Raw genomic sequence first — 144,179 nt, forward strand, 5'->3', positions numbered from 1 at the left:
CCGTGTTAGTCTGTATTCGCAAAAAGAAAAGGAGGACTTGTGGCACCTTAGAGACTAACCAATTTATTTGAGCATGAGCTTTCGTGAGCTACAGCTCACTTCATCGGATGCATACCGTGGAAACTGCAGCAGATATTATATACACACAGAGATCATGAAACAATACCTCTTCCCACCCCACTGTCCTGCTGGTAATAGCTTATCTAAAGTGATCATCAAGTTGGGCCATTTCCAGCACAAATCCAGGTTTTCTCACCCTCCACCCCCCCAACACAAACTCACTCTCCTGCTGGTAATAGCCCATCCAAAGTGACAACTCTCTTCACAATGTGCATGATAATCAAGGTGGGCCATTTCCTGCACAAATCCAGGTTCTCTCACCCCCTCACCCCCCCTCCAAAAACCACACACACAAACTCACTCTCCTGCTGGTAATAGCTCATCCAAAGTGACCACTCTCCCTACAATGTGCATGATAATCAAGGTGGGCCATTTCCAGCACAAATCCAGGCTTTCTCACCCCCCCCCAGCCCCCATACATACACAAACTCACTCTCCCGCTGGTAATAGCTCATCCAAAGTGACCACTCTCCCTACAATGTGCATGGTAATCAAGGTGGGCCATGTCCAGCACAAATCCAGGCTTTCTCACCCCCCCCCTTTTTTTTTTCCCAGGGACACACACACAAACTCACTCTCCTGCTGGCAATAGCTCATCCAAACTGATGACTCTCCAAGTTTAACCAGAACATCGGGGGGGGGGGGTAGGAAAAAACAAGGGGAAATAGGCTACCTTGCATAATGACTTAGCCACTCCCAGTCTCTATTTAAGCCTAAATTAATAGTATCCAATTTGCAAATGAATTCCAATTCAGCAGTTTCTCGCTAGAGTCTGGATTTGAAGTTTTTTTGTTTTAAGATAGCGACCTTCATGTCTGTGATTGCGTGACCAGAGAGATCGAAGTGTTCTCCGACTGGTTTATGAATGTTATAATTCTTGACATCTGATTTGTGTCCATTTATTCTTTTACGTAGAGACTGTCCAGTTTGACCAATGTAAATGGCAGAGGGGCATTGCTGGCACATGATGGCATATATCACACTGGTGATTGATCATTCACCTGCACATCCACCAATGTGATATATGCCATCATGTGCCAGCAATGCCCCTCTGCCATTTACATTGGTCAAACTGGACAGTCTCTACGTAAAAGAATAAATGGACACAAATCAGATGTCAAGCATTATAACATTCATAAACCAGTCGGAGAACACTTCGATCTCTCTGGTCACGCAATCACAGACATGAAGGTCGCTATCTTAAAACAAAAAAACTTCAAATCCAGACTCTAGCGAGAAACTGCTGAATTGGAATTCATTTGCAAATTGGATACTATTAATTTAGGCTTAAATAGAGACTGGGAGTGGCTAAGTCATTATGCAAGGTAGCCTATTTCCCCTTGTTTTTTCCTCCCCTCCCCGCAGACGTTCTGGTTAAACTTGGATTTAAACTTGGAGAGTGGTCAGTTTGGATGAGCTATTGCCAGCAGGAGAGTGAGTTTGTGTGTGTGTGTGTGTGTGTGTCCCCGGGGAAAAAAAAAAGGGCGGGGGGTGAGAGAGCCTGGATTTGTGCTGGACATGGCCCACCTTGATTATCATGCACATTGTAGGGAGAGTGGTCACTTTGGATGAGCTATTACCAGCAGGAGAGTGAGTTTGTGTGTGTGGTTTTTGGAGGGGGGTGAGGGGGTGAGAGAACCTGGATTTGTGCAGGAAATGGCCCACCTTGATTATCATGCACATTGTGAAGAGAGTTGTCACTTTGGATGGGCTATTACCAGCAGGAGAGTGAGTTTGTGTTTGGGGGGTGGAGGGTGAGAAAACCTGGATTTGTGCTGGAAATGGCCCAACTTGATGATCACTTTAGATAAGCTATTACCAGCAGGACAGTGGGGTGGGAGGAGGTATTGTTTCATGATCTCTGTGTGTATATAATGTCTGCTGCAGTTTCCACGGTATGCATCTGATGAAGTGAGCTGTAGCTCACGAAAGCTCATGCTCAAATAAATTGGTTAGTCTCTAAGGTGCCACAAGTACTCCTTTTCTTTTTACACACAATTCACTATCAATTGGCATAGTTATCAGTCAGTGGAGCGGGAGAAGGCATAAAACTTGCAAACTAAGCACAGAACAAGGCACATACTGAGTTCTCTGTGCTGAGAATATGGGCCCAGTTTTGTGCTCACTGACTTCCAAATTAGGTTGGAATTTGCAAACTGCCACTCTTCGTTTTACAGAGCAAGATTCAGACTAATGCAAAGACTTAGAATATTGTGTTTCAGTCTCTTGACCTTTCAGGAAATGCAAAAAACATTCAAACCACTTAATCAATATTCCTACAAAAAGAGAATAAATAATTCTCTAACATGCTTTGACACATTGCTTTAATTGAAGGGAAAAGACAGAAAGCTAAAATACAGACTGAGTCTTACAGTTTTGCTTTCTCATCAGATGAAGGACTAAAAGATGGTAATGTTTGCTGAGCCCCTTAAGCTTGACTGATGAAGTAAGTTTACACTACACAACATATCAGGCAGAAAAGTCTGTAAAAAACAGAGAGGATGAATACTCTTACAGAATTCTATCATTTGATGCCAGCATGATTTCCCACTGTGATCCTGAAAACAAAGAGTCAGGGAACATTGGATGGTGGAATGTCTCATCAAGCGATCATGAAATAATTTTTTTTTCTCTAAGTCAAAAGCTCATTCTATTCACACAGCCCTAAGAGATTAGCTGAAAAGATGTTTTGACTACAAGTTAGTCCTCATCAGTGTATGTTTTTCTGGTTGATGATCCTGGAGATAGGCTTCAAGGAAAGCTATGAGAGTTAGAGAGTTTGTCATTCCCTAAGTTTCCCGGATGGCTAGGGATGGGAGGGGTTTATATTGCTCTGCCTTAAGGTGTTCTTAAACTAGGATCTTGGCCTATATGTGCCTAGGGTGACCAGCTGTCCCGATTTTATAGGGACAGTCCCAATATTTGGGGCTTTTTCTTATATAGGTGCCTATTACCCCCCAACCCCCATCCCGATTTTTCACCCTTGCTATCTGGTCACCCTATATGTGCCTAGGTATGAAAATTTGTGTTTAGTCACTAGGATTTTGTGGCCAGTCTCTGTTCTGTTTGTCCCACCCAAGTCATGCAATGGGAACAGAACAGGGCCAGAGAATCCAAATCTGTCCTGTGTTCCATGGGGTGCTGGGGGCAGAAGTAGAAAGGAAGGATACTCATGGGAAGTGTGGACATCATGCCCACCAGTGCTCAATATCCTTGAGATGCTGTGCCTGGCTAATTACGTGCTGTGTCCTGGACCCCAGCTCTACAGTGTGTTTGCTTCAGTAGGTGGTACATATTTTGGAAATCTCATGTAGGACTAGAGAGGTTATTTTACATTTTATCTGGCACTGGTGTAACCACTGTGTCTAGTTTTGGTGCCCACAGTTCAATAGGGTTGTCAATAAACTGGAGAGGGTTCAGAGAAGAGCCACAAGAATGATTAAAGGATTAGAAAACCTGCCTTATAGTAATAGATTCAGGGAGCTCTATCTATTGACCTTAACAAAGAGAAGGTTAAGGGGTGACCTGATTACAATCTGTAAGTATCTACATGGGGAATAAATATTTAATAATGGGCTCTTCAATCTAGTCGAGAAAGTCATAACATGAACCAATAGCTGGAGATTGAAGCTAGACAAGTTTAGACAGGAACTAAGGGATATGTTTTTCATGCTGAGAGTAATTAACCACTGGAACAATTTACTAAGGGTTGTGGTGGATTCCCCATCAAATTTTTAAATCAAGACGGAATGGGTTTTTTTCTAAAAGATCTGCTGTAGGAATTATTCTCAGGGAAGTTCTATGGCCTGTGTTTTATAGGAGGTCAGACTAGGTGATCACAATGGTCCCTTTTGGCTTTGCAGCTCTGAATTTTAGAACATGGTGCCTACTGTTCTATTTTGGAGCAGCACAAGATGCATTCTACCATATATTCCTTGTAGCTTGCCCTGAGTCATCCTGACCTATGCCGGAAGGATGGGTTTGGGGACTACAGTGACACCAGTGCCACTCCACTCCTCCATGTACCCACATTAACTGAGGGCAGGAGGCTGGCCATGTGACTTTGAAAGTTCTGAAAAGTTTTGCTTTTGGAGTCTTGCTCTATAAAGACAGTACAGAATCTTATGCCATATCTCCTCTCCCCATATAGTCTAAGTTTGTCCCAAAGGACACTCAGATACCATAGTGATGGGCGTGATAAAAGTTCACGTATGGATGGATAAAACAAAACAAATAGGTTGATGCATGATCATTGTACCTACACATTATTTTCAGGAGATGCAAAGTCTTATAAGGGCCAGACTGCCAAACCCGCTGAAGCAATGTAAAGCTATATACAGTAAAAGCTTTTTTATCCAGCATGTTGGGAGAATGGGGGGGGGGAGGTTTTGCCGGTAAGTCAAAAATTGCAGTTAACGAAGTGTTACATAGGCACTCACTCTGTGGGTGCTCTGGGGCTGAGCATCCACTGGCAGCCCCTCTATTAGCTCCCCCACCCACCCCTCCCAGTGCCTCCCACCTGCTGGCAGGCTCTGCAGATCAGCACCCTCCCCCCGCCGGCACACCTCCTGCCCGCCGTGATCAGCTGCTTCATGGGATTCAGGAGGCTCTGAGAGGGAGGGGCGAGGAGCGAAGACACAGCACACTCGGGGGCGGGAAGAGATGGGGGCGGTGGAATTGGGTGGGAAGATGCGAGGTGGGGTGGGGACTTGGAGGAGGGGTAGAGTGGGAGGGGGGCCTCAGGCAGAGCTCAGGGTTGAGCACCCCCCAGCACTTTGGAAAATCGGCACCTGTGAAGAGTTATACTTACCAATGAAGGGAGGGAGTTTGGGTGTGGGAGGGGGCTCAGGGCTGGGGATGAGGCGTGGGAGTGGTTGCAGGGTGTGGTCTCTGGGAGGGTATTTGGGTGTGGGAGAGGGCTTGGGGTTGGGGCATGGGAAGGGTTTTGGTGTGCCGGATCTGGACAGCATTCACCTTGGGCAGCTCCCTGCAAGCGGCGAAGCCAGGGCTCGGGGTGAGGCGGGGGCAGCTCACAGAGCCCCCAAGGGCCGTTCCTCCACCTAGGAGCAGCTGGGACATGTCGCCACTTCCAGGGAGCCATGCGGAACCAGGTAGGGAGAGCCTGCCAGTCCTGCACCAACCTGACTTTTAATGGATATCAGAAATGCTGTTTTCTAGAAGTTTCTGGTTGGTAAAGTGCTGGATAACACTGCTTTTACTGTAGTTTATTTCACCTTCCCTGTCTTGTGCTTAACTGCAGAAGTTAAATTTTGTGCCAGGCTGCCTGAGGTTCACATATTCACATATCAATTATGGCTATAAAACTATATTCCTTTTAGTTATGCAAAAGGTGCACATAGCTAGATTTATTTATAGCTGTTCTTCCCCCCCTCCCCCTCCCCCAGCTTTATGGCCTTAAAGAACCAATATCATTTTGGGAACTGAAAGATTTTTAAAAAGCCCTTGGACCTTGGAGGTGACAGGGCACAGTGCACCACTGCTACACCAGTTCTCATTTGGCATGTGACCCCAAAGAGACCATAGCTACTTAGTGTAAATTAGAACAGCCTCTCCTAAGCTGCTCTAACACAAAGATGGGACAGGAATGATGCTCGTGCACCAGGAATGTCAGGGAGGTGTAGCTTGCTCCTAGATGTCTCCCCCTCCCTATCCTGTGCCACGTGTATCCTGGTGCAGGAGAGAATTTAGACTAAAGAGAGATTTACCACTGATTTCAAAGGAAGCAGGAGCAGACCCAATGGCTTCATGAAATAATTGTTAAAATGAACTAAATGCTATTAGCTGTTCCCAGCAAAGAAGGCACTTAGCAGAATTGTCTGCTGCAGTGTGACAACGGCCTGAGAAACTAACAGGAAAATTTAAGGTGCCAGCCCTGATTTATAGACATCATTGCTCTTCCTCCCAGCCTGTGGTACGGCACAGTTGTTACACTGAAAAGGTTATTGATTAGATTAGTTACTCAGACTGTAAGCTCCTCAGGACAGGGACTGCCTTTTTGTTTTTTCTGAGTGCAGCGCTTAGCACCATCTCTCATTGGGATCCCCCGGCTCTCCCACAACACAAATAATAGTAACAATGAATACTGAAAAGGTATCAAAGAAATAGGACTGTGTGATCAGCTGGTCTGCTTTCACATCAGAAAAGCCTGTCTAGCAATAAGCAACTTAGCACAAAGCTGCTCTGATTCTGAATATTTGAGTCAAATCAATTTTTCCTCTCATGGTATCTGCTCATTTTAGATTTATACTAGAGTGTATAAGATATACCATGCGCTCATCTGCCACAGTGGTGAGCACCATAGAAATGCCTACAACTATATAACTTGCCTTTCCTAGCTGAAAAAAATAAACTCTCTAGCTTCTGCTTTCCATAAACTATTTTTAATTGAACTTCCATTTTTCTGATCCAGTGCAACAGTTTCCTGCATGTCTTGGTTTTGCCAAAGTAAGAAAAAACTCAGCAGAATATTTGGATTACATAATCTTTCAAATGAGAGTTCAGAAACAATATGTGCTTGAAAGCTGACATGTAATCATCTTGAGGAAGATGAAGGAAAATGTTGCTTTTCTTCCTAGGGCACCTTCAGCAATTTACTTAACCACATGCCCGACTGTAAACAAGTGAGTAATGCTGCTGATTTCCATGAGACTACTCATGTATTTACAGTTAGGCATGTGCTTAAATGCCTTGCTGAATTGGGGCCCTAATTCCTCAGGGAGGAATTCCAAGGTGTGTGTGTGCACAGTTGTAATGTAGTGCAACATTAGACCCACAATATTCCTTTGTGGCGTAATTAAGCTGATACTGAACTGCAGTAGTAACTGCAATATCGAAATGAATGCCCTCAAGTGGTGAAGAGGGAATTGAATTGACCCTGCTTATTATCAATAATTATTCCAAAATCACATCCACAGCATAGATCAGTTGTTTAGTTTGTTAATAATCTCACCTAAAATACTATTATGTGACATTAGCCAGGACCGTTGTCTCCATTCTTACACTTTATCACAAACCCTAACGCACAGCTGAGATCAGACTCGCAGTCTAAAACGTAGGAAATAGTAACTATCAATCACATGAGAGCTCTCAAGAACTACCCAGAACTCTCATGAACAACTTTCCATCTCCAAAGGTCATCTAATTGTTGGATGAATTTTTATTCAGGGCAGTTTTTATGAACAGCAGCACCATGCTGTGGCCAGATGAGAGAATCACAGGCATTATTTTTCCTGACTGATAAGCATAGTGCAGTATCCTCCATATCAGCTTTCTAATTTAAAAACATCATGGAGAATTCAGCACACATCAGATAGAAGCTTGCTTTCAGCATAAGAAGATTTGGTTATCTAATAAAGGGTCATTGTAAGGGGCAAAAATTGTTCTGAATTTAGAAAAATAGGGTGATTTTTGCAAGAGCTATTGTAGACATAGTGCTGATGGGATGATGTGCTAGGCTGTGGAACTGGGTAACTCCCCTTGCTTAATTTTGGTTGCTGTTAGCTACCTAGATATGAGGGTGATGGGTACTGCATAAATGTAATCCGTTCCAATCCAAACAAGTCCTTGAGCCAAATTCTACGCCAACTGCGTCACTGTGCAACCCCATTGATTTCAGTGGATTTTCATGGAGTGAGAGGGCTTGATGTTGCAAGCTGTTGAGAACCCCAGGAGGCAGTGAGTAACCCTTAACTCCCATTGAAACATTGTGCCCAAAGTGAGGGCAGAATTTGACCCATGGACTCTTTCATTGTCCATTGTGTGCTGGATTCTGGATCTGAATTATAATGACATGTATCAATGCTCCTCTCAATGGTACTGTACTGTATTCAGAGGGTGATCAACAGGCCATGAATTAATTAGAATGGGGACAACAGACTATGAGGATGTAAACACAGCTGCTCATTTCTGGCTAATGGGACATGAATGTGATCAGTGACTGAACAAATTGACAGGCCAATGCACTGCTTTGTTGGGTTTTTTTGCATTCTTAATTTGACTTGACAGCAAATCATCTGGCGCATTATTCATCAATATAATCTGATTGCCTGGAAGCTGGAAATCAAGTCCAAGGACTGATTCCTGCCCAGCATGTTTTCGCTCTGAGGGGCCAGAGTTGAAACATCTGGAAGTCTTGTACAAGAGTCTCTAAAAATGAAACACAAGAGCACATTTTTCCAGCCCAGGATGCAACAGCGCCAGCCAACGTTCTAAGAACGTTCGCCTCCGTGAGCATTGACATTAATGTACCTAACCCACCCAACTGCCCTCTGGCACTCCCAGCTCGCTTTCTCACTAGCTTAATTGCTTCATCATAGCACATGTTCTATCTTTCATGGAGATACAGTGGCCTCACTTAAACTCTTCCTAATTCTCTTAGATAAGCAAATAACACTGCCTCGGCATTTGCGGCACTAGCATAATTCCCTACTAAGTCTTATATCTAAAGTATATACTGTAAATACTGTCTTATATCTAAAGTATATACTGTAAATTACTGAGGTAAAACCATTTTTCTATGGAAAAATCTTTTAAAGACTTTAAAGATTTTTTTTTTTTAAAGGGAATCCCCACAGAATGGCTGTACTATGGGAATGGCGTTACACCCATGATCACTCATCAGCAACTGATACTATAATGTCACCTCTGGAAATATTGCTTCTATACAAGAGTGCTTTCTGGACTCACATTATTCAGTGTTGTGCCACAGGGTGGGAGTGTGATTTAGGGGTTAGTGCAGGTGACTAGGCACCAGAGGGCTGAGTTCTATTTTAAACTCTACCACTGACATTCTGTGTGTATCTGGTGCAAATTACTGGGGTCCAGACTTCAGTGGGAGGTAGGTGCCTAAATACCTTTGAGTATCTGAGCCTAAACACCTCCAAATTCCACTGACTGCCACAGTATAACTGTCTGCATTATATGCATAATACTTAAATGTGCCACCCTCATTAAGGTATTGTGAGGTTTAATTTTGAAATCTGACGGTGACTGATATTGTTGAAGTACAAAATGCTAGTATCAGAGGAATTGTTTTGGTGTAAGTTCGGACGTCAAACTGCTTCACTTACCTGATTGTTCCAGAACATTGCTTTCACTCTTCAGTCACTGTCCTCAGCCCAGGTATCAAGACAGTGACCTTTTAGATGTACACTTAGAAATTTTAATCATTCTCTTCAAAGACTATGTGTCCAGTGCACTAAATAGTAAAATATAATAGCAAATCATCCTATTAAATAAACAGAACTGTTAAATGAATTGTTTAAGCTAAAGAAGAACAAACAAAAGTTGGGAAAGATACCAAAAGTTGCTCAGATCTAGTGAACAGCAATGCAGTTTTTGGAGAAAATGAATGATTGCAACTTTCTTCAATAATGCATATATACAGAATAATATTATGAACTATGAAGTACAACGATTTAGTAACAGAAGAATTTCTCATGCAAAGGCTGATTTTTCTCTTCTTGCCAGGTTTGTTTCCAGTAGCTATTTACCCCATCAATTTAAATGATTACTGACAGTTAGGAAGTTTTTTCCTAATGTCCAACCAAAACTGCCTTTGCTGCAATTTTTAAGCTCATTGCTTTTTGTCCTATGCCCACTGGCTAAGGAGAACAATTTTTCTCCCTCCTCCTTGTAATAACCTTTTATATACTTGAAAACTGTTATCATGTCCCCTCTCAGTCTTCTCTTCTCCAGACTAAACAAATCCATTTTTTCTCAATCTTCCCTCTTAGGTCATGTTTTCTAGACCTTTAATAATTTTTGTTGCTCTTCTCTGGACTTTCTCCAGTTTGTCCACATCCTTCCTGAAATGTGGCACCCACCACTGGACACAATACTTCAGTTGAGGCCTAATCAGCACGGAGTAGAGCGGAAGAATTACTTCTCGTGTCTTGCTTACAACACTCCTGCTAATACATCACAGAATGATGTTTGCTTTTTTTGCAATGGTGTCCATCGACTCATATTTACTGTGTGATCCATTATGACCCCCCAGATCCCTTTCCACAGTACTCCTTCCTAGACAGTCATTTCCCATTTTCTATGTGTGCAACTGACTGTTCCTTCCTAAGTGGAGGGATTTGCATTTGTCCTTACTGAATTTCATCCTATTTACTTTAGAACATTTCTCCAGTTTGGCCAGACCTTTATCTAAATCATTGGCGAAGATATTGAACAGAACTGGACCCAGAACTGATCCCTGTAGGACCACACTCATTATGCCCTTCCAGTTTGACTGTGAGCCATTGATAACTACTCTCTGGGAACAGTTTTCCAACCAATCATGCACCCACCATATAGGAGCTCCATTTAGGTTGTATTTCCCTAGTTAGTTTATGAGAAGGCCATGTGAGACAATATCAAAAGCCTTATTAAAGTCAAGTTATATACCACATCTACCTCTTTGCCCCTATCTACAAGGTTTTGTTATCCTATCAAAGAAAGCTATTTGGTTGGTTTGGCATGATTTGTTCTCGACAAATCCATGCTGATGGTTATTTATCAACTTATTGTTTTCTAGATGTTTGCAAATTGATTGCTTAATTATTTTCTCCATTATCTTTCGGGGTCCTGAAGTTACGGTGACTTTTCTGTAATTCCCCAGGTTGTCCTTATGTTTATGGGTTATAACTGTATGTGAAATACTAACTTTTTTACACCTAAGTTAAATCAGGTTGTTCATTCTATGCAATTCAAATAATGTTAAGGACATTAAAAGGTAATTTCTGTTGCCCTTTCAGCTCAAAACTCACATTCTCAAACTTCAGTGGTCAACATTTTGTGTGTGCGTGTTGTGTGCGTCTTTGCTTAAGAGACAAAAAGATGAGTTTGTGTTGATACAGTTTCACTTATAGGAAAAAGTACATACCTGCAGGGATAACCATATTTAACAAGGAAAATTACATCAAACATTGTTAATCACTCAAAACAAAGTACCACAATTAATTTGTTCAAACAGAAGATCAGTAACCTCCTGTGAAGCACTGGGCTCAAGTGCTATTAGACTGAATCTAGATGGACTGGGTTAAAAAGTACAACAAGATTATTGCCATATCCAGGTCCCAGTAAGCACTGTCTGAAATTATGCCTGCACTGCAGATATAAAACTGAACCATGTAAATCTTGGGATATCCAGTGATTGTATTTTTCTTTCCACTGGTATGGCTCATTTGCGCTGCTGCCTCTGTCTCTTCCTACTTACTTCAAGCACGTATAGTCTAGAAGTCTGAGCACAGGACTGTGTGCTATATACACCTGAATTTTAATCCTAATCCTGATTTTTGTAACCTCCCTGTATCTCTGTTTTTCTAACTGTACAAAGGATGTAATGATGATTATCTACCTGACAGAGGTATTGTGAAGATCAGTCAGTTAATGATTGCACAACACCATGCAAGTAGTAATTGTTTTGAAGCTGCAGTAAAGTGTGCTACTACTCCTTGTTTGGTGGGACCTTTTGCCTTGTTTATTATTATTATTTAACACTCAAAAAGCTCAGTCTCCTGCGATGAAAGTCTGTCTTCCTGTCCTAGCTAGTGATGATAAGGCAAAAGAGCTACTTGCTAAACATGCCTGAAAACACAAGAGGGCGCATAGGTGAGAAAGTCACGGGAATTAATGATGGCTAGATGGTGGGAATGTTACATTTGTGAATCAGTTTAAAGAATCTGATGTACTCCAACTGACTATGTGTTTGCTGCAACCAAAATACAACTCCTCCATGATATTATTATGAGTAAAACATCATTAAAAAGTTTACAGAGAGGACACGCATGTAACACTTTCATTTATTAGGATACCTAGTCCTCTCCATTTTGCATGGGTTGTTTTTTAAACTATGGTATATTTATCACTCAGATAAAAAAATGGACTTTGCTTCAGCTCCTTTTGCTTTGGTTGTCCACAAATATCCTAGCAAATGTGCTCGCTGGCAGGGATGTTCACTGAAATAGGTTAATTTGAAGCAAATATTAGAGAATACGTGTGCTCAGCCAATTTCAAACTCGTGCTGGAAAGCTGATTTCCAAGAGTTATGCTGACTGGGTGAGGAATCAGAATCCCATCACATCTCACCAATGCGGCTTCAGTGACTTGCCCACACAAGGAAATCTGTGGTGGACCACACATTGAACCCTGGCTTCCTGAGCCTCGGTTCAGTGGCTCAGCATAAGATCAGCCACCTCTCATTTTACATTTTACATGACATTTTTGATTAAAAAATTAGAATGATGTAAAATGGATTAAAAACTGGCTGACTGATAGTTCTCAAAATGTAACTGTAAACAGAGAATCATCACTGACTGGGTCTGTTTCCAATAAGGTCCCGCAGGGACCGGTTCTTGACCCTACACTATTTAACATCTTTATTAATGACCTGGAAGAAAACCATCACTGATCACTGAAGTTTCCAGATAACACAAAAATCGGGGAAGTGGTAAATAATAAAGGGTCACAGATTCAGAGTGATCTAGATCACTTTGAAAACTGGACACAAGCAAACAATACGCATTTTAACTTTTAAATCAAATAAAAGGCTACAAGATTTAATGCAATCTTGGGATACATAAACAGGGGAATCTCGAGTAGGAGTAGTGAGAATATTTTACCTCTGTATTTGGCACTGGTGAGACCACTGCTGGAATACTGTGTTCAGTTCTGGTGCCTACAAGAAGGTTGCTAAATTGGAGAGGGTTCAGAGAAGAGCCACAAGAATGATTAAAAGTTTAGAAAACATGCCTTGTAGTGACAGAATTGGGGAGCTCAATCTATTTAGCTTAACGAAGAGAAGGTTAAGGTGACTTCATTACAGTCGATAAGTACTTACCCTTGGAAAAAATATTTAATAATGGGTTCTGCAGTCTAGCATAGAAAGGTATAACACAATCCAATGGCTGGAAGTTAGAGCTAGACAAATTCAGCCTGGAAATAAGGTATAATTTTAATGCTGAACGTAGTTAATCATTGGAACAATTTACCAACGGTCATGGTGGATCACCGTCAATTTTAAAATCAAGATTGGATGTTTTTCTAAAAGAGATCATCTAGGAATTATTTTGGGGGAAGTTCTATGTCCTGTGCTATACAGGAGGTCAGACTAGATGATCACAACGGTCCCTTCTGATCTTCGAATCTATGAACTCATGCTACTTAGATGTTATAACATTTTTCAAGACAGCTCTTTTTTCCCTCCAGGAAGAGCAGAGCAGAGCAGAATGTGTTTATGAGCAAGGATGGTCATGCATGGCAGCAGGAACTCTGAGGTCATTCTTTCCCTGTCCTAAACAAGAGACTGACTGGTGCCAAAATTGCTTGCTGGAGAACATAGAATACCATGCTCCTCAACCACATCAAAGGTGACTGGAACCATTGCTTTGCTCAAAACACCACCATAGATTTATTGGTGGCATCTTTCATGGACTAAATGAAAATGCATGAAGACAATAGGTCAGCTTTTGAGGATCATAGACGCTTCATCATGTCCTGGCAAAGCAGACCTGGTAATGAAAGCAAAACTGGCAGCATGTTTGCTAAGATGGTATTTTTTAGACAAATACAAAAGATCAGCTACCTAAACAGGATTTGGCAACTGTTTTGTCTTGTGTGTTATTTAATCTGCCAAGGAGAACTGGGCTATTGATCATGCCAAATGGACCATCTTCATATGTATCCATGGTCTGTGCTAAAATTAAAAGGTAAGAGAAGACCGTAACAGCATATAATATTTTACATGTATATAATGCCTTTTGTCCAAGAATCAAAAAACACTTGACTCCTCAAAGCATTGTTTAATAGATGCGGAAAAGGAGCTTGAGATGTCAAGTGACATGCCCAAGGTCATGTAGGGTGTCAGTGACAAAGTCACAAATATGCCTGCCTGTCCTGTGTTCTAACCACTGAGCTGTAGTCTCTTTATTAGACTACTCTTCTGTCATAGGCTGACTGGGCCTTTAAGGGGAACTGATCCACTGTCCTGTGTGATTGCTCCAGGAGGGGCATGGTAGGGAATTCTGGGCTGAGAAAGGGGTTAATGAGTTAACGGGCAAGTGGGGGCTCTATTACTGTCACCTAGGTGCACCTGGACAGGGTGTGCCAGGCTCAGGGAGGACTTAAAGGAAGGCGTTCAGGGCAGTTAGTAGGGAGACTGTAGGTGAGAGAGAGGTATCAGGAACCAGGAAGAAGTTGCGGTAAGGAGGGTTAGCTTTTTGTTTCCCCAGCAGGAGGGGAGACTCAAGGGAGGCAGCCCTGGGAGTTATTGTTCTGAAAAAAGGTGGCAAACTTGAGGGGGAAGTGAAAGAGGGTTGGAAAGTTCAGGCCCATGAGGGCTAGGAGTTGTATCTTTGTTTGGTTAGGAGGTGGTTTGTCAAGGAGTTTTGCCAAGGGGAAATGCTGTGCATCACTGCTTTGGGCAGTGATCTAACTTAAATATTATTTGACCCCCATTACATAGTGTCCGAGTACCCCATCATCTCTATCCCCACAACATCTCTTTGAGGTAGCAGGTAAAGTACTATCCCCATTTCACAAATGAAGGACAGGAAGGTTTAGCCAAACTGGTGGGAAAGCAGAGAATTGAACGCTAGTTTTCTGAGACCCAGGCAAGCACCCTAACCAGTGACCCATCTTTCCACTAGCCCAGAGTCATTGATGATATGCCTTATGAATATTGAGCACTATGATGTATTTGGACCTCCACTTCCATGTGTATGAAATGTCTGTAACAGTGCAATGTACAGGCTTTAGTTTCTTAAAGGACAACTTTATTATTAATGTTAGGCCCCTTTTTAAAGGGAATTTTCTGCAGGCTGAGTCCCTTCCGCCCCCAAACTGATGCAGATTTCTCAACATGATACAGCTGAGAAGTCCGCTGAGAGGTCCCCATAAGGGCCCACTTCAAATGCTCCTACCCTACTTTCAAGGGGCAGTTCCTATTTCCTTGATTATAAATAGGAAAGATACAAACAATAAATATTCAAAAAACATTCCAAGTTGCTATTAAACATAAGAAATATAAACCCACTTCTGTCCCAGGGTGAGCAAATCTATGCAAGTTACCATATAAGTGATTGTAGCTTAGTGAAACTGATGATTTGCTTAAACCAAAGGTGGTGCATATTTTAAGCTTAAACTCAGTGAGGAGGCCAAATTGCTTCCAGACTCAGATGGATAACTTTGCCATTAATGCAACTCGTACGATCAAAGCAGAATGAGTAGTTTAGCAGCCATTTCTTTGCTTTGCAGTGGACAATGTGCCTTTTATTGTGTTATCTGGTTTTGGTTATTTTGTGTAATCAGTAGCACCACAACCACAGCGCTCTCAAAATACCAGAATTTCATATTCTATAAAGCAGGGCAATGGAGCTGCCTGAAAAACAGATATCCCGCAATAAGCCACTAGATGGAAGCCCTGTCCCATCATGCACAGTTCATAACCAAGGGACACAGAAGCCAGTCAAGCCTATTTTACTGGGTAAGAAACATTCTTTGTGGACTGTGGGTCTCATCCAAAACCCATTCAGGTTAATAGGAGTCTTCATTGGCACCACTGGGTTTTGGATTAGACCTTGTATTGAGAAACTCTGTGGGCACTGATTTTGTTTTGATTTCTAATTTGAAAGATAATTGCTGGCTTCAGCTTCAAATTTCTGCATGTCTGTTAAATCCCTCAATTATTAGTGAAGCAAAGCACCTTCGATTCTAGAGGAAGTCCTTCAGATGAAGCATAATTTAGAGGATAGTTTTCAGCATAGAAAATGAAAATTAAACTCCTTTAAAATGTTTGTGGCACAGTTGCCAACTTTCATGCGGTAAATAAGCACTCTGACTTTCACAATAAGATAAAAATCAAGCTAATCCCATTTTAAAACAAGGCCAGAACAAGCCAATCCCTAAGACCCCCAACACTCTATGTGACTAGATCCTCTTGGTGTGCAGTCTGGGACTGTGGTGGGCCCACTGTGCACCCCTGACTCTCTCCCCCCTTTGCCCCTGCTTGCCAGGAGCCGATCAAAAAAAAAGAAGCAGCTACAAGCCCAACAAGCTACAAGCCAAAAACTAGCCAACAAGCAACTCAGAAGCCAATTAAACCAAAACCAAGCCCAATTTCTGTTTTTTCCCCCCATGGGTTTGGCATGTCTGGTTTGTGTTTGTTTTTTCTTGTGAGTTGCTCAGGAACTCCTACTATTTCTATTACAGCCAATACTAGTGGCCCCACCCGAGACTGGATCTCCATTGTGCTCAGTGCTGCATGTAGACAGGAAGAGACAGTTCCAGTCCCTAAAATGGAGCTACCGTCAGTGTCACTCTTCCCAGCATTCCAGTCTATTGGCATGTTTTTGTACCAAAATGGTTCTATGAAGAGCCAGGTATGTCAATATGCTTAATACCCAGGAGTGTTACAATTAAATTAGTCCATTTTTGTTTACTATCAGCTCTCCTTTAATGCAATAAGGAAGTCTAAAGGCAACATGCTTCTATTTCTGCCAATTGTCTTGAATTTCCTGGTCGTCATTAATTACCCCAGAGTGATGCCTGGCACGTTCTGGAATTACGTTATTCTTCTTGGCCCCGGTCCTGCAACAGTGAGAGAAGCCTGAGCAACTGGGCTTTGGTCATATGCAAAAGGGTTAAAGCTCAGCAGGGCTCTGGGCAGGAATCCTTTGTCCCAGCTGGTGCTTTAATGCCAGTGCTCCTGGGTAGATGGATTAACACCATTACTGCTGGTTCTTGGGAGCAGCAACAGAGACACAAACAGACATGAGGGTTCACCATGTGACTCCATGTTCTCGAAACGGTGTCCTCTGCTCAGCATGACCTTGCACGCACAGTCTGTGAGAGATCACATGGGCAGAGGCATTCCAGTAGTACTACAGCACAAAACTATATATTTAATAAACTAACCTAATAGAATAATAACAACATGAAACTTATGTATAAAAAGGAAAGTAGTCCATGAAATGTAGTGAGATGCAGCTCAGGGTCTCAGCACCTTTTAGGTGCATATCTAGATCCCAAATGAAGAAGAGGGCTTTGTACAGTTTGCTAGTAATTTGCCCACTGCTTCAACTTGTATTTGTGTAGCTGAAACTGCATACAACTGTGTGAAACTGAGGCACAAAATCACTTGCAAAACAATACAGCAGAAACATGCTCTGCTTGAACCTCTGCTGGTCTCATTAACTTCCACAGACTGTAAGAGTGACATCTTGTAGCATAAGTTGCTAAAACCAGAACATATAGAGCCAGACTCTGAAATCAGTGCAATTATCCCAGATGTGTGTTGGTATAATTAAGAGTAGAATTTGGCCCACAAACTATTAAGCAATAAACAGTGGTTACTACGAAAGGCAAATTTAATTTTGCATCTAATTTCTGCAGGCTCTGGGGAAATCATTAAACAACTGAGTCAGCTCTGGCACTTTGTTAGTCACGTGGAATTAACTTCCATGTGAATGGGTTAAATAGCCTCATCTATGTTGAAGCTGAGCTCAGCACAGCTGTGGGGATGCAAAGGCTGATCTTATGCCAGTGAAATTAAATTAAATGGGGCAATTTCTGCCCTCAGTTACACCTGTGCAATCATCAGTGAGATCAACTGGTTGCAGACTTCGATCTAATTTAGTATGAATAATGAGGGTCATATGCTCAGACCTCACTTATACTTTTGTATATAAAGAATGCATTGATTTACTTAACAACCAGACCCTGTATTGATATCATACAAGATTTAGCCTGCCTCGGGACTGAATGTTTTCAAAATATTATAACATGTGTGTCTGCAATATATGCCAATTTATTCTTGTCCCACGATACAGCATGATTTATAAAACAGAGGACTACTTAGCTGGTTATTAATCAGATGAGTGTGGTGGAATCAATGTAATCCCTAGTGGATATTTTTGACATAGAACCAACACTATTGCTAATACAACTGGCACTCGGTTCAGGTGAACTGAGACAGCGGGTGTGCTGGAAATTAGGGTTCAATCTCATCGCGAACTTCTTTAGAAGAATATTTGTCTGATCAGTCTATAAACTAATGTTCGTTTGTATTAAGTTATACAATTGGTCTTTTAATCTCTAGCTGAAGTACAGCCTACCTGCTAATCACTGGTGCAGTAATACTGTGTCACATTCTTGGTACTGATAATTCCCAGACATTTGGATAATAAAGTGCCCCATACCTACATCTGTCCTGATTTGTGCTTGCTATCGCCATGAGAATATAGAATGTCAACAAAGTTGGCATGTTACATATGTACAATAAACCTCCTTTCTTGTCCACAGCTTTCTGAGGTTCCTAGTTAGATAATGTTTAACTGCCAGTAAGCAGAGAATGGAGGAAAGCTTTACCTATTGTTGAAGGCAAGTTCTTTACTGACCTCTGCATCTTTAAGGATATGTCTAGCCTTGAGAGCTATTCATGCAAACAGACTAAATCATGTTTTTTCTGTCCCATTAGTAGTGATAGGAGATTGACAATGGACAAATGTGAGCTCCATGCCAAGCACATTATGTACAAATAACCACAGCTTAAAGATCATCTGCTCCTGCAGCTTGCTCATCACAGTGCAAAGAACAGCAAAGCAAGTGAGTAGAAAAAGAACCTGGTAAAGCCAAGCAGAAAATGAAACATGATTGATGCACTACTGCAATAATTTTACTGCACAGCCATTTCACTATGATGGTTTGGGAAAGTAGGAGGGGTCAGGGAATATAATGAATGATGGGACTCTCACCATGCTAGGCATATTGGCCCAGAGCCACAAAAGTACTTGAAACCCAAAAACTCAGTCAGGACGGCAGGGCGAGGGCCTGGGTATCCCATAGAGCTAGCTTTAACATTTATTTTATTCAGCAGTAATGCAAGGAACCTACAGGCCTATATCCTGTAAGACATTGGCTTCAGCAGTTAGCACAAGGCTTGAGGCCTATGAACTTTGGCATAGATAAATGGCCCAACAGTCATCCCTGAGTTTTGGGGAACTGGGGATAGAGTGTTTAAGGGAGAAGTTTGTACGCAATGACACCAGGCAACCACAGGAATATGAGCTGACACCAACTTTTGGATATTTTAGGATAGGAACATCTGCAGGTATCTGACCAGCAGAGTGCCATGGTAACCAACTGACATAATGATAATAAGTTGAGATCATTAATATACTAACCTATAGGAGAAGGATACTCAATATTAGTAGTGTGAGGAAATACAAATAAGGAAAAATCTCTACTGTACATGCATTAGGCATCATCTCATCAGCATAACATATTGTAAAAGTTACCAGCAGCAGAGTGGGGTGGGGGGGAGAGAAAACCTTTTGTAGTGATAAACACCCATTTTTTCGTGGTTTATGTGTATAAAAACATCTTCTGTATTTTCCACAGTATGCATCTGATGAAGTGAGCTGTAGCTCACGAAAGCATATGCTCAAATAAATTGGTTAGTCGCTAAGGTGCCACAAGTACGTCTTTTCTTTTTGCGAATATAGACTAACACGGCTGTTACTCTGAAACCTGTCATATTGTAAAAGTTGTATCCCAGCCTGTGTGCTGGAGGAGAGAGAGATGTAGCTCTTGGGAGGTGTCAGGATGATGGCTACTGGAGATGTAGAGGAAGGTGATAGTGATGAGGAAGATCATGGCTAACATTTCAGGTTGTTCTGCAAGAGATGGTGGGAGTACATGGATGTTCAGATATATGTTCTGTATTCTCTCTCTCTATCTTTCTGGGTTAGAGTGTTTGTAACTTTGCTAAATGTATTAATAAAACTATTACAGATGCAGAAGGGTTCCTAAAGTGTGAGTGTTGTAATTATGCACATTGGGGTTCCCACATGAACAGTCATTTTAATAATACTTGGCCTGATCTTGGTACCTGTCAAACCTCAGAGTGATGACAGGGAATTCTTAAGTAATCAGTAGAACTAATACAAAATCCATAGTTTAGGCAACAAGCCATACCCCTCTCATTGGCATCTTCTACTGACTAGCTCCTGGCCTAACATACTAGCTTTTGTGGATCTCATTCTCAGATGCATATCTCTGCCCATTCACTGTATAGGGACCCTTGGTGCCTAATGTAGGTTCTGTGGATCCCATTGTTGTTCCAGTGATTTTTTTTTTCTAGGTGCCTAAAAGTTAGGTGTTGCAATGTGTAAGTCCCTGTGTGGATCAGACCACTTCTGCAATTTCAGTAGAGAAGCCAAGAGCAGGAATGTGCATGGATATTGTGACTTTCCTCCAACCCACAGTGGTCCCTATGGAGCAAGGTAAAGATGTAATTGTGGAGGGAGCAATATTGTGTCACTTTCACATCACATATATCTTGTATACCAAGGAGCTGGAGACAGTGAACTATGTACTTAATGGAGCCCACCATTTTCAGTAGATATTTGACAGAGAGCACAGTCCTGTTCTTAACAGACTGGCTGCTTGCAGATTTGGCCAGTGTTCTTTCAGTGTTGTAGCCAACCCCCTGTATCAAGCAACACTTCAACAGCATGACGCTGAACTCCGTGCATCACTTTTCAATGGAACCTTTTGCAGATATGGGCTTTTGCACTGATTTCCATGAAAAGACAGTTAGAGGGGCTATAGCACACTTTTCTCCTTGTAAACAACAACCTTGTTTGTCTTTTAACAAAAGCAGAGGACTCCAGAAATAGAGTGTGATGCATGCTATAAAATTAGGGCTGTCAATTAATTGCAGTTAACTCATGCGCTAACTAAAAAAAGGTAATCACAATTAATCATACTTATAACAATGGAATACCACCTGAAATTTATTAAATATTTTTGGATGTTTTTCTACATTTTCTATATTGATTTCAATTACAACACAGAATACAAAGTACACAGTGCTCACTTTATATTATTAGTTTTGATTACAAATATATGCACTGTAAAAATGATAAACAAAAGAAATAGTATTTTTCAATTCATCTTGTACAAGTATTGAAGTGATTCTCTTTATCGTGAAAGTGTAACTTACAAATGCAGATTTTTTTTTGGTTACATAACTGCACTCAAAGACAAAACAGTGTAAAACTTTAGAGACTACAAGTCCACTCAGTCCTACTTCTTATTCTGCAAATCGCTAAGACAAACAAGTTTGACAGGAGATACTGCTGCCTGCTTCTTATTTACAATGTCACCTGAAAGTGAAAACAGGCATTTGCATGGCACTTTTGTAGCTGGCATTGCAAGGTATTTACAGCCAGATATGCAAAACATTCATATGCCCCTTCATGCTTCGGCCACCATTTCAGAGGACATGCTTCCATGCTGATAGTGCTCGTTAAAAAATGAGTTAATTACATTTGTGACTGAACTCCTTTGGGGGAGAATTGTATGTTTCCTGCTCTATTTTACCTGCATTCTGCATATATTTCATGTTTTAGCAGTCTTGGATGATGACCCAGCACATGTTTGTTTTAAGAACACTTTCACAGCAGATTTGACAAAATGCAAAGAAGGTACCGATGTGAGATTTCTAAAAATAGCTACAGCACTCGACCCAAGGTTTAAGAATCTGAAGTGCCTTCCAACATCTGAGAGGGATGAAGTGTGGAGCATGCTTTTAGCTGTCTTAAAAGAGCAACACTCTGATGCGGAAACTACAGAACCCAAACCACCAAAAAAGAAAATCAATCTTCTAGTGGTGGCATCTGACTCGGATGATGAAAATGAACATGCATCAGTCCACACTGCTTTGGATTGTTATCAAGCAGACCCCATCATCAGCATGGAAGCATATCCTCTGTAATGGTGGTTGAAGCATGAAGGGACATATGAATCTTTAGCTCATCTGGCAAGTAAATATCTTGCAATGCTAGCTACAAGAGTGCCATGTAAACGCCTGTTCTCACTTTCAGGTGACATTGTAAACAAGAAGCAGGTAGCATTAGCTCCTGCAAATGGTAACCAACCTTGTTTGTCTGAGTGATTGGCTGGCCAAGAAGTAGGACTGAGTGGACTTGTAGGCTTTAAAGTTTTACATTGTTTTAATTTTGAATGCAGTTTTTTTTTTGTACATAATTCTACATTTGTAAGTTCAACTTTCATGATAAAGAGATTGCACTACAGTAAGTGTCTGAGGTGAACTGAAAAATAATTATTTTTTTGTTTTTCACAGTGCAAATATTTGTAATAAAAAATAAATATAAAGTGAGCATTATACACTGTAATTGAAATTAATATATTTGAAAATGTAGTAAAAAGTGACCCCCCTCAGGAAGGGCATGTATTGAAATGCTCAAGCCACTTGCTTTCCTCCAGCAATCATGAAAATGCCAGCTGGAAACTAGTATTGAAACTGATTACAGTACATAAAAACAACGACTTGGGATGGGACCAAAACATTTATCATTGCTCATTTACAAAATCATACGCAGAGAAGCCAACAGGGCTTTATTTGCATGGAATAAAACCAAACACATTCTATACTGAGTGTGGCCTCTCGCTCAGATCCCCAGTCCTGCAAACACTTACTACAGGGCATTCGACTTACTACCGTGACTAGTTCCAAAGAAGTTAAGGAGACTATAGGAAGCAGTGTTTGCAGGGGTGGGAGCCCAAGTCAAGTAATGTGCATATACCACTACTGCAGCCAGACCTCCTGTGCGCAAGAGCTTTGGTTCTACCATGCAGATTGTGGGGTGCGGGGGGGGGAAACAAAGGTGGCCCTAAGCAACCGTTAGGATTCCTAGGCATGACTGGGCCCTAAAATCAACCCTTTGTAACTCAGAGTAAGCTGAGAGTAGCCCTACGTTGTGCCAGCTAGAATGGGCAGGGGTGGTGGGGGAAAGGGGACAACTGTATACAGTGGTAGAGTGGCAGCCAGCGATGGCTGGCGGAGTCTAGCACCCCTGGTGGGCAGAGGGCATAAGGTTGCCAGGTGTCTGGTTTCCAACCGGAATGCCCGGTTGAAAAGGGACCCTGGGCGCCAAGTCCAGTCAATGGCGCAGCGGGGGCCCGGGGCTAAGGCAGGCTCCCTGCCTGCCCTGGCTCCGCACGGCTCCTGGAAGTGGCCGCCAGGTCCCTGAGGCCTCTAGATTCATGGGTGGCCAGGCAGGCTCTTTGCGCTGCCCCCTCCCTGTGGGCCAGGTCAGCAGTTCCCATTGGCCGGCCAGTGGGAACTGTGGTAAGCGCCGCTGGGAGCCTGAACCCCCTCCCGCACCCCAAACCCCTTTCCCAGCCTGGAGTCCCCTCCCACACCCAGACTCCCTCTTGGCACCCATACCCCCCCATCCCCTGTCCCAGCCCCCTCCTGCACCCCAAATCCCTCATTGCCAGCCCTGAGCCCTCTCCCACACCCTGAAACCCTCACTGATGGCCCCTCTACCCCCTTCCGCACCCCCCCAACTCCTACCTGAGCCCCCGCCCACACCCCACACTGCTCAGTCCCAGCCCAGAGCCCCGTTCTGCACCGCAAACTCCTCATCCCCAACCCCAAGCCCTGAGCTCCCACCCCCGTGCTGAACCCATCAGGCCCAGCCCAGAGCCCCCTTCCGCACCCTGAACCCCCTCCTCGCTAGACACACCCTGGAACTTGCACCCTCACCCACTCCTGCATCCCAACCCCCCTCCCACATGCCTCTCTGCACCCTCCTCCCCAACACCACTCCTCCCCAACACCACTCTGAGCCCCCCCACCTCAACACTCCAAGCCCCTTGGGCCCAGCCCAGAGCCCCCTCCCACACTCTGAACCTCCTCATTGCTGGCCCCCACCCCCAGTGTTCACACTCCCCCTCCCGCACCCCAACCCCCCCATCCCCATTCCCAACATGAGCCCACACCCTCAGCCCCCACCTCCTGCACCCCATCCCTGAGCCCCCCTCCAAATCCCTTGGCCCAAGCCCCCTCCTGCACCCCAAACCCTTCATTCCCAGCCCCACCCCAGAGCCCTCTAGCCCACACACCAACCCCCTGCCTCAGCCTGGTGAAAATGAGGTAGTGAGCAAATGTGGGGGTGAGCAAGCGAGGAAATTGAGTTAGTGGGGGGCAAGACTTTGGGAAGTGGGGGGGGGCATGGAGCAGGTCAAGGGTGTTAAGTTTTCTGATATTAGAAACTTGGCAACCCCATCTTGCTGGCCCTGGTCCCTATTGACGCATGGGGCCATGCACGCGCCGCGGTGCCCCTCTCCCTGACAGATATGTGGCGTCCTGCCGGGTGGGAGGAGGTACTATTTAACTGTATAAGTTGATGGGGGGGCACAATGTAAAGGTTTGGCTGTCCCTCAAACTGCTTGAATCACCCCTCTCCCCATAGTGCAGGGATCCCCTCCTTATGCTCGCCTGGCCTCAAAGGTCACTTGCCTGGCTCAGCTCTGGCCAGCTGCTGTGCAAGGAGGCGAGGCTGGGTGGTTTCCAGATGTGGCTTCCAAGTTGCCCCCCTCCCCCCCCCCCCCCCGACCTTCTGGGCTGGGGCCTCCTGCACATTGGCCAACCCATGTCCCTTGTTAATTTGCCCCCAGGTCCCTGTGCAAAACTCAAACAAACACGAGGGCAGGCATGCAGCCCCATGGGCCAGCGGTGAGCCCACAGAGGGCCCAGCCCTGAAAGCATTGGACAGGACCAGAATTTGCGCCTCCCTGCCTGCCACGCACAGCTACATTGGCCTGCCTGGAGCTCCCCCGGCCCAATATAGAAGTCAAATTATGCCTGTGCCATCTTTTAGAGCAGTGGCCTAGGGACCAATCAGTTGGCCAAGGATTCCTGAAGACCTCACTGTGAGCTCTGGCCCTACATCTCTGACTGGTGGCATGCCCCAACACCCCCTTAGACACCTCAGTGCTGAGGGGGGGCATTGGCTGCCTGCTTATGGCAGCTAGAGTAACCCTGTGCACTGCTCTAGTAAAGAGTACTTTTGGAGAAAGAACACCAGTCAATTGTGCCATGAAATCAAACAACCATGTGTGACTGAAAAGGGCTATCAGTCAGCAACCCTGGTGTTGTTGTCCCCGTTTGACAACAGACTGAGTCATTTAACCCCCATGCCTCACTTTCCCCATTTGTAAAGCTGTGATAATACACTTCTACCCTGATATAACGCGGACCTGGGGAGCCAAAATATCTTACAGCGTTTTAGGTCAAACTGTGTTATATCGGGGGGGGGGGGGGGGGAGTTGGTGACATGGCAGGGGGTGAAGTAATGCGGCACCGAGGGAGGTTTCTGATGGAGCAGTGGGGAGGGCTGGGAGGTTAGCAGTGGAAGGGTCAGTGGGGGGCTGTGTATGCGCTCAATGGTGGGCCAGTGGGAGAGCCAGGCAGTCCTGGTGGAGCACTGAGGAGCGAGCGGGGGATGGGAAATCAGTATCTCCTGGTGGCTGTGTGAGCATGGGAAGGGGAAGGACAGACACTTGTGGCACGGGGGTAAGCTCTGGGTGCCAGGGGCGCTGCAGGAGACGTGCTGGGCCCAGCAAGGCGAGGAGTGTCTGGAGGGGAGGTGCCAGGGCAGCTAGCGGGACGAGAAGTTCCACAGCTCTGGAGACGGTCCTGGTGGAGAGCTGGGGGGCTCCCTAGAGGTGCAGCGCAGGCCCCCTTGGTGTAGTGGTGCAGCGAAAGCCTGAGGGGACTGATGGGAGTTGGGACCCATACAGCATGGAGCACTTACTATCCTGTGACTCACAGCTCAGCGCCAGGCTGGGAAGCTTGGGGCGGACTCACTGAGGGAGAAGGGTCCGTGCCTAGCAGGGGAAGCAGGTGGGGCAGGGAGATGCTGACTCTCAAGCCCCTCTTCCTATAATCCCATTGGAGCTATATGATGCAGGGAGCCCCACAAACCAGCTTGAAACCAAAAGCTTCCCTAGACCTTGTGCCAGGATGCTGCTCAATGTGAAGGAACATTCAGAAGAACCCGAACACAAAGAGGTTTCCCTTGGCACCAGTGTCTCCGATAATGGCTGTCAGGGCGCTGCTAAACACGAGGCCAGAATACAGGCTCCAGAGGGGGTCCCTAATCTCACTTGCACCATCACTGTGCCCCTGCCACCCCATTAGTAAGCAAAGCCTCCCTGGACTCAGGGTTCCCTCCCCACTGCCTCATGAGGTCCCTAAAATAGGCCCTTGTAGCTTCCCTCTTATGTAGAGCAGGGTAAGGCAACTCCAGAGAATTGCAATCTTTCTGCTTTCCCAGGCATTTTCCTTCACTGTCTCCTCTCGCCTGGCTTCCCTTTGTTCTCTCTCTTCCTCCTCCTTTCCTGCTCTTCTCTCATCACTTTAATTTTTGCACTGCTCGCCTCCCCGCTAGTCTCCTCGCCGTCTGTCCAGCGTGCCTCCCCCCATCCGCCGCTCTCCTGCTCGCCATCTTCCCACCCACCTGCCTCCCCATTCACCTCCTCGCCTGCTTGCCCATCCGCCTCCTTTACCTTGATAACACTTAACAGCAGTAAATCTGAATTCGTATTATATCAGGTCACATTATATCAGGGTAGAGGTGTCGCATGGATTAATTAGATCTTGTTTGTGCTCTAGTAGAGCAGTGTAAGTATTATGGACTTTGTCTTGCACAGAATTATACCTCTACATACTACTGTGGCCACAGACCTTTATGGCTAGGCTGTGTCAACTGCATGCAGCTCATTGTAAAGCGTGCTTTAACTCAACTGCAGCCAGTGGGAACACCACAAAGCATTCAGAATACCTCCTGGAGCTCTCCAGTGTGCAGTGGGAGTGTGTACACTGCTATACTCATTCTCAGAGTGTAGCATACAGCTGCCCCCACCCATGACTGGCCATGGTACCGCCTACTTCCCAACTCCACTGGGAACCGGTGACCAGACCTTCACATAGGTAGGTGCCTAACTTCTATTGATTTCTCCTGCTTCGATGATATGATCCTCCCTAGCCTAATTCAGATTCTTACCCTGCTTTTTTTGAAACAAAACACTCTGCCACATGCTTTGCTAATAAAGAAATGCACTAAAAATAGCTGCATGCACACATACCTATGCAAAATGAATGCCATCTCTGTCCCTGAGTTTGCAGATTCATGAATAATCTTATGTTTGTACCAGGCACATAGATCATCAGTGAAAAGTGTCCTTGGAATTGGCAGAAAAGGAGCAGGGAGTTAAAGCACTAAAATCAGCTTTTCTTACCATGGAAATCAAGACTCTGACAACCAGCATTCAAAGGCTTCATGTGTACAGCACATTTCATGACTCTGAATATAAAACTAGTCACTCTAGCACACAGGACATGCCTTTCATAAATGGAACGTGCCAACCAAGCAGCACAGCGCATTTAATGTTTTGGGATAACATGAATATTACACGAATACAAATGTACACAAAGCAGTGACATATGAACCGGAGAGGTAGTCTGTTTTTATTTACCTTCCACTTTACATTTGGTCTCAGAGTAGTAGCTGTGTTAGTCTGTATTCGCAAAAAGAAAAGGAGTACTTGTGGCACCTTAGGGACTAACCAATTTATTTGAGCATAAGCTTTTCGTGAGCTACAGCTCACTTCATCCGATGAAGTGAGCTGTAGCTCACGAAAGCTTATGCTCAAATAAATGTGTTGGTCTCTGAAGTGCCACAAGTACTCCTTTCTTTTTACATTTGGTGTCACAGATGTATGCAAAACGTACACACAAGCAAATCCACAGCTTACAACTGCCAAAGGACTGAATTCATGCTGTCTGTACTCCTGATCCTGCACCACTGGGAGTTTTGCCATTTACCTCTCTGGACACTAGCTCAGATTTTATGGTCCTACCTGCTAAGGGCCACATTCAGCGTGACAGGAGGGCATGGGACACTTCTCTCCATGCACAGTCTATTTCTCTCATGCCCAGGAGATAGGTTCCACTGTGTTGAAGCACAGCGGCACAAGCATAGTCTTCTAGATAGGTGGGGTGCAGTCACTGGTACATGCTAACCAAACTGCACACACTAGGCAGCAAACAAGTGCATGTTACTGCAGATTCCCCAGGCTCACCTGGATGAATACTGCACCTGCATTGCTGTAGGAGAGGATGCACTGCTCAGTGCAAACACCTGAGTCAGAATTTAGCTTCTGTAGCTGATTGGTAACTATAGAGGTAAGACAAATTTGGCTGCACTGGGCATATACACAACCAATCAAATTGCTATCTTTGGAAAAATATCTCCTGGCCACCATTCTCCAGCATATGAGCAAAATCCAATGTCCAAAGCAACTTTTAATAATACATAAGCATATGACTAAAATGGCTCTCGGAAAAGTAATGCACAAAATGACTCTCCCCTGTAAGCATTTGTATAAAGCCAGGTGTCTTGCTTTACAGTTTAATTCACTTTAACACCACTATGTGGCAAATGATATATAAGAAAACTAATGTACAATTAAAACACAGTGCTGTGGGGTTTTGGTTTTAATAGAGATGTACAAACAGACTGCCTGCATATTTTTTGAAGGAAATGTTGAGGGATCAGATAGCTACTAAAAGCTAGGTTTTGTGACATACCACAAGCTTATGCTGTCACTTCAGACTATAATGTGATGCCCAAACTCTGAGATGTCAAAGTTCACTCTTTAGTGTTCTAAAGAACTCGCTCAGTTTCTCACATTCTCATATCAGGAGTGTGAAAATAACCTGTTTCTGTAATCCTGAGTTGTTGGGGGCGGGGGGAGAAACTAACAGACAAAATATGTTGCTGGTTAGCAGAATATATTTTTTAAACCTCCCTTTTCCAAATTGAAATCTGAATAAAGGAAATTCATTTCTGTGAAGGACAGTACCCAAGCAACCTGACAGTACTTTGCTGTTGTACACCATCGTGTGTCCCATATTCTGGACCCTACAGTGAGTCTGCAGTACAGCTGGGGAGGGTATTTTATCATGCAAGAAGGGTGCATGAGAGGAAGGATGTCCTTGTGGGTTGGGTTCTAGGAGATCTGGGTTAAATTCCCAGCTCTGCCACAGACTGACTGTGTGATGCTGGGCAAGCCACTGAGGTGGAAGGCGCCTTAGTTCAACATTTAGGCACATTAGAACTGTTGAGCCGTCAGTCTAGGCTTGTCTGACTGCCTATGAAATTTCTTTGTGGGGCAGGAATATATACACCCAGGGAGCGGAAGGTGGCACTGGAGTCCTTCAGGATATGCAAAGACTCACCTGTCTTTTTGTTAAACAGATGAACGTCATTGAAGGGCAGATCCTCCACAGTTTCTGAACCTCCCTGGGAAACCCTGAAGCATGAACCCCTGATTCCCTGCACATTGCAATGGCTGTAGCCATCACCCCTGAAGATGTCTCAACTGCATCTACCACTGATGGAAGAGTGGTCCTGGCAACAATCTTGCCTTCCTCTATAAAAGCCTGCAAACAAGCTCTGTCCTGCTGCGGAAACTTGTCAGCAAAGTCCACAGATTCTGAATAGTTCAGAAAATCGTACTTAGCCATCAGTGCTTGGTAATTGGCTATCCTGAACTGAAGGCTAGAAAAAGAAAAGACCTTCCCTTCCAATAAGTCAAGATGTTTGCCTCCCTTATCAGTTAGAGTAGATCATGGGTGTTGCTGCCTAGATTTCTCCATGGACCACTAAAGAGTTTGGGGCAAGATGAGAGAACAGAAATTCCACCACTTTGCTGGGACATGGTAATATTTCTCTGCCCTCTTAGGAGTAGGGGCACAAGTAACTGGGGTATGCCAGAGCACTCTAGCTTACTCCAGTATGGCTTTGTTAACAGGGAGCGCTATCTGACTGGAACCAGAGGATAGCAGGATGTCCAGGAGCTTATGCTGAGGATCCTGAACTTCCTTAAGAGGAATCTGCAGCTCCTCTGCAATTCTGCAAAGTAGTTCTTGGAACTGCTTATAGTGATCAGAAGGATGGAGACATCAGAGTCACCACCTCATCTGGGGATGAAGATGACAATCTTGTTGGTTCTAGTGGAACTGTTGGGTCCAGCATGTCTTCCTACTCCTCCTCAACTGGATTAGGAGGCAGCTCTGATTGCCCTCTCGGACAGGTGGATGAGATGGCTCCCCAGCACACGGCAGCATGGTATGGGTCACATGGCTCCCAATAAGGCCAATAAAATGAATTGGATGAGGGTGACAGAGGTCCCCATGGCATGGGGTACCAACAGCTCTGAGGCAGGTGATGAGGTGGAGGTTGATCCCAAGCTGGTCCAGGCCTCCTGTCTGGGAAGGCATGTTTTGGAGGAGGAATTAATGGTTCATTGGGTAGTTCAGAATCTTTCGAGGAAGAGAAAGCCTCGGTCAGAGTTATGAGGTGAGCTAGGGCACATGTGTGGACCAACGAATTCTGATTTCATAATTCTCCGGCTCCAGGCGCTTGGAACACATGTATACGCACTGTGGAATACACAGACGGATCAGCACTCGAAGATGAATACACAATATTGATCAAGCCTTTGCTGAGAATGCTTTAAAGGGAACTGGCGATGCAATCTGTTCCATGCCTTTCGTGGTATGTATCGATGCAATCCATGATGAACCTTGCAAAGAATTGGTGTTACTAGTGTAGTATTTAATGGAGAAAAGAACTGGTATTAGAGAGATTTCTAGATTTAAATGAGTATAATATAGGGACCAGTGTATCTGTATTTGAGAAGACAGATGTTAGTAGTAGATGTTGAAGATACAGTAACTAGAGTATACGGTCACTTTTCAAGAAGCTCTAAAAGAAAAGAAATACCGAAAGAATTTGATGATTTTTGCAGTGTAGAAAGCAGAAAATTTTTGAACCATGTGCTAAGTCGATGGCTAAGTTTGCAGCACTGTTTAACCAGACTACTTCAGCAATATCCAGCTTTGAAGGCATATTTTTTTCCCCCAAGGTAATAAAAATCCTGGTGTAAAATCTCAAAGTAATTTTTGAAAATCTACAAACTGAACTGGACTACCTGTTTTTGTGCATTATGCAGCTGTTTCAAAAGATCTTTGGAAGATACATAAAGCCATCCTGTCTCAAAGAAACAAAAGAATTGTCAAAGGTAGATTTCTTAAATCCAGAAAACTAAGTGGAGGATAACAAATTGTTGGATTTTGTGCCTCACCATTCCTGAAATCTGAAGAAATGCAATGCAGTGCTCATTGTGACACTATCAGCAAAAGTTTTTACTCTGATGTGAAGTGAATGAAAGTGAAGCTAGGAAAGCTCTTCTGGAAAATCTCCCAGAGAAGAAAGACATTTTACAGTCTTTGTGTTAGATTTCAGGAAGAGAAGCAGACATGAGTTTTCTATTCTAGTGAAGACACTGACGACCTTTCCAGTAATTCCCACAGAAGAAATGGAGAGCCTCAATAATGAATTTGGTACCTCCCAGTTAACTAGGAAGTTTGAATTTGAAACAGAATCAATGCTAGTGATTTTTTTTGTGACGGGTGAACTAAAAAGTCCAGTGTCAGGGACACCACAGTTTCCACTGCTTTCCAAAGCTATCTGAGTTTTGTCTCATAGCAGTGCTGGGTGTGAAAGGATTTTCAGCATATGTGTAAAAATTTGCACCCATCAGAGAAGTGAAATCAAAACTAAGACACTAAGGGGTGTACTTGCCACCAGAATGAATTTGTTTTGCAAACAGTACTGTTACCAGCTCTACCTGAGCAACAAGAGGCTGAAGAAAGCAAGAGTGCTATGTTCACAGTACTTCAAAAAGATCATTAATAAGTTAAAATACATGTTTTTATGGTATTATTTAGCAAAGTAATATAAGGGAACTTATATAGTGTGTCTAGTCAGATAGGGGTTATTAGCAAATTAAACACCACCACAAATTTCCCTGAAATTATTTTGGAAATGTTGGTCACTATGGATATCTGAGACAGAAGGGGGAACTGAACCAGAGCCTCCCATGTTCCGGGTGACTACCAGTGTTGGTGGGAGGGGGCCCCTCCTCTGTTTTTCTTGGGAAAGGGCTGACCTGGCTTAGGCAATGAATTCCAGGAAAGGCTTATGGCTGTGACTCCCAAGTGGAGGGATTCCCTTCGGCCTGGAGTTAGGCACCTATCACCTACTGAAGAGTGGAGTTTAGGCCACATCTCTCTCGTTGGCATTTCCTACTGGCTATCTTAGGCAGCTCCTAGCTCAATCTGCTGCTTTTTGTGAATCCTATCTTTAGGCAACTAAGTCTCTCCTTCTATTGTATAGGGAGCCTAGGTGCCTAGCTCAGGGCTGTGAATTCCACTCAGTGGCAAGGTGCCTAAAAGTTAGCCTTTGCAATGCTGAGCCTAGTCCCCCATGTGACTCTCATGCTGAATCTCTCAATGCCTCAGTTCCTAGCTGTAAAATGGGGCCAAAACCACTTTTCGTCTGTACAGACTGAAAGCTCTTCAGGACAGGGAGAGTCTTCTACTAAGTATATGCTAAGCATCACAGTAGGGGTCTGATCTCTGGACTTTAGGTAGTATTGTAATACTACTACGGATAAGGAGGGGTATGAGTCCATCTCCTCTCTTATAGCTGTATGGACTCTTTAGAGCTAACTGGAATAAAAAGTACTAAAAACACCCAAAAAACTGGTAGTGTGAAATTAAGCAGGAGTGGCTCTGAACCATACACAAAGAGCAGATCTGTTGAGTAAGAAGATGCTATTTTTGAATAGTCACTTTTCAGAGTAGAATTGCTTGTTAACCTCACTGGAGATTCTAAAGCTATTGTTGGTTTTTTGGGGGTGAGGTAAAGAAAATGAGTCATTATATTTAAAATGGTTTTATCTCTCTGAAAATAGATATAAAATTCTCAGAAAGCTGCTGTCCATTACAAACACTTAATGGGTGACACATGAAAGGCTTTTCTTGATGCCTCACCTGGAGAGACTGATTTCTGAGAAGGGAAGGCCTATTTGTGATGTATTGGTACTAACCAGTTTCAAACTAGTACAGTAAGTTGTAATACCATTTACAATGACAGCAGAATAAAGACATACTATGAGAGATATTGTTTTCAACAAAGCATACTTTCAAAAAATATGGTCAGTCTTTCAAAGGTTACATTAGAGAAGGTTGTAAAATGTATGCTTGTTGGAAATCCAATACATTTGTATTTTTTAAAACAAAGATGAACCGTCCGAGGCATTGCTAATTGCTAAACCAGAAGAAAGTTTAATTGCTATTCTGAATGATCTTCCTCAGGAGTCGGAGTCTTGACATTACCACATCCCAGTCTGCATAAGCACCTTCAAGGTGACGGGATGTTTCTGCTCCTGATTGGTAGCTCCGGCGGCCATGCAGTAAACGCCAGTTGTCAAATGTTACTATGTCCCCTATGAAGATATTAAACAATGTACTTCACAACTTTGTCATGTTTTCCATCATTTCAAATATATAACACATTGATGTGATTTAAATGCATTTGTCTGAGTGTCTCTTAAAACCCGCAGCCCCAAAAAACCCATTCCCCACAATTGAGAAATGTAAACATTCTGAGAAAGCACAACATTCCATCACTTACATCTGTCTGTGCCTGGGGTAACTGAGCACCTCATAATCATCAATATACTGATGCTCAACATCCCAGTGGCATTGAGGCGCGCTATTATCACCATGTTACACATGGGGAACTGAGACACAGAGGGTCTAAGTAACTTACCCCCAGTCACCCAGGAAGTCTATGGCTGGGAATTGAATTCAGGTCTCTCAAGTCTCAGGCTAGAGCCCTAGCCACTGTATCTTCTGCAAACTGCAACTCCCTCCCACATCACTAGGATTATAGGGGCTGCAGGAGTACCACAATCCTATGGCTGAAATAACCACTTTGCATGGATCCAACCAGCACAGAGAAAGGGATTTGACATGAAATAAAATGACCTCACTAATGGTGGCAATGCAGCAAAGCCTCTACTCTCCCACCCCACCCTTCTCTGTCACCTGAATGGGGGGAAATGTACAGGGTACCCAATTCATTGTTGTAGAGGATAACTACAGTGCAGAATGGAGCTAGGAGGCTCTCACTCCTCAGTCAGGGACCATTCACATTTGGCCAAGTTCTGAGCCTTTGAAAAACTGCCGTTTGCACCCCAGATGCCAACTTTCATGCGGTAATAAGCATCCCGACTTTCACAATAAGCCAAAAATCAAGCTAATCCCATTTCAAAACAAGCCAATCCCTAAGTCCCCCAACACTCTATGTGACTAGATCCCTTCGGTGTGCAGTCTGGGACTGTGGTGGTCCCACTGTGCACGCCTGACTCTCTCTCCCCCTTGTCCTTGCTTGCCGAGAGCCGATCAAAAAACAGAAGCAACAAGCTACAACAAGCAACAGGCTACAAGCCAAACAAGCAACAATCCAAAAACTAGCCAACAAGCAACTCACAAGCCAATTAGGACAAAAACTAGCCCAATTTCTGTGTTTTTTTCAAGGGTTTGGCATGTCTGGTTTGCACATGCTCAGAAGCAGCTTCTTATGGTCTGGGAGCTAAATTCTTCAAAGGTTCTGCTGGCACTGAATATACAGCTCCATGTGTGACTGCACTGCGCATGTGCTATCCCCAAAGAACAACTCAGCATGCCTCATCTCTGGGAGTTGGGGCTAAGCAGGACCTTCCCAGCGATTGTGGCTCTGGGCTGCTGTGGTGCGGGCACCAGAACTGAGAGCAATGGACTTTCTGTCCTGTAGACTCAATGCTCTTGCTGATGGTGCCCAACAGTGAGAAGCGGGAAGCAGCCTGATTAAAAGGCCGAGGTGAGGAATGGTGGGGGTGTGCGTGTGTTTGGGTGTGGGGGAACATGAAGAGAGGGGAATGAAAGAGCCAAAGGGTGGGGAGAAGCAGACAGGGAAGCAGTAGCCAACAGGAGCTGGGGGAAGGGGCAGCAGAGGGAGTTAGGGAGGAGAGGTGCAGGTGTCTGGGTGGTATACAGGTGTGATTCAGGGGGAACAGAGGTAGGAGCCTGGGTCTGGATAGGATTAGAGGGAATGGAGGCAGGAACTGGGGGAAGGGGCTAGAGAGGGTGAGCCAGACTTGGTGGGGGATGGGGCAAAAGGGTCAATAAGAACTTAGCGCATACTATCTTTGGGCTTTTGCACTGCTGCCCACCATTGCAACGTCTGAGCACCTTCCATGCAAAATCCCCTCCAGAATGCAGACCTGAACCCAGGAGTCCTAAGACTCTACATTCCTCTGCTGTCAGCAAATATGTACGAAACCTACTTGCAAACTGTGTCTTATCTCCCTCTATGCCCAATCCACGTACTCTGCCTGCTGCTGCTATCAATAACTCTGTTAGCTCAAGTGGCAGAGGTCTGAGAGGATCTAAAGTTTCCAAACCTGCTTGATGACCCAGGCAGGTGTCAATATGATGCTACATGATGGAATTTCTGTGTTTTCAGATTTTTTTTTTTTTATATGAGAAAATGACATCCAAAAAGACCACATTAAAAGAACATTACTAAGGTTGCAAAGTCGAGCACTAAAAAGTTAGGAAATGTCAGAATTAAGTTTGCCCGTACAGCCTTAATTCAGCCTCCTTGTGCGTATGGCTTCTGATACATACTACTTTTTCCCCCAAAGGCACTCCTGCCTCATTCAGTGCTTTGGGAATTAATCATAGAATCATAGAATCATAGAATATCAGGGTTGGAAGGGACCCCTGAAGGTCATCTAGTCCAACCCCCTGCTCGAAGCAGGACCAATTCCCAGTTAAATCATCCCAGCCAGGGCTTTGTCAAGCCTGACCTTAAAAACTTCCAAGGAAGGAGATTCCACCACCTCCCTAGGCAACGCATTCCAGTGTTTCACCACCCTCTTAGTGAAAAAGTTTTTCCTAATATCCAATCTAAACCTCCCCCACTGCAACTTGAGGCCATTACTCCTCGTTCTGTCATCTGCTACCATTGAGAACAGTCTAGAGCCATCCTCTTTGGAACCCCCTTTCAGGTAGTTGAAAGCAGCTATCAAATCCCCCCTCATTCTTCTCTTCTGCAGGCTAAACAATCCCAGCTCCCTCAGCCTCTCCTCATAAGTCATGTGTTCTAGACCCCTAATCATTTTTGTTGCCCTTCGCTGGACTCTCTCCAATTTATCCACATCCTTCTTGTAGTGTGGGGCCCAAAACTGGACACAGTACTCCAGATGAGGCCTCACCAATGTCCAATAGAGGGGGACGATCACGTCCCTCGATCTGCTCGCTATGCCCCTACTTATACATCCCAAAATGCCATTGGCCTTCTTGGCAACAAGGGCACACTGCTGACTCATATCCAGCTTCTCGTCCACTGTCACCCCTAGGTCCTTTTCCGCAGAACTGCTGCCTAGCCATTCGGTCCCTAATCTGTAGCGGTGCATTGGGTTCTTCCGTCCTAAGTGCAGGACCCTGCACTTATCCTTGTTGAACCTCATCAGATTTCTTTTGGCCCAATCCTCCAATTTGTCTAGGTCCTTCTGTATCCTATCCCTCCCCTCCAGCGTATCTACCACTCCTCCCAGTTTAGTATCGTCCGCAAATTTGCTGAGAGTGCAATCCACACCATCCTCCAGATCAGGTTTATATAGTCAAGGAGGGTGTTATCTCTAGGACTCCTGCCGCATGTTGGAAGGTATGTAGTGAATAAAGCAGGAAACTGGAGAAAGAGAAACAAAACTGCCTGTTCTCAAATGGATAAAGCAGATGTTAATTCCTTTGAAGTTTACACCGCTGTTGTGGAGTCAGGAGTCTGGCTGATTCCATAGGTGTGGTGGGAGAGAAGGACCTAGATGGGAAATGTTAGACAAAGGATTAGGAAGCTGTTAAATAGAGCAGACTGAGGAAGAGAGGTAGGATCTGCAGTGAAAGAGACTGTAACCAGTATCCTAGACTCTGGGTAACCAGGTAGGGCTATGTGAGGGGAGGGCGGCTGCATGAGAGATTGTGCAGAGGAGGAGGAACTGTGAAGGACTGCATGGAGGATGAGAAAGACGGACCATGAGGGATCATGCAGAGGAAGTGGAAGGACCACGGGGGATCCGCGGCAAAAGAGGAAGAACCACGAGGTATCACATGCCGGGGGAGGAGGAGACGGGACCATGTGGATCATGTGGAGTAGAAAGAGGGACCACAAGGGACCATGCCAAGGCGGAGCAAGGGGAGCAAGTACAACAAGGGATCGTGCAGAGGAAGGACAACAAAAGATCACGAGGATGATGCTCAGGGGCCAACAAGGGATTACTGGAGGAAGAGGGACCACAAAGGTTTGCTCAGAGAAGCAGGAGGAGGAAGCCGCATGAAGTATCATGCAAGGATGAAGAACTGTTGGGAAGAAACAAATGCAGGTGCCTTAAACAATGAGTGATGAGTAAAAAAACAACTAGGTTGAGGAAAGAGATAGCTCCACAGATAAGAGTCGCCCACAGCAACCTCCCAGGAGATGTGTGAATCTTTATTCCCTCTGGTGCAGTGAGCTAGGGCAGAGCCTTATTCCCTGTTACAGCCAGCACAGGGGAGGGGCTAATAAAGTTCTCGTGTGTGGGGCTGTCTCCAGCTGGGGGAGCAATCTTGGGAAAGTGGCTGAAATAGATAGCACTCATGGCTCCCCCCCGACCTCGATCAAGGCTCCACATATGATAATCTGGACAAAAGGTTTTAGTGGGTGAAGTCACTTCACATACACAAAGCCAGAGGCTTTGTGCAGGTGATGAGCATGGGTGCTAGCAAGTAAAATCCACCCATAACCCAGAGGCAAGGTGTGGGTCTGCAGTGCACACCCCTGGCAGCTATTACTGTAGCCTATGGGCTGGAAAAGCATGTGCTCCAGCACCTCCGCCCTGCGTGTGCGGGGCAACAGTGCCACTAGAGACATATAACAATGGATCCCCTGGTCCATCTACGTTGCTGCCCTCTGCAGCACACAGGACAGCAGATGCCTTCATGTGTAGCCCTGCTGCACAACCCAACCGCGACATATTAGCATGGCATGTCTTTGCCCAAGCACTGTGCACCAGGGTAATTTTCAGCCAACAGGCTCAGAACAGCCTGTATTTTTTGTGTGTAACATATCTAACTACATTATAAAACATTCAGGTTACAAAGTCAAGTGTTTAAGAGTTAAGAAATGCAAGAATGTAGCTAACCCATGCAGCCTTTATTCAGTCCTCTTGTGCGTATGGATTATGATACAGGTTACGTCTATACTTGGAACTACGGGTGGGATTCTCAACTCATGTAGCCATACTTGTACTAGCCCTCATTGCATTTGTGTACTGAAAATAGTAGGGTAATCACGGTAGCAAAGACTGAAGGGAGCGGCAGGAACAGATTAGTCACCTTGAGTACAAACCCGACTGGAACCCCCTGGGTACATGCTTAGGGTGGCTAGTCAGTGCCACTGCTTGCTGCTGCCCATTCTACCACAGCTACACTATTATATTCAGGGTGTATGGGAACTGGGATTCACACTCTCAGCTCCAAGTGCAGACACAGCAACAGTCCTTCATTAAGTGATCACATGCTACTTTTTTCCACAAGACCCCTGCTCACACAGTGCACAGCAGGAACGTGCTCACTTAATGGGCAGCTATTCAACGGCTTGTGTTATCCTCATCACTCAGCCTGGGCCCCATGAATTATTTACTGCACACTATTTAAACACAGCTCCAAAGACAGAGTAATTAATTTCCTCCATCATGGTTTCTATGATGCTCTCATCATAGTATCTGATTGCTTCATACCTAATAGTGAATGCGTCTTCATAACACCCTGTAAGGTAGTGCAGTGCTATTATCCCCATTTTACAAATGGGGAACTGAGGCACAGAGAAATTAAGGGTAAAACTGTCTAAAGTGTCCACTGATTTTGATGCCCAACCTCAGACCTCATTTTCCAGAATATTTAGCATTTGTATAGCACTTTACGTGTTCAAAGCACAGCTCCAATTGATTTCAGCTGTGGTCATGAGTGCTCTGGACTTCTCCAAATCTGGCCCCAAGTGTTTCATGCTGGGTACTCAGAGAGGACCAAGGTTGTCTTTTCATACCAGCATTGTACTAACATATTCAAATGGTTAGGATTTTGTTCTTAGGCAAAGGCATGAAAAAAATCTTCCAATTACTATAAGCAAAAGCAACTTATTCACTGACCTGGTTTCATCTTGTAGGTAAACTTATGTTCTGGGCTGTTCAATAGATCAATGAACTCCTTCAGAGCTGCATAAAATGGCTGCACTTTTTCAGCAGGTATGTCAAAAACAGTGTCTCTTGTTGCATTATTATAATTGATACGAACCACTTGGCCTCTGTAATCTACACTGAGAGACAGAGAGAGAGAGAAAAATGTATTATCATGCCACTCAAACCTTTTAGCATATTTTTGTTTTGGTGGGGACAGGTTCACTACCCCCTTTCAGTTGTTGGTTGCTACAGTACAGTTCAACAGTGAAGTGCAGTGCTATGACAAAGTATTGTACATTATTGCATATCAGGCTGCTAATTCCAAGTTTATCAATGGGTCAGGGTTTAGGAAGATTAATAATCAAAGGGACTTGAGCTCCTAAATATTTTGGTATTTTTGAAAATCCCACCCTTATTCTGTCTATATAAAAAATCAAAACACACACACACACAATTTATATATCTGTATGTGTGTGTGTTTTGATTAATAGATTTTTACAGCCAGAAGGGACCATTATGACATCTAACCTGACCTCCTTGTCATGTAACAAGATTAAAAGAAGATGATAATACAACAAGACAGCCTTTATGTAACATCAGAGATTTTTCTATCTAGGAGCTTCAAAACATGGCAGTGCCCCAGCATTGGTGAACATTTCATATAGAATTTAGATAGAAGACCAACTGCTCCTAAATTCTATTTGCAGCTGTGAAGGATATCAACTGAAGGTTATTATGGTTGCTGTGAGTTCCTGGAGGGTGGAAAGAATGAGTAGGGAAAGTTGAGACATGATAAATTCAATAATAAAAATAATAAAGAATAACTGACACATTATAGTACAACATAATTCAGTTGACAAGACATAATACTTAAAGACAAAATTGAAACACTGTTTTCCCACAAGGTGGCAGGCACAGACCCTCTAACATCTTTCTGCAAGAGAAACAATGAAAGATGCAAATAGAACTTTTTCATTCAAACAAATTGTTGCTATGCAACCAGTACTAAATTTGTAATGAAAGAGTTGCTGGGGCTCAAACAATTTTTTTACATTCATAACTAATGCAGCAAGCCCAGATGTGCCTGGGCTATGAACTGCCAAGCCTAGAGGTACTGGGGCTCAGCCCTGGCAAGCCTAGGCACAAATTCAGCACTGTGTGCAACTCTAATTCCTGGTGAACCAGCAATATGGTATGAGCTACTACTGGGATTTTGCTAGCTATAATCACACCCTTGACTATTACTCACTCTATAATCCTCTGCTTAGACTGCATAGTGAAATCACAGTAGTCTACCCCAACATCCGTGAAGTCTACAAGGGTGGAGGAGAGGATTTGAAAGGCTTGAGGATTTTGCTCCTTCAGCTTGTTGGATACGTGAAATCCATCTACAACTTCACTTTCACCTCCAGTAGCTGCTTGTTTTATACAATGAAGAAACTGAATCTGTAACAAATTAACACCTCATTACAGGAAGAAACAGCCTGGATATTTAATTATTATCATCAGTTCACTCATCTGCCCTGTCATTTAAAAATATCCTAAAAGGACCTGTAGCCCCATTGTATTACCCCAGTTTTACACCAGTCTGGATCTACCGTCACAATGGGGTAAAACTTAAGTAACAGGGTGGTGAATTAGGCCTAAATCACAAAGCTCTGGTTCCATAATTTTCTTCTGGCCTGAGTCAGGTTGGTATAACTGGTTATTGTTGCCATATAATTTTAAAAACACACTGTGGTCATTACAGCCTCTCTAAATATAGGGGATTATTTTCCACTTGCAGAAATGACATAATTAAGTGTGAAAAATGTGCTCACCAACGATGTCAGTATATGTCACTGGCTTATTGAGGACAACAGGTCTAAGATATCTACAGCAATAATGGACCCTCAGGAAACATACACTTCTGTTTATGGTGTGTTCAGAGTTCTCAAAAAACTGGACAAGATGGAGCTGAAGGGCCAAATTCTGCTCTCAGTTGCATGAATGTAAATCCGGGATAACTCTAGTGGGCTCAGTGTTGCTCCCAGTTAATGACAAACTCCCATTGACATCCAGGAGAGCAGCATCAGGTCCACTTACTGCAGCTTACACCAGTGTAACTAAACACAGAATTGGACCTTGCAACTTTCACTGAAGTCATAGAGGACTGCACCCATGTAATGGAACTGAGTTAGATCTGAAGAAAATGGGAAGTAAGGCAAAGAAGCGAGGGAAAGGAACAGATTCAGGTATTGTTAGCTGCCCCTGTAGTATGGGGTGATGTAATATGGCAGTGATTATACAGAAAAACAGGGGTAACTGTTGAGGCAGAAGAAGAATCAATCAACATAACCATTAATGAAATGAAGTTTAGATTCTAATTACAACCTGCCCTAGTTAAGGGATGGTGTATGGCTGCACTGGCCCAGGCACAAAGGTGATTCAGGGACTCACAATTCATTCCCTGTTCCTTCCGTGCGCTGGGGAGGGAGTACATTACTTCAGCTTTTTCACAGAGGAGCTTGCTCCTACTCTATATCTCACACCAGCTATTCTGGACAGAATGTAGAGGTGCACAGGAGACAGAACACCCATTTGCTTACAGCAGGGAGTACTAGGTAAGCAGCTTCTTCTCTCACCACCGTGGCGAGAACTGCAATCTGTGCATGAGCAAACAGGGGCATACATGGCTAGGGAAGGGCTGTGACAGTTTAGCCCACAGTGATAATGACCCTATGACAAAACTCCAAGGGATGCAAAATGAGACATTAGCTTTCCAGTTAAGAGAGATGGAAACTCCAACCAAAACTAGAACTCATCTTTAACAGGATATCATGTGAATGAAATCAAAAATTTGGAAAAATCCTCAGATATTTTTATAGGTGGCCTCTAAAAATTAACCACCACCCATTTAGGGCTATACTTTCTGATAGTCTGTTTTAGATACATTAAAGTACCCAGATACTATATAATAATTAGGAAACTAGGACAATCATGCATTGTGAGCCTAGGTGGTAAATATGTTTCTAATGTGCTTAAAAACAATTTTTATTTTAAAGTAGGGTTTTAGAATTGAACAGGTTGTGCTTTTCTTTTTTTTTAAATGTTTTATGGCAGTACGTGATTTTGTGGTTTTGGCACAGATAAGATAGTGAGCTAAGGCACATCTGTTTCCTATTAATGAATTACCACTCTATTCCTATTCCACATTAACCAACAGCATCTAAATGAATTTTCAGCAAGTAGCACATTAATGTGAAAGATTTGGCACCTCTTCAGAAATAGATCTTACTGGCCTGTTCATTTCATCACAAAATCATTACTTCAAGCCTTGGGGTGGGGTGGGGTTGGGAGGGATGATTGCAAGTATGAAATTTGAAGATACAAATGTTTGCTGTAGTATCTTTGTTAGTTATACATTCTTTGTGGTACTCGCTTTCAGGTCTGTTGTGAATTATGTGAATCATGTTGTACTGTCATGGTGACTCAGAGTTCCACAGGTTAACTGGGTAAAAATGCATTTCCTGTTATTAGTTTAAAGTTGTTGCCATCCAGTTTCACAGGATATCCCGTTTCTTGTATTATGCTTAAGTAAACAGAAGTGGCGATTTACCTTCTCTCACTCGTCAGGTTTATATCTTGATCATCTCTCCTGTTTGTCTCCTCTCTGAATTACACACACCTAGAATAAAGTTTTCAAAGCTGCCTAAGGTATGCCCAGTTCCCATTAGTTTTAATCTTTTCAATCTCTCTTCACGTGGAAGTATTCTCAGGCCTCTAATGATTTTTTCTCCCCATCTCTGAACTTCTGTTTTTGTTACATTATTTTTCAGATACGGTGGTCAGAAATGGACACAGCATTCAAAGCGAGGGACCCTATTGAACTGAATAATGGCACTGTAATATAGTCAATATGATTTTTGTGCAACATACTGCATCCTAATATGCAGTTTGCTCTTTTTGACTTGCACATTACACAGAGGTTTTCACTTAGCCATCTACAGTGGCTTCCTGACCTTTTTCCTAAGTAATTACAGTTCATTTAGTCCCCACTAGTATGAGTATTTTAAAATGTTTCCTTCCAATGTGCACTACCTCTCATTTGTCAAAAGTGAATTTCAGTTGCCATCCTTGCTGCCCATTCAGCTGGTTTTGTTAGGCCACTCTGGAGTACCCCACATTTTTCCGTAATCTTGATTTACTTCAATCATGTTGTATCTTCTTACTGTTCACTGTCTTTTCTAGACCATTAATGAATATTTTACAGAACATTAGCACTATAATAGCTCGATGGCTCACCTTTTGCTACATGGAAAACTGACTATTTATCCCTGCTCTTTTCTGTCTCTTAACCAACTCCTAATTCAGGACACAGAACTTCACCTTCACCCTGATTAGTTAATTTGCTTAATAGCTTCTTGTAAGAGACTTTGTCAAGGTTTTAGGAAAGTACAAAAAAATTGTATCTACCAGTTCTCCCACATCTACTAGTTTGTTGACTCAAAGAATTCCAGCAGACTGGAGAAGCAATTTTTCCCATTATAAACATCAGAAGTTGAAACAAAATTAATGACTTACAATGTATGGAAGTAAACATCACTGCTACTGATTTTACTTGATCCTCCCTGTGCCATCTCATTCAGTACCAGTTAGGAACAAGTTTTCCTTAAATATTGTTTTAAATTGTTTTCAACTTCTAGAGAAAGTGATGAGGTGACTTGATCTCAGCCCATATATACCACAGAGAAAGTATCTCGTATGAGGGAACCTTTTCATTTAGCAGACAATTGCCTAAATAAATCCAATGGCTGGAAGCTGCAATTAAATTCAAATTGGATATAAGATGCAATTTTTAATTTCAGTGAGGTTGACTAAGCGTCAGAGCATCTACCTAAAGGAAGTGGTGAATTCCCCATCATTTGGAATATTTAAATCAAGACCAGATGTCTTCCTAAAAAGATAGCTTCTAATTCAGCCACAAGTTATTGGGTTTGATAGTGTTCACTCATATAGCAGGAAAGAATAATTCCCTCCACTGTGGGAATTACTGTGTAATTCTATGGCCTGTTATATGGGAATTTAGACTAGATAATCATAATTCTTCCTACGGATTGATGAACTTTAAAAAACAGGAAATTCATCAATTCTACATATATCTATTTTTTTGCTCAACATACACATGACCTGTCGCTTTTCCAAACGAAAGAAACCATGAGATTTCCCATCTTGCTGTGTGGAAAAGTCAGTAGGTTCCCCTTACCCCAGGTGGATGATACAGAACAGGATAATCAGTGTGAAAACTGAGCTTCCCAGATGTGTAAGCCACATTATTAGCATCGAATTTGTCTTCCACTTGCCAAGTAGGACTTTACAATGAAAGGAAAGAAGAAAAAAAAAAGAGGAAACATGTTAAAGCCGTCTGCCATTTAAGCCAGCGAAGTACAATGAAACTATGAAATCTCAATACAAAAGAGCTATTAAAAATTTCTGAATATAGAATTATTGTTATACTGAGAAAGGGAACAATGAGTCACCAGTGCCCCTCACAGCACTGAACTGGCCATTTCAGCAACTGTGCAACAGAAGCAATCACTTCAAAAATGATGCTAGTCTGTGTAGAGTAGGCCAGACAAGTTGCCCCCAATGCTGTACCTCTGAGGCTATTGCCTTTACTTTTCTCATAAAAGCTCTGAGGGCTGTATTGTGCCAACATTCAGCGGAAGGACAGGCCAGAACCTCAGCTGGTGTAAATCAGCTTAGCACCTACTGGGGTTGCACAGGTGTAAGGGAAGACAGAATTTTTGGCATATGTTTTGTTCAATTTTGCCATTTCCATTCCCCAAGTTGGTCTGTGTTACAAAGAAGCACTGTAAGTTGCATTTCTTTTTCAATGAATTTTAAGCCTTTAAATGACAGGGAAAATGTCAAATACAGAGTACCCTTTACGACATGGCCTTTCCCATATTCCCTTCAAAGAAAAATCTCTGGATGAAAGACGTCAAGATATAATATTTTGCCTTTCCCTTCGTACTTTCTGAGAGCTAGTCCCATTATTTTACCTCTACATTTTTATTAAATTTCAAGATGGATGAACTAATATCAGCATGAGTCTTGCTGACAACAGCAACAAATTATATATTGTAAGGTGGTTGAATACAAAGACATGCAGACACCACATTGCAATGCAGTCAAAATATGTTTCAAATGACACACCATGCAGCAAAGTCTAAGGCCAAAAACCACATGTTCTGGTTTGCACAAAGTTCATACAATTAAATACAGTTCATGGCAAACGTGTAATATAGATCCAGACACTTGTCTGGGAAGTGTAAGTCAACATATGCAGTCCATGTAATCACTGAAGAAGACATGATTTAAAAAGAAAAATATGAAAACCCATTTCCCCTTGTGAATTACTGCAGACTAAATATACAAAACACAAGCCATTTGAAATATAGAGATAATGCTTATTTTTTATAAAATGCCCAGGTTAAACTCAAAAACACAGTTCAAAATGATTTATATATTGGATACAAAAACTTTTGCTTTGGGACAAGGATTTTTAAAGTATAGGAATGCCAAACAATGCTAAAGGCAGATTTATAAAATTGCTGGGAAGAAACCCCAGAATAATATTAACAAATGTGTTCAACTGTCATGGGGAAATTCATTTAATTATATGGTATAGTAAGTATTCATCATGTGTGACTTCAGTTCTAAAATATGAAGACCTCAACCACATTTGCATAGTTACTAATTTTAAGAAAAAAGAAAAGAAAAAAGTGTTATGTCATCCTTTGTCATTAGTGTTGAGGGTAGCTTTGTCATGGCAGGCTCCAGAGCAATTTAATGGCTCCAAAGCACTTTAATTTACTGTAATGCTCTTGCTTCTGAGAAAATGTCTCTCTCTGGTGAATTAAAAATACATGATAGAATTACGGTGACATTTTACAAAAAGGCACGTTCATTCTGTTAAACCACGTAGTGCTATGGGAGTTAATCCACTGGAACATTTGTTTCATGTAAGGAGATTCTATCAAAGATCACGTTACTAATTTACAGCCAAATATCGATTAAATGCAAAAAGCTACATTAATGCAATGTCCAGCTTGAAAATGTAATGCACAGAAGTTAGGAAATTCAAACCTTAACATCGCTAAAACTAAAACTCAGTCACAGGGAGAGTTGCTGTCAGATGAGAGTGCTGGTGCAAGAGGTAAAGGAGGAAAAAGTGGGTAATCGCAGAGGACTCTGATCCCTCGACAGAGAACAAAACGGGCTGGGCATGGTCTATGGATCAGTAACAAAGGTCAGATACCAACTTCAGTTGCACAGCCTGCATGGCAGAAAATCAAGCACTGTGCAGGTACAACAATCATGTGTGTTACCTATCAATACATACAGCCCACCTGAGCTGAGAAGCTAGCCTGTTAGCTGTGACTGGGAATCATTGGCACTGAAATCTGAAACCACACTGAAACTCAGGCCGCAATAATTAAAAGGTTCTGGAACCCAAGCCCAGTTTAGCAAAAAAAATACCATATTTTTGGATCAGAAATGGGAAAACTCAGCATGAAGCAGGGGTTCTCTGGCCATTGAAAAGCATAATCAAATACATCTTTAAAAATATTTGACTTAGAGGAAAACAACAGTGTGAGTTTCTGGCTTTATAAGAGGTACTAGAGAGACCATGGGCTTGTCTAAATGATGGCAAACCACAAAAAGGGGCATAATTTGTGAAGTGCTCTAATGTGTTGTGCTCTAATTCCCCATGTTGGCACACTCTGAAAAGTACCTACAGCGCATTGGTGTGGTCCCGTTTCAGCTACACCAGGAATCTCTTACGTATCTATTTGTCCAAGCTTTCTCAACTGACTGAAGCAGGAAACCCCCATTCTTAGCCAATCGTCTTCTGCCTTACAGCTGCAGTATCTGGGGAGTGCAGTTTGTCTGATCCACTCATCCAGAACATCAGTGACTGAATGGAAACCCTGTATAGTATAGTGACATACACAGAACTTGGAGGGAGCAGCACAGGTGGAAGAGAAAAAGAACAGTTTGGAAGATGCACCAGAAAGCCAGTCTGTGTGCCCGTGGCTGCCATGCAGACATAAAACACACAGTAACCCTAAATATTTTGGTAGGGACACCTTTAAAAATGAGTGATAATAAATAAAAGTAAATGTACATGATTTCTGTGCTCCGAAAGGACATCTGTGCAAGATTAAAGACTTGTGCTTCTTTTTTCCATTTGTGAGAGCTTCATTTACCGTTGTTCTGTTATTGGGAGAATCTGCAAACTGGCTGGCATATTAATTTAGCAAGGCTGCCAATCTGAAATTTATAGTTTGGTTTACAGTGTTTGTTAGACCTTTGGATTTGAGTGCTATTAAAATAACAAGGAATTATTATGAATTATTATTGTATTATAGTTTTTTTAAAAAAAACCCTCAACACTGCACATAAGCACTAATCAAACTTCTTTGTTAGGGTCTAAAGTCTTTTACTAAGAACTGCAGGTTCAATAGGTTCTTACTAAAAAAATGTTTACTTGGTCTGCATATGGAAATGCCACCACCAGATGCTGAAATTTCCTAATAATTCGTGTCTCAAAGTAAAACGCATTAAAACTGGGGGGAAAGATGCTAAATGTAGCCAAAAAATCATCAGGGGAGAAATGAGTAAGTGTAATTGAATATTAAGTCTCCCTCTATTCTATGATCTTTTAAATGAATTCCAATTACAAATGACATCAAAACAATGAGACTTTTCCCTTATAAACACTTAGGGTGACCAGATGTCCCGACTTTATAGGGACAGTCACGATTTTTGGGTCTTTTTCTTATATAGGCTCCTATTACCCCCACACCAATTTTTCACATTTACTGTCTGGTCAACCTATAAACACTTTTGAAAATGTTGTTAGCTTTGACATAACAATGAATACAAAAATCTGAAAACAGGCAAAAATTGTTATAAAAATCTTGAACATAATAGCTACATAACTGTATTCATATGCATTAACCTGTTTCCTTAAATATTTACTATGCATTTACTTCATAGGAACCCGTATTAAAACACTTAAAGCTATTTTTCAGATTTTACAAATGATGATGATAATTTCTTATGGGTGAATTTCGCCACTGTGCAGAGGGCCAGTGCAAGACCTATGCATATATTCATAGATTCCAAGGACAGCAGGGATCATTGTGATCATCTAGTCCAGGGGTTGGTAAGCTTTCAGAAGTGGTGTGCCGAGTCTTCATTTATTCACTCTAATTTAAGGTTTCATGTGCCAGTAATACATTTGAATGTTTTTAGAAGGTCTCTTTCTATAAGTCTATAATATATAACTAAACTATTGTTGTATGTAAAGTAAATCAGGTTTTTTAAATGTTTAAGAAGCTTCATTTAAAATTAAATTAAAATGCAGAGCCCCCCGGACCCGGGCAGTGTGAGTGCCATTGAAAATCAGCTCGCGTGCTGCCTTTAGCACGCGTGCCATAGGTTGCCTACTCCGATCTAGTCTGACCTTCTGTATAACACAGGCCATAAAACTTCTGCAAAATAACTCCTTATGAACTAGAGAAGTTCTTTTATAAAACCATCCAATCTTGATTTAAAAATTGCCAGTGATGGACAATCCACCAGAACCCTGGGTAAATTGTTCTAATGGTTAATTATGCCCACGGTTAAAAAATTTACACCTTATTTCCAGTCTGAATTTGTCTAGCTTCAACCTCCATATGCTGGATCATGTTATATCTTTCTCTTCTAGATTGTAGAGCCCATTAACAAATATTTGTTCCCCTACTAGGTACTTATAGACCAGTGGTGGGCAATCTGCGGCGTGTGGGCTGAACGCAGCCTGTCAGAGTAATCGCTCGCAGGCCGTGAGACAGTTTGTTTACATTGACCATCCGCAGGCATGGCTGCCCACAGCTCCCAGTGGCCATGGTTCGCCGTTCCCGGCCAATTGGAGCTGCGTGAAGTGGCAGCCAGCATGTCCCTGTGGCCCATGCCGCTTCCCACAGCTCCAATTGGCTGGGAATGGCGAACCGCGGCTACTGGGAGCTGTGGGCAGCCATGCCTGCAGACAGTCAATGTAAACAAACTGTCTTGCGGCCTGCCAGCGAATTACCCTGATGGGCCATATGTGGCCCATGGGCCGCAGGTTGCCCACCACTGTTATAGACTGTGATCAAGTTATCCCTTAACCTTCTCTTTGTTAAGTTAAATAGATTGAGCTTCTTTGGTCTATCACTACAAGGCATGTTTTCTAATCCTTTAATCATTCTGGTGGCTCTTCTCTGAACCCTGTTGTTTATCAACCTTTTTTAACTGTGGATACCAAACTGGACAGTATTCCAGCAGCAGTTACACCAGTGCCAAAGCTTATGCACCTCTTAAGTCTTACTTAAACATTAAGTTTAGGGTTTTAGTGGGATTTAAGTGGTGCATAAGCTTTGTGCTGGCCCTTCTCTGCGCAGGGTGGATTTCATCCATGATTTATGACAAAATCCATTAGCAAAACCTCTTTTTTAAAGATCTGGCTAGTTACACCCTCAAAATTACTGGACATTCAGTTAGGGATGAAACCACTAATAGCTAACTACAACAAGAGGGCAGCTGAGTGACACTCAGGAAGATGGTGTCACCTTAAATATAATATGTGTGGGTGGGTGAGAGCGAGAGAGTGCAGTTACTTGAATGTCAGAAATGAAGAGGATCAGTTGAGAGAGGAAATGAGGTTCAGCCAACATCTGCCCAAATTTCTGTTTTCAGTGTCTGAGGCTAAACTATCTCCTAAACAAGACAAAAGAATGTATTCATACAGGGATAAATGTTCAAAACACAGTGGCTCCACTATGTCTGCAAACTGTGAAGATGCATGCAGAAAATGGTAACCATTACCCGATCCAAAGCCACGTGAAATCAACAGGAGTCTTTCTAATGACGTCAGCGTGCTTTGCATCAGACTTCATGTATGCAGGTAATTACCTCTGTGTGAACACGTTGTTTGCAGGTGCAATTAAACTGTAAATGTATTCCTTATTTTCATAACAGTAACATTTAGTACGTATTCACGTTTTACATTTTCAGAGCACTGGACAATATTAACAAATGAGTTCTCACATCTCTGTGAGAGAGTTAACTACTGTATTATTATCTCTGATTCAGAGATGAGAAAACAGAGATTTAGAGAGGATGAGTACAGTTGACCAAAGGGTTTCTGGCTCTGAACTAAAACAATTAGGCCATGTTCAGAGAGAGGGTTCAGAGAAGACCCATGAAAATGATTAACGGATTGGGAAACTTGCCTTATAGTGAGAGTCTAAAGCAGCTCAATCTATCTATCATAACAAGCTGTCTGTAGTGTTTATTATTAGTTTCTATGCTTGCAAGTTTGGCAATCTGTTTAAAAAAAAGAATATCTGTTCAACAGATTTTTTCCACAAGCGCTCACAGCTCTATTAGTGTATATACCCTTTTATGCACATGTTCCCTTTTATAATAAGCTGCTCTCCTTTGGCACGAGAGAGTAAAATAATATTTTCTCAGTGCCATTCTGTACACAGGCTTTTGATTCCATCATGTTATTGATTTGTTTTTATTTGCACCCAAAGGCCAAATACTATGAAAAGCTAGTCTCCTGATTTAAAATTTGCCTTTCATACCTAGAAAGCTCATGAGATTTCACTCTGAGATGCTAAGCTGTACACCAACTTTACATTTTCATTTATGTAGCAAATATCCTATAGTGAACATGCCAATTTTCAAATGCTTTGACTAAGATTTTAAACAATAAAAAATATTCCCGTACTTTCTTTTAAACGTTGAACGACTAGTCAAGTTGGAAACGTGGCACAGTTGAAATTGTCTTTCTATATCCTGCTAACAAAATGAGTTTTGGAGAAGTGAGGTAATTTACAAACCTTTTCCCTTTCTCTGAAATGTTAATTGCTGAGAAACCTGATACATAAGGATACACACAGGACAAAGGTTTTAGTCAACACTGAGCTATAAGCTTGCTTTAACTACTGTTAATGATAAAGTGGTTCCTAACATGATCTTGTCAGCTGTTGTGCACTGGGCCACACTGTGGCCCTGATCCTGTAATGGGATCTGCGTGGGCATAAAGCCATCTACAGAAACTAAATCTGTGTTAAAATTATATTTAAAACATGTTCTAGCCCAGGGGTGGACAAACTTTTTGGCCTGAGGGCCACATCAAGGTATGGAAATTGTATGGCGGACCATGAATGCTCACAAAATTAGGGGGTGGGTTGTGGGAGGGGGTGAGGGCTCCAGCTGGGGGTGCGGGCTCTGTGATGGAGCCAGAAATGAGGAGTTCAGGGTGCAGGAGGGGGCTCTGGGCTGGGGAAGGGTGGTGGGGTGCAGGGGAGGGAGCTTTGGACAGGGGCTGAGGGGTTCAGAGTGTGGGAGGGGACTCCAGGTTGGGGCAGAGGTTGGTATGTGGGGGACTGGGGGGTGCGGGCTGCTCTGGGGATGAGGGATTTGGGCTGCAGGAGGGTGCTCCAGGCTGGGACTGAGGGGTTTGAAGGGCAGCAGTGGGATCGGGGTGCAGGCTCCAGGCGGCGCTTACCTCAAGCAGCTCCTGGAAGTAGTGGCATGTCCCCTCTCTGGCTCCTATGCGGAGGTCCAGTGCCAGTCAGGCGGCTCTGTGCGCTGCCTCATCTGCAGGTGCTGCCCCTGCAGCTCCCATTGGCCATGGTTCCCGGCCAATGGGAGCTGCAGGTTTGGAGCTTGGGGTGGGGGCAGCACATGGAGCCCCCTGGCTGCCCCTACATGTTGGAGCCAGAGAGGGGACATGCTGCTGCTTCCAGGAGCTGTTCTGAGCTACGGCATGCGCAGAGCGGGGCAAGCCCCCAACCCCGCTCCCTGGACAGATTAAAAGGTCTGACAGGCCGGACATGTCCCGTGGGCCAGAGTTTGCCCACCCCTGTTCTAGCCTCATTCCCTATCCAGACAATTTAGCTTGACTGGAACCACGCTTACCTCAAGTGGCTCCCGGAAGCAACGGCATGTCCCTTCTCTGGCTCCTATGCGGAGGCGCAGCCAGGCAGCTCTGCATGCTGCCCTGTCTGCAGGCACAGCCTCTGCAACTCCCATTGGCTGGAAACCATGGCCAATGGGAGATGTGGGGGCGGCTCTTGGGGCGTGGGCAGTGTGCAGAGCAGAGCCCCCTGGCTATCCCTTTGCATAGGAGCTGGAGGGGCACCATGCCGCTGCTTCCGGGAGCTGTGTAGAGCAGCCCCTGACCCTGCTCCCTGGCTGGAGCGGGGCAAGCCCCAGACCCTGCTCTGCAGCAGGAGCTTGAGAGCTGGATTAAAATGGCTGGAGTTTGCCCCCCTTTTTTAAAGTCTGATATCTTGTGAATGGCCAAGAATAGAAACACTTGCCAGTACAAAAGCTTTTAAGGGAAGAAAATATTTACAAGTACTAAGTGTGGTTTTCAAAGCTGAGTAGAGGATTCAGCTACAAAACTCCCATTAAATAATTCATTAAAGGCTCACTCTCCTAGTGAGCTTTGAAAATCTCAAGCACTGTTCCTACTGGGCTGGTGAGCAAAAAGAAAAACAACAAATTCCTGCTGAAAACACATCACCTGAAATCCAAAAATCACCCAGTAAAGCTTTTTTTTAAAAGCTTCAGTGTAGCTCCTATCCTATCACAGGATACCAATCTCAGTGTATTGCACCAAAAATATTCTTTTTTTTTTTGTATTGACTCAATAGGTAAAACACTTTAAAAAGATGTTATGTCTGACTTTCAGCTAGACAGATGTTCAGCATTACACACACACTGCGTTCACTTAAGAAGTTTCTGTTGGCTTGACGGAAATTTCTTGCTCCAGCATTATTCCCCATTTTAAGTGCAGGGAACCTCTCTCAAACTGGTGGAGTCTTTCAAAATAAAAGAAACTTTTTAAGTTCGGCCACTGTAAATATTATATTTGACAGAGGAAATAACATCTTTTTACATGCCTACAGTGGTTGCCTACTGTAGTCACATTATTTAGTTATCTAAGGAAACTGGCAAGTTTTTGAAGGAGACCAACATATTGGATAAAAACCTTAGGTAAACATATAGTTCTCATTATTTTGCTTCCATTTTATCCGTTAGCACATTTTCCTTTGCCAATCCAATAAAAGCGGACCAGTAGCTGTTTCAGAGAAAATACTCTTTTCTGGTTGACCACCAGTAAGTGCTGATGGCTGGAGTAATTCATATGCTCTTATTGGGCCAAAGGCCAAGTAATAAGGGCATTTTCTCAGCCAGACTAGCCATAATACAATGATGCCTAGCTTGGCTCACAGGCATCTTTTTGAAATACAGTAACATTTGGATGGGCCATAGATTTTAAATACAGTTCCTGTTTCAGAAAGACTGCAATGTTAATCACTTTAGGTTGCTTTAAAATTTTTAAAAGGCAAATAAAACTACATTTAGTATATTTATCCCAGGTACTGGTGCTTTATATAGAGAGTTAAATTCTTTCCTGTTGCATTCATGCAACCCTGCTGATTTCAGTGCTGTTGCATCCATGTGACTGAGATCAGAAGTTGCCCCAGAAATGGAGCTCAGTAGCTGGGTGGACACAAAAAAAATGACAGAATGGAAATTAAATCAGAAGGAACTTGTCCAGTGCCAGAAATAAGCTACGGGATCATGAAGGCGATTTTTCCGGCTTTCAGAACTTTTTCAGTAAACTTGAATGATGGTAGCATCCCAAATAATTTATTTTTCTATGACAATTAGTGATTGAGCTATTTTAGCCCAATAAAATGAACACTTCATTGGCATTATTCAAGCATTTCTTTACTTTGCTGAGACTTTCACTGCATCTCTTCATTAACAAGAAGCAACATAATGAGAAAAAAGGATCTTTTCTTCCCTTCCCTCCCTCCCAAATTAACATTTCAGATAAACATATTTTTCTCATTATCACTGTGCCGTGCTTATCAATCTTGCCAGCCCTGCATATGCCAACATGACTTGAATGTGGCCTCATACAAAAACGTTATACGAGGGAAGTAAATCTTTGCTTCTCTGTTCTAATATGGAAGGAATGTGGGCTTTCCAGCCAAGGTTTGGATTTTGTCTTCTCCTATTTATTTTAAATCTTTTCAGACAAAAAAGGGAGACATTCACTGTTGCACCCATATTGTTAACTTTTGAACTGAGGTGCTCAAAATGAAAATTCATGTTTAGCTGGAATTTGTATTATCTGATCAGGGAAAAAAGCCTGGCTAGGAGCCCCTGGATGTCCCGGTTTTAGTGGCTATGCAGACCCCAACGTATAAGATACAATTGGCAAAACAGGACAGAAACACAGATGGTAACATTTAAATGTTATGGGTTTGTTATTTTTTTCATAAGTCATTGAAGAATATGTGCAAATCAGAATTCTGAAAATTATTCTCCAAAGATGGATGGGTGACAGAACAAGACTATTGAGCTCAGCAAGACATTAGCTAATAGCATTCAAGTGAAGTCCAACAGGGATCAGTTCTGGGTCTGGTTCTGTTCAGTATCTTCATCAGTGATTTAGATAATAACAGACAGAGTGCATTTATAAAGTTTGCGGACAATACCACGCTGGGAGGAGTTGCAAGTGCTTTGGAGGACAGGATTAAAATTCAAAATGATCTGGGCAAACTGGAGAAATGGTCTGAAGTAAACAGGATGAAATTCATTAAGGACAAATACAAAGTACTCCACTTAGGAAGAAACAATCAGCTGTACACACACACACACACAACATGGGAAATGATTGCCTAGGAAGGAGTTCTGCCTACTGTGGAAAGGGATCTGGGGTTCAGAGTGGATCAGAAGCTAAACATGGGTCAACAGTGTAACATTGTTGCAAAAAAACCAAACATCATTTTGAGATGTATTAGCAGGAATGTTGTAAGCAAGACATGAGAAGTAATTCTTCCACTACTCCACGCTGATTAGGCCTCATCTGAGTATTGTGTCCAATTTTGGGTGTCACATTTCAGGAAAGACGTGGAAAAATTGGAGAAAGTTCAGAGGAGAACAAAAAAAATGATTAAAGGTCTAGAAAACATGACCTATGAGGAGAGATTGAAAAAATTGGGTTAGTTTAGTCTGCAGAAGAGAAGATTGAGGAGGACATGATAACAGTTTTCAAGTAGATAAAAGGTTGTTAAAAGGAAGACAGAGAAAAAATGTTCTCTTTAACCTCTGAGGATAGGACCAGAAGCAACGGGCTTAAATAGCAACAAGGGCAGTTTAGGTTGGACATTAGGAAAAACTTCCTGTCAGAGTGGTTAAGCACTGGAATAAATTGCCTAGGGAGGTTGCAGAGATTTTAAAGAGCAGGTTAGACAAACACTTGTCAAGGATGGTCTAGATAATAGTTAGTTGAGCCTTGAGAGCAGGGGACTGCACTAGAAGACCTCTCAAGGCCCCCTCCAGTACTACGATTCTATGATTGTTCACCCCTCTAGCAGATCATTAGGGAGTTGGAGATTTAGGGCCCTAATTCATGAAGTCAATGGGACTTCTTAAAGGTCAGCACATACTTATGTGTCTTACTCTTTGTGACATTTTGAAATGAACCCTTTAGAAGAAGAAAGTCTGCAAGTGAAACATTTGGAAAAAGCCGTGGAAAGCCATAGAATCATAGAATATCAGGGTTGGAAGGGACCTCAGGAGGTCATCTAGTCCAACCCCCTGCTCAAAGCAGGACCAATCCTCAATTAAATCATCCCAGCGAGGGCTTTGTCAAGCCTGACCTTAAAAACTTCTAAGGAAGGAGATTCCACCACCTCCCTAGGTAATGCATTCCAGTGTTTCACCACCCTCCTAGTGAAAAAGTTTTTCCTAATATCCAACCTAAACCTCCCCCAATGCAACTTGAGACCATTACTCCTTGTCCTGTCCTCTTCTACCACTGAGAATAGTCTAGAACCATCTTCTCTGGAACCACCTCTCAGGTAGTTGAAAGCAGCTATCAAATCCCCCCTCATTCTTCTCTTCTGCAGACTAAACAATCCCAGTTCCCTCAGCCTCTCCTCATAAGTCATGTGTTCCAGACCCCTAATCATTTTTGTTGCCCTTCGCTGGACTCTCTCCAATTTATCCACATCCTTCTTGTAGTGTGGGGCCCAAAACTGGACACAGTACTCCAGATGAGGCCTCACCAATGTCCAATAGAGGGGGACGATCACGTCCCTCGATCTGCTTGCTATGCCCCTACTTACACATCCCAAAATGCCATTGGCCTTCTTGGCAACAAAGGCACACTGCTGACTCATATCCAGCTTCTCGTCCACTGTCACCCCTAGGTCCTTTTCCGCAGAACTGCTGCCTAGCCATTCGGTCCCTAGTCTGTAGCTGTGCATTGGGTTCTTCCATCCTAAGTGCAGGACCCTGAACTTATCCTTATTGAACCTCATCAGATTTCTTTTGGCCCAATCCTCCAATTTGTCTAGGTCCCTCTGTATCCTATCCCTGCCCTCCAGCGTATCTACCACTCCTCCCAGTTTAGTATCATCCGCAAATTTGCTGAGAGTGCAATCCACACCATCCTCCAGATCATTAATGAAGATATTGAACAAAACCGGCCCCAGGACCGACCCCTGGGGCACTCCACTTGACACCGGCTGCCAACTAGACATGGAGCCATTGATCGCTACCCGTTGAGCCCGACAATCTAGCCAACTTTCTACCCACCTTATAGTGCATTCATTCAGCCCATACTTCTTTAACTTGTTGACAAAAATACTGTGGGATCAATCAAGAATACTGTGGGATCCATCAATACAGGGGTTCTGCTTTGTTGAGAGAGGGTGGCTCTGAAATGGGTATACAAGGTGATCTGCACCCTATGTGCATGGTGGAATTGAGCTCTGCACTGGTCCTGCATGGCCCACCGTGGAAAAGGGGTTGGGGACAGACAGGGATGTGACCACTGGGTCTGTGCTTACATGAACATTAATGTGATGTCTATATCCTCTAGAGTCTAGTTCATGAGTTCTCAACTGGGTGGTTGCAAACAGGTGTCACACTACTCTTCCCATATTGCTAAATGGGAGGGAGATCCTGGCTAGGTGGGAGGGGAGAACTGGTGTATATCCTGGTATGGAAAGGGTTCAGAACCACCATGGCCTAGTCAGCTTTGAAAATGTATTTTAAATATTTACATTGTAACCCTCATTTCAGCACCTTCTGAGCTGACTGACTCTTCTGAGCAGAGCTTTCATTTAAAGGTGGTGAAGTGGGTACTTAAAACTGATATGAAAGACAGTCTCTCACTTGAACCTCCTCTATTTCCATGACTAGAAATGGGTTTGACACAAAGTTTGAATGCAAATGCTGATCCAAAGTTAAGGTGTTTGGATCCAGGGTATTTGATCAGGCACATCTCTATCCATGGCTTGAGATCTTGTTGATTATCATCTTATATTTGTTTTCAATTCTGTTATTCTCTTTTACAATCACGATTGTCATTATAGTTTGCTTCTGGCTACCATGCTATTTGTCATATATCCCATCTGGCATGGCAAAGCAATCCACAGCCACAGAGTGTTATGAGTGATTACATTTTCTAATGTGAAGCCAAGAATAATTCTGATCCAGCTACAATAAATTAATCCCCAAGAAGGGTCCTACATCTTGAAGTGTAACATATCAAAGGTGATTACATTGCTGGCAGAACTAGGACATTTGAAAAACTAGCTCACCCATAAAATGTGAGACGCAGGAAACCAATCCTTTTGCCAAGTTTAACCAACTCTCCCTGTCTAGTGGCAGCTCCTGTTAACAGCACAATTCCTACTTTTTTAAGGGTGGAAAGCCACTTGTAGGCACTTTCGTCACTGTGTAAGACTTCTTCAAAAGACATATTTGGGAGCTGCAGATCTGAGCCCCAATATTTACATTCTGTAAGACAAAAAATATTGAAGCAAACTTTTAGTTATTATCTTTATTATTTCTTATTTGTATCACTGTAGTTATTTCCATGTTCAAGGTTAGGACATATTCACAATATTAAACTATTTTAAAGTAATGCTTTGCTTTTGTGTATTTCTGAATATGGTCCCAGTCCTGCAATTAGATTTGCACGACGGGACCCATGTGGAGCCTTTGGTACATACATATCACAAACAAACAGTTTTCTAGAAGTAAAATACATCAAACAAACATATAAATAACATTTTAAACCATGTATAATCTGAAAGGAATATTATATGGCAAACCAAAGCAGAAGTGCCTCCCTCTCTCTGAATATATGGACTAAAAGAGTGAAAACTGTCAATACTCAGTTTCTTTAATGTTTTGTTTCATGCTATGCTGTTATTTTTATTCATTGTTTGTATTAGAGTAGCACCTAGAGACTCCAGTCAGGACTGATGTCCCATTGTGATTGGTACTGTATGGACACAGAGTAATAGAGAATCCCTTCCTTGAAGAGCTAACAATCAACATACCAAGATAGGCCAGATGAATGTGTTAATGTATGATTTTAAAAACAGAATAATTAAAATGGTTTCATCTAAAACACATCAACAAAAAAGAAAAGAAAATTCACTCAACATATAAAAAAGTTACAATTCCCAGTTAGAGTTAAAATCGACAATACAGAATGCTCTGTAGTGTGTAGTTACAGGACAAACACTACCTTGCTTTCAGTGTCTTTTCCTATGTGTATTTGTTGTAGATATTTAACACTATTTCACACAGATGTTATTTTGGTAATTGAGGCCCAAGAAGTTAAGAAACCTTAACATAATTAGAATATGGAGAATGCTCCATACTTATCAACGATTCAGTGAAGAAAAAGAATTTACATTCTGGCCACTGTCATCAAAAATGAGTTCTAAAAGATGTTCGTTCACGTTCGGCCTATAATACAAACAAACAATATATATTTGTGAACTATATATACGTGAACTATGTGTGTGTATATGTGTGTGCCACAAGACTGCAGAAAATGTATGCATATTATATTTTTACTAATAAATGTACAAATATATTATTAATATAGCACCATAAATGTACCCTGCATTTTACAAACACAGAAAAAAGACATGCTCCTTGCCTCAAAGAGCTTTTATTAAAGAGCCAAATTGCGGCTATCCCCCCTTGAGTGCATTAGTGGGGGCCGAGAACACAGGGAGTTGTTTCCCCTCTGTCTCCAAGCAGAAGGCAGTCAGAATGCTGAAGTATGTGCTCCTGAGTGGGAGACTACTGTTGACTGCAGCGCTGTGCACTCCAAAAGTAACACGATCAGGTGAGGTGGCTGGAGGGGGCGTGGGCAATGCTTTTTTCAAGGCGGAGTACCTGCCACTTCTGAGAGTACTCCCATAAACATTCTGCAGAAAATCTCCAGTCATTATCACTCTGGAACTACAACTCCATCACTGGTGGATTAAGACTAAATGCAGCTCTGATCCAACCTAGCCCCTCCTCGCCAAAGAAAAACAGAAGGCCCACAACAACAAATCAAAGCTCCCCCCCCCAACCCCCCTGCTTGTTTCTCATATATTTCTATTTGATTCAGATAAATAACCTTTCTATAATCTGAAAATCATCTTACCATAGTGCAAATAGAAAACAGGCACATCTCCACTTCCATCCTGGTGCAAGGCCAAGCACAATTTGATCCTTGTGTTGAGGGAGGGTAGCTACTACACTGGCCTCTTCAAAGTGGGCTCAGGAAGGGATGAGCCATTGCCACACTGCCCCCTTTGCATCAACAACATTGGAGGGCGTGGGAGGGTGCACAGCACATGCTGAAAAACGTTGGCTCAGCAGCCACTCTCTCCCTGTGCTCTGAGGGCCACTGTGCCTAGGCAATTTGCTTGCCTGGAACTCCACTGGGTTGGTCAGACTCTGCATCATGTCCATCCCAGAGCTGCGGTGGCTTAAAGACACAATCAGTCCTTGCATATTTATACAGGCTATAAACCATGAGAGGGGGATTCTGTTTTGCTCCACATACAGAACTCAGATGTACCTGTCATTGATATTACCCCAGTAGCGGAGCCACACACACAGGAGCTCTGAAGTCTAAGGGGAAGTTTTTGCTTACGTCAGGGAGAGCAGGATAATCATATCATATATGTGTTATGCTATTCCATATTTCAGAAGAAAGTAAACCCATAACTTCCCAATGTTTCAAAGAGATACCTAGGTTTTACTCATCCAATGGGACAAATATGATCAAATGCTATGTACCCCTGAAAATTAAGGGTTATCTGCTCATATGCTTTCATATAGTTTCAGCTGCCCAAATGCTCCTAAATCTAGCATGGCTATTCTAAGGATGCCTTAAGCCTACAGTCTGAGCCAGCAACTGGGTAAGGGTTACTGATTTCCATTTTTAACAATATAGTTTTCTTTACCCCTTACTGAGTCTTAAAGCAACCACATTTTATTTGAGTTGGAGAGTTCAGGAACAGATAAGCTTCCTAATACAGAGAGATATATGGGTTCCAGGGGAATGCTGCACTCAAAATGAATTAAAAGTAAATTAAATGGACTGTCACTAGAAGAAAACACTCCTGGGTTCTTCATTGGGTTCTTTCTTTTGTTCGGGTTTTCCTGAGGAGGAATGTTTTCTGCATTCAGACAATATGTTCTGATGCCAGTTCAGGGAAAAAAAAAAGATTTACAAAAAGCCAGACAGAAATTTATAGTTGGAAAAGAAAGTACAAATTATATAGTACTGTTGTATTAGGGTAGATTTTTCACAAGTGACGAAGAAATACATAATTCACAAGAGACAAGGCTTTCCATGAGATATAATATTTAGGTCATCTTTTCACCATAGGAAACGTTATAAAGTTTGACTACAGTTATTTTCAATAAAAGATCACTGTAAGTCATACTGCAAATTTTGGGCTAGACTCTGGCGTTCAAAGACAGAGCTAAATAGTGGGGGATACTCTGAGCAGCAGTTCCTGGAGTCATTCTGCTTACAGGGGACAAAGACAGACAGCAAGCCTCCAGGAGGGCTTTGGGAGAACATTCAGAAATGGTGGTTACTACAGCACTTAAAGCCATGGTCTCACACCCATTAATGTCAGTGCAAGTTGTGCTACTGACTTCAGTGCTTGCAAAATCAGTCCCCAAAATAATGCAACATAGAATCCCTCCGCCATTGACCTTGGACAGCCAGCCAGTGCAGAAGACAGACAAGGACATGGCAATGGCAGACTAGCTTTTAGGGTGTCTTGCTCCACAGCTGCCTATGCCTCTCCACTGCCTGGGGGTCAGGCAGTGTGAGAATCTAAATTCTGGCTGCCCCTGCACCCTCTCTCCTCTTGCAAGTGCAGCCAGAATCTGGACCACTATTTAGGACAAAAATGTCGCAAAGCCTTTCTCCCTCTTATTTTTCCTCTTCTTTTAACTCTTATACTCCTTCCTATTCCTGTCTCCTCTTGTCCTTTCCCTCCAAGGGGCATTCTTACATTTAGGGAGACCGTGTGTGTGATGAGGGCAGCCCTAAGCCTCACTGAACACTGACAAATGCACAGCTGGAAACCAATCTGGCTCACCTGTGTGTTAGTATTGTTAAAATATGTATTAGATTTACAGAGGTGTTTCAGACTTTATAAAATGCTTGTGAGTTGCTGCATGCATTAATCTCACTTATTATATCTGTATCCCGCATTATAAGGTAATATTTAAGTGTTTTCTTTGTAACTACAAAAAGCGGTTGCTATGAAACTGAAAATGTTCTCAGTCAGAGAAACATTACCAACTGTGAAATACTAGTTTACTCCAAGAGGTGTCATCTCCTGCCCAACAAAAGAAGGCCAATAGACACCAGACAAACCAATGTGGAACATCAGTGGACAAAAGACTCTGTTGATTGCTCCCCCTACACCCATGAAGAGGAGATGTGCACAAACACTCATCCCATCACAGCCTGAACTCTGGGGGGAAGGGAACAAAAATCCATGACCAGCGGGATCTGTATCACTATGCTGCTTGGAACTTGCAGAGGGCAATATTTCTAAGTATAAGCAAGGGATCCCCAAGCTGCTTAGCTTGGGTTAGCCCAAAAAGGCAAATAGCAAAAAGCACATCACAGTAGCTTCTATTACTTTTTGAAACCTAAGATTAAATCATTTGTGTGTGTATGTTTACCTGCTTTAACTTTGTAAAGAACTCTCATTTCTTTTTCCTAGTTAATATCTGTAGTCAGGTTATCACAGGATTGGCTACAACAGGGGTGGCCGACCTGTGGCTCCAGACCCACACGCGGCTCTTCAGAAGTTAATATGCGGCTCCTTGTATAGGCACCAACTCTGTGGTTGGAGCTACAGGTGCCAACTTTCCAATGTGCCAGAGGTTGCTCGCTGCTCAACCCCCTGGCTCTGCCAGAGGCCCTGCCCCCACTCCACCCCTTCCCTTCCCGTCCCCTCCCCTGAGCCTGCCATGCACTCACTCCTCCCCCTTCTCCCCTGAGCCTCCTGCACGCAAGGAAACAGCTGACCGGGAGGTGCGGGGAGGTGCTGCCGGTGCGTGGGAGAGCTGCTGACGTATTACTGTAGCTCTTTGGCAATGTACATTAGTAAATTCTGGCTCCTTCTCAGGCTCAGGTTGGCCACCCCTGGGCTACAAGCATTGTCTTTCGTGAGATATCTAAAGGTACAATTGACCTGGGTAAATGACTCTTCCTTTGGGAATGGGAGTAACCTACATATTATTGTGATTTCTGGTGTAAGGCATCATTTATCACAAAGGCAAGTTTGCCTTGGTGGCAAGATAGACTGGGGTACTCAGGGGGGCTGTCTGTGACTCCATGGTTAAGCTGCTGTAGTGCTTGGAGTTCATACCTGTTACTTGGTTAGTGAAAACCTAAGTATAGAACTCACAACGAATTTGGGGTTTATGCACTGCTTCTTCTTCCTGCCCCAAGGTTGACACTCCTGTTTGTGAGCCACTTCAGACAGCTTGATACTTTTTCAAGAGAGACATGCCTGGTATGGGTCCCAAATACTGTATGGGATTTCTCCTTGTCCCAGAATCCTGAACATGGGGCTTCTCACTTGTGTCCAGTGATGGATTTTTAACTCATACAGGGTCTTTTTGTTCTAGCCAGCCATTTCCCTGTGCTCCAGTATTGAGGGGAACTATGAGTCAGCATATAGTCCAGGCCTGAGAGGTGACTGAGGGAGTTCCACTAAAATGCAGACCTCTGTGCAACCACAGGCTTGACACATGCTACAACTGGCCTTCCACCTTCTTCCGCTTCCTGATTTATTGTCCCTTCCCAGCTCAGTGCGGAAGCTCTGTTCATGCCATTCCCTTCACCATCAAGCCCAGTCCTCTCATTTTCGGCAATACTCATCTCCCTCGGCCTACAGCATGTAGACACAGTGAAGCAAGAAATTTAGTGAGCCTCTCTCACATTTCATAGTTTCTTTCTGGTAGTTCTGATGGTATGAAATACCATAAAGATCCAGGTACAAAATTCTATTTCTCTTAAAATGTACCAGGTATAATGGTGATGTAATATCTGTAAAGAACAGGACAGAATGGTGTCATTTAGCTGCCAACCTGAGTAAGGGACAGCGTGCCATTGTATGGGCCCATGGGGAACACATGGACAGACTGTGGCTTCTGGCTCCCTTGAGAGATCGTGCCTGCAAACAGCTCAGCATGCAGGGAATTGTGCACGGTTCACAATCCTTGAACACGCTACAGCTTTTTCCAACTCCCACACATTATAGCCATTTCAATTTGTGGACTGGCGTGCAGATGTGAATCTGCCACGGCCATACCACCTACCAGCCCCTTTTGGGGTGATGTGAATCCCAGGGACCTCCAAGGGAGAAGTTTCTGTGTTCTCCTGAGTGCAGGAACCATTTCTGTGACAGGATGTTACACAAGATATGCAAAGGAGGAGACTACGTGCACTCTTCTCTTGCCCCTGCCTATCCTAGGCACACTGATTCACAAATGAACATGTAAAGCAGAACAACTGAGCTAGAGCAGACAGTTGCCTTGCGTGGCTGTGAAAGTACTCCCTGTCAGACAAGTGCTGAGTAAAAGAATGCAGCTGTTCTCTGTTTCTTGCGACCCATGAAAGGAGATTATTACATGTGCTGAGGGAAAACCTTTCCAATTATTTATGTATGAAGAAAGTTAATTTCAAAAGTAACCCTTGGGAACCCTCCCAAGAATTTCGTTCTGTGATGAGTGAGGTTATAACATTGACTGTTGTAATAAACTGAATCTAAAGCAGACATCCACATCTTTGGTTACATAACAGCCACCACAGAGTACAGAAGGGAATGATACCGTTGATGCTTTCCTAGTTATCCGAGTCCTTATTTTATTCAGCTGAGCAGGGGAATAAAAAGGAGTCAGGCTCCTCTCTCTCCTCCCACCCTTTCTAGCCCACATGAATCCTGGGTTCTGCTCTGTGGATACAACCTCCTGCAAGCAAGTAGCTGGGGTGTGGACTGAGTATTGGCTCACTTCCCTCCATTTGCTGCCCTAGAATGAGAGGAGAGTAAGGTACACCCTTTAAAGGGCTGCAATAACCAAGAGGAAAGCAGTGGGGAACTGTGACTCTTGGAGGATCTTCCCAGGGATGCTGCTGAGGTAGAGAAGTCATGAACAACCCCAGGTTGAGCCTCAATCTATCCCTTGATCTAGCTGAAAAAAAATAAAAGAATACTGATATGCTCCAAGTCTGGTATTTATCTTCTAGATGATTAGGGCTTGTCTTCATTGCAACAGTAAGTTTGAATTAGTACATTTGAGTCATTCCACTTCAGCTAGTTTAGCTCGAGTGACTGACCAGACCGCTGTACGAAACACCAGAGCTACACAGCGTGATTCGGTTAGCAGCACGGTGTTACTGGATTAGCAGCAGATGAATTGTTGCCACTCAGACTCCTATATTCCCACTGCATTATTAGCTCCAGCATCAGCAGCACTGGAGCTTTGACAACCTTCCTTGGGTCAGCTAGCTCGAGCTTAGAGCACCACGTAACTTGAGGTAGAGACTTGTGTGTGTGGACAGGACTCAGTGTAGTAGCAAAACTCAGTTATAGCTCGAGCTAACAACACAGCGAAGACAAGCTCTTAGTTAAAGTCTTGCCAGTTCTCGTGATTTTTTTCATGAGTTTTGTGGCACTTGATGTTTTACTTTAAGCTCCAACTCCTGGAGAGAAGTGCCTCTGAGAGATCTCAAACTTCCATAAATAAGGGAAGTTTCTAAGCCTCATGGTTGCGGAGAAAAGCTTGAAAATGTGACCTGAGTGTATCCTAAAGTATCAGAAACCAGGAGGCAAACAGTGATTTCCTAACAGGGCTGGATGGGGTATAATGCAGCTCATCCTAACTACCCTCACTTTTCTTCCGTCCTACCCAACTCTGTGGAGGTGACTAATACCATTCTCCTTTCATGTAGGAGAGGGGAGATTGACACACACAACTGGTCTCTTCTGTGCATGGAATGGTGCAGCAGGGTGTTGATCCCGCCCAAAGAAAAGACAATTTGACATAATAAGTGTTTCAGTTGTCTTATTTCTTCACTGTTTTGATTTTAATTTCTTACATCCTTACCACGAAAACAGAGTTACATAGGAAATGTTGTCTTAACTAGCCAAATTGCCTGGCTGAAGAGTCATTTAGGTTATTTTGTTGTTATGCATGTAATATCATGTGTTCCTGACTCTGCCAGCTGAGAGACTGACTGGATTTTTTGATGAGTTACTTGAAATGTAAATTTTCTACAATCAAAAATGTTTACGGTCTTCTAATAGATAGGTTCAGCAAACCTGGGTTCTGCTTAGAAATCTACTACTCACACAGCAGTTAATCTTAAACAAATCACTTCATCTCTCTGTGCTTCAATGTTCACCTCAATGTCAGATTTATGTGGTCCATCCTAAAATGAACAAGACTCTCTGGGAGAAATAGTTGGGAACACTTTTGCAATCTCTCTCTCAAGGGAATTCCCAAGTTACACTATGTTCCTGGCCAAGAAGATCTTACTCAATCTTAGGAAGTAGGAGAGCAGCCATTGGGGGCTGTCAACAGCCACAGCAAACTATAAACCATACAACAGTGCACTATAACTCTATCCCAAACTAGCCACAATGTGGAAAGCCACAGTAGCCTGACAAGGCGGCCTCCAAAAGGAGATGAAAGACCTAGGCAATAGCAGAAAGCTCACCAAGAGAACATATAGGAAAAACATCTTCAGATCTGAGCCTCAAGCAGTTTTTGCATTAGCTGAAAAGTTGTTATTGGAGAGCTGAAAAACTATTTCCCAACAGTCTACAAGTTCTTATCTAAATTCAGCAGCGCAGATTGGACAGCACTGGCAGTAGATTGCGGGCTGTGACTGAGTAGTACTTTATTATATATCTCTACATATTCCATAGATCTTGCCAAGATTTTCCTCTCGTGAGCCCCACGTCTGATCCAGTCCCTCTGAAAGCTTATTCAAGTTTTATTGGGATGTGAAAGCAATCTTGTAAAAAGGCTGATCATTGAGGCAGTGTTCCCAATCTTAAACTACATCAATAGTTCATACTGTATCTCAGATTTATTTTTTAAACAGTCAATAATTTATATATATTAGTACCATGATGACTGACAGCAATCATATAAATTAATCTGATGTGGAATAGTCATTTGAGCTAGAAAGAAAATACTCTGGGCAAAAACTCTAGGCAATTATGTACATAACAAATCACCAATTTACTTGTTCCAGCAGCTACAATCAATGGAATATACTCATAAATGTAGGTGAAGTACTAGAAATGGTTTCGAGATTTCCAAGCCTAAATTTAGGTTTGGCACTTTGCTGTTAATATAACTAGAGAGAGTTTTGGAAACACTCCATTACGGTAACCAAGGTGAGGTCCCAGTTTCATAGGATTTAAAGGGAGACCACCAACTTAAAATCTAGTCACTTTAAAAAAAGCTTACTACCCCTGACCCTAAGTGCACTTGCCTAAATCTGTTGTTTTATGGGGATGGTGTTGGTGTTTGCTTTCCCCTGCTTCTGAGTGAAAGACCCACAAAAGCTACAGGAAAAGCGGACTTTCTGACTATATAGTGGAAACAGCGAAAGAGACTGTACAAAGTGCTGTCAAATATACAAAATAAACAGAAAATAGATAATATCATTTTAACTTTATTTCTGTCAGTTACACTAATTTTAGATGTTCCTTGTAACTACACAAAATGGAAAATTTCCAGATAGAAGTATGATTTCTAACTCAGTGGCGCTTTAATTTTTTGTTGTTTAGAAATTTGGTAACATCTGTGAACGGCACTGCAATTCATTTTCCTTTGAGACACTTGTTATGTTGTAAGTGTGTCTCATTCACTCTTCCTTCCTTTAACCCAGATTTCCAAAGAAACAAGAGATCAATCTTGTAAAATATTTAAAATCAAACTTTGCTACTGTAAAGTCTCCTACTGTATTTAATTTTCCTGAACCCCACAAGGAATTGGCAGCCCCCGAATCTCAGGCAAATATTCACCAACAACCACACACCACACAACAGCAACACCAACCCAGGAACCATCCCCTGCAACAAACCCCACTGCCAACTCTGTCCACATATCTACTCAAGTGACACCATCACAGGACATAACCACATCAGCCACACCATAAGGGGCCTGTTCACTTGCACATCCACTAATATGATATATACCATCATTTGCCAGCAATGCCCCTCTGCCATGTACATTGGCCAAACTGGACAGTCTCTACACAAATGAATAAATGGACACAAAGTGGACATGAAGAATTATAACATTCAAAAACCAGTGGGAGAGCATTTTAACCTCCCTGGCCACTCAATTTCAGACTTAAAAGTGGCCATTCTTCAACAAAAAAACTTCAAAAACAGACTTCAACAAGAAACTGCAGAACTGGAATTCATTTGCAAACTTGACACCAACAAATTAGGCCTGAATAAAGACTGGGAATGACTGGGTCACTACAAGTAATAATCTCCCATCAACTGTTGAGTATGGGCCATTCACCCTGATGGAATTGGCATAGTTAAAAATTACTTTTTGTAGTACTACTCTGTTGACATTCACACCTTCTTGTCAACAGTTGGGAATGGGACACATCCACCCTGATTGAATCATTGACTCTCCCGCTTGGTAAAGCAGCTCCCATCTTTTCTTGTGCTGTATATTTATGCCTGCCTACTGTAATTTTCACTCCATACATCTGATGAAGTGGGTCACAGCCCACAAAAGCTTATGTTCTAATAAATTTGTTAGTCTTTAAGGTGTCACAAGACTCCTCGTTGTTTTTGTTGAAATAGACTAACACAGCTACCCCTCTGAAACTCTTATGCTCAAATAGATTTGTTAGTCTCTAAGGTGCCACAAGTACTCCTTTTCTTTTTTCTGTTATAAGGGAGGACAAGCTAATTGCCTTATGTTAATCAGTGTAACTGGATTATCTGTGCATGCATAGTAAATAGAATATTAACTTCAGAGTGATGGGACAGGTGTGTGCTCAACAAAGAAGAATCCTCAGTCACATGCTGTGCTCAAAACATTTAACAGCCCATTTCAACTATAAAAGTGAAACCTCTGGACTGATCCTTTCATCTCTAGGCTGCTGAACTTTGAACAGGGAAAGTTTAAACCGTGGGACTGAGATCTTCCAAACAGTCATTTGGAATACCCTGGAAAATGTATAGAAAGACTTTAACAGACTTTACATCTAAGCTGCCCTGGATTTTGCCCTGTTGAGACAATTTCAAATAAACTTTTGCAAACCAACAGATATAACATCACTGCTATGATCCTGATCTGTGAACACTGACAAATCACTTGTATATATGTATATGATTCCTTAACCATTAATAACTCTTTTCTTTTATTAATAAATTTGTAGCTAGTTTACTAAGGATGGTTGACAGTGTGTTATCTGGGAAAGATCTGAGGGTAAGTGTCTGACCCTTTGGGATTGGTAGAACTTTAAGTATGGTGAATAGGGTTTTCAATAACCCCTCACTATATTAGACTTAGTTGGATGGGAACCAAGGGCTAGAATGCCTAAAAGGGGCTGGGTTTGGCATATTGTAACCAGTGTGGTGATACAGAAGTTCTTTTGTTACTGGCTTGGTGAATCTAATTATAGAATAAATCACCAGTTTAGGGGATTGTTTGTCTATTTCTTGCAGTCTGCCCTGAGTGTGACATTCTCTGGGTATCCCAACCCGACACCTGGTCACAGAGGCATAATCTGTTCCCAAGTCGCCCACTGTGTAGGGGCTGCAGATACTGCTGTCTTCTCCCTTTCAGTATAGTACGCTCACTCTGAGCTGGTGTGGAATGGGAAGCCATGGCTGTACCTCTTCCCGAACCCTTTGGAGGTGGTATTGATTATATTTACTGAGAGAAAATTTCACTCATTCATCTGCTAGCAATGGAATTCTTCTAACTAACTCTTGAAGAGCTTTATTATTTGTGCCTTCTTCCTTGGAAAGCTGCTCCATGAATATATAATAGCACTAACAAACAGAAACAGATCAGTTCCATATGACTTATGGTTCAAATTCTGTCCACAACATATAGGGTGGGGTTTTCAAAAGTGCTTAGTGTTGACCTAACTCTGGTCCTATTGATAAATTTCCTGTTTAGATGGGAGCAGAGTTAAGTCAATCCTAAGGTCTTTTGAAAATCCCTTCCATGCAGTACAAAGAACACAGTCACATTTAAAATAACTTCCACACAGAACTGTGAATTTGTGCCAGGGAAGGGCAAAATCTTCACAATGAAGGAACTGATTTGTATCTCCTTCTAAAAGATGGTGCCTTTTGAAACTAAGGCCAATTTTAATATAATGGGGGAGGGAAAAAATTTAGAGAAAAGAAAATAATTATGACGACACTATCCAGGGATATATGCCAAAGAGTCATCTCGGAGGCTGCAGATAAAATGGACATGTAGGAAACCCTAGATAACACTGATCTTGCTGGATTTTTCCCTCCTTTTATCCATATGCAGACTGTGAGATTTACAGACTACAAAACTAAAAATGCCAAACAAATATTCTTCAAACATAGGGAAACCTGTGTTAGATCAAATAGATCTTTGGTTAAAACTTCTGGCAGAGCTCTATGAGGAAGCTTGCACACTGCTTCCGTGTACTGTGGCTGTACCATCAGTTTCTCCTGTTCACATGCAGTACAATTTACTCACTATAGGCAGAGCTATCATTAAGGTTGCTCAACACTTTCCATTGTAAGAACCTGTTTTCAGTTGCTTAAAACTTTGCCAAACTTTAACCATTTCCAATGCCAGGTGTCTGCCTAATGCTCAATTTTCTGGAAACTTTTAGCACAAATGGTTCGGATGTTTCTGAGAATGAACTTTGTGAATAATATATAGCTTTGTCATGTTAAAAAACTGTTACAATTTTTTTAGTTAGGAAATTGTAGTGCCTCCATTCTCTGGAGCAAGGGCTTGAAATTTGGCAGGGGAGGCATCTTGATGTTCGGGATGTAACTTTTGCTACTCCTGTTAAAAAAGACTCAAATGTGACAAAGTTATAAACCTTTGAAAAATGTGTCTGTATATGCTCAGTAGAGACTTCTTAGCGTTTGGTGGCTAAATTCTCCAAAGATTCTGTCTGCACTGAGCATACTTCAGCCATAGGACGCAGGGGCTGAGCAAAACTTTTCCTCTTATCTACATTAGTGTAAGTCAGGTGTAACTTCAGTGAAGTTAATTAAGTTACAATAGTGTATAATTAGTGAAGTCAAGGAGAATCAGGTCCACATATACTGACATGAATGTATGCACAGATATAAATATATCCTCAAACATTTATTTGGCTGGGAGTCTGAAATATATCAAACTTCTAAGAGTTAAAAGTAACAGTTCATAAATAATATAATAATTATTGGACCTTATCTTCAGCTGATATAAATGTGCACAGCTCTACTGCCTTTAATGGAGCTAAAATGATTTACTCCAGCTGAGGATCAATATTTATACTTGTTGGTCTACATTTAATTTTGTAACAAACTGAAATGACTCATACCAGCAAGCTGCTATAACCGTTACTGTTGTCACTTCCTACATACTTACTGTGCTCTGCCACATGGCACAACAAGGGAAAGAATCTCTTTGGGACCCATCTGTTCAAAATTGCTCTACTTAAGATTTGTAGAGCCATTTTCATCATCCCATTAATTTTCTTGGATAAAAAGCACTGTTGTAGCTGTTCACTACTGCATGCACAAACACCTTGTAATCAACAAATGCTGGGATTTTAATCTGCTTTTTAACATAATTATCCCTTTGCCAAGATTACTTTGTTAAAATAATCAAGAGTTGTTTATTTTTAAGCTTATCCCACAAGGGCCAGCTCTACTAGACAAAACTGAAATGGATATCATCTAGGTTTTAATTGCACTGTAGCCTTCTATCTGGAGCGTTCAGCCAAGAACTCAGGGGAATGGTAATGCAAAGAGAAAGTGAAAAGACAGGAAATTAATCATGGATCCCAAAACACAGTTTCTCAACAGGCCACTTTCAGGAGTCTGGGAACTGCTGATGTTAAATGTTACTTTAATTTAGGAGTTTGCCTGCGCTACTGGTATATGCAAGCTTAAATTTAGAATTATGGGTCAGACTTCATTTTATACTATAACCAGTAATTGTAAAGTAGGCACAATTACAAAAAAAACATGTTTTAAAATATTGTACACACTGTTTAGAATCCTGGACCCATTTTGGTTTGGTTTTTAAATTTTATGTTTAAAATCTGGTGCAAGTGCACCTTACAGAATGCTGCTATGTACATTTAATACAGTGCTTTTATTGTAATAAATTATTTTTGCAACTATCTCCATTCATATATAGTAAATTGAAATAATTGTTTTAACAGTGTAAATAAACTTAGGGGTCCACATTTGATGTGCACAGCAGCTATCTGCATATATACATATACACATACATATATATACATATATTATAATGTTTTGTTCTGTTTTTTGGGGAGATTGTTATTAAGATTGCCAGATAAGCCATTTGGGCTGAAACTTTCCATGCTGAAACTGGTACTTGGAGTTGGAGTGAATTGAAGAAATGGTTGGTTGGAGGGGACTAAGAGTTGAGGGAGGACGACACTGAAATCGGACAAAGAGCTAGCAGGGGATACTGTGACTGGCTGGGCAAGGAAACTGGGAGTAGGAATAGAGGGCCCTGAAAAAAGTGATGTCGGGGGGAGGGGGAGAGAGAAACAGATCTGATGAGAAGCAGTAACTTTGGCAGTCTCCTATCACTACACACTGCTGTTAAAGATCTTCTCTTGTGACTGGATCTGTCACAGATAGCTATACCAAGCCGCAATGAAGTTGGTGGGGCTCCATATAAGTGTTATGGTTCATCTGATTGCATAATTCGGGCCCAAGTAATGCAATCCATACAGAAATGAACACCTCAAGCTTAGAATATAGTGTGTGGAAAGAGGATGAAGAGAAAATATTGGTGCACAGTCTCCTTTTTGCAATAAAATACATTATAATATGAGCATAGAACCCCAAACACAGTTTCTCAACACTTTCTCTCCATACCCTACATATACTCAGTGGTTAATACAGATGCCGTACCAGGTAGAAACAGAGAATCATATATGTGCTATACAGGGAAAAAATGAATTTGTTTTATGAGCTACCTAACGTGCAAGTGACTGGAGAAGAACCTATTAAACACATGAATCATCTGGAATCATATAACTGTCAAATTCAGGATTTCCTTGCAACTTCCTCTGATGTATCTCTTATTGACCACTAGATGGACCATTGGCCTGGCTGAGTATGGTAGTTCTTACATCATGAATGCTGTAACTGATTCTGTATTATTCTAAATGGTTAAAAGATGGTACTGGGAATAATATTTATTTCCTATGTATAATACCATAGTAAAATGTCATTATTTATATAATTAAAGAGCCAATGAACATTAGATATTTTTAAAAATTATGCTGGACAATATTCTGTTCATTTTACTCACACACGTAGTCTCACTGAAGGAAATGGGACTATTTGAAAGAGAATGGCAGTCAGGATTTCATCCTCTAGCACATTTCAAAGCATAATCACCAAATCTAGGGGCAGATCTTCAGCTGGCATAATTTGTCGTAGCGCCATTGATTTCAGAGGTGATAACATTATAACAATTTATACAAGCTAAGGAGCTGGCCCCTGGTTCTTAGAAGGCTCACACATTGGCTTTTTTAGTGCTAAATATTTTCCACATTAATTTTCACAATATGTTCTGATCTGGACCCTTGGTTTTTTTAAGAAATGACTGTGACTAATACTGACAACTGACCATATGTTTTCTATTTCAGGGGAGATCTGTAGAAAGACTATACTGTACATAAGTGGACTTTAGGGGAAACTTCTTTTCACTTGTACAAGACAGACATTCTTCAGATGTAAGATGTACTCCCCAAATACAAGACTATATTCCTCCTCATTCTTTTCACAGGAGTTTTATTTGTAGTGCCTTGTCAGTTTGCTTTTAGACTAATGATTTGCACACAACTCTGCCAAATTTGAGATGATGCCCATGTCATATTGGTCATCAGAATTTTGCTGTTGCTTCCTTTCTTCAACATTCTGTTTTTAACTAAAGAATAATTAAATTAAAATGAGAAAACAGTGGAGAAATTTGATATCTGAAATATTTAAACATGGGGATCCTTTCATTACGCTTCTCAATGGGGGGATGGGTGGGGAAGCTTTCACTCCCCTTTCCAGATGGGAAACAATGCTATTTCTAATGCAGAGCATTCCTGATTAACAAAGAAAAGCTAGGAAATTCATAGCTAAGGCTACATCTCTAACCTTAACTCTCATGCCTGCACTTAGTATCATTAATACAGACATCCCGATATTTAACTCTTTGTCCTGCGTCTAGGCTGATATACAATCAGGACGCCATTTGTCCCGATACTGTAGGGTTCCTTGCCAGGCATCCGTTGGCGCAGGGCTGGCAGGCTCCCTACCCAGCTCCATGCAGCTCCCTGGAAGAGGGTGACAGCGACCTCTGGGTCCTAGGCACAGGGATGGCCAGGGGTCGCTGCGTGCTGCCCCTGCCATGAGCACCTGCTCTGCAGCTCCCATTGGCTGGGAACTATGGCCAATGGGAACTGCAGGGGTGGCGCCTGTGGGTGAGGCAGCGTGCACAGCCGCCTGGCTGCGCCTCTACCTAGGACCCAGAGGGAGCTGTCACACTTCCAGAGAGCCGCCCAAGGTAAGCGCCACGCTGCACCCCCTCCAGCACCTCAACCCCCTGCCCTAGCCCTGAACTCCCTTTCACACCCAAACTCCCTCCCAGAGTCAGCACCCCGAACCTCCTCCCATGCCCCAACCCCCTGCCCTTACAGTGGGGACCAGAGCTAGGGCTGTGTGACCCCAGCTTGTGGCAGGAGCCGGGGCCATGCGCCCCCAACCCACGGCTTGCGGTGGGCGCCGGAGCTGTGTGTCCCTGACAGACCTGCAGCTTGTGGTGGGTGGCTTGTGGCAGGAGGCTTGTGGCGGGACTGCTGCCGGGGCCTTCAGCCGGGGCTGTACGTTCCTGCCCTGCGGTGAGGGCTGGGGCCAAGCACCCTGACCTGCAGATTGTGATGGGGACTGGAGCTGGGGCCATGCGTCCCTGACTGACCCAAGGTTTGCGGTGGGTGGCTTGCAGTGGGACTGCCACCGGGGGCTGCAGCAAGAGCTGAGCGCCACCAACCCGCGGCTTGCAGCTGGGGCCATGTATCCCCCCACCAGCAGCTTACGGCGGGAGCTGGAGTTGCAGCGGGGCCCCTGATTCACCTGTGGCTTGAGGCGGGGCTGGAGACGTGCTCCCCACATCAGCGGCTTGCAGCTAGGGCCAGAGCCACGCACCCTCAACCCGTGGCTTCCTAGGACTGTGTGCCTCCCACCCCCATGGCTCCGGTGGGGGCTGTGAGCCTATGGCTGTCCCCAACATGTGTCCCGATATTTTATTCTTGCGATCTGGTCACCCTAATCATTAAAAGGTGTAGCTACATTAGAAATGCTGCAGCAACACAGCTGCAGCTGTTGCACTGTAGTATACAGATGCTTAATACAGAATGGGCTCTTCTATCACAGTAGTAAATCCACGTCTCTGAAAGGCAGTAGCTAAACTGACGGAAGAATTCTTCCATTGACCTTGTGATGCCTCCACTGGGGTTTAAATTGGCTTAATTTCATCACACGCAGCATAACATTTTTCACAGCAATAGGGTTAAGACAACCTAACTGTACAGTGTAGACCAGCCCAGAGAGTCTTCAAACCAGTGGATAAGCTTAACATACGTGTTATGTTATAGGCATCATACAAGAAATAGCATCTGTCATTATGCAGGGATTGTGGTACTATGGTATCTTCTAAGAATAGGAAGACAGCATGGTCACTACAGGTACTTGGGGTGGCGAATGTTGAATTTTCAAATACGGCTACACTGAAGACCTTATGGGGCACAGCTGTACCGATGCAGCTGAGTTGCTGTAAGAGCTCTTGTGTAGCCACTCTATGGTGACGGAAGAGAGCTCCCCTGTTGACATAATGAAACCACTTCCAATGAGCAGTGGTAGCCACGTTGGAGGGAGAGCATCTTCCACCATCATAGCACTATCCACACCAGACTTCGGTCGGTTAACTTATGTCACTCAGAGGAGTGGTTTTTTTTTTTTCCCCACACCCCTGACCAACATAAGTTATACGGACAAAAGTGCTAGTGTACACATAACCTTAGTGTACCAGTATCTAAACTTCCATGGCATTTAGGCACTTTTAATGCTAAAAGTGTGCTTTAATTGCTTTGCTGAATTAGAGCCCATATAAGAATTAAGCATGAAATTCCAGCAATAACTAACTTCTCTTTTTCCCCACACGTATTTATGTCAGAACCTGATTATTATATGTTCTTTGATAAACAAAGTATAAAAAGTTTAAAAACGTTTCATAGGCTAATAGTTGTGTTTAACTTGTGCATATTTTAACTCAACATTTTATCTAACCTGGGGCTAGTCTGTATGAATCTAGTGATAAACTATAAAAAATAGACCTCACAATGGCTGAAAACGCAAGTTACATCATTTGCAAAGCCGAACTTTTTGTTCCCTATTCCCTTCAAAGGATGACTATAACAAATATATTTAGCATCCCCCTTCTCACAGACCCAAAAGCCCTTTGCAAATCTTGGCCCTAAGCTTGTGATGAGCTCTACATGTGCATACTCCTGTACTGACACTGAGCAGCTTGCAGAATCAGACCTGTGGGTGGAATCCTATCCTGTGCTGCATGGGACAATCTGGAGCGGAAGTGGATTTAAAAAGACAGGTTTCTCTTTAGTTCTCTAGAAAATGCTGGCAAAGAGAACCAACGTGCCTAAATACAGGTTTTGGGTGCTAAAGTCAGGCACCCAAGTTTGAAAATTTTGATCATATGTATATATTGGTGGCAGATATAAACTGCCATATAAGTTAGTAAAAGCTGCACTGAGCTGACGGACTACAGAGTGTAATTACAACAATTTTCAACATTTGCAAGGTTTGCAAATTTCCAACCACAAGTAGCATTTCTGATTCCTCTGGCTTAAGCTACATTAGAGAGAGAGTCCAAGAAATACAACACACATATCCTAATATAAGCCATCCACACAGACCATCTTTTATAGTCTAGCCTTTCTTTCAAAGCAACCAAGGGTTTCACTGACAACTTGCTGAATATCTCAAAATATTCACAAAATGAAAAACAGTGCAATCCTTGAGGAGAAATATAATCTCACGTCATTAAATTCCTTCGTGAGGCCATTCCAGTGCCTTCTACTCACTGCTCTAGTGTGTTTAACTCAATATATGTCCCTTCACCAGTTTGAAAAATTTTAAAAAAGTAATTAAAATGCAAATGTTTTCCTTTTCTCTGGAAAAAAGTTGCCTTGGCCTCAAAATTAAAATCTCTTTGGACTGCACTGAGTGACCTGTCAAAAGTGTCCTGTAAAAGACAAATTTAAGTTTTATACATCAGTGCAAGTATATAATAATAAGAAAAAATGATGGAATATTTAAGTAAGATGCTTTTCCTTCTTAATCTTTTTTATGGTCTCATTAATAAAAAGTTCCTGAACCTCTCTTATACCAAATAAAATATTCATAAATATTAGCATTCCAAGGACTATTTGATAGGTCATTGGTCCTTCCCAATGTCAGAAAAGATACATCTGGATTTTAATCCTAGCTCCAAGCTAAGGAAGTTTGCCCTGGCTCCCCTTTCCCGTTGAGGCAGCCTGAAAATGTATTCCCTTATCTTGCAGCCTCCAACATGATGGGCAACCCTCTTTTAAGGAAGGTCTCAGAGTACAAAAATGATCGGGGAGAGATCCTGCTGGCTAATGTGATGGGTTCCTAAGCTGCTGCAGATGCACAGAGCCTCTGAGTGCACAGGTCCTGGCCTCCGTGGATCCCCAAGTTCACTCTGCAGGGTGAATTCCACCCCACAACTCCAGGAGTGGAACCTTGTAATTTTTTTCTCCTCAGTAGACTTTCCCATGGGATCTACTGCTGGAGAGGGCATTCTGATCTCATGAGTCCAAATGTACAAAGCTCAAAGGGACAGAAAAACCAAATATTTAAATCACTTTTACAAATAAACTGAAAGAGTTCTTCTGTATGCAAAAAATGTCAAGTGCTGTGTATCCTACTGGGAAGCAGGAAATCTACCCTTTCCAGCACTATACAACCTTTGTTTCTTAGCACTTATGTATGGCTCAAAATCTTCCAAGGGCTGAACAGACCTTAATGCATTGATCTTCACAATACCTCCAGGAGTTAGGTGAGATCTCTGAAGCAGTGGAAAGAGCATAACTCCAAGAAAACAGCAATGCTCTCGGATATTATAAACACTTTACTAGAGCTGGAAAGCACTCTTACTCTCAACCAAGCACCACTTGTTGATCCTTGGAAATGGTACACTTTGATTTTTCAGTTCTTATTTACTATATGTGTTAAAAAAAAGAAAAAAGACTTTTACTGACACTGTCAAACACAGTAACTCCTGCCCTGGCCAATGCTGGTAGGGGGAGCAGGAATACTGTCCAGCGTATTCACTGATCCTGTCATCCAGGACACGATTCCAGGGAGATGTGTAACGTGCCCACACTGCTATTATTTTGAAAGATAAGCTCTACTGGGTCAGCAGCATCAAGTGCATCTTATGAATCCCTCCCTGCTAATGTAGGGGGAAAGAGGCCCCTACTTCCCAATTCCCTCACTAACACATCCATGCAGGCAAGAGCTTAGCCCTTATGCTGCTTTTACATTAGCTTTTCTACCTTAAAATTTCCCAGTGTTCCTACAACTGACTCATCTCCAGTGGTGGTTCCTTTGGCCACGGGGATCTTACCATCATGTTGTCCGACTTTGCTCAGAGAAGGTACAGATGATACAGTGGTAAATATGTTGGTGGCTAAGAGCCCTTTGTCTATAGTGGAGTTCCCATCATTGCTTCCACCAGTGGAGCTGAACAGACAGTAGCCATGGTGCGAATTTGGGGACTTCATAAAAGAACTGGTTGTACAGGAAAACCTTGATTCAAATGATCATGAGTTAATTCAGTTTAAAATAAATGAAAGGATAAACAAACAGGTGTGCAATTCGGGTCCCTAATTTCAAAATGGCAAACTTTAAAAAATTTAAGGGAATTAGTTAGGGAAGTGGACTGGACTGAAGAACTCAAGGATCTGAATATGGAGGAGGCTTGGAATCACTTTAAGTCACAGTTGCAGAAACTATCTGAAGCCTGCATCCCAAGCAAGGGGAATAAATTCGTAGGGAAGTATTGCAGACCAAACTGGATGAACAAGCATCTTCAACAGGTTATTAAGAGAAAGCAAAAAGCCTACACAGAATGGAAAAAAGGGATGGATCAGCAAGAAAAGCTACCTCTTGGAGAACAGAAACTTTAGGGTAAAAAAGTGAGAACTTCCCAAAGCCAAGCAGATTTGAACCTTGCAAAAGAAATTAAAACCAACTGTAAAGGGTTAATTAGCCATATAAATAAAAAGAAAACAAGGAAAGAAGTGGGACTGCTAAGCGCTGAGGATGGGGTGGAGATTCAAGACAATCTAGGTATGGCCCAACACCTAAATGAATACTTCACTCTTATTAAAAACTGAGGCAATGAGGAGTTTGGTGGCCTAATGAAAACGAGGATATGGAAGTTGAAATGACCACATCCAAGGTGAAAGCCAAACTCAAACAGCTTAATGGGACCAAATCGGGGGCTCAGGATTATCTCCATCCAAGAATATTAAAGGAACTGGGACATGAAATTGCAAGCCCAATAGCAAGGGTTTTCCATGAATCTGCAAACTCAGGGTTGTACTCAATGACTGGAGAACTACAAATATAGTAACTATATATAAGAAAGAGGTAAAAAGTGATCTGGGAAACTACAGACCCATTATTTGACCTCAACTGCATACAAGATCTTAGAACAAATTTTGAAAGAGAGAGTAGTTAAGAACTTGGAGGTAAATAGGATAAAATATAACAATACCTTTTACGAAGGGTAGATCTTGCCAGACGAACCTGATTTCCCTCTTTGAGAAGATAATTGATTTTCTAGACAAAGAAATGCAAGAGATCTAAGCTACCTGGATTTCAGTAAAGCATCTGATACAGTTTCACATGGGAAATTATTAAATTGTAGAAGATGGGGATTATTCCAAGAATTGAAAGGTGGGTAAGGAACTGGTTAAAGGGGAGATTACAACAGGTCATGCTGAGAGATGAACTGCCAGATTGGAGGGAGGTTACTAGTGGAATTCCTCAAAGACTAGTCTTGGGACCAATTTTATTTAATATTTTCATTAATGAGCTTGCACAAAAAGTGGGAGTGGGCTAATGAAATCTGTGGATGATACTAAGTTGGGAGGTATTACCGATATAGAGGAGGATCGTACAAGATTTGGATGACCTTGAAAATCGGAGTAACAGAAATGGGATGAAATGTAACCATGCAAAGTACAAAGTCATGTACTTAGGGACTAACAAGAATTTTTGCTAGAAGCCCTTGAAAGTGACAGAGGAGGAGAAAGACCTGGGTATATTGGTCGATCGTCACCAATGTGATGCAGCCATGAAAAAGGTTAATGCAATCCTCATAAGCATCAGGCAAGGTGTTTCCAGCAGAAATAGGAAAGTGTTATTAGGATGATCGGAGGAATGGAGAACCTAACTTACGAGAGGAGACTTAAGGAGCTTGGCTTGTTTAGCCTAACAAAACAAAGGATGAGAGAAGATACGATTGCTCTCTATGAAAACATCAGAGGGATGAACACCAGGGAAGGAGAGGAGTTATTTAAGTTAAGAGCCAATGCTGGCAAGAGAATAAATGGATATAAACTGGTGGTCAATAAGTTTAGGCTTGAAATTAGACAAAGATTTCTAACCATCAGAGGAGTGAAGTTCCGAAGCAACCTTCCAAAGGGAGTAGCGGGGACAAACAACCTAACTTGTTTTAAGATAGAGCTTGATAAGTTTATGACAGAGATTGATAAGGGGATAGTCTGATGAGATTGTCTATGATGGCATACCGCCCATTTGTGACCGCTATTAGCAAATATCTCCAGTGGCTGGAGATGGGTCATTAGATGGGGAGGGCTCTGAGTTCCTACAGATAATTCTTTCCCAGGTGTCTGGCTGGTGGGTCTAACTGACTGCTATATTTGGCAGAGGCCTAGTTTTTTTGTTTTCTGTTTTTGCCTTCCTCTGAAGCATGGGATACGAGTCACTTGCTAGTTTGAACTAGAGGAAACGGTGCATTCTATGTAACCTGAAGCCTTTAATTCAAGATTTGAGGACTTCAGTAACTCAGCCAGTGGTTGTTAGACTATTGCAGCAGTGCGTCAATGAGGTTATGTGGCCTACATTGTGCAGGAGGTCTGACTAGATGATCATGATGCTTCTTTCTGGCTTTAAAGTCTATGAGTCTAGTCATGTGTAGACTGCAAACCCACTGCTGATATACACTTAGCATCACTTGTTTATGACTTTTTCAAATATTCTCTCCTCGAGTAGACATACTTGTAAGCTTTGTCTAAGGTCAAAGATTAATTTTTCAAAATAGTTTTAGGAAAACCTACAATTTCTCTCATTATCTCTCTGTGTGCATATCATGTATATATATTTGCATTAAAAAATGTATCCAATTTTTTGTGCAGAAATAATCCAAAATGGCTGAACGCTAAATGGCCTGATTTTGAGAGAGCCTTTATTTTTGCCCTATAATTGTGGGTCCACAATAACCAGACTCACATTTTTGTTCCCACATGTAAAACTCTCCCCAAATAGGTGCTTCAGGAAGAGGTGAGAAGAAACCATGGAAATTCAGCCACACAGGAGTGTCTGTACTTCTCATATATACATAGTATTGTCAACCCAAAGCATTCAAAAACTATCAGCTCTCGAAAACTTATGGCTTATTAATAAATGTGGTGTTTTCTTTTTCCCACTCTGGTTTCTGAGTCTTTAGAATACACTAGGGTCATGTTTTAAAACTCTTTTGCACAACCATAAGGGCAAAAACAATTTTTTAAAAATTAAAGTTGGAATTCTCACATAATCACTTGAACAACAAGCTGGACTTTAAGGAAATAAAAACAGCGAATATCATGGAACTCATGATAAAATAATGAGAGTTGGCAACACTGGAAAGGGTTTCTGTGCTGACTTTTCCTGACTTTGGTCCCAACCCAACAAAGAACTTAGATGTGTGCTTAGTTTTAAACACATGAGAAATCTCATCTGTATTTAGCAAAGCATTTGTGCATGCACTTCAGCGTTTAAATGTTCTGCTGAATTGGAACCTTTACATTTAGGAGCTGGATCCTGCTAATCAATGAGAGGGACATTGAGGAGTAAGGCGCTAAATCTGAAACTTTAGCATTGTAATAATATAGCTGTTTGCATTTAATATTTAATCTGCCAAACAGAGGTGCTGGAACAATTTTTATAGTGGGGGTGCTAAGAGCTATTGATCCAAACTGTAAACCCTGCATATAAATGGAAACCACTTCAAGCCAGGGGGTGCAGTAGCATCCCCTCCCAACTATTTCCAGCTGCCAAAATAAAGCTATGAAAATCAAACAAGAGTGACAACTCTCATATTGATTCTAAAGACAAGATCATAGTCTGGATAATTCAGAATAAAGCTTTCTGAATATCAAAAAGGCATCATCTGCATGGACAGAAAGAAGGGGGAAATGTTCCTTAAAATAACTACCACCATAAAATGACACATCTGCAGTTAGACAAGGTGGGTGAGGTAATATATTTTATTGTTCCAACTTCTGTTGGTGAAAGAGACAAGCTTTCGATCTTACAGAGCTCTTCTTCAGGTTTTTAACCTAAGATGACAAAGGAACTGAGCACTTTGTGGGATATCCTGACCATCTTACTGGAAGGAAGTGTGGGAAGAATCTTACCTTGAACCAAGACTGTAGTTTTGTTAAGAAAGCATTTTTCACTTTTATTTGCCATAGCCACCTCTGTCTTTATCCCTTATACCTGAACTGACTTAAAACCTCTCTTTTTCGGATTAAATAATTTATTTATGGTTTACTTTAAATTAACCCAGTATTGTGTTTGTCTTGAAGTGATTATTAACTCCAGTTAAAGCAACAAGCTGCTGTGATTTTGTCTCTTTAAAGGAGCAACAGACCTTATTGCTCCTCTGGATGTTCCAGGAGAGAGTTGGACATTTCAGGGCGGCCAGTTTGGGGGAAATTTGGGACTGGGGATGTGTTGGGGGTCACTTGGCTAGTAGTAACCAAGGCTGGCGTAGACCAGAGTGTGATTGTGGTATAACAAGCAGGCTGCTAGAGTCAGAGTTGCTGAACCAGGGCTGCTCAACACACAGACACCAAGTGCATGCTTGTATGCTGGCTGGGAGCATCCACACAAGGTATGTGTATTTCTACACAGCAAAGAAAAACCCACACCTGGCCCATGCCAGCTGACTCGGGCTCACAAGGCTTGGACTGTGGAGCTCTTTCATTGCTGTGTAGACTTCTGGACTCGGGCTAGAGCCCAAGCTCTGGGAACTTCCCACCCCTCAGGGTTCTAAAGCCTGGACGCTAGCCCAAGCTCAGAAGCCTGCACAGCAATTCAACAGCCCCACAGCCAGAGCTCCACGAGCCCAAGTCGGCTGGCATGGACCAGTCACAGATTTTTCTTTGCTGTGTAGACATACCCACAAGGAGCTACAGCAGCAGAGCATTTTAAAGTCACTCAGTGTTACCAGACAACCAGTGACAACCTCTCACTGGTCTGAATTGCACCCCAGAATATGACAATCTTACAAAGCTCGTCTTTCACCAACAGAAGTAGGTCCAATAAAAGATATTAAGTCACCCACCTTGTCTCTCCAATATCCTGGGACCAATTTGGCGGCAACAACAACAGTGCAAACAATATCTGCAGTAATAAACATATCCAAAAATTGGCAGTAACTCAGTGTACTTAAGTACTAGTTGAAGGCTGTTATTTTTTACCATTAAAAAAGAAGAAACTGGCTGACAGTCCTATACGTTTTCTATAGTTGGACTACTGGTTATAACAGAAGTAATGATAAACACTTTACAAATACCTCAGATTAAATTGGACTGATAGTCATTCACAATATTAACATAGCATATCCTACAGCTTTTAAAACTGTTATGCTTGACTTGTTAGTTTTTGTTTTTTAACAATGATCTTTTAGGACTTGATCCAACTCTGCTGGTATCAAAAGTATCTTTCCATTGATTTCAAAGTGCTTTGGATCAGACCCACAGTTTCCAGCATATATTTCTGATATGAGTGTGCATCACTTTTAGTTTAAGTACATTTGCATTAACATAAGTGAAAGGCTTCTCTACTGATTCACTGCTATGGCTTAGACTGTGTACCCTAATGCCTGAGCAGAGAGGACCTTCAGCATGTGATTCTTCCCATTCACTCTTGGAAGGCATTGATCCCCCCCCCAACTCTGTGCCTTGACCATGGTCTGAGTCCATGCAGAGGGAGGGACAGAGAATAGGCAGGCTGAGGGGAGTAGTGAATGAACTGGGATGAACACACACATCATTCCACCTCTTTTGCCCCACGGAGCTGAAACTACAACCTGGCTGTACTATCTTTTCAGCAGAACTCCCTTTTCCTGCCCCTTGGAGCTACTTCTGAAGTCCCAGGAACCACCAGAGCCAGAGGAATTGCAAGTAGAGTGGTTCCAATGGGGGCAGGGGAGCGGGGAGACAAACAACAGGGGAAGAAATGTAAAGGTATCTTTGCAGATATTTCCGCCTCAGCTCCCAAAGCCAGGGGCAATACAGGACCATACCTTCACATTTAGTGCAATTACTTGCTCTACAAACTCTTATAATTTTGGAAGGGATTGTAGGGGTTGGGGGTATCTAGATTTAAGTATATTTTCCAAATTATAAAATTGAAAAGAAGCTGTGCTTTTAAAATACTTAAATTCTTCCATCTAAATTATTTAAATGACTGCATAATAAAATGTATTGTAAAATTCTACGTCACACAAAACATATTATTTTCCCATATGCGGAACAACAGGGAACATTATTTTTCTTTTATCCAAGAAAATCTACAGCTTGAGAATCTATTAAACAGCTGTTCTCAACAAGGATTGTGTTCTTTGCCAGTGTTTCCTGGTGGTACCCAGTCCCACTCACATTTTTCATTATTCTATCATGTCAGCATTGCATATTCTTTCCACTCTTTAAGTATAGTCAATATAATGTCCATTTTGCTACCATAGGATAGGATTCAAGGATACAAGTTATAAAAAGCTGAGCAGTTAAGAAACATTAAAGATGAACCATCAGCAGTTTGGCAGTCTTCATCCTCACTTTCATGGCAGAGCTGAAATCGCTCCATTGAAAATTGTTTATTTTTCAAAACCTTTACAGGAAAACTTAATAGCTGAGCATTTCACAAGGAATGAAATGCAAGTCCAGTGGAGCTCATTCATGACTTTCAAACCCAATTATGGTATGGCTGATACAAAACAGACTTATGTGTTTAAAAAAAAACCTGGAGGACTGCATGGCTCATGCGCTTATTAATGAACTGGAGAGCCAGCCTTTGCTAGGTTGTCAGTTCACTGGAATTGAGGAATTACCAAACTCAACTTATCAGTTGTCTTCTAGTCCAATATCCTGTCTGCCAGGAACCAGCTGTTTCAGCTGAAGGTACAAGAAACCCAAAGTCAGCCTACATCAGGAGTAACCGGAAGTTACCATCTGACGGCATTTTGGCGGTTGGTGGGAAATGGTCTCAGACCTGTTTCTGAAGGACAGGTGTCCACCGTCACAAATATCACTTAATATTATTTAACATTTGTATGTAATGTGGCACTAGAGGGGCCAAGAGACACTCTTGGGGAGGTGAACAGGGCAGCAGGAGGGGCCGGGGAGAGACCCGGACCCGAACGTTGGTGGAGCTGGGCCTTCAGGGCCCTGAATTTGCTGGAGCCCAGGCACCATGGGCCCATACAACTCACCGCCACGGACAGACCCTCATAGATAGTCAAAGGCCGCCAAATCCCAGCACACCCAAGGCAGGGCAGGGAGTGGGTCTCAGACACCGCCAGGGGACAGTGACACCTTAGATCACATGAAAGCATTAGGAAGTGGTACTCAAGCACACCCAGAAAGGCAAGAACCCTCTAGTGCCTGGCTTACCTGGGGCCAGGACCCTCAGATACTGGTACACACATGGGGACAGGGAGCATTCAATAAATCAGATGTGTTTGTTCCTCCTCTCTATGATTTTGACATACTTTTGACACCTACTTTTTGAAACCAGAAATGTTGTTCTTTACCAACAGCTATCATAAAAAGGTGAAATTACGCAATAGCAAAAACAAATAACTACTTGTAAAAGAAATGCCACCACTGTGACAATATCAACAGTAGAGGTTAACCTCTAACCTAAGGCATGATGGTTAGGGATTAGACTAGCTATTACAATTGTTCAGAAAGAGTATTGGCTTGGTATGATAGACTGGTAACATCATACCACTGGGACCCGATTCTCCTCTTAATTTACATGCGTTTTGCACCAGAGTAAATGACTTCAAGAGAGTTACTCCTTATTTATACCAGTGTAAGAGGAGAATCAGGCCATGTGTGTCTAGAAAGCAAACACTCAATTTACATAATGAAAGCTTCCATTTGTAAATGAAATCTGAGGAAAATTAAAAGAAGCTGTTCACTGTATCCAACCACTTCTTTTCCTGGAACATGGTGAAGAGCAGAAAGACACACAAGAACATAAAGCCAGCTCAATTATCAATATCATTGCTGTATTACAATATATATAAACAATTGTCTCATCTTTATCATGGAACACCAAATTTCTGAAAACTATTGACCAAACAACAAAGTATCCCCTTCCTTAGTTATTAAAGTCTGACTGCCCAATCCTTACCCACAACTCAGCCAGCTCAGCACCTTCCCTTTGCAGGGGAAAAAGTGCCACAGAGATGGCTGCCAACACTTCCGCATATGACAGGTACACTCAACAAATATGGGTCCTTTCTGCATGTGGATCCCAGGGAGAAACTCAAGCCACCTTCCGCCAACCCTCCCCAGAAAAAAGGAGAAGAGAAACTAGAGTTGTTTTCTGCGGAAAGACAGGAGACTAACTTTCTGCCTCTATACAATAAATGTTCCCATTCTGAAAGTTTCAACGGCCTGATCCAAAGTTCCATTAAGTGAATGGAAAGACTCCCATTAACTTCAATGGGCTTTGAATCAGGCAGTAACGGGGAACCCAGGGAAGCATCTCTCTCAGGGGAACAGATGTTTCAAGGCTATTTGAGCTAGTGTCAGAAACTGTAAAAAAAGAACAAGGGATTTTGAGAAAGATAAGAAACTGCTAAGCATGAGCATAAATTATATTCAATCTCTCCTGAGTAGTTAATATATGGAATTATTCAGGGTTTTAATTGATTTAAACATGAGACTGAGAGTTTGGGCCTGATATCATTTGAAGACTTCACAAAATGCCCCAAGATTAGAAGTGTATACCTTTGAACTGGTAACTAAAAATGAAGCCAACAAAAACTCAGACCATGCCAAGGTGCAATATTACAGTATGCCTGAGATTTCTGAGCAAGAAACTATAATTTGAAAACTTCCCTGGAGCTACTGGAGGTGAATCTGGCCCAGAATGTATGTTTGTCTTATTATGAATAAAACCCATACTATTGAACAGACAAACAGGCAGACAACCACAGATTATTCTGCCACATGGCAAAAATTTACTAATCCAATCGGTGGTTCTCAACCTATTTACCATTGTGGGCCGCATGTGCAGCTTTCTTTGTGTTAAGTGGATTGCATCCACACTATATACTACGTGTGTGGCCTAAGGATGTCACATGGGCTGCAGCTGTGTGCTGATTGGGCCGCAAACGGCCCATAGCCCGCAGGCCGAGAACCACTGAATCAAATGAAGTATTTTGTCTTCCCAGACTCTGCCACCTACCTGCAACAATTTTAGTTGTTATATGATTGCAAACAATACCCTTACCTGTATTGACTGGTTGTTTCTGTGCAACTTTGCATCAGGTGCCAGGATCTCAATTCTAAACCAGATGCCTTGTGCCATTCAGGAGGTACAATGAGCTGGATTCTGGCCATACCGGGCCAGCTGAGAGTCCCATTGTTGGGGGTGGGGGGTGAGTGAAGGGGAAAGCTGTCAGCTGGTGTACAGCTGGCTCCTGCATCAGATGCTCCAACTGACCCCATTATAGGAGCCATGGCAGGGGCAGGGAAGGTTGAAGGGAGGGAGCAGAACTCTGTTAGGATGCTCTAACTCATGCCAGCTACAAATCAGGAAGCTGTAACTGGTTCCCTGATACTCATCCCCCTTCCGTACTGAGCATAGCCCAGACACAGGAGAGTTTCAAGCCCCATGTGTCTTGGAATTTTCTTTTTTCACCTGTAGCTCCCTAAAATAAAGTTAAAAATGAAACAAAAGTAACTACCTCCTGCTGTGCCTCCCCCCCCTACATCCCCATGATTATTTGCAAACTTCCAGCATCTGTCCTTTTGTTGTGCTTAGAAATGAGCCCAACCCAAACCCCTAACCTGCACACTGCTGAACTTTTGGGAAATGCATATTTCAGATCGGATTTTTGTAGCCCGTCTCCAGTCACTTTTCATAAAAACTACATTCCTGTTTTAACAGATAAAATCATCACTCTTAATCCAGAATGAATCACTTTTCTTGCAGAGCAGAACTGACATAAAGAGACCCTGTCAAGGATGAGAGCAGAAATTTTGTCAGCTTCAGTACTTTACCTGCTCACAGTACTACAGCAAGCAAGGAGAGAGGGGCTAAAGCTATATGCATCCACGCACTGCAGCAAACCCAGTGGTCTGGGGTTGGTGATGGTGGGTCACTCAAGAGTAAGAGCCAGCTTTTTAACAGTGCTTCCTGTTTGTGCACCAATATCATATTATGTCAACAGAAATGTGAACAGCATTATATAGCATGGTGTACAAGTTAATTCATAGAATCACAGAATATCAGGGTTGGAAGGGACCTCAGGAGGTCATCTAGTCCAACCCCCTGCTCAGAGCAGGACCAATCTCCAACTACATCATCCCAGCCAGGGAAATTCATTTTCTAGAGAACATAACCACCACATTATTGGAGAATGACAATAAAACTCTAGATATCATGATGTAAAGGAAACTCGAAAAACTTTAGCACAGGATTCTTCGTGTGTCACTTAGCTACTTATTAACATAGAGACAAGAAAAATAAATGAGCCCTTTTCATTTCAGCTACAATGCCTTTAAAATTCTGTCCAAAACTTCATAAAACAAAACAAGGGCTATATTATATAAATATATGCTGTCCTGTGGACCTATAGATATGTGACAGTCTATATAGTTTTAAGAAATGCATAACAGATTAGATTTTAGTCCCTACCTGGTGAATCCAATGAAGTGAGCTGTAGCTCACGAAAGCTTATGCTCAAATAAATTTGTTAGTCTCTAAGGTGCCACAAGTACTCCTTTTCTTTTTACCTGGTAAAAATAATTCTTCTTGCATTTCTGCTCTTGCTTGTTCAGAAAAGCACCTTTTCTTCAGCCATTCAGCCTCAAATTCACTGGTGTGTTTGTCTGGCCATGTAATATACACCTTATATCATAAAATAAAAAAAGACAATTAACAATGAGAGATTCAATTAAATCTGCCTACCTGAAACAGCTACCAAAGGGACCAGGAAAATTCAATCTCCTTACTAGAAATATAATTGAAATATATTACTTGCTACTTTGCAATAAAATGTCTCTTGTGGGCAACCTCTTGTTATTTATATAACTGCAAACACTTTCAAAAGTCCATTTAAGCATTACCTACATTCCCTCCTTTTACAAGAGGTCAGTTTCACAATGAAGAAGGGGCTTCCTGACTGGTGCTGGATGCTTTCATTCTTTATCCATGCTGCCCTTTAGCAGTGGGATGTTCTGTTTGGGTCCCAGCAGTAAAATAAAGCAGGACATGAATAGACTGTGAAGGGCAGCACTTCATTGCAGGGAGTGACAAGGAGGAAAAGGGTGGAGGAAGTGACAATAGTTTGGGAGTGAAGGGGATGATCACTTGGAAGGACTGAAGGAGAAAGACACAAGAGGAGTGGATGGGAATACCTTTAAAATCTATTTCTGTTAGTTATGAATTAGTGTCCCCCTGTGCTAGGTGCTCTTCTCTAAAGAGCTTACAGTTTAATTAATAATTATAATTCATATGTACGGGTAAAGTAGGCGTTTACCTTGTATGCAGACAATTCAGACAAACAATGCGTGCTAATGGACAGAGCACGGGACTGGAAGCCAGGAACTCCTGAGTATTAATCCTGGCTCTGCCACCCACTCACTGTGTAGCCTTGAGCAAATCATGTCAACTCTGCATCTGAGCTTCCTCAACTGCAAAATGGGGATAATAACCCTTATTTCCCTCCCACGTTTGTAAAGCATAAGAACGGCCATACTGGGTCAGACCAAAAGTCCATCCAGCTCAGTATCCTGTCTACCGACCATGGCCAATGCCAGGTGCCCCAGAGGGAGTGAACCTAGCAGGTAATGAGCTAGTGATCTCTCTCCTGCCATCCATGTCCACCCTCTGACAAACAAAGGCTAGGGACATCATTCTTTACCCATCCTGGCTAATCGCCATTAATGGACTTAACCTCCACGAATTTATCCAGTTCTCTTTTAAACCCTGTTATAATCCTAGCCTTCACAACCTCCTCAGGCAAGGAGTTCCACAGGTTGACTGTGCGCTGAGTGAAGACGAATTTCCTTTGTTTTAAACCTGCTACCCATTAATTTAATTTGGTGGCCCCTAGTTCTTACATTATGGGAAGAAGTAAATAACTTTTCCTTATTCACTTTCTCCACACCACTCATGATTTTATATACCTCTATCATATCCCCCCTTTTCCAAGCTGAAAAGTCCTAGCCTCTTTAATCTCTCCTCATATGGGATCCGTTCCAAACCCCTAATAATTTTAATTGCCCTTTTCTGAACCTTTTCTAATGCTAGTATATCTTTTTTGAGATGAGGGGACCATATCCGTACGCACTATTCAAGATGTGGGCGTACCATGGATTTATATAAGGGCAATAAGATATTCTCCATCTTATTCTCTTATCCCTTTTTTAATGATTCCTAACATCCCATGTGCTTTTTTGACTGCCGCTGCACACTGCGTGGACGTCTTCAGAGAACTATCCACGATGACTTCAAGATCTTTCTCCTGATTAGTTGTAGCTAAATTAGCCCCCATCATATTGTATGTATAGTTGGGGTTATTTTTTCCAATGTGCATTTCTTTGCATTTATCCTCATTAATTTCATTTGCCATTTTGTTGCCCAAGCATGTTGAAGATACCAGTGCTAAGGGACATTATTAATAATAAAATAAATAAAGGGAATCGAGTTTGCATATCTGTTTTATAACATTTACTATTTGCTGGCAAGAATATAAAGGGTCAAGTCCCGCCCTTAGTTACATCCATGCAATCTCATTGATTTCACTGAGATTCCACAGTGGAGACTGAGGGCAGATCTGACTCAAAGGAGGGTTCTCTCCTCAAATTTTACTTTATATATTTGTAAATGTCAGGTAAAATAAATTTAAAAATGCTCTTTTATAAAACAAATTAGAAACTATTTATTAAATCAAGTAAAGAATTTCCCTGCTGTGGCCTTTAAGGACTCCATGCTTTACTGTGACATCACAAACAGAAGTCTCCTGCAGGAAGAAAGACAGCGTACCAGGTATGAGACAGTTACTTTCTTTGTGGGGGAGTCATACTATCCTTCCTCCATAAAGGAGTTAGACACACAGAGGGAAAGAAGTCTGAGGGAGTGAAAGACTAAGGTATTAAGAGTCTGCAATTTTATCCTCACACCAGCTCCTAGAGATTAAGAAGTGAAGGCTATGGTAAAAATGTTTTATCTTATTTAAAGTTAATTAAGAAAAAACTAAATAAGAACATTTGGGGGTTCCTATACCTTATGCTTAACATTTTTGAAGTGGATTTTACCGTAAGAATGACATAAAATGAAAGGATTTGGATTCCTCAAATGACAGTTATACCTAGAAAGCCTGCAAATACACAATATGATTTGCGGATCCATGATTATGGCATATTCTGATATTCCAGCTGCAGTACTATTCTCTCCATTCAGGTTGCTGATGAATGGATTGGCAAGAATTATTATACAAATGTACACATGAAAGCGAAATTTCTTTTAAAAAATACCTTTTGTCTATCTGTCAAAGTGACCTCCTTCACCCCAATGTTAACATCCAGGTCTTCCAAAAGCAGTTTGCGTGCTTTAGCAGAATGCAGGAAGCAGTCAGGGCACTGGCAGTTGTCTCTTAGCCATACAGCAGGGTAAAGGCTCTTACTCCCATCTTCCCACTGAATACGGACAAAATTATTCACGTCCAAAGCTTCCACCTTCTGGATACTTGTACTCATGCTGAAAGGCTGAACTGCTCCAGCTGTATGCTGCCAATGATTCCTAGAGGAAGGCGGTCTTGTAAGAATACTCCTGCCCTTTTGCACTAGCAGCAGAGTGCGTGAACAGTCTTGGTGGACTTTAGTCCTTAATAGGTTTTTAGCCACAGCATTCCACATTTTGACTATTACAAAATCGTCAGAGCAAGAATGCCTTTTTACCAGTGCAAGTTCCTCCGAGTACTATAAATAAGAACAAAATTAATTATAGAAAGAATAGAGATAAAAAGATAATGTACAAAAAAAAAAAGCTAATTTCCCCTTCTCTTTCTTCCTTCCCCCTGAACTCCTGAGAATACACGTTCCCCATAGTGTAGAAGTTTTGCCCAAAGACAAATGTATATTTAGGCCTAAATTTTCTACGGCGACTAGTGAATTTGGGTGGTGCCTCAACTTCTCCTCAATTTGATATACCTTATAGGGGCCTGATTTTCAGTAAGCTGAAAACTTTCTGAAAATCAGGATCTCAAAATGGGCACCCAAAACTTGAGGTACTCAAAATCACTAGTTGCTTTCGAAAATGTAGGCTTTAATGTACCGTATCCTATCTCAACTTATATAGTTAATGATGATATCAGTTAGAAGATTGAACAATCCCCCTGCAAGGGAAATCTGTGGACACAGGATGCATCAAATATTAAACTAAGAACAGAATCTGTGACTGAATATTTACCTTATTCAGAAATATGATTACTCCTCTTCCCAAATTAATAAATCAATCCCAAGTTTTTTTTTTAAATAAAACTTCGCACCACTTCAAAGCTTTTGTGTTTGTTTCTGGTTTGTCCCGTTTTTTTGTTTTTTTGATGCCAGTGGGCAAATCTTGATATCCGAGCTCAGAATCCTGCCCCCATTAAAGTCAATGGCAAACTGGCATTGATTTCAATGGGGCTAATGCTTCACCCTTAGTCTTTACACAGGAGACATTCCCACGGATTCAACAGGTGTTCTGCCTTAGTAAGGACTGCAGGATTTGGTCCAGGGTTTTACATTTTTCCCCACTGTTTATGAGCAAGACCTGTGTAGTATGGGATCCTCGCGCCTCTTCTGGTTTCTATTTAGTTTAACTGAATGAAAAAATAAAATATTTCTACTTTTTCCCCTCTGGACATATTAATTCAAGGATCCCAATGATGCATTTATTGTCTATCAACCTTGCTCCATTTTTAATAAGTCTGTATAACAATACATACAAGCAAGGCATAATTACAGCTAAACTATACACACATTCACACATTTACACTTTGTAGGTACCTCTCTCTCTTCTAAAGCAATGGTTCATATCCAGAATGATCATTTCTGCTATATGCGTTTATTCATCACTTTTTGCAAAACATTAATCCCAATTCCTACTAACTATAAAAATATTATCACCACCAAAATGGCCTGCAATCTCTTTATCAAATATAACAGGGATTTTTTAGACAAACCTTTAGGGTGTGCGCTTGGGAAGAACTTGGAATGTTTTAATCTGTTTTTAACATGGAATAATTGGATACTTATTCTAAACTCTTTAAAGGACAGATTTACTCAGCAAATATTGGGAAACAATTAGGATTTCTGCAATATTGAAATCCTAGAAGATCTGGATGCCAAACTAAGGTGAAAATATCAACATGATTAAGATGGCTATTTTAGTGTATTGCAAACCTTGGGCAGAGTTCCTCAGCTGGTGTAAATCATCATACCTTCCCTGAATACTATGGAGCTACACGAGCTGATATTCTAGTCCCTTGTATATTCTCTAAGGTTCTTTCAAGTTATTTGGGGGGCGGGGGCGGGGGGGGGGGGGAAACAATCAGCTGTCCTACATAAAATCCTGTATTTCAAGAAGTTCTTGTAAAAGGATAACTCAGGATGGCTAAAGGCTGGGCGGTGCCTTTAAAGCCCAGTCCATTGTAAAGGTGTGGAGATAAACTGCCCCAGGGGAAGGTCAGGAAGCATTTTGCCTCAGGGAGCAGGAGCTTCTTGTTTCCACAGAGGCGGCACAGTAATTTGACACCTCTTTTGGCCTTCAACGCTTAGCTGGCCAGTTTGCTCAGTGCTGCATTTGGAGAGGGTGATGGGGTTAGCTGCTTCCCCAGTCAGCCAACCTAAGAGAGACTTGAGTCCAACTTCCTTCCAGGGCAAACTACCCTTTCTTTCTGCCAGCTGGTCTTGCTCCTTTTCCCAGCTTAATCTCCCCATAGCTTGCGTAGGAAGAATATCTTGCAGACAATTCAGCTCCACACTTGCCTCTAGTTCTTCAGAGAGAAGCATGATCAGAATTTGGCTCTCAAAAAGCCTTCAGTCTCTGTTTCACTCATGAGCAAGCTTCTTGCCCTTACGCTTTAGCTATTAGGTGCAGAAGTTATAATTGTGTGAATAATGTACAGAAATAAACATCGCCCTTTTTAAAGAGAGAAGGACTAGAAATGTGGTACATTAATAAGGTAGCAATTGTCTTGTATTTTCATTTTTAATGTTTATAGATATATTACAAATATTTATTTGATGCTTATCAGTCTCAGGTCAAGAATTCTGATTTGCACTGTTTTTATGCTCCACTGTATGGAAACAAGTGTGTATGCTGAAAGGATGTGAGTTTCACAACTGACTAATTAACCACAGGGAAAATTACAGCTGGAATTTGTCCAGCTAGAGCCTCTGACCAGCTTCATGTTCTCCTTTGATGTGTATTGCTTAACTGGTGTCTGTTTGCAGTGATGGATAACAGAGTCACTCAAAATGCATGGCAAGCAAAATCAGTTCCAAAATAGATGGCAGTAAACCTCTCAAGTGGTTTGGAAAGGAAGGCCAGCATGCAAAATAAGAGAAGCCACCAACCAGGTCATAAATGGGCTCTGGAAAAAGGGATAATAAAGACTGTGGGAACTATCCATTGGGCATAATTTATGTTATAAAGAGGACATCTACAACCCAAAAACAAATTTAAAAATAGAATTGTCATTGGATTTGAGAAGTGAGATCAGATAACCATTACTACAGCTGTTTGTTTGTTTTTCCTTTCATGCTAAGGGAATTTGTTTTTTAAAAATAGCCAATACTCTTGTTCACACAGAAATGTTGCTATATCAGATGCATAGTACTACGCTCTTCCCTACATAACCTATTGTTGTGAGAATCTTGGACGGGAAGTAACTATGAGCTCCATTACAAGTGGGAAAGCTTGCACTACTGGAAATGTTATATTTGTTCTGTGCACAGAGGACTTTAGTTTCTAATACCATCAATCTGACCCTTTCTCAAACACTAAATTTAAAATACATATCCAGAATCTAGACACTTTCAGAAAGTGATAAAAGGTCATTCTCTCCACATAGGTCTTTCCCTAATCAGGAAATACGAGAGCAGTCCAGTGTCATTCTTTGAAGGAGGCAGCAAAAGCCTATTCCATTTTGAAACCAGCTGAGATTTCTACATTCACTTTAGTTTCTTACTGTGGGTGCAATTAAAACAGCCTTAGTACTCTCTCAAAAGGGAAGGACTGTTTCAAAAATTTCAGCAAAACCTAACATCAGCATGTTGCACTTCTGTCTTAGAGCATGTTTTGGGTAAAAAACAATTCTGTTGAAACTATCATACTAATTTTCTTCAGTGATGAAAATATTCCAGCATGCTTTTTTAAAAGGTGTACAAACACTGTGTGTCATTGCTACTTTCCCCAATATTTGGGCCTGCAGAGAAGTCAAAGACTCACTGGCGCGGAACCTCCTGCTGGTCGTCTTTGGAATTAGCTCAATTCCAGCCTGGAACGCCCTCTACAGGCCGGTGGCTCACCTGCCTCAGGCCCCTGTGTCCCTCCCAGACCCTGGTGCCCTTTACTTCAGGGTTCTGCCCCAGTAGTACCCCCACCCTCTGGGTCTCCCCTCCCCAGGAGCAGAGCCATCCCTAGCTATTTTCGTGCCCTACCAGCCCCACCCCCATGGGGGCGGGGCTGTATAGGGCCCCAGCCCCTGGTCTCCACAGGGGGGCCTGGCCACTTCCTGCAGGAAGTGGAGTGACCCAGCCCCAGCCCGCTCCGCTCCCCTAGCTCCCAGGCAAGGGGAACCACCACCCCCAGCATTCACCAGCAGCATGGCTGGGAGCCAGGGGAGAGGAGCAGGCTGGGGCCTTCACCAGGCTGGGACTCCCCAGATCCTTTGCCCTATTCCCCAGTATTGCTCCAGTTCAGGTACCTTCCTCCCAGGCAGCTAGCCCTTCTCCCTCTAGGGCTGGAGTGAGACTCCTCACAGCTCCTGGCCCACAACCCTCTTCTCAGGGCCAGCTGGGCCCTGATTGAGCATGGCCCCAGCTGTGGCTGCTTCCCCAATCAGCTTAGCAAGGCTGCTTTTAACCCCTTTTCTGCAGGAGTGGGGCACGCACCCCACTACAGGGCCTAATTCTGATCCCTCACTGGTGTATATCTAGAGTAACTACTGAAGTCAATGGAGTTACACAAGCATAAAACAACTGCCTTCAATTCTAGTACGATTCAATTTGCTAACAATCTGTGAAGAATCTCTGGAACAGCTGAGAAAGGCAAAGATATTTCCTTTGTGGTGAAGTTAGCCATTTCCTTCTTTAAATATACAGGAGTTCCTGTTGCCAAATCCCTCTGCTTATCGATTCAATGTGGAGTGATTGCCTGGGCTGGAGCTATTGTGTAATGAATAAAAAGGCTGTTTATTGTTTTCCTCAAGTCATATCATGTTGTCCATTTTCAAAACAAATCCCAGTTGTGACCAATGAGTTCAGCTTAGACACAGCTGGCAAAGTAAGTCCCCGTGATACTATTCTTCCCTAGATACATTTACAAAAACCTCTATGATTCTCCTCTCACTTACTTCAGTGTAACACCACTGATTTCAGCAGAATTTTTCAATTTTCAACAGCATAAGGGTGAGGAAAATCAGAAGCTCTGGGCCAAATCCTTAGCTAAATTGGCAACATTTTACTGACTTAAATGGAGCTACAGCAATTAACCCCAACTGACGATTTCGCTCATTATCTGTAAAGAAAATTAACAAAGTTGTTATTTTATGTTATAACAATGTATTGAATATATAAATTAAAGTGAGCCTTTTAGTTACAGCAAACTAAGGCCACTTTACTCCTGAATGAAGAAATCCACATGGGGGTTTCTGCACATTGACTTCACACCTTTAGTTGATTTGCCTTAATATTCCTGAGTCCCCATATAGACACACCCCCTATTTTGTAACTAAAGATTTTCATAAATGCAGGAAGGGGCCTGCCTGATTCTGCTCTCACTTACACACTGGTTTTACACCAGCATAAGTCCAACGACTTCAATAGAGTTACTGTTGATTTACCAGAAAAAAGGAGTACTTGTGGCACCTTAGAGATTAACAAATTTATTTGAGCTTAAGCTTTCGTGAGCTACAGCTCACTTCATCAGATGCATTGTGAATACAGACTAACACGGCTGCTACTCTGAAACATGTTGATTTACAGTGGTATAAGAGCAGAATCGAGCCTAGGGTCTTTGTTTCTTAAGAGTCTGTGCTCTCGTTCCTGACATGAGAACAGCTGACTATGGAAATGATTATAGTCATTGGGTGAGCGTGAGACAGAATGACTATATCCAAGTGGTTAGGGCATCTCATTGAGGATCTAACCCAGGGGTGGCCAGCCTGAGCCTGAGAAGGAGCCAGAATTTACCAATGTACATTTCCAAAGAGCCACAGTAATATATCAGGTTTCAGAGTAACAGCCGTGTTAGTCTGTATTCGCAAAAAGAAAAGGAGTACTTGTGGCACCTTAGAGACTAACCAATTTATTTGAGCATGAGCTTTCGTGAGCTACAGCTCGCTGTAGCTCACGAAAGCTCATGCTCAAATAAATTGGTTAGTCTCTAAGGTGCCACAAGTACTCCTTTTCTTTTTAGTAATATATCAGCAGCCTCCCAGCCACCCCCAATCAGCTTCCGATCAGCTGTTTTGTGGCATGCACGAGGCTCTGGGGGGGAGGATGAAGGGCATGGCAGGCTCAGGGGAGGGGACAGGAAGGGGTGGAGTGGGGGCAGGGCCTGTGGCAGAGCCAGGGGTTGAGCAGTGAGCACCCTCCGGCACACTGGAAAGTCAGCGCCTGTAGATCACAGAATCACAGGGTTGGAAGGGACCTCAGGAGGTCATCTAGTCCAACCCCCTGCTCAAAGCAGGGCCAATTCCCAATTTTTGCCCCACATCCCTAAATGGCCCCCTCAAGTATTGAACTCACAACCCTGGGTTTAGCAGGCCAATGCTCAAACCACTGAGCTATCCCTGTAGCTCCAGCCCGAGTTGGTGCCTATACAAGGATCTGCATATTAACTTCTGAAGACCCTCATGTGGCTCCGGAGCCACATACTGGCCACCTCTGATCTAACCCAAAGTGTGTGCACCCTCTTTGGTGCAGGATGGGAATTGCACCTGTTTACAAAGCATATCTTAATACCAGAAAGACTCTGCAAAGCAACATTTGTATAATATAGGTGAATGTACCTCCAAAACTATGACAAAAGGCAGAGGAAAAGCATTTACAATTGTCATAAATATAAAGGGAAGGGTAAACCCCTTTGAAATCCCTCCTGGCCAGGGGAAAGCTCCTCTCACCTGTAAAGGGTTAAGAAGCTAAAGGTAACCTCGCTGGCACCTGACCAAAATGACCAATGAGGAGACAAGATACTTTCAAAAGCTGGGAGGAGGGAGAGAAACAAAGGGTCTGTGTGTCTGTCTGTATGCTGGTCTTTGCCAGGGATAGACCAGGAATGGAGTCTTAGAACTTTTAGTAAGTAATCTAGCTAGGTATGTGTTAGATTATGATTTCTTTAAATGGCTGAGAAAAGAATTGTGCTGAATAGAATAACTATTTCTGTCTGTGTATCTTTTTTGTAACTTAAGGTTTTGCCTAGAGGGGTTCTCTATGTTTTTTGAATCTAATTACCCTGTAAGATATCTACCATCCTGATTTTACAGGGGGGATTTCTTTATTTTTATTTACTTCTATTTTCTATTAAAAGTCTTCTTGTAAAAAACTGAATGCTTTTTCATTGTTCTCAGATCCAAGAGTTTGGGTCTGTGGTCACCTATGCAAATTGGTGAGGCTTTTTATCCAACATTTCCCAGGAAAGGGGGGGTGCAAGTGTTGGGAGGATTGTTCATTGTTCTTAAGATCCAAGGGTCTGGGTCTGTAGTCACCTAGGCAAATTGGTAAGGCTTTTTTACCAAACCTTGTCCAGGAAGTGGGGTGCAAGGTTTTGGGAAGTATTTTGGGGGGAAGGACGCGTCCAAACAGCTCTTCCCCAGTAACCAGTATTAGTTTGGTGGTGGTAGCGGCCAGTCCAAGGACAACGGGGGGAATATTTTGTACCCTGGGGAAATTTTTGACCTAAGCTGGTAAAGATAAGCTTAGGAGGTTTTTCATGCAGGTCCCCACATCTGTACCCTAGAGTTCAGAGTGGGGGAGGAACCTTGACAACAATAAAGGAAGCAAGGAAAGCTATTTTATGTATGATCATATTTCACTGTATTATCTAAAGTCTGTAATGTTTATATTATTTGAGTACATATATATGCAGCACCATAGAAACATGTGTTCCCTACAGGGTTAATTGCCAGTCCAGTGTCTGGATTCTGTTCTATTTCAACTCTGCATAACCTTCCAAATCAATATAATCAATACAGTAAACAATAAACAGTTACCTTTCCTGATTTATATATGTTATTTACAGCCTGGAAGTAAAACAGTATGCTAGCAAATCTACCATAAGACACTTATCTGAAAAGTAAAATAAGAATTAAAAATCACTACTGTTACATGCATAAGTGAAGCAAATGAGGCCTGTTAAGTGCTCAGATTTTTCATGCCTCTACTGCTAGGCTGCAAAGGTATGACCATTTCAGTAAGTGAGAGTTACAAATAGATGAGGAAAGATTTTGTGTCTTATTGAAACATGCTGCAAATATTCCTTTTTGCACTAGTTACAAATTGCCTTAGGACTGAGGTTCTTTACAAAGTGATACTTGGCAAGGTGTACTTCATACTCCAACTCTGCATAAAACCACACTGAGACCACAGGGGCCAACAAGACCACCTATAACTGGCATATGTAGAAACACTACAAACATCAGCCCGAACACACCCTGGACTAATACACTGTAGAACTCCCTCCCACAGGAGGTCAGAAAGTCAATTACTGTAACTGGATAATTTTTTTAAAAGGGCTGGATGATTTTATGACCAATATTTTTAATTACACATGTTAAAATGGGCTCATTGAATTTCACATTTCACACCATAAACTGATTACTGCCAGGGTCAGGAAAGAAAAGTTTCCCAAGTATAGAGCAGTGTACAATTGGCCAGATGCATTAAGTATTTTTCTCTTCATATTCTTTGAGGCATCAGCCATTACTCACTGCCAAAGGCAAGCTACCAGATTTAATAAACTGCTAGTTGAAGCGTAAGGCAAATCTTATGTTTCTAATCATCTGAGAAGTGTACTTTTTTCCAGGGCCAGTTTGTAGAGACCTTACTCCATGCAGCCTCTTGACCCCAAATAAAAACTCAAAGTCCACAAGAAATCCATCTCTAAAACCCAACATCTAATTTAAACATGTAATAAATTAACAATCTGAAGGAATGGTTTAGTAGTCTGAACCTCAGATTTGAAACATGGAGACTCACTGGAGCATAGATGTCCACAGTTTATTTAGTACTTAATCCTTCTAAATATACCATACAGAAGGTGAGATCTGAAAAATCAAGGAGCTCCTGAGTGTTTGCCTGGCCATTAAAGACACATGGCACACTTCCTAAGGACAGCACGTTGCCTTGGTGCCCTTGGCCAAAACCATGTCCCTGCTCTCCCACCACCACTGAATGCTAGTCAGCTGCTGCTCTTCACCCCAGAGGTGGCTGCATTTCATGGTGGTCATCATCTGCTTTAAGGGCCACAAACATGGGGGACATTTGTAACTACCCCCTCCCAAGAAAACACCCCTCAAAGTCCTAGCAGGTGAGCTGATGAGCACATCCATGACCTGTGCTAAAGAAGCACCATCCAAATGTATGGAAACCTCCCCTCCCCCCGCAGCTCCTTCTCCAAAGCCAGTGTCCCCTTCCTGACCCCTCTGTCGTATCCTTCCCTAAACACAGGGTGTCCCACTCTGAAGCATCCCCCACATTCGTTCTCACACCTGACCCCCCTCCCCACCTGTTCCCCGCAGCGGCCCTCAGGCTGGGGTGCCCCCCTGGCGCCCTGTAAGCCCCAGTGTTCTGGTGCCCCGCCCCCTGTTGTAGGGCGCCCTGGGCTCGCTCCCCCGGCAGGGCCTGGGGACAGGAGACGCTGCGAAGTTGTCCCTCCCCCACCACGCTCGGCGGCCAGAGCCAGCTGCTCCCGCGGCGCCGGGGCTGCGATCGGAGCGCGGGGAGCGGGCTGCGCTTACCTGCAACCCCCAGCGCCGGCCAAGGGGCCTGATCCTGCGGCGCCGCCGCCGTGCCCTGCAACAGATGGCGGGGGAGGACGGGACCTGCGGCCTGGGGAGCCGGGCCAAGTAGTGGAAAGGCCACCACTGCCGCCGCCGGAAGGGAGGAGCCACCGGCCAGCTTGGGGAGGCCAGCTGCGGGGCGTGGGGCAGGCGCTGCTGGCAGCCCCGGGGCAGGGCACCCAGCCGGGCCGGGGGCCGCTTCAGTGCGCTAATCAGTTGTTAATCCGGACCCTGGCGGGCTCAGCACCCCAACCCAATGGGAGCTGAGGCGGCACAGCCCTTCTGACCATAGTGCTGGAACTAGGGGTGCTACTGCACCCCCTGGCTCGAAGTGGTTTCCATTATGTACAGCCAAGGGTTTACAGTTTAGTTCAAAGGCTCTCAGCACCCCGCCCCATACAACTTGTTTCAGCACCCTGGCTTCTGGCAAACTATGCCAATACTAAAAAAGAAAAGGAGGACTTGTGGCACCTTAGAGACTAACCAATTTATTTGAGCATGAGCTTTCGTGAGCTACAGCTCCCTATGCTCAAATAAATTGGTTAGTCTCTAAGGTGCCACAAGTACTCCTTTTCTTTTTGCGAATACAGACTAACAAGGCTGCTACTCTGAAATATGCCAATACTGCCTCCCCGCCCCAGCATGTACTTCCCTAGAGCACTGCATATGCGACTGTCACCCACTGAAAGTAAATCCCTAATTTCATAATGTTCTTTCATTAGGTAATCCTGAAACCCGAGCTCTATATACCGCCCTGTCAGGCACTCATATTGAAACTAGAAGTTCTTTCTGCCCTGCAGGCAAACCCAATCCTAACAACTGATGAGGAAGAATATTTGTCAATTACAACTGATACTTTGGCTAAGAAACTGATGGGATGCTGTGGCTCCATTAGTGGTATCTTTGTGCAGTTGTGGCTGGACATAAAGCAGATGTGCTTAGGTGGAGTTGGTTGAAAACATAATGTACAGATTTTGAAGTGGTGTGAAAAAGGTGCAGAGCAAAACAAATAAACATGTCTGTTTTAAAAAGTGACATAAAGATGTTTTAAATAATAATACAAAGAAAAGAAATGTGCAATTATAATTAGGTAGTTAATTGCAGGAGTGGTAGTTTAACATTTTGCTTTGTCTTAAAAAGACAAGAACCACAGTTATTAGGGAGACATGTTAGTAAAGGCAGATACCTACACTGTTGGAAATACATAAAGCTTAGTAAGTAAACTAAAAGATCACTTAGCTATTAAATGGCCAAATTCTCTCCATTGATTAATATAAAGCCTAAATTCACCCTAGAGTTACAGTGGATGTATGTCTATGTAAATAAGAGCTGAGTTCTGCTCCTCCTTTCCATAGTAGAATCTCCTTAATCAGATATATTCCACTTTTTATATTCTGAAACTTCAGACACAGAGTCTTAACATGTTTCAGACAAACCACATTTTATAATGTAGGGGTGAAAATGCTGGCCCCATTAAAATCAATGTGAATTTTGCCATTCTTGGCTGGCATAACTCCATTGACTCCAATGGATTTATATCAGCAGAGCATTTGACCCAACATGTTTATAGGTAAGAGACCTGAATCATCAGGATACTACATGGCATCTTATAAACAACAACTGGTTAATTCTCACAAGTCTCTGTAAGGCAGGTAGGTTGTATTACTCTCCATTCAGATAAGGAAACTGAGGCACAGAGAAGTAAAGGGATGTGGTCAAGGTCACAGAGAATCAGTAGCAAAGCTGGGGTTAGAACTCATGAGTTCCTGGCTGGCAAGCCTGTGTTCAGGTCATTAGACCATGTGTTAGACAATCTATCATAAAATACTAGTTCAGCGATTCATTTGTAGGTTTATAGATTTTAAAGCCAGAAGGGACCATTATTTCATCTAGTCTGACGTCCCATATAACGCAAGTAATAGAATTTCACCCAGATACGTATATATGGAGCCCAAGACTTGTGTTTCACTAAAGCATATCTTCCAGAATGGCAACCATTCTTGATTTGAAGCTATCAAGACGTGGGGAATCCACCATTTTCCTTGATGAAGACCTTTTATTCCTTTTATGGAATAGGTAGGGCCTTATCTTTTCAAAAGCACCTATTTTGATCAGCAGACGGATCTGATATGGAGATCCTCTTTAGGGGGTTACTCTGCATGACAGGCCAAAACTGCACAACATATGGACACCCTGGCCATCCCTCTTCAGGCACGCAATTTCCTCTAGTTACACCCATTACAGCAGCAAGGAGGGCAATGGTATAGGAACATTTATGCCATCTCTATGCCACTAGAGGATCCCCTGGAATTAGGATAATCCTGGGGCAAAATATGCTGGTTCCACTGTCAGATTCTGCCTGTGGCGTGGTACAAAGTGGCTGCACTGCACTAAATGATCTGGCCCTTATTCTGGGGCTTAATGTTGCTGATGGTATTACTGTCAAACAACTCTGCTGTGAGCACCAACCCTCAGAAAGCTGAGCTTTCTATAAAAGAATCTAAATGCATTTTTTAAATGCCTTCATTTATCTGCTGTGCTAAGGACCTCGGGTGCTGACAAATATTTTAATGCTCCATTTATTTCAATGGAATGTTTGTGGTGGGGATTTTTTAGTTGAGATTTCTAACAGGAGAGAGAAAACCTCTTACCTCGGGGTCACTGGCTCAAATCCAGCTGAAAGTAGTGATAGTGTAAAGCTCTTACCACTGGCTGCTCAGTGGCCTGCGTAAAATTAATTTGGTATTCAGTGGATGCTGGAAAGGTGTCCACTTGTAATAAAACACCATAGCATGCATTGATTGGCATTGCAACTGGCCTTCCTGGGAGAAGCCAAGAACTGAATAGGTAGGGGAAATTCTTTTATCGCACACCCCTGAATGGGAACAGGGAAGCTTGCACTACCATCTGCTTGAGATGTATCTGTTCTGTTGGTAAATAAGATCCATGCTGTTGTCTATAAAGCACCTGACAAACTGGTGGTGCTTCTATGTAAATAGCAAACACACAACCTGTAAGCACACTCAAGCCAGCATGTCTGACAAACAGCAAACATTCACAGAGATTAAAAATTGGATAGTTTGCTGGAAGCAAGCATGAGCAAAAGCAGTGAAGGAGTTAAATGGCTGATTAGAGAATGAGTTCTTGTATGTGTTTTAGCAATTAGAATGGACTCAGATTGAATTTTTTGACATATAGGAAATTAAATATTTTTGTTGGTAGTATTATTAAATAATAACCTTCATATGCCAAAACAGTGTTGTAATGCATTCCTAATTTTATTTTGTACAGCAAGAGTAACAAGACATCATTGCTTTCAAATTATGACCCAAATCCATTCTCCATATTTCTTCTCATGTTTATTCCTTGCTTTTCCTCTCTTTCTTTAAGGCTCAAACATGCTCAAGCTGTCTTACATTTCTGTTTTTGTTTGTAATTTCCCATTGAGCCTTTTTTTCCTATTGAAATGATTCTGCTGAAGGCAGGAGTTTGCAAATTATAAACAAATTGTGACAGTGTGAATGTAATTAGATAGGTTGGAAGTTTATTAGAGGCAGATAATTTGGCTCTTTTCACATATACACAAGTTACAAATAATACCTTATTTGGATGAAAGTGTTGCTGGTTTAATTATAAATATTATTCCAGAACTTTCATTTAACTCACTTACAGAAAAGTCCAAAAATCACATGTACATATTTCACAAATGTATTGAAGAAATTTTTATAGGTTATTATATACATTAATAATCAATATGTTAAGGGTGATACGAACATTGTACCTTTATGTAGTGTGGCTACATTGATGTTGCTGGAAAAAACATAATTTTTAATTTCCTGACTTTAGAGGTCTTGACCTTGCAGTCTTAATGTTACACTAACACTAGAGTTTTGAGTTATTTTTTTTCTTTTATGTGCAATGCCTCCATTGTTAAACGTACACCTGTAGATTTAAGAACATTTTCTATTGCACATTCTCAGTATGGAGCTTTCAAATGGTCATTTTTGTTAATTAACAAATGGGGCAGAAGAGGTTCAAAGTAAGCCATGTCTAAAAATATTTGTTCAGAATTTTTGTAAATGAGAAATGTATATTTTATTACACGCACACATAGACACAACCTCAATAAACTCTAAAACAACTGAGGAGATTTTGATCAAACATTAAGAAAAATAATTACCTTTGTACAGAAATCAAGCATGGACATTTTCAAGGCAAAAGGTGAATGTTTTGGCAAGTAATGAGCATGGACAGCAGACAGAACTGAAATTATTTTGCAGCTATAGCCCCAATTCTGCAATGAGATTACTCCAAGTAGTAAGTACTACTCTCAATATTTGCAGGATTGGGCCCTTTAAATTTATAACAGGTGTGACATAATATCCAAGTGGAAAAGTATCATATCCAAATGGGAAAAAACACACACCCTTCTAGATTACATAATCATTCAGCAAAAATATGACTCATTACTGTTACCCTTCTATTTTTTGAATGTCTATAAAACAAGGAATTTTAAAATAGAAATGTCAGAAGTACTGTATAATGGAAATCTGGAACTCATTTATTTTACAGTACATTCACGTCTTTGTTACTTTCACTATATCATTTTACAGAATTCTGTAGTGTAGGATTAGTTTATTTATTTCCTCTAGGCCTGATTCTGCCACCCTTATTCACATGGAGAAGTACCATACTGTATGGATTGCCTCTTTGATTTCATCTGGGCAACTTGTGGTGTAAGTGACTACTCAGTATGAGCAATGGTGGCAAACTCAGATCCTTTGTAATTAGTAGGCAAACTACATTGTGAACTCTTAAGTCGGGGATAGCATGCAAAACCGAAAGGGAAACAGAACTTATCAGGTAGCAACGTCTAGTTTTTATCCAGTTACTTTGTTAGAAAACCATATGGGCTTGATCATGCCATTCAGACACAGCCTATAGTGCTCTGTTCCAACTTTGCAGAATGCTCCCAGTGCTCCCTCGCATGCAGAGAGGCAATTCTATCATGCAGCTACACAGGCCGTGCAAGAGGTACAAGGAGGGATCCTTACATTGTACACCCACTTAAGACCCAGGTAAAATTTAGCCCATCGCATTTGCTTTGGGCCTGATCTTGCGACTCTCATTCACATTTAGTAGCACTTATGCAAGTATTCCTATTGAAGTCTATGAGAATATTTAAGTAAATACATACTGCTCAACCTGTGTAAGGATTGCAAAATGAGACCCAATGGAAAGTCCTTTGGTGTAGGGACTGTCATTGCTATATGTATGTACAGTGCCTAGCACAATGAGGTCCTGGCTGAGGTCTCTAATTGCTAATGCAATATAAATATTAAAAACAATAATAGAGCAACAGAACAGCACTAAAGGGCTATAAAGCTAGTGTAGCTGGCTACCCTGGGGATTCCCCTGGGGACGGGATAAGCAGCTCCACACCAGCCCCACTTACAGCCCTCCTTATAGAGGGTTGTTGGGGAGAAGGGAATGTAGTTGCACTCCAGTTATTACCAGCAGTGGAACGGATCCTTCAGGCCAGGGGCACAGGATGAAAGCAGTGTTGGCCAACTTCAGACCAGACTTGGGACCTCAGTCTCCAAGTCACCTACGCAAAAGTCTTTGATATTAGATTAGGTCAGATTGAATAACGATAGGCAAAAGTTCGAGAGGTAAAGGGTCAGAACATGCCTGTCAGGGACAGCCCAGCACGAGAGGCAGTGCAGAGCTGTGCCACCCTAGGTGACAGGCATTCTGAGAGGGAGTTTGCCTGCTACTATGCTGACTTTCCAATGTGCCGCGGGTTGCTTGGCCCCCAGCTCTGCCCCAGGCCCTGCCCCTGGTCTGCCTTTTCTGCCCCCCCACCTCTTCCCGCCCCGTTCCACCCCCTCCTCCAAGAGCGCTGCACCCTCGCTCCTTCCATCTTCCTCACCAGAGTCTCCTGCACACCACAAAACAGCTGATCACGGCAGGCGGGAGGCCCTGGGAGAGAGGGGGAAGCGCTGATCGGTGGGGCCTGCTGGCTGGGGGGAAGAGGGTAGCTGATGGAGGGGTTGCCAGTGGGTGCTCAGGACCCACCACCTTTTCCCCATGGAGTCGGTGCCTATGCGCCTTTCTGCAGTGCAACCTGCTCACCTGTGTGCTCTGTTCCCACTCTAGCATGACTCTGCCCACTATGAGGTACCTAACACCTTCAGGGGTGAAAGGAGGGAGCTGCCCTGCCGTGATCCCGAGAATCCTCATTCATGCAAATAGTCCACTGACTTCAATGCATGAGCATCTGGGTTTGCAGGATCTGCAGTATATTTGTAAGGAAAAGTGACTCTATTCTATTTTTAATTTAGAGCAAAAGGTAGCCTCGTTCACTAAAACTGGGCCTGAGTCACCACTGTGTTACTTCTGGCACCTTAGAGACTAAGCAATTTATTTGAGCATGAAACGAAAGCTCATGCTCAAATAAATTGGTTAGTCTCTAAGGTGCCAGAAGTACTCCTTTTCTTTTTGCGAATACAGACTAACACGGCTGTTACTCTCAAACCTGTCACTGTGTTACTGCAATTTTACACTGGCATAAGGCCTTTGGAGTTATGCTGGCATAAAATGGGTAATGCAATGGTGAAGCAGGCCCATAGTGTTCACTTACCATTTCTACTCTTTGATATTTGAATGTCTTTTTAGGTCTGTTGCAAACTGAATATGGCAATGATCTTGGTATTAAACGTGTATTTATTTCAATATATAGAACTGATTAGAATGAGGCCTTACCCTGGGAAGTAGATGAGTTTTACAGTAGATGAGTAAAAGAGCCAACTTCTTTTTGCTGGCCTATGAAAATTTTTGTTAGGTTTACCCTGAATTCCAAATACCCAAGCCAAGGAGTCTACTGCTACTTTGAAGAAGCAGAAGTCTGGTTATCAGATTTGCTAGATCACTTGCATGTTTTTAAAGATAAGAGTCTTCTTAAAATATTAATTATTTATGTGATTCAATAGACTAACAAATGGCAGCTGGTGCTGTGTATTATTTAATACACAATCGAAGATTAAACTGAGGCTTGACATCACATAGCATTTAGAAAGAAGTCACCTTATTAAGATATGTCACCCAAAAGCACAATTAGGATACAACAACACAATAAGAGCTATTGCAAATCCTTTATGGATGTTATGGTGTTATGGATGGCTTGTCAGACAAAGTGTACACATTAATGCGATATGTAAATAGTTAGTGACATCTTTCCACCTGATGTTAGTGAATCCAGGATATAAAATTCATAGTTGACTGAACAGTGGATAAATTCTCCAGATAAATGACTGTATTGTTACAAGATCTGTTGATGGTACAATGGTTTCCTGGATTTAATTCTTTTCCTAAAGACTCAGTGTTCCTGGTTTTTAACATCAGTTTCCTACTGTAGCTTGTTTTAAGGTTAGTCTAAAAAAATCAAATGAAAAATCTATAGCATGGTATAGAGTGTATTAATAATAGATTTGTATTAATAATTATAGATTTGTTAAATAACTGACTGTGAGACCTGACATTCAAAATTAGCGGTAGCAGAAGTGACGATGTAAACTTTGAAGAGGCTAGAAATGGGCAATTAGATACTGGCATAAAAAGCAATCTGAACAGACAGCTAGATGGGCACATTTGTGCATACTATGTCTGTTAAAAACAAAATCAAAATTTAAGAAGAAAAAAAATGTGTACAGTGTTCCTGCTTAGGGCTTAGTTTTGACTTAGTAGCCCTCTCAAATGGGTACTACACACTCAAAGTAAAGATAAATTCTGCTGCACACACTTCAGTTACTTCCTTCTCCTCCTAGCACATCCCTCAATACATCCACAGGGCTTTGTTCCTACCAGATAATGAGCAACCGCAGCCTCCTTTGGAATGGGTCCTCTTCCACAATCAAAGGGTCATAATGGTCATACACAAACCCTATTGAGTTTGGTGGGAGTTTCATATATGGGTTGTGGGTATGTACTGAGATTATGCTTAAAAGTGTGTATGTATGTGTTTGAGGTTTAAAGCTGTATCAAGTCTTTTAATCTGGACTTCAATTCAGAGAAGTATTTGCCCTGTACAAAGTAAGAATCTACACATTTTTACTCCCACAAGTAGTCCTTACTTACATGAGTAGTCTCATTGAAGCCCATAGGACTGCTGGTCTGATTAGTATCTACTCATACAATTATATGTTTGTATGATTAGAGCCTAACACAAGTAATCTGAATTGAATATACACATTATGTGCAATATGAGGGAATAAATATTACAAAAAGAATATTATATTATTAATTGTATTTATGCAGCTTCAACAATGCATTTATTTGCATATATATGTTTAGTGCAAAGTATGTTGGATTACAGAGGGCATAAGGATCGTATTTCAGTGTGAAAGTATCAAAATATGAAAATAACTTGGAAGAAATTAAACTGAGTTTAAATGTTAATGTATCACATATCATAAACTAAATTTATATTAAACTAGGACAGATTCTAATTCTTAAGGAAGGTCAGGTTCTGGTGTCTCAAGAAGTTTATCATGTCCTTCTATGTCTGGATGGTATCAAAGAACTATTCAGTAACATCAAAACAATTTACAGGAAGGATCTTTTTTGTCACTGTCCAGATATGTGGCTATTAAGCTCTCAAATAACCATTATGAGGAAAATAAGTGATGATTAAGGGCCTGATCCACAGCCCATTGAGGTTTTTCTATTGACTTTAGTAGGCTAAATTGTGTAAATTATGATGGTCATATATTTGTAGGAAGAGATAATATATTAAGGAGACTGAAAAACCTCTTGAAACATTGACAGTCTGTTTATTGTAAAATGTGTTATTACCAGTGAAACAAAATTTATGATGGCAACTGCTCCTGCAGTAAAATGTGGAATGTGTAATATGAAATATGGAAAGTGTATGGAAAATATGATTTAAGTATGGGAATTCTTCTGTCATCCCACACTTGCCAATCTTAACTCTGAATTATGACTTTCTCTCTAAGCCAACCTTCCCTTAGGATTGTTTTCCCTCCAAAATAAGTTCAAACATGACCAACTGCTCTCACATGGAAAAAAGGTTCAGGATGTGTTTCTAAGAAGATAAGAACATAAGAACATAAGAATGGTCATACTGGGTAAGACCAATGGTCCATCTAGCCCACAATCCTGTCTTCTGACAGTAGCCAATGCCAGGTACTTCAAAGGGAATGAACAGAACAGGGCAATTAACTAGTGATCCATCCCGCCATTCATTCCCAGTTTCTGGCAGTCAGAGGTTTAGCGACACCCAGAGCATAAGGTTGCATCTCTGACCACGTTGCTTAATAGCCATTGGTGGACCGCTCCTCCATGAACTTATCTAATTCTTTTTTTGAACCCAGTTATAGTTTTGGCCTTCACAACCTCCCCGGCAATGAGTTCCATAGGTTGACTGTGTGTTGTGTGAAGAAATACTTCTTTCTGTTAGTTTTAAAACTGCTACCTATTAATTTCATCAGGTGACCCTTAGTTCTTGTGTTATGTAAAAGGGTAAATAACACTTCCTTATTAAATTTCTGCACATCATTCATGACTTTATAGACCTCTATCATGTCCCCCTCCCTCAGTCTCTTTTCCAAGCTGAACAGTCATAGAATCATAGAATCTCAGAGTTGGAAGGGACCTCTGGAGGTCATCTAGTCCAACCCCCTGCCCAGAGCAGGACCAATCTCAACTAAATCATCCCAGCCAGGGCTTTTTCAAGCCTGACCTTAAAAACTTCTAAGGAAGGGGATTCCACCACCTCCCTAGGTAACACATTCCAGTGTTTCACCACCCTCCTAGTGAAAAAGTTTTTGCTAATATCCAACCTAAATCTCCCCCACTGCAACTTGAGATCGTTACTCCTTGTCCTGTCATCTGCTATCACTGAGAATAGTCTAGATCCATCCTCTTTGGATCCACCTTTCAGGTAGTTAAAAGCAGCTATCAAATCCCCCCTCATTCTTCTCTTCCGTAGACTAAACAATCAGAGTTCCCTCAGCCTCTCCCCATAAATCATGTGTTCCAGACCCCTAAAAATCCCAGTCTTTTAAATCTCTTCTCATATGGAATGATTTTTGTTGCCCTTTTGTATCTTTTCCCATTCTAATATAACTTTTTTAAGATGGGGCAACCAGAACTGCATGCAGTATTCAAGGTGTGGGTGCACCGTGGATTTATATAGTGGCATTATGATATTTACTGTCTTCTTATCTGTCCCTTTCCTAATGGTTCCTAACATTGTTAGCTTTTTTGACTACCACTGCACATTCAACAGATGTTTTCAGAGAACTATCCACAATGACTCCAAGATCTCTTTCTTGAGTGGTAATAGCTATTGTAGACCCCATCATTTGATATGTATTGTTGGGATTATGTTTTTCAATGTGCTTTACTTTTCATTTATCAACATTGAATTTCATCTGCCATTTTGTTGTCCAGTTTCCCAGTTTTGTGAAATCTCTTTTAATTCTTCAGTCTGCTTTAGACTTAACTAATGAAAGTAATGAAGTAGTGAAAAAGGATGCACATACTGAACATGGTTGCCTTTTGAGAAGAAAAGGTGCACTTAGCATTGCATTTTCTAATGAGAGAATGCTAATGACATGTTGCAGATAACCATGGTACCTCTTCAAGGTTCAGCAGAACTCAAGTACAACTGCAAAGTACAAGAATTTCCAAGACACACTGTTGGGAGCTACAATAGTTATGGAAGATAGATGTTTTCTTCTTTACAGCTTTGTTCCTTAAACTTGGAATTCTCCAGTTGTTAACTGATGTAAGCAAGAAGACCAAGAAGAAAATGAAAACAATCACTATGTTATTTTCTTTTGTAATAACTACACTGGTAAAACATGGAAAAAGTGTCTGGATGGTTTATGTGGCAGGTTCTCTATTTTTGTCAGTGAGTCACACATTTCAAGAACTGAACATAGACCCATAATTTGCTTGTTTTATGGCTATTAGTTGGGCAACTATTCAGGAAACAAATTTCCTTAACAGTCTTTGGGCAAACTACGTTTTTGCAATTAGCCAAATTCTAAGCATAATGTTTACTTCATTATTCATAGCTGTCAAATTTCTTTCACTGAAGGTTCTATATGCAACCCACAAAAACAAGGATTTTCTGAGCTAAGCCAAGAATCAGATTATGCTCTGTCCTTAGCTCAACCTGTTGACTACTACCTTACTGCTCACAGTGTAGAGATCTCACAATGCCTTTTTCTCTTTTCAGGTGCAAATCTTGATGAATTGCTATGCACTGCTATGGATATGAGCCCAGTTTAAGCAATTTCCACACACCAAGCTTAGCATATTCGAGTCTGTAACTCATGGTCACTGCCTCCCAGGTTCCCATCCACTTTTGCTTCCCCTACTAATTCTTCCCGGTTTGTGAGCAGCAGGTCAAGAACAGCTCCACCCCTAGCTGGTTCCTCCAGCACTTGCACCAGGAAATTGTCCCCTACGCTTTCCAAAAACTTCCTGGATTGTCTATGCACCGCTGTATTGCTCTCCCAGCAGATATCAGGAAAATTAAAGTCAAACCATGAGAACCAGGGCATGTGATCTAGTAGCTTCCGTGAGCTGCTGGAAGAAAGCCTCATCCACCTCATCCCCCTGGTCCGGTGGTCTATAGCAGACTCCCACCACTACATCACTCCTGTTGCTCACACTTCTAAACTTAATTCAGAGACACTCAGGTTTTTCTGCAGTTTCATACCGGAGCTCTGAGCAGTCATACTGCTCCCTTACATACAGTGCTACTCCTCCACCTTTTCTGCCCTACCTGTCCTTCCTGAACAGTTTATAACGATCCATGACAGTACTCCAGTCATGTGAGTTATCCCACCATATTCCCATATTCAGATCAATGTCCCTGTGTACGTATATACACCTAAAGTTATTTGAAATTCATGCTAGTGTGATCATGTTTCTGTGATAAGTCTCTCCAATGGATATTTACATCTCAGCAAAAATGTTTTTAAATATACTCCAGATTGGAATGGCAAATCAGGTCATAAGTCATTAACACAATGTTGCTTATCTAAAGTTTGAAAAAAATCTACTCTGCCATTTTTAAGATGAGTACCAAATAAAATGGGGGTTTGATTCTGCCAACACTTAGGCCTGGATTATAAAAAATCACCTGTTTAACTAAAGGTGTGATTTTGAACCAATTTAGTTAACCCAATGCAAAACCATGAATGGACATTTAAATGTATTTAAACTGGATTTATATCTGTTCAGTTTGTGTCAGTAAATGTGTAGGCACAAACTAAGCTGATACAACCATTTAAAAACCATTATAAATGCATCAGTGCAGGGGTCTGGACTGGTTAAAAATCCTTAGCAATGGGTGTAGAATTTACTACAGCAAGTAATCCCACTGAACTCAGTGATAAACTGTACTGGTACAAAGAGTTTGCAGGACTGGATCATCAGTGATTTTGTCCGGCTTTTTAGGGCCCTTAAAATTACAATTAAGACCTTTTTAAAATGACAGAGGATTGCAATTCACTTTGTAGCCTACTTGCTTTTGTTTGTTTTGATCTAGGGCCAGGTTGATCTAGGTGTACCAAGTTACAGCAGCTGAGTGTCTGGTCCTCTGTTTTTAAACTCCTGAGTTTGTATGTTGAAGGAGTTAACATATACTTTCAAGCATCTCGTTGAAAATTTCTTGAGGATTTTAAATAGAGGGCCTTATTGAATGATTGCAGCAGTTACTTCTGTCTAGTAACTCATACCATCATGTCAAAATATTGCACCCCTTTTGGCGCTCAATCATTTAAAAAAAAAAGTCATAGGCTGAACTAAGAGCAAGCTGCCTTTGTCTGTTATGACTCCACCCCATCCACTACAGCTCATTTCCAAGCTGGTGTTATATCAGTTTGTTGAAGTAGACTCAGGTGATGGAGTTTTTTTTTTTTAAGCAAACCATATATCTGGAACTATCGTAAAGAAGCTTACTTGTTACTGTAGTTTTGAAGGAGCCTTTAACTCACTCAGCCCCAAAACTTTACAGATGATTCTCTAAGTCAGTAAACAAACTGTTTTTTCCCCCTCAAGTAGCTTACATCTGGAGTCAGTTCTATGTCCTAAACATTCTCATACCTTAGGTATTTTCTTCTCAGAGATACAACATTAGAGGGGAGGAGAACTATTTTAAAGTTACAGACTCGAAAATGCTAAGCTTGGTGTGTGGAAATTGCTTAAATTAATTAAATTTGATTCTATGCAGTTATACCAAACATCCCTATATAATTCCTGCTTTGGAAGTAGCTACCCTGAAAGCCTTTACCTTCTTGACATTGTGCTCTGTGTTGTTGGATTGCTTGGAAGGACCAAATAACATTATGCGACAGCAAATCCTCTCCATAGTACAGCTAAACCAATTTAACGTAAGCTATGTTCAAGAGAACTGTGTCTGAGACTCTTTCTTGTAGGGTCAGAATAGAGGTATAAAATGGTTTTAATAACCTCTAGTGTGGATTCAAGCCATGTTAATTGCCACCTCACTTCCCTTAATAAGGTTTAGAAATTATATTGTGGCCAGTGACTTACTAAATTGAGACTCTAAAACTCAAGCTTTAATACTGTTTTTTAAAAAGCTGATTGTGCAGAGGCCATAGATTGAGCCTTTAAATTAAATTTAAAAGCAAAAGGCTAAATTCATCTCTGGGGTAACTCTGTTGGCATCAGTGGAGCCATAAAGTTATTTTTAAATAATCTTAGTATAAATGGAGTTATAGTACGGATGTATTTGGCACAAAATTCCAAGCAGATGAGATAAAGAAAGATAGGAAAGACAGTGAAGTATGAATTAATCCCCAAGTTCTCTGAGGTATGGTCAATAGCCTAGCTCAAATATATTGGTGTGGACTCGAGAGCAAAACACCACAAGTAAGTATATTGCCTTTAGGGACAGCTTCTATCACCTTTTCTCACATTAAGTAGTATCTTACCCTGTAAAAGTCCTATTGAAATGAATGAGCAAAATTTTCAAAGAGGCCTTAATGTCAGATTTTCTTTAGGCACCTAAAGATTCAGATAGGCACTTAATAAGATTTTTAAAAGTGCCCAGATGCCTACCTCTCATTGATCTAATGAGAATTAGGTGCCTCGGTGCTTTTGAAAATCCCATTAGGCACCTATGTCCATTTTTAGGTGTCTAAATACCTTTGAAAATCTGTCCCTGACTGATCACTTCTGAATAATTTACCAATTGACTAGTTGTAGAGTAAGGTACTGCTAAATATGAGTATGGATGGCAGAACTGGGCCCTACATGTTTACAAAACAACTTTTGTTGCAACTCATAAAGTTGCAAGTTCCATATGTTGATTTTTTAATGGTTATGAGCGCAAAAAAATCTGCTGTAGCATTACTTGCATTGAGCAGTTGTGTGCTGAATAATTTTACATTTTTCAGTAAAAGGCAAGTTCTCACTAGGTAGGCACTTCATATTCCAGCAGTTTTGCTGAAAAGATACGTTTGACAACCTTGTGATTAAAATTAGACTCATATAGAACCATAAAAAAAAATGTGTGCTTCAATTTTGTGTTCAAATATTTATTAAAAAAACAAATGAACAATTCTTATTTTCATCCAAACAGTGATCCTGCCTGCAGTACCAGTATTGCAGTAGCTAATATTCCACCCAATTCATTAAACAGTGATGGTAATAAAGATTTAACCGTAATGCAAAAACCTGCTATGCACTTTTGCTATTGTCTAGGAGCACAAATAATTTTTAATAACAGATTAGCTAGCAAAAGTACAGAGGTAACAACAAATAAAAGTTTTGTCTGTTCCAAGACAATGATTTTTATCAGGTTTAGAAAAATAAGACTCTAAAAGTCGAGGGTCTAATACTACAAACACTACTGGCAGTAGTGCTTATTTCTGCTTTCTATTTCTTATTTAAAGTTACTCACGTCCATAAGTTTTTGCAGGATCTGAATCTCAAACGCCTTTTCAGCTGGCTCTTGGGGTTTGATAACTTAGAGTCACATACAAGCAAGCTTTAAAGAGTACAAGGTTTGCCAGAATGGTTTTCTTCTATCAAAACAGAAATGAAAATCACAGCTTTAAATTATTTAGCAGAACAATATTTTACATAAGCAGAATATATGGGCTGTTAACAAACCAAGAAAGCAAAGGATTTACTGGCAGGCCAGAGGTCCTATATTTGAATGAGTAAAAAAAAATCAAAACAAGAAAATGAAAGCAATTCAAGAGATCCATAGTCCAGTACATATGCATTTGAATATGGATCCAAAAAAGTACCTTGTTTTGTCCATGTTTATGGTAGTTGAATCAAGAATCTAGTTGGAAAAGATGGCATATTAACTAATGGTAAAAAATCTAAAATGACAAAGTTACTTTATTGTAATCAGAGATGCACAACATAATACAGAGGTTTTTTTATTTAAATATTGGGACACTTAATTTAAACATACCTGTAAACTTCAGCTTCATATACACGTGCTATTTGTTTACAATTTACAACCCATACCTTAAAAAAAAATAAACCAGAAATCAAATCTAATAAATACAGTCCCAGAAAGAAAGTTGTGTGTTAGTGGGAGATACATAATAAAATCTACAGAACTTCAGAACACACTCCACCTGTTGTTAAACTGCAATTAGGACCTACTTTGAAAAAAACAAGGCCTGATCCTCTGCTGTTTGGTACCTTGTGCAGCCATTTTACACTTATGCAAAGTCCCTGTAAAATGCTAGCAAAGGACAGGTTACAGCACCTTTACTTCTATTGAGTAGCACTATAAGTAAGCTTATTATTTTGAAATCAACAGAGCTTCTTGTGGAACAAGGTACCATCAGTAAAGGTGGCAGACTCTGGCCCTGTGGCAGCATTTTATACTTACTTTGCATAGGTGTTGAGTGGGGACAGAAGTGGAAGGCAAGTAGAGTAGCAGGCCCATGACATTTACCCTTTAATAACACTGTCATAGCAATGTGCTAAATCGCCCTATTAACTGATGATATTTGCTTTTAATTTTTTTCTCTATTAATATAAAAAGATTTTATTGGGGGGAAAAATCCCCCACTTTGTGCTGATCTGAATGTTGGGCACTATCTAGGGCCAGACTGCCACCTTCTTGTTGGTGCTGAGCAGTTACCTCCAGAACTTCACTGGGACAAGTCCTGCCAGCAAATGCTCACCAATGTGCCTGATTCTCCACTGCCTTGTAGCTGGGTCCTATACTTTGTGGTACGGAGAGGCCCAGGGTTGAATGCAAAGAGCATGGCGAAAGGCAGAGTCCCCCTCGCCATGATGGGCACCGAGGTGAGGCTAGGCTTGTAGGTTTGGCTTGGTTTTGTCAATGTCACTTCCGCTCCAAGAGAAGCCCTAGGTGGGACTCCCAGCGTTGTGCCCACTGCTCCTAGTACCCACCACAAGAAGCTGTTTCCCAACCCAAGGCCCAGGTCTCTGCTGCCCCGGGGCGTCACCCTTTGAGATACTCGTTCCTGAGCCTGGCCAGCCTGGCGTCGTGGCTCCTGATGGTTAAGGAGAGCAGCTCGTACTTATCCCGGAGCCCCGCGGAGATGTCCAGGGTCTCCTTGAGCAGGGCCCGGGTGTGGACGAGCATGGCCAGGAAGTCATCATTGAGGCGGCTCTCCTCCTTGCTCTCGTGCTCCTGGCCCTGCCGGAACTTGCTCTCCAGCTCGGCCAGGGACTTGTCGGAGTTGGAGTAGGCGTCGCTGATCTGGTGGGACTCCCTGCGCAGGTACTTGCCGTAGCTCTCCTCCCCGTCCAGATCGTACGAGATGCTCCTGCTGATGCCCTCCAGCACCCGGCCCGCGTCCTCCACCTGCCGGCCCAGGATGGTGAACTCGTCCCGCAGGGTGAGGCTGGGCCAGCCGCCCGCCGGCCCCTGCTCCCCGCCCGGGCTGCAGCGCCGGTGCTCGCTCACCCTGAAGAGCAGCTGGCACTTCTCCGGGTCGTCGTTCTCCTCGTAGTCGCCGTCCGGCACGAAGTAGTGGTGCAGGGTCCCGTTGGACATCTCCGGGTGCAGGGGACCGTCGAAATAGCCTCGGCACAGGCTGCCCAGGCAGCTGACCCACAGCAAGCGCAGCCCCAGCATCCCGGGGGCGGGAGTGAGCCAGAGGGGCTCAGAAGGGGCGCAGAGGGATCGGCGGGAGCAAACAGGCGCACACGACCCTGCCCGGCTACCCCCCTGATCAGGGCAGCCTAGGGAGCCGCGGCAGCTAAGGCGGTCCGCTTCCTCCAGCCACTCCTCACAGACTCAGCATGCTTCATTAAAGGCACTGACTTGGCTCCCAGTTGCATCCAGGGCTCCCAAGCCAGAGGAGATCCTCTGGAAGATCCCCTACTGCCCGGACTTACGTCGGGGATCCCACCCCCCGCCCCTCTTCCAGATCTCAATCAAAACTTGGTGATTTTCTTCTCCCCCCTCTTCCCCCTCTTTTCTCTTGCCGATGAAATGTAGCAAAGCCGAGGGGGTGCAGAGGAAGGCTGAGATCAGATAGCTCGGTCTGGGGCTCCGGAGACCTTTGCTACTATTCTTTCACATCTGGACTGGCAATGTGGAGCTTTGCTTTTGGCTAATGCTATCCCTAGGATCTCTCTGCTCTCAAATTACACCACGGTTCCGTCACTTAAAAAGCCAAGAAGCGAGTTTGGAAAGAGTCCTTACAATAGGACTCTCTTATTAAAGCTACAGTACCATGCCTACGTGTGGGTCCATAAAGATCTGCCACTACCGATTTGTGCTGAAAAAGTAAATAAGGGGTTCAAAGGGAAAAGTGGCACCAGTCATTTAACAAGTCAATTTTTTGGCAGCAGTGAATATATTAGTTTGAAAAGATTAGACAGAAATACCAAAAAAGATTTCCTACTTAACTAGCATCTTCTCCCTTACAATCTCTGTAATTAACATTTCTTGAACACAGTCATTTGCAGAAACAGCAGTGTTTTGTGTGCTTCCTTTTAAGTAAGAAGTTAACAGACTTGATTATTGAAGGTAGAAAATAGGCTATGCCCTCCCCACCCTTTAAAAATTGAGCAATCATAGTATTTTTTAAAGTGTTTCACTATAGTTCCATATAGGCTTCAAGGTGTGGAAAAATAAATACAAGTTTGAGAGGTCTGGAAAGATAAAAAGAAGATATTTACTCTTTCGAAGCACACAGTTAGTCACTGATAACAGGAAAGAGAAAATAAAGGATATAGAATAAAGCTTTAATATGATAAAACTTTCTAAGTTAAAGCTGAAAATGAAATTTCATCTTATCAGGCAACATAAGAATATAAGGATGGCTATACTGGGTCAGACCAAAGGTCCATCTAGCCCAGTATCCTGTCTTCTGACAGTGGTCAATGCCAGGTGCTTCGGAGGGAATGAACAGAACAGGTAATTATCAAGTGGTCCATTCCTTGTCTCCGATTCCCAGCATCTGGCAAACAGAGGTGAGGGACACCATCCCTTCCCATCCTGGCTAGTAGCCACTGAGGGACCTATCTTCCATGAATGTATCTAGTTCTTTTTTGAACCCCATTCTAGTTTTGGCCTTCACTACATCCTCTGGCAAAGAGTTCCATAAGTTGACTATGCGTTGTGTAAAGAAATACTTCATTTTGTTTGTTTTAAACCTGCTGCCTATTAATTTCATTTGGTGACCCCTAGTTCTTGTGTTATGAGAAGGAGTAAACAACACTTCCTTATTTACTCTCTCCACCCTAGTCATGATTTTATAGACCTCTATCAGATCCCCCCTTAGTCATCTCTTTTCCAAGCTGAAAAGTCCCAGTCTTATTAATCTCTCCTCATATGGAAGCTGTTCCATACCCCTTATCATTTTTGTTGCCCTTTTCTGAATCTTTTCCAATTCCAATATAACTTTTTTGAGATGGGGCAACCACATCTGCACACAGTGTTCAAGATAATCTGTTTTTGTGTGAAAAGCTGGGTGTATTTTTGGGAAAAGTTATGAAAAATACGGTTATATTTGTCTTCTAGGGGCAAAAATACACATTTTGATTTTTTTTTATCAATCACTATTCTGGCTGGTTTCAGCAGTTGGGTTACTGGGGATGGTGGCTAGTGTGTAACCAGCTTTTAATTGTCAGTGGAAGTCTCAAGCTAAGAATAAGGTAAGAAGAAATTCAGCATATATACGCTCTGGAATTGCCCCAACTCTCTTTGCACCATTTTTATTGCACTTCTAGGCAGGCAAAACTTCCATTGGAATTCATGAGAGCTTTGCCTAAAGAAGGCCTTCATTAATGTTAAGATGGTCCCTTTGACATAAATGTTTCAGCTATAGACCAGTGTTGAACCTTTCTGCATGTTATAAGATTCTAACAGGTTTCAGAGTAACAGCCGTGTTAGTCTGTATTCGCAAAAAGAAAAGGAGTACTTGTGGCACCTTAGAGACTAACCAATTTATTTGAGCATGAGCTTTCGTGAGCTACAGCTCACTTCATCAGATGCATACCGTGGAAACTGCAGCAGACTTTATATATACACAGAGAATATGAAACAATACCTCCTCCCACCCCACTGTCCGCAGGACAATGGGGTGGGAGGAGGTATTGTTTCATATTCTCTGTGTATATATAAAGTCTGCTGCAGTTTCCACGGTATGCATCTGATGAAGTGAGCTGTAGCTCACGAAAGCTCATGCTCAAATAAATTGGTTAGTCTCTAAGGTGCCACAAGTACTCCTTTTCTTTTTATAAGATTCTAAGGCACTTAGGACCTGATCTAGCTCCCATTGACTGAACTGGGAGTTGTATTGGGCCCTCTGCATTTCTCATCACTATTTTGGTCATTTAGGCCCAGATCCACAAAGGTACTTAGTCACCTAAGTCTCGAGTTTAGGGACCTATATCCCAGTTTAGTCTCCACTTTGATCCACAAAACTCCCACTGAAACCTGTAGGTGCCCAAACTCACTCTGTCTAATTTTTTGCCATAAAAGTTCCCTGGGCACCTGTGTGTCTGCCTGTAGGCATGTGCGCTGGTGCCTCCCTCTGGGATCCTGGATACATCTCTCATGCCTAAGCCTCAGCACATTCACAAACCTGGGGAAGACAGGCATTCAGCCACCTAACTCGCATGCAGGGCCTGATCTGGTAGGTGCGCTCAGAGGCTGCCTACCAGATTGGGGCTCTCTCAGAATCCAGGAGCTGGTGGTGTTCACCCTACAACTTTTAGCTTAGCGGCTAGCACACTCAGTACAGAGTCATTCTCACCCATTCTCCCATTTCCTCTCTGGCCCATTAACTATTTCAATATTTAACCACAGTGGAGCAGTCATTATGATGCTTAGCATTGCAATGCCTAAGTCTCTTCAGGGATCTCACCCTTATTACTTAAATCCCATTGACTTTAATGGGATTTAAGCACATGCTTTTAAGTGCTTTGCTGGGCCCAAGGCGAACAAACAAACAAAACCAGCCAACCAATATAACTCGGATAATATTTGCAACCCCTCATGCACCTTGAGTAGTACTTACTCACACCAGCCATCCCAGTACACTCAATTAGGACAACTTGCATATGTACTTCAAAGTGAGTAAGGGGTTCAGAATCAGGCCCTTAATTTTAATCAATGTATTTTGCATTGCTAAAAGCCCTATACAAAACAACCAACCAACCAAAATACCTACACACTTGGAAACATTTTAATGCTTAAATTTGTGATTAAGTTTAGAAAACTGTCATATAACACAGAGTGGACTGGTCTGAACTTTTGTGCCTTGGGTGTTTGTAAAAGTTTTAAAGCTTATTCATCTAAGCTTGCTTGGCAGCCTTCCTTTGGTTGGTGCTTGCTCGCAGGGGCTGCCTCAAACAGCCTCCTTCCTGGGATGCTCTTGTTTCACTTCAGATTCTCGTTGGTTCCCAATTCTTTCTGCCACACGTAGTACTTTATCTGCATAGGTCTCCTTCAAAGCAAGTGTCATGGCCAGTCTATGGGTTTGGCTGATATTTGAGTTAAGGTGGGCTCTGCTTTCTATCTATCTTTCCAGAAACACAGTGCTGTAAATCACTTCACTATAGCTTGGACAGCATGCAGGTGCTTTCGCTATTACAGAAGCAGGCAAAAGACTCACTTTTAGTACTGTTGTTGCTCCACTCTCTGCATATATTAAGACCTTGAAAATATCCCGGAATTTTAGCAGCATTTTTGCATTCTTTGTTTGTAGAAGATTAAGTGCTTCCTTTTCAGTTCTGTTGCCAGTGTTGCATTTGCTGGTTTCTCAGTCCCTGGCTGTTTTCACTCTTATATGTATTGTCCAAGCTCTTAATTAAATACTACTAAATCAAAATACAACTCTGCTCCCTATGGTATACTTTTGGAATGCCTGCTTCTGTAGGAAAATGATGAGACAGGCTCTGTTACTTCGATGACTCAATAGCTGAAGCCTGAATAAAAGCCAAAGCTTGCTGTAATAAGACAGGCAGCTACCTTATTAGAGGCGACATCTACATGGTTCTGAACTGGGACACAACAGCAGCCTAGTTTTTGATCGAGAATGCAATTAAAGTAGTTCTCAAACTATAAAATATCTATGCCCATCCTGTTGGGAAGAATACTACTTTGCAGGGATGGACATTGCTTCTTCCAGAATTCCATGGTAAAGAAGGCAAATGCCTTAAAGATGAACTGAAGAGCTTTTCTAAAATACATACATTTTAAAATGACATAAAAATTCCAAACCACCACCACTGTACATGTTTAAACTGAAAACATTAACAATGACAAATAAGATTTTAAAACAAGATACTTGAAAATATCCTGCCGCTACTTTACTTATCTACCAAGACCTGAGTTCCAGTTTCAGTGTTTTCCTGTCGCAATTCAGGGTAGCAGCAACACCAAAGCATGGACAGAACACAGTCATGAAATTCTGTGACACAAACCGAAATCCTAAAGGCAAAGGCCCAGATGCTCTCCTCTGCTGTGGGGCTCAGAGGGCAGTGAAGTAAAATAATAATACCTCAAAAGCACTAGATGAGGGAGCAGTGTCTTTGCATATGTTTCCTTCCCTGCAGGGACCTCACAAAAGTCATCGCGTGTGAGCTCTGTGCAATTTCTGGGTCCATCCATGGAGCAGCTCTTCTCTGTGGTATGCTCCCATGAAGATTGTGGGTGAAATCCTGGCTACATTGAAGTTAATGGGAACACTCATTGACTTCACTGGGCCCACGATTTACCCGCAGGTGCCTATCCAAACTGTCTTCAGTTCCTTCTGTATGATAGAATTACAAGCAAGTAAAAAAACAAACAAACTGATATTGTCCTTTTACTGTCCAGTCATATTGGGTTTACAACTGCATAAATTAGAGCAGAATCTGATCTCCTGGGCAAACTCTGCCCTGACTCCCCATGCAAAACCATTGAAATCAATGCCCAGTTTTGTACTAATACAACTGCCACTGAAGCAGATGGGAGTTATACTTGTCTGAGGGTGGAATTGGGCTCCTGTTACTTTTATTTAAAGCAGAGTTTAATTTCAGTACTTGGCTCCAATGAGAAAAAAGAATGTTGCTATTTGCAGTGGCTGAGTTCTCCCTGGGTCATGGCAACCTGACAGGGACGCCCTTGCAGCATCAGAAGGTCTTGGGTGTAAACAACCAGTCTTTTGAAAACAGATGCATGCTGTAAGGTCCTAAAGGCCCTACAGGCTTTAGGGACCTAAAACCTTTAGTGAACTTAGGAATTTTAAATAAGAGAAATATGGGAAAAGCTTGACAGTTTTTTTCTGACTACTGGCTGCTATTCTGCCATGAACTGTTATACAGCTATATATATAAAGACATATAAAGACAACTTGTTTTAAAGGAACCACACATACATAGGTGTGTATGTTTTCTTATTGTAGGGTTCCATGCTGAATGCACCAAATAGCAGCAGGTTAGAGAGGCATTTGCAACATAAGTTTTTATCCCCCACCAGTCTTGGTTTCTAACAATTGCTGGCCTGAGTTTCTGCATTTATCTTCTCTCTTTAATATTAAGTCCTGCTGGTGCTAACAGCAAGGAACCTGGAAGAAAGTGCTACTATTTTACCTTCTCTTCCATGGAGCTAAAACTTGTTATCTGCCATAAAGAGCACTGGGTTAAATTAAATAAGAGCATGGTCACTATTTTACAAAATGATACATGCATCAGCCCTTATGACAAGATACTAACCTGAGTGAGGAGTTTCTAAAGATCAGTTTATATAAGCACAATATTGTGTCAAAGTCAATATAAATTAGAGCAATTCACAAGCTACACCTAAATCATTCTGAAGCTCCTTACCTAAATATTTAATGCTCACTTTAACAGTACAGGTCTAGCATTATTTTGGCTTGTCATTTATAACCTATCCCAGCACTCTACCACTGGTACATGATAGTATATGACACGGTAATACTTCTTTTCCCAGTGTGAACAGAGGTGTATCCCTACTCTACTTAAAATGCCCAGAACTGCTTTCAGCAGGCAGAGGGTGCCAAAGCAAATAAGAACTAAAGGATCCTGTTACTGACGGTTACACATGACTGGCTGGTGTCTCATAAATGGCTATAGGATTACAGCAGGGCATTTTTGTGTGTGTGGCAAATAGTAAGTGCCTATTTGGGGGCACCGAAATTCTTTGCGGATTCAAATTGAATTTAGTGAAATTGTTTTGGCAAAAAAACCAAACCCACCAACCTGATTATTTTTTCCTGGGATTGGCAAAACACATCATTTCGACACCTTCTGAAAGGAAACATTTTAACGTTTCCTTTTGAGACAGTGTTTCATTCTGAAATTGAGCTCATTAAAAAAGGGTGAAAACCCTGAACAGCAGTCTGAAATGAAACAAACAAAGCAAAACAAGAAAAAAGTGTTTTAGGTTGAACAAAACATTTTGTTTGACTGGAAATGACTTTGGTTGTTTTTTGTTTCGGTGAGAAAAAGCCAAAAAATAAAATAAAAAAGTTTCGGTTCAAATTGAACTGATTTCACCCTCTCCCTCCTTTGGGCCCCAAAGTGAAAAATCCATTATTTGCTTTGCTCCACATAGGAGATGGTTATCGGCTACCTTACAAAATAGGGTGGAGAGAGTATTGCCAGATCTAATGAACTCCCAGCCAGTTAGGGTCTGTTTTTAGTTTCAGACTGCAAATGCTTTGAGGCAAAGACTGTGTCCTCCTATTTGTCTGCATAGCCCTTAGCACATATTGCATACCAAAGTAATACACAGGAATAATATTATGGGCTGCAATGTACACTTCAGTTACTAGAGCTAGAGACAGTTTCATTCTGAACTTTAATTATGTAACGGTCGGCGAGATCAGTTTAGAAGTACTTGCGAAAGCACAATCGTATACCTAGGCACCACCAGTCGTGATACGCCATCGGCAGCTTTGCACAGAATGTAAACACTCAGGTGAGATTTTTAAAAGCACCTAGGTGAGTTAGGCACCCAGTGTCCATTGATGTTCAGTGGGATTTAGGTGTCCATCTCACTTAGGCACTTTTGAAAATCCCATCCTTAATCTTGATGAGATAGACATTTGCTTTTTTCTTGCACCTTTTTATTAGAATGTTGAAACATTTTGGAAACATCCTTTGCAAAAGTCATTTTGCTGTGCAAAGATGTCTTTTGTAGGGGGTCATTTTATTACTTGAAGTTGACTTTTGAATACCAAACATTTCTGATAGGCAAATTCTCTACTATGTGCCAATTTAACTCTGGTGTAACTCCACTGAGTCTAGTGGAATTTGGCCTCAGCATTTTATGAAGCCACTAGGCTGCAAATTCTGCCCTAGATTCATATCATGGATTGGAAACATCGGACAAGTAAAAGATAACCTGAAAGTGTTATGTAGAAATTAATCTAATTACAGGGTTACATACTTGACTGTCTCAAATAGTGAAGGGTAGAGAAGTACTTAGCACATTATACATAGTATTTCATTGTTCTAGGTCTGGCCATCAGGACTGGCCTTACCATGAGGTGACCGGCTGTTACTGCAGCCTCCATGTCTCCATCTCAAATGGATGTAACCATGCACATTCCTGAAGAAAAGTGTAGATCAGAGAAGATTGTGGTGGAGGCGCAAGAAACAGCTGCTGCTGAGTTTAGTTCCTTAAGTCTAGATGATCCAGGACTGTGGACCCACTTGAGCAGTAGCCTGAGGGACTTCCTTGTACTGCATGGGCCACAGCAAGTGAAAAACTTCATGTTCCCCAAAGACAATGAAAATAGAAGTTTCCATCCAACACATTACTGGTGTGAAATCCCCAGTGGTGACAAAGTAGAAAGGCCATGACTTATGTACTCAAAAGCCCCGAATGCTGCATACTTGCTGCATAATATTTTTGCTGCATACTGTTTTTGTTGCAAACTCTTCCAGTCTAATGTTCCAGCCACATTGTGTTCTACAGGAACAAAGGACTGGAAAAATCTGGCTAGAAATCTGGCATGCCATGAGAAGGCAGCAAGTCACCAGAGAGCATTCCATAGGTGGAAAGAACTTGAGATGAGACTGAGGTTAAAGGCCACCATAGATTACCCGCATCAAGAGAAGATTGCACCAGAGTCTCTTTACTGGCAAAATGTTCTGAAAAGGCTCATTGCCATTGTGAGAATGCTTGCTCCCCAAAACCTAGCACTGCGTGGCACTTCAGATCAGCTGTATTAGTCTCTAAGGTGCCACAAGTACTCCTGTTCTTTTTGCAGATGCAGACTAACATGGCTGCTACTCTGAAACCTTCCTTAAAATTGTGGCGCTGATGGCTCAGTTTGGTGCTATACTCCAGGAGCATCTAAGAAGAGTCACCACCCAAGAAATGTACACATACCACTACCATGGAAAAACAATTCAAAATGAGATCAACAAGTTACTGGCAACAAAAGTCAAACAGAAGATTGTGGCAGATCTGAAATCAGCAAGATATTACTCTGTTACTCTGGACTGCATACCTGACATCAGCCATATGGAACAAATGTCTTTAATGGTGCGTTTTGTAACAACAACAGAGCGTAGTGAAAATGTCCCTGCACTGGTGACTGTCAGAGTGCATTTTCTATAATTTATTGACATTGGTGATACTACAGGAGCTGGTATGACAAATGTGCTTCTTAAAAAGCTGGAAGATACGGGAATTGCAATACCTGACATGAGAGGTCAGGGCTACAATAACAGTGCCAACATGAGAGGAAAGAACAGAGGAGTGCAGACACGGATCCAAGAGTTAAACCCTCAAGCATTTTTTGTCTGATGCAGTTCTCATTCATTGAACTTGGTTGCAGCATCAGTTTCTAGTGAGGCTAGATTCATTGATGCAGCATCAGTTTCTAGTGAGGCTGCTGAATTTTTTAATGTAATTCAAAGCATCTATGTATTTTTCTCTGCATCAACTCATCGATGGCAAATTTTGAAGCAACATCGGGAACATCCTCTCTGACACTGAAACCACTGAGTGCCACATGATGGGAAAGTCGAGTGGAGGTGATAAAGCCTACCAAACACCAAATTGGGAAGATAGATGATGCCATAGTTGCCTTTATGGAGGATAATGCTATGACAGGAACTGTTCATGGGAGAACAGTGGCAGAGGCAAATGGAATCACCAGAAACATACGTAACTTCAAATTTCTGTGTGGCTTAGTGCCGTGGCATGACATACTGTTTGAAATAAATGTTGTAAGCAAGAGACACCAAGGTGTTGACCCTGATATATCTGGAGCAATGGAACAACTGGACAAAGCTTGACAACTGACAGTCTTACTGGTCAGATGAGGGATTTCAAAACCTTCTGAAGAATTCACAGAAGTTGGCAGAGGAACTTCACACTGAAGCTATTGTCCCACCCATTCAGGAATACAAGAGTCACCGAAGAAGATGACATTTTGATTATGAGGAATGGGATAATCCCATAAGAGACCCCAAACAACAATTCAAAGTTGACTTCTTTAACCAGGTGCTAGATTGTGCAATACAGTCAGTTGAAGAACATTTCATGCAGCTCAAGGAACACAGCGATATATTTGGGATGTTGTATGATTTCCAAAACTCCTCACTATACTTGAAGAAGACCTACACCAGCAATGCAGGGCACTAGAGACAGTGTTGACACATGATGACATGCATGATATTGATGCAAGTGATTTAGATGATGAACTGAAAGCCCTTTCAAGATACATTTCAGCAGGATCAACTCCAAAGGCTGTTCTGGAATATATGTGCACAAATAAGATGACCACACTCTTTCCAAATGCTTTTGTTGCTCTGCGCATACTTCTAACACTTTCTGTAACAGTTGCCAGTGGAGAACGCAGCTTCTCCAAGTGGAAGTTAATAAAAAACATCTATGCTCCACAATGACACAGGAGAGGCTGGTTGGCCTTGCAACCATCTCAATAGAGCATGAGCTGGCCCAGAGTGTAGACCTTCAGGAAGCAGTTCAAATCTTTGCAACAAAGAAGGCACGGAAAGCACTACTTTGATTATTCAAACAGATAAAAATGCCAATGTTTACTGTGCAGACAAGAAAAGTTACGTTTGCTGTTCAGGCATTTGAAAGTTAAGTGTTACTTAAAATTTTTGAACAAGGCATTTTAAGTTGTTAGTTCTCCTTTAGTTAGGTAGCAGAGCAATAGCATGGGAGGAGTAGAACAGGAAGAAGGCAGAATTGAGACCTTTCAAAGTTTTGGCCCAAGTGAGGGGCCATGGGGGTGTCATTTTGAGCTCCCCGCCTGAAGTGCTAAAATGTTGTGGGCCAGCTCAGCTGGCCCTGTCCATATTCACTGATTCCTACGCCAATGTGACACTGCAGCAGAGACTTTGCCAACATAGCCTATGACACCCCAATGGAGTAGCCTGTAAATGGACAATTTTTTATATGTACCATAGTTTTGAATAGATTTCATATTATTTTATATCCATATTTAATTTATGTAAGGTAAGTGTTTTCCAGTCAAAACCAGTACATCAATGATTACCCACAGTTTATCAGTAAACTGCCTATAGAATGTTCCTTCTTAAGGGATAATGGTATATAATGGGACGCACGATTCTTGCACTTAGTCCTATTTACCTCCCAAGGGAACAAGTGGAAGTTATAATACTGATCTTGGCTTTTTTTTCTCCCTAGCAAACTGTGCACCAAGTGCTGCAGAAATACATTTCACTGGCTGTATGTAGTATCAAGAGGGTTTTTTTTGGCCGGGGTCGGGAGAAAACAACACATTTTAAAATTTGACATGTTCTGCCCGAGAAGAGGCTGGAAAGAAATTTGAACAGAACACTGTGAAAGATCGAACACAGTGGTGGGCAAACTACGGCCCGCGGGCCACATCTGGCCCGTGGGACCATCCTGCCCAGCCCCTGAGCTCCCGGCCGGGGAGGCTAGCCCCTGGCCCGTCCCCTGCTGTTCCCCCTTCCCCACAGCCTCAGCGCGCTGTGCTGCCAGCACGCTGGCATGCCGCTCCTGCCTGGCAGCCTGGGCGGCGGGGCTGCGAGCTTCTGCTGCTCTGAGCGGCATGGTAAGAGGGCTGGGAGGTTGGATAACGGGCAGGGGGTCCCCGGGGCAGTCAGGGGACAGGGGGCCGTTGGGTGGGGCGGAGGTTCTGGGGGGGCAGTCAGGGGACAGGGAGCAGGGGACAGGGAGCGGATGGATAGGCGTGGGAGTCCTGGGGCGGGGGGGGGGTGCTGTCAGGGGGCAGGGGTGTGGATAGGGATCAGGGCAGTCAGGGGACAGGGAGCGGGGGAGATTGAATGGGGTGGAGGTTCTGGGAGGGGGTCAGGGGACAGGGAATGGGGGGGTTGGATAGGTGTGGGAGTCCTGGGGAGCCTGTCGGGGGTGTGGGTGTGGATAGGGGGCAGGGAGGCAGGGGACAGGGAGTGGGGGGGTGTTGAATGGTGGTGGGATCTCGGGAGGGGGCAGTCAGGGGACAAGGAGCAGGGAGGGTTGGATGGGGCAAGCTTGTTAAGGGGGCAGTCAGGGGGTGGGAAGTGGGAGGGGGTGGATAGGGGGTGGGGGCCAGGCTGTTTGGGGAGGCACAGCTTTCCCTACCCAACCCTCCATACAGTTTCGCAATGCTGATGTGGCCCTCGAGCCAAAAAGGTTGCCTATCCCTGACCTAACAAGTCTGATGGCCAAATTGTATTCTTATTTACACTGAGGGAAATCAGAGTAATACCACTGACTTCAGTGGGTTAACTCTGGATTTACACAGGCATAAACAAGAGCCAAATTTGGCCCAGCATATTTAAGAAACTGATGCTAAGAGAATTTTAAAAGAAAGCACATTTAACATCTCTGCCTTTTTGTGTTTCATGAAGGAGGTACTGAAGAATAAATAAAATAATTCTTTGGTTCACTTTTACACCTTATAAATTGCCAAGTCCTGGATTTGATGTAACTGAAATGTCTTGACACCACCACATACATTCCAATTCTCTGAAGCATGCAGCCCACATGAGTGGGTTTTTTTTAGGTCAATTTGTCCCTCTGCAGCCCTGATAGCTTTCATTCAATATAATCCTCAGTTTTGTTGCTGCCTTTCCTGTTGAGTAAGCTACCTGCTCCCCTATGTGGATGTGGAAGGTGGAAGGCTCCCTGAGCTGAAAATATTAGGGAAAAATTAGTTTATAACACGATTTTAATTGATTGGCCAGTCACCCTACAGTTTTTTTCACTAATCACTTAAGTGTCCCCGGTTTTGAACATAGAATGAGTACCTAAGTGTTAATTCTAATTAGGTACATTGAATTTTCTTTGTCATGTTTGCTATAGCCTGACAGTGTCCACAGTATTTTCCTTTTCATATGTACTTCCCCAAGTCAGCCTAGGGTGTGTTCCTATCATCTGAGTGGATTTATAGACTCCATAATGCCACAATGCAGTGGCAAATAAAATCAATTGCATTATAATGGTGAGAAGATAGTGACAAATATCCTAGGACCTTATTGACTTTGCAATTTGAACCTCCTGTCTTTCAGACCACTACCCAATACAGCAAAAAAAGAAAATTAAAAAACTTTCAGAGTAAAATTCCCTTAAACTCCCAGTTCTGTCTTTAAAAGTTAGAAACTGTCCATTTTGTAGCCAAATATATTCATTCTGGGATTTTATTTCTAGGTGTTTTTAGAGTGCATTATGTTTAAAACTAGATACATTTTGTAATTGAATAGTATAAAACCAAACATATGGTTTCAACTGAAATATACCAATATTTCCTTGTAAATAAATCTCTCACTTTAACAAACATTCTCATAAAATTCTGCACGATGAGTGGTTTAGAAGCAGGTGAAGAAATAGTATTTCCAGCCAGTTCTATATTTATTTTCATACACACGTTTGACCATTCCACAGTTTAATGACTGCACATACAGTGCTTTCATTCAACAGTTCTAACACTGAGTTATTCTGCAGCCCCAGAGGTTTGTGTAGAATATTGATTGGGAATTCATGCCCTCTGCTACCTATAACAGCATGACTTAGGTACTGGAATTTAACATGACTTGCTTAAGTCTTTGTGGACTTTTCCAAATTGGGTGCAATGGGCAGATTGGTAAAACTGCATTCGAACCCTTTGCACCCACAAAAACTTGCAACTGTACACAGCCTGCAGGCTAAACTCACAGTTATTGGTTATTATTTGTGTAGCATCAACCGTGTGCTAGGTGCTTTAAAGGTACAGATGAAGACAAGGTCCCTGCTCCAATCTATACACACATACTAGAAAGGAAATTGAAAGAAAGGTGATTGGATGTTATGAAAAGAAATGGGAATGAACAAGGTTTATAGGAAAATTTAGGATTAGGTTATTTTGGGATCACATTATGGCTGCTCCAGCCTGCGTGCCCTAGAGGAGAGTGTGCAGCAGATAGCCCTGATTCTCCCATCAGCAGTCACTGATTCTACTTCAGCAAACATTGAAGTACATGCTTAACTTTAAATATGTGCTTTAGTCCCATTGAGGAAGTTTGTTAATGTTGCTGTTTTGGTGTGATCAGCTCAAGTTCCACCCCTCCCTACCCCAACCACACACACACACACACACAGAACCTAAACACTTGTTTTGTAACTGACTAGCTGTAGAGTTGGCAGCAGGTTCCCTTAGCCTCAAACAGAGTCCAGATACCACTCCGCCCCTCCGCAATTCCTCCAATCCCCAGGGCAGGGTGGTGGGGCCCTTTACTACCAGCCCCAGTTCAGATACCCCTAGAGGCCCTGTGGGAGGCTGGCCCTGCTGGGTGTCTCCTGTCCCAGCCTTGTGCCCTGTAGTATTTTGTACAGCAGTTCTTACAGTCAATGAAGTACTGTCTCTGTGCCTGACAAATGGGGGTGAGTCATTGTTATGAACTGATGTCGGAGCACTGCCAGCAGATTGAGGGACGTGATCGTTCCCCTCTATTCGACATTGGGGAGGCCTCATCTGGAGTACTGTGTCCAGTTTTGGGCCCCGCACTACAAGAAGGATGTGGAAAAATTGGAAAGAGTCCAGGGGAGGGCAACAAAATGATTAGGGGGCTGGAGCACATGACTTATGAGGAGAGGCTGAGGGAACTGGGATTATTTAATCTACAGCAGAGAAGAATGAGGGCGGATTTGATAGCTGCTTTCAACTACCTGGAAGAGGGTTCCAAAGAGGATGGATCTAGACTGTTCACAGTGGTAGCAGATGACAGAACAAGGAGTAATGGTCTCAAGTTGCAGTGGGGGAGGTTTAGGTTGGATATTAGGAAAAACTTTTTCATTAGGAGGGTGGTGAAACACTGAAATGCATTACCTAGGGAGGTGGTGGAATCTCCTTCCTTAGAGGTTTTTAAGGTCAGGCTTGACAAAGCCCTGGCTGGGATGATTTAGTTGGGGACTGGTCCTGCTTTGAGCAGGGGCTTGGACTAGATGACCTCCTGAGGTCCCTTGCAACCCTGATATTCTATGATTCTAACTGTTGATTGTGGATGAGATGACTGCTTTACAATGAATGGGGTGGGGAAAATAATGGTGGTTTGTGTGACATAAACTGTGGATTTTCATTATTGATTTATCTGAACAGATGTACTGAGAAGTTGTGTTTGGATACAACTTTTCTGTTGTGCCCTATTGTGCCTTTATCTTTATTCTTTGCAATAAACATTTCGTGTGATGCAATGATGATAATAAAATAAAAGCCTTTATTTGTTAACATGGCTGTATTATAAACAAACACTATTAAAAGACTGTCAGGCAGACCAGCTGCCCTCACAACACTAAAATACGAATAATAAACCAACACTCAAACCAGTAATAAACTAAAGTACATAACACAAACATTGAACAGTGAAGCTAGTGCAGATAAATAAATTCCCTACTTTTGTGTGTCCTCTGGCCCCCTGTTCTCCGTTCCCTTTCTAGCATGTTTAGCATATGCTTGGCACTACTGCAGGGGGTGGAGGACAGCTGGGGGTACAGTTGCGTTCTCCAGCTAGTGTTCAGTCCCATTTGCATGGGCCACCCAGCCAGGGTATTGTCCAATGTGTTTCTGGTCTGCAGGAGATGGTGCTGTGGAGAGGACTCAGGATGTGGTGTGAGTGGAGCAGGAACCTGAATTCTTGTGGCCATTAGCACAAGCAGCCTCTCAAACAGGTCTTTCTGCTGCGCTCTGTCTTCCTCCCTCAAGTGATATCCCTGCTACAAAAACTATGCTGCAAGTCTCTCCTTGCACTTTACAGTCTGTCTGTGCCTTTCCACTTGCTGTGAATCCTTTTCACTTTGGTATTGGCCCTGTCCAGGATGTCCACCATACGTTCATCAGGGAAACACTTCCTCTTTGACCACTCCATGACACTTTGAAATCAAACTCCTGCTGCAGCGTAGCTGGGCTGCAGAGGTGGAAGGGCCTGAAAACAGACAAACAGTACATTATTGTCTCTGCTTCAAAAAAGGTTTGGTATATCTTCAGAGAAAAGAGCCTGTGGAATCTCAATGCCAAAAATGATCATTTGTAAAACTCCACTTCAGTAAAGTCTTAGGAACACTTCAGTTCCCAGAAGCTCTGCAGACACAACTGGGTCGAGCAGAGTGAAAAAGTGCACCAACAGTGGTAAGATGAAATTTACAAATGTTTAAAAATTGGAGACCATTGTAGCCAGGCATGGAAGGTTGCCATGGTTTACTACCTAAGGTTTCTCAGTCCTATCAGGCATTCCACATTGTGGAGGACATAACAATCCATGAGGCTCCTGAATGGCAAAGGGACATTCTATTCCAAGCTACAGCCATGCATATCACAGAGCTGTTCAAGCTTATGGCATCTGAGCAACAAGTGGAGTAGGCTGGTGTCCCATCCCCAGAATGGGACTACTTGTTTGGTGTTCCTACTTCAGCAAACGTTTGCAGGTATCAGCACCTGTGATTGGGTCAAAATTCACGACGGAAATCAGCAGGATGCTGCTTTAGCATCCACATAGATTACTGACTCCCTATGGCTTACAATACAGCCTGCTCTGACTACATCTACTTATGGACTATATGCAAACACAAACATACAATAATACAGGCTCTCAAAGAACTGCACATCTAGACCCGCTTCTCTGGCATATGTCTGGACTACATACAATCCCCTGTCTTATTTCAGACATTGATTTAGTCACCCATGCACTACATTTCCCCTTCCCCCCACAGTTTTCTGTCTGGAGGCAGCTCTTTATGCTGTGACATAGCCAATTTGTATGATGTGGTGAACTAAAAGGGAGGCAACATACGGTTCTTACTTTCAACACCCCATTACGTCTTTGGAAGAATGTGAAAGTATCTAGTAAAAGTTTTACATTAAATGCTTGCTTAACCATTGTTTGTGCTTCATGGTATCTATTCTGGAAGTGGTGGTGATGGTGGTGGCGGGGTGGGGTGGGGTGAGGCCAAGGTGCTGGCACGCATTCTGCCATTAGCAGATATACACTGCTACCCATGCCTGGTAAAAAATTGCATTGGATCATAAACCAGAAATCCTTCCCATTCATATATTAACAACAACAAAAAACATTGAGCCAGACACTTACCAGGCACTGTGGCTACTTCTGTCTCTTCTGCAAGCTCTATGGCTGGCTGCTCTTCTGGGGGGTCATCACACAATTCCTCCGACTATGGACCCATAATGTGCTGCAGCTTCTCCAGCAGCAAATCCTCCTTGGGGACTGGTGTGAGTGCCAGTCACTTTGCTAGCCTGATCCGGTGCCTGTTGGCGCCCCTCTGGTCCTACATTAGATTCAGAAGTCAGAAGGTGACCATCCCGGCTGACCAGGCTATTGTGAACAGCTGGTGGCTCAGTGCTTGGCACAGTACACACCATCCAATCAAAGTTCTTGTAAAAGAGGCAAGATGATGGAGGGCGGGGAGAGGAAGGGCACTCCCGGAGATGCGGTTCTCATCCCTGGCTTTCCAGTGGTTGCTCTTGAGCCACTTAATCTGCTCCTTGCACTGGTCACCGGCCTGGTGAATCCCCAACACTGCCAGCTTGTCTGTTATTTCTTAGTACACGTGTTCATTTCTGGTACTCTTACTGAAGTCGAACATCTTGCTCACGTCCCACCACAGATTTACCAGAATCTGACTACAGTTCCATGACCAGGTAGCAACATGCTTGGCAAAGGACTTCTTCCTGTTGGTGGCCATAGCTAATGCAGGAGATCGTTCACTCTGTTTGCAGCACAGCAGTCAGAATAGAATGGAAGGTTAAACATCAAACAGCTGTACTAGAACCAAGAGGTTGTTTCCAATTCCTGTGAATTGATTGGCTAGTGTCAAGATAGAAATGATAGGAACATTGGCCCATTGGACTGGGGGATAGTGTTGGTGGAGTATCAGCACTTGAGTCAGAGGGACTGGGCAAAAAGGGAGTGAACTGTGGACCCAAGATCCAGTGGAATTTGGGCTTAGACCCATCCCCACTTGCCAGGTCCTAGGGTCTGGGTCCCGAGGGCTTGCTGGCCTGAGTCAGGTAGCTTTGTGTGTAGATGGAAAGGGGGGGCTGGGCTTGAGCCTGAGCCCGGGCTTACACTGCAGTCTTGACATACCATTACTGACTTTGGAGCACAAGTCCCATTTATTTTCCCTAGTGATTTTGGGGGAGATTTCCAGAGGCATAAATGGAAGTTAAGTGTCTAATGCTCATTGACTCAGTGATAATCAAGTGTCTCAGTGTTATTTGTGTCTTTGAGAATCTCTGTTTGTTACCGTTTGGCAAACAGTATGTTTTTCCTTCACTGTATTCTAAATTAAATCAGCCTTTTTCTTTACTTTCTTGTTTTTTGAAATGGCAAGAATGTGAGCACACATCTGGGAACAGTGTTTGTGTGTTCTAGAGAAGGGAACACAAGCACAAAACATTCCTTTTGCAAAGGTTCTACATAAACAGAGACTAATAAGTTTCTTACTGATAAACTAGTGGATTAAAATAAATAGATTTTAGGGGCTGCATTTTCCAAAGCACTCGATGTTGGCCTAACTCTGATCTCATTGAAATCAGTGGCAGTTTAACTCAATGTACACTGACTTCAACAGGAGCAAAGTTAGGTCAATGCTGAATACTTTTGAAAGTCCTTAGACGCTAGAGAACATTTTCCACTGGATTCTAACTAGAGTTGGTCTAATTATTAATTGCAAATACATTTGATGAATGCAGTTATGTTTTGTGACTCATCTGGGAATTAACCCTGTGAATAAACTGGGCATCAGTACCAATTTCTGGAAATTTATGTGTTATTCATTAATGTTAGCCAAAGAGTTCATGTGAACAAATGCCAGTCTATGTGATGCCCACAAACTGTTCTCTTTGACTATTTGCTATTCAACACTCATGATTAATGATGTATGATTGGTCAGCTGGGTTACAGGCTATTGGATGAAAGAATCATAGAAAGTAAATAGTACTTCTGCTAAACAATTTCTGATGAATAATCAGTTCTGCTGCACAGCCCTGGGACTCATGAACATGTTCAATCATCCAAACACTCTCAAACAATTAGCAATACAATCCCATTAAAACCAGTGAATGCAGCACATTTACTTGGGAAATATGCATGAATCACTTTTTGTGTTATTTAACCAACTCTAATGATAACAATGTTAAATCAAATCTAATATGGAAACTAAACTACTGGATATAGGTCTCCCTTTATGCTTGATTCAAAATTTAATCTTTATTCCTTCTTCAAATGTAAAACATCTGGCTCTATAACTAATTGCAGGTGAAACCCTACAGCTGGATACATAATTTTATCAGCTTGTTTTACTAGTTACCAAACAACACCGTTTTTTGTGGCCAGATGTCACAGCCGTAAATAAGTTGGAAATGTAACACATTGGTGAATAAAAGCAGCAGACTGCCTGGGCATCTCCTTCCACAACTTGGAATTCTGTTCCAATTGGGTGAAGTACTTTCCTCTTTGAAGATAAGTGCTGTGTTTGTGGGAGACAAGTGGGTTTGTAGCAGAAGACTGTCGCTTCTGGAAGACTCTTTAGGAACTCCTCTAAAGTGGGCCAGCTGGGGATTCCCCCACATTGGAAAAAACTTCATGTGGGGAAATACGATGGATATTTCTGGTCTCTTTGGAGCTGCCAGAGCAGTACAAAGAGGCTAGGATGAAGGAGAGAGTCAGATGTCAATTGTTAGGATAGAAAAAAAAGTATATGTACTTAACAGTATACAAAATGTACTAATGTCACTTTGAATGTATACCACACCTTTGATAGACATATGTTAAAGCAGTTTATAAACATGAAAAGTATACCTCCCCACACCTCTATGATGTAACTAAGTAGGTTCATACCCATTATACAGATTTCTACCCAGAGATATATAGTAACTTGCCCAGGACCACACAACAAACCAGTAGCAAGGCCTGGAATGAAACACAGTAGTCCTGACTCAGAGTTCCCAGCTATAATGAGACTCTACAAGGTCCTTTTAAAGATTCTAAGCAATTCATGACAGGGACTTTGCCTGATGTGCATTTTTACTGAAGGCCAACCCTGGCTGCAATATTTGGATCTGGATTTGAAACACATCATTCAGAAGTGTTTGAATGAAGGGTTTTGTTTCAGGCTTCTCTCTTATATTTACGGTTGTAAGCTACTGTGTATTATATTAACACACCTAGTCACTAGACCATGTTGCCTGTATTTTTCCCCATGTATGTAGCCGACAGCCCCTATCCAAGTCCTTTTGCTGTTTGCATTCAACAGCATGTACCTGTGTTTCCAATTTCAAATTCAGTCAGTAGACATTCCAGGTGCTAAGAGAAAGGTTAGTATTTACCTGAGAAGCATTTTCATTTTTCATGGGGGTTCAGATTCTGCTAGGAATCTGCCATGGGAGCTGAACATGTTTCCCAATACAGGGATGTCTCTGCCAGCCTGCCTTTGGATTGGTTGTATTACTGGGGCCTGTTTGTTGTGTATTCACTCAAACTCATTTCTACATGAAACAGCTCTGTTAAAAATGCTTACAGAGTATTTTTTTAAAAGTGAAACCTGTGATGTGGAATAGCAAAATTAAAGTTATTTCAAAACCACATTAATTTCCCCAAGACAATTTGCTTTGGACTTTCCAGTGCATGCTATTTTGCAGTCTGTCTGTATCAGCTACATTTTTACACCTGATCATCTCATTGTTTTTCTAAGAACATTTTAGAACTCTAGATACAAATGTTCACCTTCTCAGCTGGGAACAAACAGAAATCCCAGTAAAGTGTTTTTATGTTGTATACTTATAAATGCATAAAAGGAATAGTTCTATTTTTTCTCAGGACACAAAAATGTGGCATGACAATGAAAAAAAAAGTCAAAGAGATTGAGCATGAAAAGTTAAAACAGAAAACCAGGATCAGCTGTCATTGAACGTGCTTTGAAAATTAGGTCATAGTTTCTCAAACCAACAAATATCATGCAAAGCAAAAGCAGAAGACTCCAGGTTGAAAGGGAATATGTGGTTAATGCAAAAAATCCTTCACCACTGGAATTAGAACTCAAACTAGCCATGTCAGAAGTAAAATGAAATTGATGGCATGGCCCCTGGCTAGTCACTAGTGGATAGACACCAGAAACTGCTTAATATTTTGTATTATTGGAGGGTCCTATTTTAACTATCATAACAAATACCTTAGTATCAAAAACTGTTCATCACTAGTTTCATCTGGTGGGATGTAGGAAACAGTGAAAGTCCAAGGGAATCTTCATTTTGTTCCATAATAATGTTTAATAGCCAAAGAAAACGCTACAGCTATTTAGGGAAAACTTCCACTGACTTCAATGGAGCCAGGATTTCACCCTTACAGCTTGCAATTTGAGAAGCATGTTATGTTTAAAAGACCCAAAGCTTTTATAAAAAATCATAAAGCAGGACACATCCCCTGGCCAAAAGAGCTCTGATTTTCCAATGGTATTACCACCCCCTTCTATTTATCGTCCATCTACTCTGGTTTACCAGATTAAAGTACTGATAGTCCTTGAATTTGTTCAGGGTAGATCAGCATATTGTGATGGAGGGCACAGTTTGACAACACCTGCAGCTGCAAAGGGAGCAAATTGATCCAATTCCTCATCTGTACATTTGGAAAGTAAAGGCTGAAGGCCCTATTTCTGTAAAGATTTATATACCTGCTTAACTTTAGCCACATGAGTAGTCCCATTGAACTGTGTGGCTAATCAGATGTATAAAGTGAAATGAAGCAGGATGAGGGCCTACGGGAGGGCAGGTGTCATTTACACCATCATCCTCACCAGAGGCCCCACCAGGTGAGACAGCAAGTTCAAAATACAGCTGGGAATCCACAGAAACTCACCACTGGAGGCTGCCTGTGCTGAACCGGTGTCTCCTCCAGTCATCTTAGTCCTTCCCCTCTCTCCAGCTAGCACGGCACTCTGATGGGGCTGCACGGATGACCTCCACGGCTCACAATATACAGGGGACTGTGGGAACCTTGTGCTGGCACTGAGTCACCTTTGTCTAGGCCAAAAGCTCATGGCCCTGGGTTATACCTGTAGAAGTTGGAAGAATCCAGGCCTAAATATAACCCTATATGTCAGCTGGACAAAGCACCTTTTCTCAACTTGCTCAAAGAAGAAAAATATAACATATAGCCCTGTAAGTCTGAGTGGGAGAAGACAGGTAAGCTAGTTGCACCTGCAAATTAGCACAGATCAGGTGCAATACACTTGGTGGAGAAATCTCACTGTATTAATTTACTGGCAAAGAATTATTCCACATTCCCCTTTGGGAATTACCAATTTTGAAAAATTGCTGTCAGTTATACCTTCTCTGCTGTCACAGAAAGAGTCTCTAATCCTCTCCTGAAAGTTTTATTGGATCCCAAGGCACACTTGGATGCTCCAGCACTAGGATGGTTCAGAAATGCCCAGGCCTTGTGTAACTTGTCAGTTGATTTGCTGTACTTTACTTGGGCCAGCAATAAAATGCTTTAAGGTCTGTACAAATGTACACTGTCAAATGCACAGAGTTTGAAATAAACAAAATGCTTCCCTTGACTGCTATTGTTTCAGATCCAGGGTGGTGCTCACACCTAGCTACAGGCAGTATATTTAGTAACAAACAGCCTCCATTCAGCGCACTTAAGAGAAGGAGGGAGAGAGGTTGGCAAACCATTCAGAGAGTGCAGGTGTGAAACATACCTGACACTTCATGGTCATTTTAAAAGAGTCCAGTTTTTAAACTAGCTCGTTTGATCAGGCCAAGTGCAAGTCTGAAAACATTTTATACACCAGAATCAGTATTCATGTTATGGTCAGTATCTAACCTAATTACGGCTCTATAACCAGCGTATTTATCAATATAAAACTATTTGCTCTTGAGTTAGGCTGATTGAACCCCTCTAAGAACCCCAGTGTTATCAGGCAAGTGCAGGTCTGAGCACAGCACTGCAAGCAGAAATTCATTGATTCTTGGGTTCTAGTGCTAACCTCGATGGGTTCAGTGTGACTTTTGGACAAGTCACCTCAGTCCCCTCTGTAGGATGAGGATAATTTAATAATTACCATGCGCTTATTAGATAGTGAGGATTAATTAGGGTTTTTTAAATGCACTTTTAATTTTATGGGCCAAATTTGGCCATGGTGTAAGTGGGCATAATTCCCATTGACTTCAATCTGTGACTGCTTTGCCAGGGCTGCATTTGGTTTTTATAAATGCAGTGTATTATGTTAGGAATGTTGGTGCCGTGTGTGACGTGTGTACGGTTCAGGAGCATTGCTGTAACTGCATGCTCTCTGGTTGTAGCTATTTTCTTTTCTTTGGTAAGTTTAAAAGAAGAAGCAAAGGAATCCCGCACTGGCGTGACAACACCAAACAAGGAAGACACTCATATTTCCTCCACTTTAACAGCCCTTTCTGCTTCTGTTTTAATTCAATCCTTTTATCTGGCTTACACATCTGGGGTTAAGCAAATGTTCCGACACCACTTGATATGAATCCTTTCATTCCATTAACTCATAGACATAACATGAAATAATCCACAATGGAATCTACTGTTCTATGGCAAAAGACAATGCACTGGACCACGTGAGGTAGAGAGATTAACAGCAAAAGGGCCTGTGCGTCTCTGATGGGTATCATGCCCAGGCACTTTTCCAGATGTGCCAATCTCACCCTCACATTTGCTCTGTGAGAGCAGCACCAGCTACACTAAAGGAAGTGCTCTTAGCTCTGTAGCCAACAAAAGTGGGCTTGCTGGATGATAGTTGTGTGTAGGAAACAGGCTCCATACTGCACTTTCCATTCCATGGCAGTGTGCTAAGTGGAACTATCAAGGCTATACAGTTTCTTTAAGTACTGATCTAGAAAAGCAGGGACATCACAAGAGTTTGCTATGTCCTCCCCACCTTCTGCTAGAATCTGTGCACTCCAGTTTGCAGGGCTTCTATACCATTCTATCACAGGTAGGTGGTGGGCAGACATGTAGCTGCAGAGCAGCGATCAACAGTACACAGCCCTAGTCCCCAGTAGTCCATTCATTATGCTTGGTCCCCATATCCTGACTCCAGCAACAGCCAACTCCTTGCCACTCCCACAGTGATATGGAAGCAACACACCTGACAGTACCCAGGTACACAGGCCTAACAACTGACTCCAGACCACACCAGTATGTGTCAGAGCTCTCGAGTCTGTAGGTACTTTACACTGCTCACATTTATTATGCTCTACTGTACTTCATATGGAGGTTTGTGGGTGAGCTGCCATTTATCCCTCTGTAATCCATTATGCTAACAAGGAAATAACCCATGTAGACTGACATCACAAATGATAAATAGTAAATAAACAATAAGAAGTCAAGTTAGATTTACAGTAAGTATGAGATTAAGTATATTCTTTATTTGTATTTATATTAATTTATATTTTTGCTTTGTAATCCTGATTTTTAGATGCATGTGTAGCTTCTTTAAAAATTATGGAGTCTGAGTACTCAAGCAGGCCTTTATAGGTGTGGCGTACCCAGGGGTACAATCCTGCTTCCATTGATGTCAGTTATAGTGCTTCTGTTGATTTCAGTGCTAGCGGGATTGATCCATTTATGAACAATCTCTGTTGATCAATTACATTGGAAATGGGTTTAGGTAAACCTAAGAATAGCCATACTGGGTCAGACCAATGGTCCATCTACCCCAGTATTCTGTCTAACAGTGGCTTCAATGCCAGATGCTTCAAAGCGAATGAACAGAACAGGGTAATAATCAAGTGATCCATCCCGACCTCCAGACCCAGCATCTGGAAGTCAGAGGCTTAGGGACACCCGGAGCATGGGGTTGTGTCCCTGACCATGTTGGCTAATAGCCATTGACAGACCTATCCTCTATGAATGTACCTTTTTTTTTTTTAAACCCAGGGATAGTTTTGGCCTGCACAACATCTCCTGGCAATGTGTTCCACAGGTTGACTGTGCATTGTATGTAGCCTCCTGTTTTAAACCAACTGCCTATTAATTTCATTGAGTGATCCCCTGATTCTTGTGTTATGTGAAGGTGTATATAACACTTTCTTATTCACTTTCTACACACCACTCATGACTTTAGAGACCTCTCTCATATTCCCCCGTCATCTTTTTCAAGTTGAACAGTCCCAATCTTTTTAAATTTCTCCTCATATAGCAGCTGTTCCATCCCCTAATCATTTTGTTGCCCTTCTCTGTATCTTTCCCATTTCTAATATATCTTTTTTTGAGATGGGGCAACCAGGCCTGCATGCAGTATTCCAGGTGTGGGCGTACCAGGGATTTATATAGTGGAATTATGACATTTACGGTCTTATTATCTATCCCTTTCCTAATGGTTCCTAACATTCTATGAGCTTTTTTGATTGCCGCTGCACGCTGAATGGATGTTCTCA

The 144,179-nt window shown here is 42.3% G+C and overlaps 2 protein-coding genes across 2 annotated transcripts; both read right to left on the reverse strand.

Moving 5' to 3' along the window:
* Window positions 1–32,010: 32,010 nt before the first annotated feature.
* BBOX1 (gamma-butyrobetaine hydroxylase 1) lies at window positions 32,011–92,290 on the reverse strand. The gene is made up of 7 exons (XM_077818490.1): window positions 92,054–92,290; window positions 89,309–89,423; window positions 57,897–58,095; window positions 44,420–44,525; window positions 40,424–40,620; window positions 39,145–39,311; window positions 32,011–33,360 (listed from the first exon to the last, which is right to left on the reverse strand). The coding sequence occupies exons 1-7, from the start codon at window positions 92,273–92,275 to the stop codon at window positions 33,200–33,202; spliced, it is 1,167 nt and encodes a 388-aa protein (XP_077674616.1). The 5' UTR covers window positions 92,276–92,290; the 3' UTR covers window positions 32,011–33,199.
* Window positions 92,291–118,288: 25,998 nt separating this feature from the next.
* Window positions 118,289–118,927, reverse strand: FIBIN (fin bud initiation factor homolog). The gene has a single exon (XM_077818338.1). The coding sequence runs from the start codon at window positions 118,925–118,927 to the stop codon at window positions 118,289–118,291; it is 639 nt and encodes a 212-aa protein (XP_077674464.1).
* Window positions 118,928–144,179: the final 25,252 nt, after the last annotated feature.

This window comes from Eretmochelys imbricata, chromosome 6 (assembly GCF_965152235.1).
Source record: "Eretmochelys imbricata isolate rEreImb1 chromosome 6, rEreImb1.hap1, whole genome shotgun sequence".
NCBI classification, from domain to species: Eukaryota; Metazoa; Chordata; order Testudines; family Cheloniidae; genus Eretmochelys; species Eretmochelys imbricata.

Bases quoted from the DNA above. Each gene is read 5' to 3' on its own strand.
- FIBIN (XM_077818338.1), bottom strand. From the start codon at position 118,927: ATGCTGGGGCTGCGCTTGCTGTGGGTCAGCTGCCTGGGCAGCCTGTGC.
- BBOX1 (XM_077818490.1), bottom strand. From the start codon at position 92,275: ATGAGTACAAGTATCCAGAAGGTGGAAGCTTTGGACGTGAATAATTTT. The intron at 58,096-89,308 runs GTAAAAAGAAAA...TTTGTCTTACAG, and splicing joins AGAAGAATTATTTTTACCAG to AATGTAAATATTGGGGCTCA. The intron at 33,361-39,144 runs GTCAGTGAATAA...ATATCTTCATAG, and splicing joins TACCTACAAGATGAAACCAG to GGGACATAGTAACATTTGAC.